Source organism: Pan paniscus, chromosome X (genome assembly GCF_029289425.2).
Source record: "Pan paniscus chromosome X, NHGRI_mPanPan1-v2.0_pri, whole genome shotgun sequence".
NCBI lineage: Eukaryota > Metazoa > Chordata > Mammalia > Primates > Hominidae > Pan > Pan paniscus.
In genome coordinates this window covers 55911374-56055552 of record NC_073272.2, presented here as the reverse complement: position 1 = coordinate 56055552, position 144179 = coordinate 55911374, and the positions used below count along the sequence as shown (strand labels likewise).

At 41.7% G+C, this 144179-nt stretch overlaps 1 protein-coding gene across 4 annotated transcripts; it reads right to left on the bottom strand.

Annotated features, from left to right (window-relative positions):
- Nucleotides 1–45052: 45052 nt before the first annotated feature.
- GNL3L (G protein nucleolar 3 like) lies at nt 45053–140892 on the bottom strand. Of its 4 annotated transcripts, none has more exons than XM_055106924.2 (17): nt 136657–140892; nt 134375–134440; nt 125771–125832; nt 124630–124737; nt 123470–123586; nt 121825–121908; nt 121521–121656; nt 120537–120640; nt 116494–116638; nt 113812–113899; nt 113119–113293; nt 112887–113029; nt 112433–112569; nt 110169–110296; nt 106208–106427; nt 104216–104343; nt 45053–45770 (listed from the first exon to the last, which is right to left on the bottom strand). In XM_055106924.2, exons 2-16 carry the CDS (start codon nt 134391–134393, stop codon nt 104261–104263), a joined length of 1749 nt encoding a protein of 582 aa, XP_054962899.1. In that variant the 5' UTR covers nt 134394–134440; nt 136657–140892; the 3' UTR covers nt 45053–45770; nt 104216–104260. The 4 variants fall into 4 exon arrangements, with proteins under 4 accessions (XP_054962899.1, XP_034806494.1, XP_063458042.1 ...); XM_034950603.3 differs by having other exon boundaries at nt 136540–136750; XM_063601972.1 differs by lacking the exon at nt 45053–45770 and having other exon boundaries at nt 99528–104343; nt 136540–136750.
- Nucleotides 140893–144179: the final 3287 nt, after the last annotated feature.

The window sequence follows — 144179 nt, the reverse complement described above, 5'->3', positions numbered from 1 at the left end:
GGCGTAGTGGTGCGTGCCTGTAATCCCAGCTACTTGGGAGGCTCAGGCAGGAGAACTGCTTGAACCTGGGAGGCAGAGGTTGCGGTGAGCCAAGCTCGTGCCATTGCACTCCAGCCTGAGCAACAAGAGCGAAACTCCGTCTCAAAAAAAAAAAAAAAACTCACCAGAAAAGATACACAGATGGTAAATAAGCATATGCAAAGAAGCTCAACATCATATGTCATTAGGGAACTATAAACTAAAACAACAATGAGATACCACTATACACCTATTAGAGTGACCAAAATCCAGAACGCTGACAACATGCTGGTGAGAATGTGGAGCAACAAAATTCTCATTTATTGGTGGTGGAAATGCAAAATGGTACAGTCACTATAGAAGAGAGTTTGGCAGTTTCTTCCAAAACTAAATATACCATATGATCCAGCAGTTTTGTTCCTTGGTATTTACACAAATGAGTTAAAATCTTATGTCTACATACACACACAAGAAAAAAAACAGCTTTAAGGCCAGGTGCAGTGGCTCATGCCTGTAATCCTAGCACTTTGGGAGGCCAAGGCAGGTGGATCACTTGAGCCCAGGAGTTCAAGACCAGCCTGGGCAATATGGCAAAATCTCGTCTCTACAAAAAATACAAAAATTAGTCAGGCATGGTGGTACGTGCCTGTGGTCCCAGCTACTCGGAAGCTGAGGCAGGAGGATCGCTTGAGCCCAGGAGGCAGAGGTTGCTGTGAGCCAAGATAGTGCCACTGCACTCCAGCCTACTGGGTGACAGAGTGAGACCTTGCCTTAAAAAACAAAAACAAAAACAAAAACAAAAAACAGCTTTATTCATAATTGCCAAATCTTGGAAACAACCAAGATGTCCTTCAGTAAGTGAATGGATAATTAAACTACAGTAAATCCAGACATTGGAATGTTATTAAGCACTAAAAGGAAATAAGTTTTCAAGCCATAAAAAGATATAGAAACTTAAAAGAAGACAATCTGAAAAGGCTATATACGATTCCAACTATATGACGTTCTGAAAAAGGCAAAGCTATGAATACAGTAAAAAGATAAGTAGTTACCATGATTTGGGGGAAAGGGAAGGATAAATATACAGGACACAGAGAATTTTTAGGGCAGTGAAACTATTTTGTATGACACTATAGTGCTGGATATGTGTCATTATATGTGTGTGTCAAAACCCATAGAATGTACAATGCCAAGAGTGAATCTTAATATAAGCTATGGACTTTGGATGATAACAATGTACCAATGTAGGTTCATCAGTTATAAAAAATGTACCACTCTGGAAGAGGATATTGATAATGGGAGAGGATAGGCAAGCGTGGGGACAGAGAGTAGGTGGGAAATCTCTTCCACTTAGTTTTACTGTGAACCTAAAACTCCTCTAACAAATAAAGTCTATTAAAAAATAAAAATAAAGTATATTAAAAACAAAAGAAAATGGTCTAAATACACAAATTAGATGGCAGACATTGAAAAAATGGAGCAAAATAATACAAATATCTGCTGGTTACAAGAAACTGACTTGAAATATAACATTAGAGGCAAGTTAAAAGTTAAAATAGGGAAAATATAAAAATACAAATATAATGAAAGAAAGCAGTAGGATGAAATAAACAACAGAATGACAGAATAAGGACTTCCAAAAATCTGCTCACCATAAAAGCAACAAAAACACTTCCAAAAATTATCAAAAACAACTTTTTCTTAACTCGGGAAATTTTGTTTTTTTAAAAAGGCATGCCAACAATTCGAGGAGCATTTATTCAATAAAATAACAGAATCTTGGTAAGAATATTGAGCTGTGTGACTTTCTAACTTGCCCTATTCTCATCACCTTTCTCCAGCTCCGTGGTAGCCTTGAAAACCAACAGCCTCACAATCATTGTAGCCATGAAATCCAGCAGCTTAGTAGCCATCTGATGAGAAATACAGGTTTTGCTGCTCCCCAAAGCCCTATCTCAAGTGTATTGTCACTATTCGACCTGTCAGGACATTATCTGGAAACCCCAATTACAGGACTCTGTCTTATTTGACCTGACTCTGACCTTTCTTCATGTGTACAGCCTTTTCCTCAGGGAGTTTGTAGAAAACAATCAGCTGCAATTATTAAACATCACAGTTGTCTGAGGTGGAGAATCACAGTTGGGACAAACAAGCTTACTGAAAAACTTAAAAGGAACACTTGGGAAACAAGATGTCCATGGAAGGCTTTGAAAAGCTCCAACATATTCCTGGGAATCTAAAAGGCTATGTGCATGTGCAGGGCTGCAAAAATGTCCAGGAAAGACCTGAGAAATCTAATCTTTCACATCTGCTGTAAGTGGAGATTCTGTGCAATCAAAAAGTGAAGGCTAATGCAGTGTTGTAAAGTGCCTGTTGGAGTGTTAAAGATATTCCCAACACTCAAACAGAGCCCCTTGGCAAAGTCTAGGAGACTTAGTGGTGCAATGAATTTAAGAAAATCTCTGGCCAGTCATTACCTGACCATTAAGCTATCTGAACAGAGATTTCAGTGGCCACACATGACAAAGAACACAAACTTTACAGAATTAGTTCAGGAAAGTCATTAAACAGACAAACAGCAACATAACCATCAACAACAACAAATAACAACAAAAAACCCTGGGAATAGGAGGGAGGAAAATCTGATTTACAGAATTGTCACTTTATTATTTGAAATGTCCAAGTTTGTTCAAACAACTGTAAGACATGCAAAGAAACAAGAAAGTATGGCTCACACATAGGAAAAGGTAAAGTCAAAAGAAGTTGACTTTGAGGATACTTGCACTTAAAATTACTAAAGATTTTTAAACAGCTTTTATAAGTATGTTCAAAGAACTAAAGAAAATTATATCTAAAGAACAAAAGGAAAGAGAACAAGTAGAAAGTAGAATATATCAATAAAGAGAATTTTTAAAAGAGCAAATAGAAATTCTAGAGTTGAAAAATATAATAACCAAATTTTAAAATTCACTAGACAAGCTCAACAGCATATTTCAACTGGAAAAAAAGTAAAAAAAAAAAAAAAACAGCAAAAAAAAAAAACTAAACTTGAAGATGGGTCAACTGAAATGAACAGGAAAAAAAAGAATGAACGAAAACAAACAGAGCTTCAGAGAAATGTGGGACACCATCAAGATACAAACATTTGCATTCTTACCAGCAATATATGAGATTTCCAGAAAGAGAAAGGGGTAGAAGGAGTATTTGAAGAAATCATAGCTGAAAATTTCCCAAATTTGATGAAAAACATCAATAATGCATTCAAGAAGCTTGACAAAATTCACAAAATAGTCAAACTTTACAAAGCCAAAGAGAAAGAGAGAATCTTAAAAGTAGCAAGAGAGAAGCAGCTCGTCATGAACAAGGGATCCCAAATAAGATTAACAGCTGATTTCTTATCAGAAACTATGGAAGCTTGAGGAACTGAAATGACATATTCAAACAGCTGAAAGCAAAAGACTGTCCAACAAGATTTCCATATCCACCCAAACTATCTTTCAAAACTGAAGGAGACCAACAAACTAGGCATTGAAGGAACATACCTTAAAATAACAAGAACCATCTATGACAAACTCACAGCCAACATCATGCTGAATGGAAAAAGGTTGGAAGCATTCCTGTTGAGAACTGAAACAAGACAAAGATGTCCACTCTCACTGCTTCTATTCCGTATAGTACTGGAAGTCCTTGCCAGAGCAATCAGGCAAGAGAAAGAAATAAAAGGCATCCAAATAAGGAAAAAAGAAGTCAAATTATCTCTCTTCGTTGATGATATGATTATATAGCTAGAAAACCCTAAAGACTCCACCAAAAGGCTTCTAGAACTAATAAATAACTTGAGTAAAGTTTCAGGATACAAAATCAATGTACAAAAATCAGTAGCATTTTTACACACCAATAACATTCAAGCTGAGAGCCAAATCAGGAACACAATCCCATTTACAATAGTCACAAAAAAGTAAAATACCAGGAATATATGTAACCAGGACAAAAAAGACCTCTACAAGGTCTACAAAACACAGCTAAAAGAAATCATAGATGACACAAACAAATGGAGAACAATTCCATGCTCATTGATTGGGAGAATCAATATCATTTAAATGGCCATACTGCCCAAAGCAATCTACAGATTCAATGCTATTCCTATCAAATTACCAACATCATTTTTCACAGAATTAGAAAAAAACTATTCTAAAATTCATATCCAACCCAAAAAAGGGCCCAAATAGACAAAGCCATTCCAAGCAAAAAGAACAAAGCCAGAGGAGAGGCATCACATTACCCAACTTCAAACTATAAGGCCACAGTAACCAAAACAGCATGGTAATGGTATGAAAACAGACATATAGACCAATGGAACAGAATAGAGATCTCAGAAATAAAGCCACAAACCTACAGCCATCTGATCTTCAACAAAGTCAACAAAAATAACCAATGGGGAAATGACACCCTATTCAATACTTGGTGCCAGGATAACAGGCTAGCTATATGCAGAAGAATGAAACTGGACCCCAACTTTCAACATATACAAAAATTAACCCAAGATAGATTAAAGATTTAAATGTAAGACCTCAAAGTAGAAAAGTCCTAGAAGAAAACCTGGGAAATACCTTTCTGGACATCAGCGTTGGGAAAGAATTTATGACTAAGTCTTCAAAAGCAATTGCAACAAAATTGTAAATTGACAAGTGGAATCTAGTTAAACAAGAGAGCTTCCACACAGCAAAAGAAACTATCAACAGAGTAAACAGACAACCTACAGAATGGGAGAAAATATTCACAAACTATGCATGCAACAAAGGTCTAATATCCAGAATCTAAAAGGAATTTAAACAATTCAACAAGCAAAACAAATAACTCCATTAAAAAGTGAGCAAGGCCAGGCACAATGGCTCATGCCTGTAATCCCAACACTTTGGGAGGCCAAGGTGGGTGGATCACTTGAGGTTAGGTGTTCAAGACCAGCCTGGCCAGCATGGCGAAACCCCACCTCTACTAAAAATACAAAAAATTAGCCAGGCATGATGGCACACACCTGTAATCCCAGCTACTTGGGAAGCTGAGACAGGAGAATCACTTGATCCTGGGAGGCAGAGGTTGCAGTGAGCCGAGATCACACCACTGCACTCCAGCCTGGGCGACAGAGCAAGACTCCATCTCAAATAAATACATAAATAAATAGTGGGCAAAAGACATGAACAGATATTTCTCAAAAGAAGACATACAAGCTGCCAACAAAAATGAAAAATGCTCAACATAACTAATTATCAGAGAAACGCAAATCAAAACCATGAGATACTATCTTGCACAAGTTAGAATGGCTAAAAAGTAAAAAGCCAGCAGATATTGGTGAGGCTGCAGAGAAAAGGGAATGCTTATATACTGTTGGTGGGAATGTAAATTAGTTTGGCCACCGTGGAAAGCAGTTTGAAGACTTCTCAAAGAACTTAAAAAAGAACTACCATTCAACCCAGCAATCCCATTACTGGGTATATATCCAAAAGAAAATAAATCATTCTAGCAAAAACACATGCATTTGTATGTTCATCACAGCACTATTCACAATAGCAAAGACCTGGAATCAATCTAGATGCCCATCAACATTGGATTGGAAAAAGAAAATGTGGCACATATACACCATGGAATACTACACAGTCATACAAAAGAATGAAATCACATCCTCTGCAGCAACATGAATGCAGCTGGAGGCAATTATCCTAAGCAAATTAACACAGGAACAGAAAACAAAATACTGCATGTTCTCACATAAGACGGAACTAAATATTGGGTGCTAATGGACATTAAAATGGCAACAATAGACACAGGGGAGGGGGCAAGGGTTGAAAAACTAACTGTTGTGTACTATACTCACGATTTGGGTCACAGGATCATTCGAATCCCAAACCTCAGCATCACGCAATATACCCATGTGACAAAGCTGCACATATACCCCCGGAATCTAAAATAAAAGTCAAAATTATTTTTAAAAAGTGAAGCAGAAATTAAGATATTACAGGATAAACCAAAACTGAGAGAATTTGTTTGTAGCACACCTACACTGCAAACAATACTGAAGGAAGTTAATCAAGGCTGAAATAAAAGGACACTAAACAGCAATTCAAATCTATATAAAGAAATAAAGACCAGCCGGGTATGGTGGCTCACACCTGTAATCCTAGCACTTTGGGAGGCCGAGGCGGGAGAATAGCTTGAGCCCAGGAGTTCAAGGCCAGCCTGGTCAACATAGTGAGACCCGTTCTAAAAAAAAAAAAAAGAAAAAGAAAAAGAAATAAAGACCACTAGTAAAGGTAACTACACAGGTAACTATACAAACTACACACACACACATATATTAGACTCAGGGTCTTGCTTTGTCACCCAGGCTGGAGTGCAGAGATCACAGCTTACTGCAGCCTCGAATTCCTGGGCTCAAGCAATCCTCCCACCTCAGCCTCCTGAGTAGCTAAGACTACAAGCACACGTTGCCATGCTCAACTAATTTTATTTATTTATTTATTGTAGAGACAGGTCTCCCTGTGTTGTCCAGGCTGATCTTGAACTCCTGGCCTCAAGTGATCCTCCCACTTCAGCTGACCAAAGAACTAGGTTATAGGCATGAGCCACCGTGCCTGGTTTATTTTATACTTTATATAAATATACTTTACATATATATACTTATATATACAAAAATATAAAATGCCTGGTTTGTTTTGTACTTTATATATATATGTATATAAAATATATTTAGTATATATACCAGGCATTTTATATATATATATAGTTTATACTATCTCATAATGATATATATATAATATAGTATATATGCTATATATATAAAGAGGCTATATATGTTATACATATTAAAAGGCAGTATAGGCCAGGCATGGTGGCTCACGCCTGTAATCCCAGCACTTTGGGAGGCCGAAGCGGGTGGATCGCCTGAGGTCAGGAGTTTGAAACCAGTCTGGCCAACATGGTGAAACCCCGTCTCTACTAAAAATACACAAAAATTAGCTGGGCATGGTGGCAGGCGCCTGTAGTCCGAGCTATTCAGGAGGCTGAGACAAGAGAGTCGCTTGAATCCGGGAGGCGGAGGTTGCAGTGAGCCGAGATCACACCACTGCACTCCAGCCTGAGAGAGAGCAAGACTCCATCTCAAAAAAAAGAAAGAAAACACAATGAGGAAAAATGAACAGAGCCTCAAAGAAACATGGACATCATCAAACACACCAATGTATGCACAACAAAAGTACAAGAAGGAGAGAAAAGCTAAAAAAGAGCAGAAAAAAATATTACAATAAATAGAGGCTAAAAACTTTCCAAATTTGATGAAAAGCATTAATCTATGAACACAAGAAGCTCAACAAAATCCAAGTAGGATTAACTAGACATCCATACCCAGATACATATCAAAAATGTTGAAAAGATGGAGAAAAAGAGAATATTTTGAAAGCAGTAAGAAAAACAATGGAATGGTATTCCATTGTATGTATATACCACATTTTCTTTATTCATTTATCAAATGCTTTTTAGCATCAATTGAAATGAACACGTGGTTTCGTCCCTCACTCTGTCGATATGATGTATCACATTAATTAATTTGAATATGTTGAATTATCCTTACATCCCTCGGGTAAATCTCACTTGGTCTTAATGAATGTTCTTTTTAATGTGTTATTGAATTTGGTTTGCTCATATTTTGTTGAGGATTTTTCTATCAATATTCATCAGTGATATTGGCCTATAGTTTTTGTTTTATTTGCTTTTGTCTGGTTTGAGGATCAGGGTAACGCTGGCCTCGTAGACTGAGTTTGGAAGTAGTCCCTCCTCCTCTGTTTTTTTGGAATAGTTTGAATAGGATTGGTATTAGTTCTTCTTTAAATGTTTGGTAGAATTCAGCAGTCAATCCATCAGGTTCTGGGCTTTTCCTTGATTGGAGATGTTTTATTAAGGCTTTCATCTTGTTATTTGTTATTGGCCTGTTCAGCTTTTGGATTTCTTCTTGTTTCAATTTTGGTAGGTTGTATGTGTCTAGGAATTAATCAATTTCTTCTAGATTTTCCAGTTTTTTTCACATATAGTTGCTCATAGCAACCATGAATGATTATTTGAATTTCTGCAGTATCAGTTGTAATATCTCTTTTTTCATCTATGATTTTATTTATTTGGGTCTTCTCTCTTTGTTTCTTAGTTAGTCTGGCTATAATTTTTTTTTAATTTATTTTTATTGATCATTCTTGGGTGTTTCTCACAGATGGGGATTTGGCAGGGTCATAGGACAATAGTGGAGGGAGGGTCAGCAGATAAACAAGTGAACAAAGGTCTCTGGTTTTCCTATGCAGAGGACCCTGCGGCCTTCCTTAGTGTTTGTGTCCCTGGGTACTTGAGATTAGGGAGTGGTGATGACTCTTAACGAGCATGCTGCCTTCAAGCATCTGTTTAACAAAGCACATCTTGCACCACCCTTAATCCATTTAACCCTGAGTGGACACAGCACATGTTTCAGAGAGCACAGAGTTGGGGGTAAGGTCACCGATCAACAGGATCACAAGGCAGAAGAATTTTTCCTAGTACAGAACAAAATGAAAAGTCTCCCGTGTCTACCTCCCTCTACACAGACATGGCAACCATCCGATCTCTCAATCCCTTCCCCGCCTTTCCCCCGCTTCTATTCCACAAAACCGCCATTGTCATCATGGCCCATTCCCAATGAGCTGCCGGGTACACCTCCCAGACGGGGCGGTGGCCGGGCAGAGGGGCTCCTCACTTCCCAGTAGGGGCGGCCGGGCAGAGGCGCCCCTCATCTCCCGGACCGGGTGGCTGGCCGGGCGGGGGGCTGACCCCCCCACCTCCCTCCCAGACGGGGCGGCTGGCCAGGCAGAGGGGCTCCTCACTTCCCAGTAGGGGCGGCCGGGCAGAGGCGCCCCTCACCTCCCGGATGGGGCGGCTGGCCGGGCGGGGGGCTGACCCCCCCCACCTCCCTCCCGGACAGGGCGGCTGGCCAGGCGGGGGGCTGACCCCCCCACCTCCCTCCCGGATGGGGCAGCTGGCCGGGTGGGGGGCTGACCCCCCCACCTACTTCCCGGACCGGGCGGCTGGCCTGGCAGAGGGGCTCCTCACTTCCCAGAAGGGACGGCCGGGCAGAGGCGCCCCTCACCTCCCAGATGGGGCGGCTGGCCGGGCAGGGGGGCTGACCCCCCCACCTCCCTCCCGGATGGGGCGGCTGGCCGGGCAGAGGGGCTCCTCACTTCCCAGTAGGGGCGGCCGGGCAGAGGCGCCCCTCACCTCCCGGATGGGGCGGCTGGCCGGGTGGGGGGCTGACCCCCCCACCTCCCTCCCGGTCGGGGCGGTTGGCCTGGCGGGGGGCTGACGCCCCCACCTCCCTCCCGGATGGGGCGGCTGGCCAGGCAGAGGGGCTCCTCACTTCCCAGTAGGGGCGGCCGGGCAGAGGCGCCCCTCACCTCCCGGATGGGGCGGCCGGCCGGGCGGGGGGCTGACCCCCCCACCTCTCTCCCGGACAGGGCAGCGGGCCAGGCGGGGGGCTGACCCCCCCACCTCCCTCCCGGATGGGGCGGCTGGCCGGGCGGGGGGCTGACCCCCCCCACCTCCTTCCCGGACGGGGCGGCTGGCCAGGCAGAGGGGCTCCTCACTTCCCAGTAGGGGCGGCCGGGCAGAGGCACCCCTCACCTCCCGGACGGGGCGGCTGGCCGGGGGGGCGCTGACCCCCCCACCTCCCTCCCGGTCGGGGTGGCTGGCCTGGCAGGGGGCTGACCCCCCCACCTCCCTCCCGGACGGGGTGACTGGCCGGGTGGGGGGCTGACTCCCCCACCTCCCTCCCAGATGGGGCGGCTGTCCAGGCGGGGGGCTGACCCCCCCACCTCCCTCCCGGACGGGGTGGCTGGCCGGGCGGGGGGCTGACCCCCTCACCTCCTTCCCGGACGGGGCGGCTGGCTGGGCAGAGGGGCTCCTCACTTCCCAGTAGGGGCGGCCAGGCAGAGGCGCCCCGCACCTCCCAGACGGGGTGGCTGGCCGGGCAGGGGGCTGACCCCCCCCACCTCCCTCCCGGACGGGGCGGCTGGCCGGGCGGGGGGCTGACCCCCCCCACCTCCCTCCCGGACGGGGCGGCTGGCCGGGCGGGGGGCTGACCCCCCCACCTCCCTCCCGGACGGGGCGGCTGGCCGGGCGGGGGGCTGACCCCCCCCACCTCCCTCCCGGACGGGGCGGCTGGCCGGGCGGGGGGCTGACCCCCCCCACCTCCCTCCCGGACGGGGCGGCTGGCCGGGCGGGGGGCTGACCCCCCCACCTCCCTCCCGGACGGGGCGGCTGGCCTGGTGGGGGCTGACCCCCACCTCCCTCCCGGACGGGGCGGCTGGCCTGGTGGGGGCTGACCCCCACCTCCCTCCTGGATGGGGTGGCTGCCGGGCAGAGATGCTCCTCACTTCCCAGACGGGGTGGCTGCCGGGCGGAGGAGCTCCTCACTTCTCATATGGGGTGGTTGCCAGGCGGAGGGTCTCCTCACTTCTCAGACGGGGCAGCTGGGCAGAGACGCTCCTCACCTCCCAGACGGGGTCGCGGCCGGGTAGAGGTGCTCCTCACTTCCCAGACAGGGCGGCGGGGCAGAGGCGCTCCCCACATCTCAGACGATGGGCGGCTGGGCAGAGACGCTCCTCACTTCCTAGATGGGATGGTGGCCAGGAAGAGGCGCTCCTCACTTCCTAGATGGGATGGCGGCTGGGCAGAGACGCTCCTCACTTTCCAGGCTGGGTAGCCAGGCAGAGGGGCTCCTCACGTCCCAGATGATGGGCGGCCAGGCAGAGACGCTCCTCACTTCCCAGACGGGGTGGCGGCCGGGCAGAGGCTGCAATCTCGGCACTTTGGGAGGCCAAGGCAGGCGGCATGCTTCGCCGGGTGGTCAGAGCTATTCGCCCATAGTCCGTAGCCCAGAGCCGGGGCTGCTCGGCTCTCCGTCCCGGGGGGCCGGGGCCGGGCTGGAGGCGTGCGAGCCTCTCATCGCCGCCTCCCAGCGCAGCCACCCAAGCCGCCGCCGCCGCCGCCACCAGTCTGGCTATAATTTGTCAGTTTTGGTTTCAAAATGTCAACTTTTTGTTTCATTTAATTTTGTATTGTTTTCTTAATTTCATATTCACTCATTTCTGCTCTGATTTTTATTTCTTTTCTTCTAATTTTGGATTTGGTTTGCCCTTGCTTTTCTAGTTCTTTAAGATGCATTACTAGGTTGTTTTTAAAACTTTTCTTCTTTTTTGATGTAGGCAATTATAGCTATAAACTTCCCTCTTAGTACTGCTTTTGCTGTATTCCAAAGATTTGAGTATGTTGTGTTTCCATTATCTCGTTTCGAGAAATTTATCAGTTTTCTCCATAATTGTTTCATTGACTCACTGATCATGCAGGAGCATATTGTCTAATTTCAATGTGTTTTTATAGTTTCCAAAAATCCTCTTGTTGTTGATTTCTAGTTTTATTCCATTGTGGTAACAGAAGATGCTTGATATTATTTCACTTTTTTGAATGTTTTAAGACTTGTTTTTTGACTTAACATATGGTCCATCCTTGAGAATGATCAATGTGCTGAGGAAAAGAATGGGTACTCTGCAGCCACTAAATGAAATGTTCTGTGTCTATTAGGTCCATTTGTTGTATACTATAGACAAAAGCCGACATTTCTATGTTGATTTTCTGTCTGGAAGATCTGTCCAATGCTGAAAGTGGGGTATTGAAGTCTCCAGGCATTATTGTATGGAGTCTATCTCTCTTTTTAGCTCTAGTAACATTTGCTATATAAATCTGGGTGCACTAGTATTGGGTGCATATATACTTACAATTATTATACCCTCTTACTGAATCGACCCCTTTATATAGTGACCTTTTTGTCTCTTCTTGTGGTTTTTATCTTGAAATCTGTTTTCTCTGATATAAGTACAGCTATCCCTGCTCTTTTTTGGTTTCCAATGGCATGGAATATCTTTTCCCATCCCTTTATTTTCAGTCTATGTGTATTTTTTTTTTTTTTGAGACAGAGTCTCGCTCTGTCACCCAGGCTGGAGTGCAGTGGTGCGATCTCGGCTCACTGCAACCTCTGCTTCCTGGGTTTAAGCAATTCTTCTGCCCCAGCCTTCCAAGTAGCTGGATCTACAGGCAAGTGCCACCACACCCAGCTGATTTTTTGTATTTTTAGTAGAGACAGGGTTTCACCATGTTGGCCAGGCTGGTCTCTATCTCCTAATCTCATGATCTGCCCGCCTTGGCCTCCCAAAGTGCTGGGATTAAAGGTGTGAGCCACCGTGCCATGCCACGCCCTATGTGTATCTTTATTGGTGAAGTGTGTTTCTTGCAGGCAATCAGATCGTTGAGACTTTTTTTTAATCCATTCAGCCATTCTATGTCTTTTGATTGGGGGGGTTAGTCCATTTCCATTCTATGTTATTATTGATAAGTAAGGACTTACTCCTGTCATTTTGTTATTTGTTTCCTGGTTGTTTTGTGGTGTTCTCCGTCTTTTCTTCCTTCCTGTCTTTCTTTTAGTGAAGGTGATTTTCTCCAGCAATATAATTTAGTTTCTTGCTTTTTATTTTTTATGTATCCATTGTATGTTTTTTTATTTGAGATTACCATGAGGCTTGTAAATACTATCTTATAACCCATTACTTTAAGCTGATAACAACTTAACATTGTTTGCATAAACAAACAAGCAAAAAGAAAACTAAAAAAACTCTACACCTTAACTTCATCCCCCCACTTTAGAACCTTTCGTTGTTTCTGTTTATATTATATTGTACTATCTATGTCTTGAAAAGTTGTTCTAGTTATTTTTTATTGCTTTATCATTTAGTCTTTCTACTTAAGGTAAGAATAGTTTATACACCACAGTTACCGTGTTATAATAGCTTGTGTTTTTCTGTGTACTTACTATTACCAAGAAGTTTTGTACCTTCAGATGATATGGTTCATTAATGTTCTTTTCTTTCTGACTGAAGTATTCCATTTAGCATGTCTTGTGGAACAGGTCTGGTGGTGATACAATTCCTCAGCTTTTCTTTGTCTAGGAAAGTCTATATTTCTCCTTCACTTATGAAGGATATTTTCACTGGATACACTATGCTAGGGTAAAAATTTTTTCCTTCAGCATTTTAAATATGTTATGCCACTCTCTCTTGGCCTTTAAGGTTTCCACTGAAAAGTCTGCTGCCAGACATATTGAAGACTCATTGTCTGCTATTTGTTTCTCTTCTCCTGCTGCTTTTAGGTTCCATTCTTTATCCTTGACCTTTGGGAGTTTGGTTATTAAATACCTTGAGGTAGTCTTCTTTGGGTTAAATCTGCTTGGTAGTCTATAACCTTCTTGAACTTGGATATTAATATATTTCTCTAGATTTGGGGAGTTCTCTGTTATTATCACTTGTTGGGTTTTGTTTTTGTTTGTTGTTGTTGTTGTTGTTTGTTTGTTTTTTCTGAGATGGAGCCTCGCTGTGTTGCCCAGACTGGAGTGCAGTGGCATGATCTCGGTTCACTGCAATCTCTGCCTCCTGGGTTCAACTGATTCTCCTGCCTCAGCCTCCCAAGTAGCTGGGATTACAGGCGCCCACCACCATGCCCAGCTAATTTTCTATTTTTAGTAGAGACAGGGTTTCACCATGTTGGCCAGGCTGGTCTTGAACTCCTGACCTCATGTGATCTGCCCACCTCAGCTTCCCAAAGTGCTGGGATTACAGGCATGAGCCACCACACCCAGCCTTTGGGATTTTATTATCCCTTTGAATAAACTTTCTACCTCTATCTCTTTCTCTACTTCCTCTTTGCAGCCAATAACTTCTAGATTTGCCCTTTTGAGGCTATTTTCTAGATCTTGTAGGTGTGCTTCATTGTTTTTTATTCTCTTAGCTTTTGTCTCCTCTGTGTGTTTTCAAATAGCCTGTCTTCAAGCTCACTAATTCTTCTGCTTCAACAATTCTGTTATTAAAGGACTCTGATGCATTCTTCAGTATATCACTTGCATTTTTCAACTCCAGAATTTCTGCTTGATTCTTCTTATTTCAGTCTCTTTGTTAAATTTATCTAATAGAATTCTGAATTCCTTCTCTGTGCTATCTTGAATTTCTTTTCGTTTCATCAAAATAGCTATTTTGAATTCTCCATCTGAAAGGTCACATATCTCCGTCTCTTCAGGATTAGTGCCTGGTGACTAATAAACCCTGGTGATTTATTTAGTTCATTTGACAAGGTCATGTTTTCCTGGATGGTCTTGATGACATTTACAGATGTTCATCTGTGTCTAGGCATTTTAAGAGTTAGGTATTTATTGTAGTTTTCACAATCTAGGCTTGTTTCTACCGTTCCTTCTTGGGAAAGCTTTCCAGGTATCCAAAGGATCTTGGGTTTTGTGATGTAAGCTCTATCTGTATTAGGGAACACCCCAAGCTCAATATCACTGTGGTTCTTGCTGACTCAAAGAGATACTATCTTGGTGATCTTGTTTAAGATCTGGAAGAATTTGGCCAGGCGCGGTGGCTCACGCCTGTAATCCCAGCACTTTGGGAGGCCAAGGCGGGCGGATCACGAGGTCAGGAGATTGAGACCATCCTGGCTAACACGGTGAAACCAAACCCCGTCTCTATTAAAAATACAAAAAATTAGCCGGGCGTGGTGGTGGGCACCTGTAGTCCCAGCTACTTGGGAGGCTGAGGCAGGAAAATGGCATGAACCCAGGAGGTGGAGCTTGCAGTGAGCTGGGATTGCACCACTCCAGCCTGGGCAACGAGTGAGACTCCGTCTCAAAAAAAAAAAAAAAAAAAAAAGATCTGGAAGAATTCTCTGGATTACCAGGGAGAGACTCTTTTTCTCTTCTCCCAAACAGAACCTCTCTCTCTCTCTCTCTGTCTGTTCTAGGCCACCTGGAGCTGAGGGTGGAGTGACACAAGCACCCACCACTGGGACTGTACTGGCCATACATGAAGCCAGCACAGCACTGAGTCTTGCCCAAGGCCCACTGTAACCACTACCTGGCTACCACCTATGTTCGCTCTAGGCCTTGAGGCTCTACAATCTGCAGGTAGAAAATACAGCCAGGCCCGTGTCCTTCCCTTAAGGGTGATGAGCTCCCTCAGGCCCAGGGCAGGTCCAGAGGTGCCATCCAGGAGTCAGGGACTAGAGTCCCTTCAAGGTAGTCGGTTCCTTTCTGGCCCAGGGTGTGTCTAGAAATTTACTCTGGGAGCTACAGCCTGGAAAGGGGTCTCTTTTGGAGCCAGGAGCTGTGGAGTCTAGGGTTGGGGTAGAGGTGATTCAAGTACTTTCTTAGCTGCCCGGCTGGTGTCTCCAATAAGTCACATGCCTCCCTCCGCCTCGTCCACTGGCTCTGAACTCAGTTCAGCCCTAGGACTCACCTAGGAGTTGCAATGCTTGTGGCCTAGAATTGTCTTTCAAGTTTATTTGGAGCCCCAGAGCACTTTAGCATGTGGTGGTGAGGCTTGCCAGAACTCAAGTTCTGACTGCTGGGAATGGGCAATTCCCCTCTGGCTAGGACTGGTTTAAATAATCCCTCTGTGGGTGGGCATCAGCTGAGTGCAGCCTGGTTTTGCTTTCTGCTATGAAAAGGCAGCACTGAGTTCCCTGCAATGTCTCACAATTGCTGCACTCACCCTCTCCCAAGTGCCCAGATTCTCTCTTCGTGCCATGCACCAGCTGCCAAGGGTTGGGGGATAAGTGGCAGCAGCAATTCAAGACTCTTTCCTACCCTCTTCCATGCCTCTTTCAGTGGCGTGATGTTAAAATCGAGTACTGTGAGTACTCACCTGAAAAGTACTGAAAGTACTGAAAGTACTTTGTTTGCATAGATAATTGTTAAATCATGTCCTTGTATGGGGGACTATTGGTGGAGCCTTCTATTCTGCCATCTTGTACTGTCCCTCTTCTTTTCTTCTTTTTTAATGTAGGCATTTATAAACTTACCTCTTAGTATAGGTTTTGCTGCATCCTATAAGCTTTGGTATGTTGTATTTTTGTTTGTTTCAAGATATTTTCTAATTTGGATCTCTTCTTTGACCCATTGATTTTTCAAAAATGTGCTGTTTAGTTTCCACATATTTGTGAATTTTCCAGATTTCCCACTGCTACTGAGTTGTAATTTCCTTCCACTATTGTCAGAAAAGATATTTGGTATGATATCAATCTTCTTAAAGTTGTTAAGACCCATCTTGTGACAAACATGTACTCCATCTTGGAGAATGTTGTATTTATATGTAAGAATTATAATTTCTTTAAAAATGAAACATACACCTACCATATAAACAAGCCATTCTACTCCTTGGAATTTATTCAAGAGAAATAACCAAATGTCCACAAAATGTCCACCAAATGTCCACTTGTTCATAACAGCTGTATTTGTAATAATCAAAAGCTAGAAACAACCTAAATATCAATCCACAAGTGAATGGGTAAACAAATTTGGTATGGTCATACAATGGAATACTATTCAGTAATATGTAGAAATGAATTATTTATACACACAACAAACTCAATTAATCTCAAAATATTTATACTGAATGAAAAAATCCAGATTATAAAACTCTAGAAAATGCAAACTAGTCTATTGTAACAGAAAACAAATTAATAAACCTTGGGAAAGTGCAGTAGAGCAAGAGGAAAGATTTACAAAGGGAAATAAGAAATTTTGAGAAATAATAATTATGTTCTTTATCTTTTTTTTTTTTAGATGAAATCTGGCTCTGTCACACAGGCTGGAGTGCAGTGGCACGATCTCAGCTCACTGCAACCTCCACCTCCTGGGTTCAAGCGATTTTCGTGCCTCAGTCTCCCAAGTAGCTGGGACTACAGGCACCTGCCACCATGCCTGGCTAATTTTTGTATTTTTAGTAGAGACGGGTTTTCACCATGTTGGCCAGGCTTGTCTCAAACTCCTGACCTCAGGTGATCCACACCCCTCGGCCTCCAAAGTGCTGGGATTAGAGGTGTGAGCCACTGCGCCCAGCATAATTATGTTCTTTATCTTAAACATAGTGATTGTCTTATGATATATATATTAAAACTGATGAAATTGCACATTTTAAATGGGTGCAGTTAGATGTATGTAAATAATACTTCAATAAAGCTGTTTTTAAAATAAACGATGTTAACAAATAACAAATAAGTAAGAACTCTTAGTCCAACACGGAAGGAGCTTGGAAGTTGTTGCCTCTGTCCTCACAATAAGAAAAAATCTGAACAAGCTGAAACTAAACAACTCTTCTTAGGTCTATCAAGGCATTGAGGTCACAGGGCAAACTGCTACTCCAAAAGTTGGAGCTATAAGCAAATACAGAAAATCACAGCTTACTGGAGCAGAAGCCTACCACTGGAACCAGTACCAAGTTACTTTTATCCATTGCATCATGTCTAGCTTTAAACAAAAAAATTGCAAGGCATACTAAAAAATAAAACACAGTTTGAAGGGACAGAGTGAGCATCAGAACCTGACTTAGATATGGCAGATATTTTGAAATTATCAGATCAGGACTTTAGATTAACTACTGTTAATATGCTAAGGGCTCTAATGGAAAAAGTGGACAATATGCAAAAATGGATAGGTGAAGCAAGCAGGCAGATGGACACTCTAAGAAAAAAAATCAAAAGGAAATGCTAGAAATCAGAAACACCATAAGAGAAATAAAGAATTCCTTTGATGGGCACATCAATAGACTGGACCTAGCCAAGGAAAGAATCAGTGAGCTTGAAGATATGCCAATATAAATTTCCAAGATGGAAATACAAAGAGAAAAAGGAATTAGAAAAATGAAACAAGATATCCAAGAACTGTGGGACAATTACAAAAAGGGTAACATATGCATATTGGGAATACCAAAAGGCAAGTAGAGAAAGAGACAAACTAAAGCTTTGAAGTAATAATGATTGAGAATTTTTCAAAATTAATAACATATATTCAACCATAGACACAGGAAGACACTGTAAAGAAAATGAAACAAAAGCCACAGACTAGGAAAAAATACTTGCAAAATACTTCTAATAAAGAACTTACATCCAAAATATACAAAGAACTCTTAAAACTCAACTATAAAAAAAAGGAAGCAATTAAAATTGGGACAAAAGATCTGAAGAGATGACTCACCAAGAAAGATACACAGATGGCAAACAAGCATATGAAAAAATGCTCAACATCATATGTCATCAGAGAAATGCAAATTAAAACAATGAGGCCGAGCGCGGTGGCTCACGCCTGTAATCCCAACACTTTGGGAGGCAGATGCAGGAGGATCACTTGAGGCCAGGAGTTCAAGACCAGCCTTGCCAACATGGCAAAACCCTGTTTCTACTAAAAATACAAAAATTAGCCAGGCATGGTGGTGGGTGCCTGTAGTCCCAGCTACTAGGGAGGCTGAGGCAGGAGAATCACTTGAATCCAGGAGGCGGAGGTTGCAGTGAGCTGAGATGGCACCACTGCACTCTGGCCTGGGCAACACAGCCAGACTCCATCTCAAAAGAAAAAAAAAAGAGAAAGAGAGATACCACTACACACCTACACACCTATTAGAAGAGCCAAAATTCAAAATACTGAAAACACCAAATGCTGGCGAGGATGTGGAGCAACAGGAGCTCTCATTCATTGCTGGTAGGAAAGCAAAATGGTGTAGCCACTGTGGAAGATGGTTTGGCATTTTCTTACAAAACTAAACATACTCTTACCATATGATCCAGTAATTGCACTCCTTGCTATTTACCCAAATGAATTGAGATTTATGTTTATGCAAAAACTGCACAGAAACGTTTACAGCAGCTTTATTCAGAATTACCAAAACTTGGAAGCAATCACAGTGTCCTTCAATAGATGAGTGGACAAGTTCTGGTACCTTCATAGAATGGCATGTTATTCATCAATAAAAAGAAATAAGCTCCCAAACCACAAGACGACATTGATAAGCCTTAAATATATATTGCTAAGTGAAAATAACCAACGTGAAAAGGCTGTGTGATTCCAACTATATGACATTTTGGGAAAAGCAAAAACTCCCCTCTTTCCAGGCAGTAAAAAGATCAGTGGTTGCCAGCATTTCTGGAGGAGGAAGAGAAGGATGAATAGGCGAATCGCAAGGGATTGTAGGACAGTGAAACTATTTTCTCTGACACTATAACAGTGGATACGTCATTATACATTTGTCAAAACCCATAGAATATACAACACAAAGAATGAACCCTAATGTAAGCTATGGAATTTAGCTAATAATAGTGTATCAGTAGTGGCTCATAATTATAAAAAATATACCATTTTGATCTAAATATCTAAATATTTTTAAATATATTTTAAAATAATATCTAAAATATTTTAATCTAAATATCTAAAGCAACATATTAATCAAAGGGGAAATTGGTGGGCAGGGAGGAGTGGGGAGAGGGGTCATATAGGAACTCTCTGTACTTTCCATTCTTTTTTTTTGAGATGGAGTCTCGCTCTGTCGCCCAGGCTGGAGTGCAGTGATCTCGGCGCACTGCAACCTCCCCCTCCCGGATTCAAGCGATTCTCCTGTCTCAGCCTCCCGAGTAGCTGGGACTACAGGCGCGTGCCACCATGCCTGGCTAATTTTTGTATTTTTAGTAGAGACGGGGTTTCTCCATGTTGGCCAGGCTGGTCTCGAACTCCTGACCTCAAGTGATCCGCCTGCCTCGGCCTCCCAAAGTGCCGAGATTACAGGCGTGAGCCACCATGCCCAGCCACCATTCATTTTTTCTATAAACCTTAAACTGCTCTAAAATATGAAGTCTATTATTTTAAAATAAATAAATAGCAATATATGCACATTATATAGAAATATGGACATAATATGAGGGGAAACAGCTAGAACTGCATTTGTTGACATGGAAAGAAGAATAGGGTACGTGGAATGATAGGATGGAGGCTGACTATTTTTATTAAGAGCCTTTAATACTGTATTAATCACTTAATACAAAGTAATAATTACCTTTATAAACAATATTGATTTTTAAAAGAACAAACATAAAATAATAGAATAGCCATCATTTATCATTTCTCAGTAAATTCCACTGCAGTTTGTTTAAATAGTCTACTTGGATTAAACAATCTGTGCTAGCATCTCCACATTTACAATTAATGATGTTTATTCCCATAGATATCCAAGGAGCATATAAAATGTCTCAGAAACGATAATATGCAGCAAAGAAACATGGAAGGGATGGATGGCTGGCATTCAGTGGAGTCCTCCCTTAATATAGGCACATCTTCAGTCCTTGAATGGTCAGGGACTACAAAAAACAGTTTGGGAAATGCATGGACTCTGAACAAAGTTCACATGTAAGAAAGCCACAGACAAATCTCACTTATACATATTGATGTAAAATAAATAAAATATTAACAAATGGAATTCAGCAGTAAATTGAAGAAGTAAAAACTGTGGGGTCCATTCTAAGAGTGCAAGAGTTATTCAATATTAGGAAATACACATAATTCATTGTACTAATAGGTCAAATGAAAAAACCCACACGGTCATCTCAATGGATGCCCAAAAGATGAATTTAACAAAATTCAAGATGTATTTCTGATTTAGTTATCTAGGAATGGATACTTTCTTGACATAATTTTTATACTCTATATTTCTAACCGAAAACCAGTATCATGCTGAATAATGAAATGTGAGACTCTCCATTAAAGTCAGAGAAAAGGTGCAAGCCCCATTATCACCACTATTACTATTCTGAAGGCAATACGTAACACAATTAGACAAGATAATTAAATGAGGCACAAACTTGGGATAGCTATTATAGGAGCAAAATAATCTCTATTTGTTGATGACATAGCTGTGTAACTTGAAAGCCTGAGGAAATTTATGGAAAACCTATTAAAAACAATAATAGGATTTAGTGACGTACTGGTAATTGCTTTCCCACAACCAGTTCAAAAAGATAAGGGAAAAATATCCCCTTCACAATAGCAACTAAAATAGGAATAAACCTAACAAGGAACACATAAAACATATAAAAATAAAACTTTAAAATTCTACTAACATAAAAAATTGAATAACTAGAAATCCATACCTTACTCTCCAATAGGAAGATTCGATATTATAAAAGACAATGATTTTCTCTAAATTAACCTATAAATTCAATATAATCCCGGTCAAAATGTCAATAGGCAATTTTATATTATTTTTACTTTCACAATGTGTGCTAAGATTCACCTGGAAGAATAAGTATGTGAAAACAGGCAGAAATTTTCTGAAAAAGAAGCAAAAGAGGCTTTGCCCAACCAGATATGAAGATATATATTTTGAAGTTACATTAATTACAATGGGGTGGCACTGGTGCAGGCACAGACATTCAGATCAATAGAATAAAATAGTGCAGAAATAAACAAAAGCACATATGAAAACTCCATATTTGATAAAGGTGACATTCCAATTCAATGAGTCAATAATTATTAGTCAATAGATGGTACAGAGACAGTAGACTTAGCATTTGAAAGGAAAAGAAGCTAGATCCCTGTCCTAAATCCTACCCCAAAATAAATTCCAGATAGATCAAAGATTTAACTGTAAAACTGAAACCATAAGAGTACTAGCAGACAACATGGATGAATCATTTTTAATACATAATTTTGGAGTGGGTAAAGTATTTGTAATCACTGCAGTTAAAATGGCTTTTCTCAAAAGGACAAAAAATAACGGATGCTGGCAAGGATGCTGAGAAAGGAGAATGTTTGTACACTGTTAGTGGGAATGGAAAGTAGTACAGCCACTATGGAAAACAGTTTGGAGATTCCTCAAAAAACTAAAACTAGAACTGCCATATTATCCAGCAATCCCAGTGCTAGGTATACATCCAAAAGAAAGGAAATCAGTATATTGGAGAGATATCTGCACTCCCATGTTTATTGTAGCACTATTCAATATAGTCAAGACACAGAATCAACCTAAGTGTCCATCAACGGATGAATTGATAAAGAAAATGTGGTATATATACATAATTGAATATTATTCAGCCATACAAAAAGAGTGAAATCCTGTCATTTATAACAACATGCATGACATTATGTTAAGTGAAATAAGCCAGGCACAGAAAAACAAATATCACATGTTCTCACTCATATGTGGGAGTTGAGAAAACACTGATCTTGTGGAGGTAGAGAGTAGTAGGATGATTACCAGAGGCTAGCAAGGGTAGTGAAGAGGTGGGGATAAGGAGGGGTTGGTTAATGGGTACAAAAATACAGTTAGATAGTAGGAATAAGATCTAGTGTTTGGTAGCACCATAGGGTGACTATAGTTAACAATAATTTATTGTATATTTCAAAATAACTAAAAGAGTAGATTTGGAATATTCCCAACACAAAGAAATGATAAATGTTTGAGGTGATGGTTATCCCAATTACCCTGACTGGATCATTACACATCATAAACAGGTATAAAAATATCACATGTAACCCATAGGCATGTACAACCCATAAAAATTAAATTGTGTACCCATAAAAATTAAAATTAAATTAAATTATTTAAAAAGAAAACAAAACCCAAAAACCATAAAGGGAATGATTGGTAAACCTAACCATATAAGGTTAAACAAAGTTTATCTTTGCATATACCACAAGCAAAGCCAAAAGACAACAAATGGGTGTGGGAGACATTTGTGCAAATACATATATAATAAGAATATTTATTTCAATATTACATCACATAAAAACAAAAAATTAGAAAAAAATAACCACTAAAAGACATCCAATTAAATAAATTCTGGTAACTCCATACATTGTAATAATATGAATTTGTTTTGTCTTGTTTTTAATAAGGTAGATGTATATGTATTGGTACAGGAAGATGTTAAGTGTTATATGAAAAAGGCAATTATAGAACTTTCATTGGTGTAAACAAAAGCATATATTCATATTTATCTTTATGCAGAAAGATACATGCTTGTTTGTATATGCATGGAAAATGGGAAGATGTAGACAAAACTGTTAACAGTTACTGTCTCTGGAGATTGGTATTAGGAGAGAAAAGCATTGGATGAGAACTTTGTTTTTAGTTTATACATTCATTTATTCTACAAATATTGATTGAACTTATATACCAGCACAGTTTTAGATCCTCAGGATACAGATAAGGCTTCTGTTCTCATTTCTGAAGAGGAGGCAGACAATAAACAATTACATAAATGAGCAACGCAATTTCAAACAGTGACAAGGGCTATGCAGGGAATAAAAAGGAGTTTATATGACAGAAAGCACTGGGGCCAAGAGTTGTGTGGGCTATTTCATACTGCGTGGTTTGGCAAAGTCCTCTCTGAAGAAGTGACAATTGAGTGAAGACAATGACAAGAAGGAGCCAGCCACTGGAAAAGCAAGGGGAAAAGCATTACAAAGAGAAGGGACTCTCTGTTTAAAGCTGGTGAAGGAAAAAAAATTTTTTTTTAAATAAAGAGAAGGAACACTCAGTATAAAGGACCAAAGGTGAGAACAACCTTGGCGTGTTCTGGAAACAGGCCAATGTAGCTGGAGCTACATTCCTTTACATTGAAAGGAAGTAAATGAAAGGAAGAGTTGAAGGAGCTGATTGATGTTCATATCAGATTATGTCTGTATTGATTGCTTTTGTTTTTATATGACAAGCTTGTGGTCATTTTTAAAAATAAAAATAACATATTAATGCTTTTTAAAAAAAGATTAAGAGAATCTGACAGACCAGCTCCATCACTGGCTGTGTCACCTTAGTCAAGTTAATCTCACTAAGCCTCAGTTTCTTCACTTGTAAAATGAGGAAAAGTACACTCACCTCAGAGGGCCGAAGTGCAAATTAAATTAAACCTATTTAAAAGGCTGTTTTTGTTAAGACTCTTTTGGATGCAAGGAACAGAAACCCAGTGAAGCTAGATCACGAATCAGAAATCCAAGGGCAGGAAGTGAAGTACAGATAAAGCTTATTAAGCCTGGAGCTGCAGGAAATTTCTGGATGAGGCATGGACCCTCTGCTCTGGAGCTTTACCATTAATGTAATTCATCTGCACTACATGTCTGCTTCTCTCTGTACATCTGCCCCAGCTTCCTCATTCAGCCAACCACCTTGAACTGCTCCCCCAGGATTTTAACAGGCACTTGACCTGATTCATAATGCTGCACCCACCTACCCAGCATCCTGGTCTACTGGACCTGTCAGCTCAGCTCCCCACAACTAACTGGCAACTCTCTTCTGGATCTCTTATTTCACATTCCCAAGAGAGCAATCTGATTGGCCCATCTCATCTTCTAAAGCTGGGCCATACAACTCACAGGTTGTGGGCTGGCCTTGGATCAGGTGCTGTATCCTAAAGGAAGGGTGGATGTAATACATAGTTAGTCCTTGCTTGATCATTTGGTAGGAGCTGTAAGTAGAGCCAATGCTCCCAGAAGGGGATGTAAAGATGGCCAGTGGCCATCAAAGATAGTGGTGGCATCTCTGATGCATGTGTGCAGCAGAGTGACTGGAACATGGCAGGTGTTCAACAAATAGTCATAATTATTCACGGTAACATTATGCCACCTCTTACAGGAAGCCTTCCCAGAACTCTTAAGGTTCCCAAACTTTTTCACCCAGATCAGGACCCCTACTGCAGGAATCATCCAATTAAGAAATCAATGAAATTTCATTATACAGGACAGACTTTTATGGCCTTCTAGGTATAAAGCACTGTACTGGGCACTGGGAGGAAGGATACACAAATGAATGAGGCCCTTATCCTGGCCTCAAGGAGCTCTGAGGATAGTAAAAGGTAAAAGGCAAACTGAGCCATGAGAAATCCACAGATAGGGAGCTCTGGGAGTTCAGAGAAAGGCAAAAACTGTTGTTTATCCGTATGTATGCCTGTCTCCTGGATACCTCCCTTTAGATGTCCCAAAGGCACCTCGAACTAAATGTATTTAAAACTGATCTCATCTGCTCCCTCCCAAACCTGTTCCTCTTCTCAGATTCCCTGTCTCAGTGAGGCAAGTTCATCCAACCCAGTTGCTCAGGCTTGAAACCTGAGCTGCACCCGCTCACAATGTCAGCTGTTGCAGTTGCTAAAGTTGTCCCCGAACCTTTGGTGTGTGTTTGCCTTGCCCCAAAGGTCAGAACTAATAATAAACTTCTGCATTGCTGCAGGATACAGAAATTAAAACCAGCCTGGAGACAGACAAGACCCGGAGTCCACCAGGTTTGATTTCGGACTTGGCCTCTGATGTCAACTGGTATGATCCCTTTCAGGAAAGCGGGTCGACAAGAGCCTAAAACATGTTTATGACATTTTCCCGGTAATTCTGCTCCTAAATCGATATCCACCCACCCCTACTCCCACAGGAAAAGCTCTAAGCACAAAATTATTCCTTGCAGAGATATTTTTTGATGGTCAAACACTAGAAAGTAGTTTTAATATCCAACAAGAGAAGGGTTAAGTGAATTGTGGCACAGCTGTCTAATGGAACATTCTACAACCATTGCTGAGAGATGACGGCTGTGGAGATTCTATAGCAACAGAGAAAAATTATTATGCTATAACTAAGGATGCAGGGTTATGTGTACACTCTGACTGCAACAACCTAAAAACTGCATGGCCTCAAGCTCTGCTGATGGACATTTAAAATTTCTCCTCTATTATTAATTTTTAAAAAGGCCTTAACTTTATGTCATGTATGGGTATCTCTGGGTTTGGGGTTTTTGGCTTGTTGTTTTCGTTTTTTCAGTCTTTTCCTTCCGTCAATCAACCGCCTTAAAAATGTGTCTTCTTTGTACCAGGCCCTCCCCGAGGTGCTGGTGATTCAAAGGTGAATCACCCACAACTCTTTCTCTGGGATGTCAGGGCAGAAGAGGAAACAGATACAAAAATAAACAGTTTCAAAAATATATGGGCCAGTCTTTATGGGCCCACTTGTGGACGTACGCAGGCACGGTCACCCCCTGGCGGCCACTCGACTACCAGCTCTTGGGTGGCTCTAACCTCTGGACAGCGGCTTCCACTCTCGGTGGCCAGCCCCAGCCTCGTTCTCCGAGAGAGTCCAAGACTCCTCCCTCTCCCTCCTTCTGGGGCCCTCCATCCCCTAGTAGGCGTCTCAGCCCGGGCCTGGCCCAGACAAATCCGACCCTGTTACTCTCACCGGAGCTCCTCCCTCCCCGAAAGCCTCACTCCGGCTGTGAGCTGCAAGATTACGTCATTGTCAATGGTTCGCATGCGCCCTCACCACTGGACAATTGGCGCACCCCTGCCGCAGGCGGGCGTAGCTTCGGGCTCCGGGGTTCTCCCTTTTCCTTTCCTGATGTTTTTTTTAAAGTGGCGACACACTACTTGTAAGAGACGCTGGTAAACTCGTGGCTTTAGGAGGAAATGGGAGCCAAGAAAAGCTGCAAAGCTCAAGGCTCACGACCGCTTGCTCGCCATTGTCCCACTCACTTCCGAAAGAGATAACGCCCCTTTCCGACTCCTTTGGCCTCCCCGCTCCAAGAGTGAGAATCGAAGCCCCGCCCCGTGAGCGTCTAGTCCCAAGATAACCCAGCTGCGCTTGCGAGTGCAAGTACACTGGGGCGGGGCTGACAGGAGGCTGATGCAATCGAGTCGGGCGGGCGGGGCACGTCGGATGAAAGTGGGTACCGGAAGAGAAGGGGTTATTTCAGCAGGCTTAGTAACCCTATTCAAAGTGAGACCTTAATATATAAGTAAAAGTTCGTGCCTGATTTGGAGAGCTCTTTGACTATTAAATTTTTTTTAATGTAACGCCTGTAATCCCAGCACTTTGGGAGGCCAAGGTGGGTGGATCACTTGAGTACATGAGTTTGAGACCAGCATGGGCAACACAGTGAGACCCTCCCTCTCTATTTTATTTTAAAAAACATTATTTTAAAGGTATATATCCTATTGGCTCAGCAATCCCATTTCCATATATATACATCCAAGGCTCCTAGAGAAGTGTATGCGGATCACCTACAGGGCTTTGTTAAAACACAGATTGTTGTGGCCTACTATCAGAGATTAGGAACTTGTGTTTCTAACAACTTCCAGGGTAATGCTGGGGCAAACTGGTTCAAGACCACACTTTAAGAACCTTAGATCTAGAGGACAAAAAACTGCAAGGAGCCTTATGAACAAGTGTAAGCCGTGCTGATTTGTTGGCAATAACGAAAAATTGAAAGTATCAGTGGGGGCAGGAGATGGTTGATAAACTTATCAGTTTAAAATGGGCTATATATAGGCCGGGCATGGTGGCTGACGGCTGTAATGCCAATACTTTGAGAGGCCGAGGTGGGTGGATCACCTGAGGTCAGAAGTTCGAGACCAGCATGGTGAAACCCCGTCTCTACTAAAAATACGAAAATTAGCCAGGCGCCTGTAATCCCAGCTACTCAGGAGGCTGAAGCAGGAGAAACACTTGAACCCGGGAGGCGGAGGTTGCAGTGGGCCGAGATCGCGCCACTGCACTCCAGCCTGGGCAACAGAGCCAGACTATCTCAATTAATTAATTAATTAATTTAATGAGCTATATATAAACTGACATGGAAAGATATCGAAGGTGATGATGATAGTAGTGAGGGTGGTGATGATGATACTTAATGTTTATTGAGCACTTACACTGTATCAGGCACTGTGTGAAGGATTTTACATTTCTTACCTCATTTTCTACAGCAATTCTCAGGAATGTGGACTGTGTCTAATTCGCTGTATATTTTTAGTCCAGAACAGGGTCTGGCACCCAGGATCTTGTCAGTAAATGTTTGTGGCCTCATGTGATCAGATCCAGTCCCACAAGTTCACAGTCCCAAGAATTTAGGACTTCACAGCCCAAACAATATTTCAAAAAATTGCGAAGGATGGATAAAATATTGTGGAAGAAGGACACTAAAAACAAACTACTGCCTTCTATCACCATCATTTTAAGAAAAGACAATTACACATAATCCCCCATTAAAGGAATGAACTTTTTAATTTATCTTTAATATGAAAATTTTTAACATATGCAAAAGTAGAAAGAAGAGTAAATGAACCCCCAAGTACCTCTCACCCAGCTTCTCAATTATCACCTCCTGGCCAAGCATCTTACATCTCAAACCCCAACACACATCGTATCCCAGATTACTTTGAAGCAAATGCTAGACGCCATTTTCTCCATAAATATTTGAGTTCATGTGTTTAAAATATAAGAACTCTTTTATAATAATAACCATAATACCACAGAATATCTAAAAATTTAAGAATAATTTCCTAATATTATAAAATATCCAAGTATTTACATTTCCCTGATTTATACATATCTTTTGCAGTTTTGCACAAATTAGCAAGTAAATAAGATAAAGCAGAGGCCTTTAAATCAAATATACACTACAGTGTCCTTTTTATCTTCATTTTACTGCAGATTGGCAAAAACTATATCAGGCCCTTGCACAAGATGACAGACCAGTATTGGGAACTACTGGCATAACATTCATTCAAAAGTAGATAGTGAGATATATATGTGTGTGTGTGTGCATGCACATGTGTGCACACGTGTGTGTATATGTGTGTATACATACAAACTGCAAAATATATATGTGTGTATACACACACACAGCATGACACTTCTAGCGGTACACAAGGGTAAATAAGACAGATGCAGTCCCTGTACTCCTGGAGCCAACATTCTACTGAGAGAAACAGACAATTACCAAGTCAAGAAATAAATTTAGAATTTAATTTCGGGGTCATAATATGTACAATGAAAAAAATAAAGAAGGAAGATAAGGCAGTAGAAAATGATGGAGGCAGTAGTACATTGGCAAAATGGTGAAGTAGGCAGCTCCAAGCTCTTGTTCCCCTACAGAAACTGATAATCAAGCAGAAACTGACAGAACCAACTTTCTCAAAACTCCGGAAAACAATGAAAAGTTTATAGCAACCAAGCAAATGCTGAATAAAGAAAAAGGCAATAACAGATGCCAGTGAGGTTGCAGAGAAAAGGGAACACTTATACACTTATGGTGGAAATGTAAATTAGTTCAGCCACTGTGGAAAGCAGTGTGATTTCCCAAAGAACTTAAAACAGAGCTACCATTTGACTGAGCAATCCCATTACTGGAAGTCTCATATACCCAAAGGAAAATAAACCATTCTACTAAAAAGACACATGCATGTGTATGTTCTACACATATTGTGAATACAGTGCTATTCACAATAGCAAAGATACAGAATCAACCTAGATGCCCATCAACAGTGGATTGGATAAAGAAAATGTGATACATATATACTGTGGAATACTGTGCAGCCATAAAAAAGAATGAAATCATGTCTTTTGCAGCAATATGAATGCAGCTTGAGGTCATCATCCTAAGCAAATTAACACAGGAACAGGGAACCAAATACCACATCTCACTTATAAGTGGGAGCTAAACATTGAGTACACATGGACATAAAAATGGGAACAATAGACACTGGGGACTACTAGAGGTGGGAGGGGGAGGGGGCCAGGGTTGAAAAACTACCTATTGTTATACTATGCTCACTACCTGGGTGATGGGATCATTTGTACACCAAACTTCAGTGACATGCAACTTACCCATGTAACAAATTTGCATATGTACTCTCTGAACCTAAAATAAAAGTTGAAAAAAAGAAAGATAAAGGCAACTTCAAAATGGTAAGAAAGTTTTATGGCATATTTACTTGCTCTTGCCCCACCTCCTCTCCAGTGCAGTCATGGTCTTGAATAGGAAAGTCCACATTCTCCTGCGGGAAACTTGTCCCTGATTCTGGAGGAAACAGAGCAGACCTTATTTGCATATTGTTGTGTATGTATGTTCTAACCTGCCTTGGGGCTAAAAGACTGACATAAAGTATTCATCTGTGTTTCACTTCACTCAGAACTGAAGCTATAAAATGGCAAGCTCAAAATCAATGCAAGAAAAAATGAGCAATATGCAGATCTCAGGGGAAAAGATTATGATCAAAACAAAACAGACCACCTAAGGACTGAGAGCAAGAGCTGGGGAGAGTTTATTTGAGAAATTCGGACATTCAAAAGAAGCCACATATATGGGGAGATTTAGAAAGCCATGTGCATGCTCCACACAAGACACATCCTCAGAAAAACAACATGTGAAAACTCTAATGTTTCACCACGGGCTGAGTCCTATGCTTAGTGCAAGCCTAGTTAGGTGTTGAAAAAAAATGCCCTAGAACAAAATGATTCTGCAAGGATGAGGTGGGGGAGGTAATTTTTGTTTGTTTGATTGATTTTTTTTTTATTTTTATTTTTTTAGTTCCTGACATTCAAGGAAATCCTATCAAAACACTAGCTGAGCACAAACTGAAAAACAGAAATATCAATGACTACACACACAAAAAAACGGTCTTCCTAAAAGTACTTTGGGAAAGTCACTAAACAAATGGACTACTATAGCCTTCACATAAATTAAATAAACAGCGAACTCAGAGGAAAAAGGAGAATTTAATGTACCCCCTTAACATTTTATGATATTCAAACATATAGCTTTCAACAAAAAATATCACAAAACATACAAAGAAATAGGAAATTATGGCCCATTTACAGAAACAAACTAAATTGACAGAAACTATTCCTGAGGAAGTCCAGACATCAAATTTAATAGACAAACACTTTAAAACAATTGACTTAAATATGCTCACAGAACTAAAGGAAAACATGAACAAATAACTAAAGGAAATTAGGAATATGACGTATAAGCAAAATTAGAATATCAATTTAAAAGACAGAGAGCATAAAAAGGAACCAAATAGAAATTTTGGAGCTGAAAAGTACAATGATTGAAATGAAAAACTGACTAGAGGTATTGAACAGCAGACCTAAGATGGCACAATAAAGAATCAGTGAACTTAAGGATAGGATAATCGAAATTATCAAGTCTGAGGAGAAAAGAAAGAATTGGCCAGGCACAGTGGCTCATGCTTGTAATCCCAGCACTTTGGGAGGCCGAGATGGGTGGATCACTTGATGTCGGGAGTTCAAGACCAGCCTGGCCAACATGGCAAAACCCTGTCTCTACTAAAAATACAAAAATTAGCTTGGCATGGTGGCGGGCACCTGTAATCCCAGCTACTCAGGAGGCTGAGGCAGGAGAATCGCTTGAACCCCCAGGAGGCAGAGGTTGTAGTGAGCCGAGATCATGCCACTGCACTCCAGCCTGCGTGACAGAGCGAGACTCCATCTCAAAAAAAAAAAAAAAAAAGAGCTGGGCGCAGTGGTTCACACCTGTAATCCCAGCACTTTGGGAGGCTAAGGCAGGCAGATCACAAGGTCAGGAGATCGAGGCCACCCTGGGTAACATGGTGAAACCCCGTGTCTACTAAAAATACAAAAAAAAAAAAAAATTAGCCAGGCTTGGTGGCATGCACCTGTACTCCCAGCTACTTGGGAGGCTGAGGCAGGAGACTCACTTGAACCAGGAGGTGGAGGTTGCAATGAGCCGAGATCGCGCCACTGCGCTCCAGCCTGGCGACAGAGCAAGACACCGTCTCAAAAAAACAAAAACAAAAAAAATACAAAATTAGCCGGGCGTGATGGCACATGCCTGTAATCCCAGCTACTTGGGAGGCTGAGGCAAGACAATCATTTGAACCCGGGAGATGGAGGTGGCAGTGAGCCGAGATAGCGCCATTGCACTCCAGCCCAGGTAACAAGAGTGAAACTCCATCTCAAAAAAAAAGAAAGGAAAAAGAATAAAAGTGAACAGAGCTTAAGGGACCCATAGGACACCATAAGCTAACCCACATACATATTATTTGAGTCTAAGAAAGAGAAGAGAGAACAAAATAATATTTGAAGAAATAATGGCCAAGGATTTCCCAAATGTGAATGAAAATAAGAATCTACAAATCCAAGAAGCTATATGAACTCCAAGCAGCATACTCTCAAAGAGGCACACACTAAGACACATTAGAGTCAAACTGTTAAAACACAAAGACAAAGAGAATCTTGAAAGCAGTGAAAGAAGTGACTCATTACATACGATCCTTGATACAACTGACAGTTGATTTCGCACCAGAAATCATGAAGGCCAAAACACACTAAGATGACATACTTTAAATGCTGAAACTGTTAGCCAAGAATTATCTATCCAGCTGCAGAAGGCAGGAAGGAGTGAGGCCTGAAAGCCCTACTTGCTTTCTCAGCTGGAAGCTTTGCAGCCAGAGGCAAGATCTCAGCCCTGCACACCAGAGGCCTGGATATAAATTCAGCTCTGTTGGCTGTTGGAGGAGCATGGCGGGACTGAGACTGGCCTTGCTGGCTGTGTGGGAACTGAGTGAGGCCTGTCACTGCTGGCTTTTCCCCCACTTCCCTGGCAACCTGTATGAAGGAGCAGAGGTAGCCATAATCCCCCCTTGGAACATAACTCCATTGGCCTGAGAACCACCCCTGCCATCCCTCTCTTTGGCCGCAGCAAGTCCCCCTGAAAGACAATCTGAGCTCAGACTTGCCTAACCCTGCCCCCACCTGATGGTCTTTCTCTACAAGCCCTGGTGGCTGAAGACAAAAGACAGAAAACTCATGGGTGCTCTATGGCCCTGCCCATCACCTGAGAAACCTGAATACTTATCCAGGTGACCTTAAGGCAAGCTTGTATCTCCCTATACTACCACAGCTGATGCTCTCTTGAAAGCTATCTCCTGGTGGAAGGCCAATCAACTCAAGCCATTAAAGCAACTCATAACAGAACAACCCTGCTCCAAGGAAGGAGAAAATAATACTTAATTCCACTGCCTGTAACATTCTGACTAACCAGAGGGCCAGAATCTGCCCATGTGACAACTTCATAGCTAGCATAAACAGGATTTGAGAAAAACAGCACACTAAACAAAACTACAACCACTTCACTACCCTGCTTCCTCCACTGTAGCAGGTGCTGGTATTCGTGGCTAAGAGACCCGAACATGGATCACATCACAGGACTCTTTGCAGACACTCCCAAGTACCAGCCCAGAGCCCAGTAGAAGAAGAACAATAACAATCACTGCACTCTCGCTCTCAGGAAGCCCCGTCCTTAGGAGAAGTGGGAAAGCACCCCATCAAGGGACCACCCCATGGGACTAAAGAATAGGAACAGCAGCCCTTGAGTCACCGATCTTCCCTCTGACATAGTCTACCAAAATGAGAAGAAACCAGAAAAACATTTCTGGTAATATGACAAAACAAGGTTCTATAACACACCCAAAAGATCGCACTAGCTTACCAGCAATGGATCAAAACCAAGAAGAAATCTCTGAATTGCCAGAAAAATAATTCAGAAGGTTGATTATTAAGCTACTCAAGGAGGCACCAGAGAAAAGTGAAAACGGATTTAAAGAAATTAAAAACATAATACAGGATATGGAAGGAAAATCTCCAGAGAAATAGACAGCATAAATAAAAAACAAATCACAACTTCTGGAAATGAAAGACACATTCGATGAAATGAAGAATACACTGAAAAGTTTCAACAATAGAATAGAACAAGTAGAAGAAAGAACTTTACAGCTCGAAGACTTTTGAATTAACCCAATCCAACAAAAACAAAGAAAAAAAATCCAAAAAAGAACAAAGCCTCCAAAAAGTTTGAAATTATGTTAAAAAAAAAAAAACTAAGAATAATTGGTGTTCCTGAGGAAGAAGAGAAATCTAAAATTTGGAAAACTTATTTCAGGGAATAATTAAGGAAAACTTCCCTGGCCTTGCTAGAAATCTAGACATCCAAATACAAGAGACTCAAAGAACACTTGGGAAATTCATCACAGAAAGATCATCACCTAGATACACAGTCATCAGGTTATCTAAAGTCAAGATGAAGGAAAGAATCTTAAGAGCTGTGAGGCAAAAGCATCAGGTAACCAAAAAAGGAAAACCTATCAGATTAACAGCAGATTTTTCAGCAGAAACCCTACAAGCTAGAAGGGATTGAGGTCCTATTTTTAGCCTCCTTAAACAAAACAATTATCAGCCAAAAATTTTGTATCCAGTGAAACTAAGCTTCATAAATGAAGGAAAGCTAACGTCTTTTTCAGACAAACAAATGCTGAGAGAATTTGCCACTACTAAGCAAGCACTGCAAGAACTGCTATAAGGAGTTCTAAATCTTGAAACCAAACCTCAAAATACACCAAAAATAGAACCTCCTTAAAGCATAAATCTCACAGGGCCTATAAAACAATAACACAATGGAAAAACAAACAAGATATTCGGGCAACAACAGCATGATGAATAGAATAGTACCTCACATCTCAATACTAACATTGAATGTAAATGGCCTAGATGCTCCACTTAAAAGATACAGAATGGCAGAATGGATAAGAATTCACCTATCAAGTACCTGCTGTCTTCAAGAGACTCACCTAACACATAAGGTTTCACATAAACTTAAGGTGAAGGGTTGGAAAAAGATATTCCATGCAAAAGAACACCAAAAGCGAGCAGGAGTAGCTATTCTTATATCAGACAAAACAGACTTTAAAGCAAAAACAGTTAAAAAAGACAAAGAGGGACATTACATAATGATAAAAGGACTAGTCCAACAGGAAAATATCACAATCCCAAATATATATGCACTTTTATATATAAGTGCTCCCAAATTTATAAAACAATTACTACTAGACCTAGTAGTATTTGTTAGATACTACTAGATAAGAAATGAGATAGATGGCAACACAGTAATAGTGAGGGACTTTGATACTCCACTGACAGCACTAGACAGGTCATCAAGACAGAAAGTCAACAAAGAAAAAATGTACTTTAACTATACCCTTGAACAAATGGATTTAACAGATATTTACAGAACATTCTACCCAACAACTTTAGAATACACATTCTATTCATCAGCACATGAAACATTCTCCAAGATAGACCATATGATAGGCCACAAAACAAGTCTCAATACATTTAAGAAAATTGAAATTAGGCTAGGAGAGGTGGCTCATGCCTGTAATCCCAGCACTTTAGAAGGCTGAGGCGGGTGGATCGCCTGAGGTCAGGAGTTAGAGACCAGCCTGGCTAACATGGTGAAACCCCATCTCTATTAAAAATATAAAAATTAGCCGGGAGTGGTGATGGACGCCTGTAATCCCAGCTACTCAGGAGGCTGAGGCAGGATAATCACTTGAACCCAGGAGGCAGAGGTTACAGTGAGCCAATATTGTGCCCTGCACTCCAGCCTGGGTGACAAAGTGACACTCTGTCTCAAAAAAGAAAGAGAGAGAGAGAGAGAGAGAGAAAAGAAAGAAAGAGAAAGAAAGGGAAAGAAAGAAAGAAAGAAAGAAAGAAACAAAGAAAGAAGGAAGGAAGGAAGGAAGGAAGGAAGGAAGGAAGGAAGGAAGGAAGGAAGGAGAAAAGAAAACAAAAGAAAATCGAAATTATACCAAGGACTCTCTCAGACTACAGTGGAACAAAATTGGAAATCAACTCCAAAAAGAACCCTCAAAACCATGCAAATACATGGAAATTAAATAATCTGCTCCTAAATGATCTTTGAGTCAACAATGAAATCAAGATGGAAATTAAAATGTTCTTTGAACTGAACAATAATAGTGACACAACCTATCAAAACCTCTGGGATATGGCAAAAGTGGTGCTAAGAGGAAAGTTCATAGCATTAAACGCCTACATCAAAAAGTCAGAAAAAGCACAAATAGATAAGCTAAGGTCACACCTCAAGGAACTACAGAAACAAGAACAAACCAAACCCAAACCCAGCAGAAGAAAAGAAGTAAGAAAGATCAGAGCAGAACTAAATAAAATTTTAACAAAAAAATACAAAAGATAAATGAAACAAAAAGCTGGTTCTTTGAAAAGATAAACAAAATTGATAGACCATTAATGAGATTCACCGAGAAAAGAAGACAGAAGATCCAAATAAGCTCAATTGGAAATGAAAAGGGAGATATTACAACTGATACCACAAAAATACAAAAGCTCATTCAAGGCTATTATGAACACCTTTACATGCACAAACTAGAAAACTTAGAGGAAATGGATAAATACCTGGAAACATACAACCCTTCTAGATTAAACCAGGAAGAAATAGAAACTCTGAATAGACTGATAACAAGCAGTGAGATTGAAATGAAAATAAAAAATTGCCAACAAAAAAAAGTAGAGGACCAAATGCATTCACAGCTGAATTCGATCAGACAGTCAAAGAATTGGTACCAATCCTACTGAAACTATTGCAAAAGATAGAGTAAAGGAAATCCTCCCTAAATCATTCTATGAAGCCAGTATCACCCTAATACCAAAACCAGGAGAGGACATAACCAAAAAAGAAAACTACAGACCAATATCCCCGATGAACATAGATGCAAAAATTCTTGACAAAATACTAGCTAACCAAATCCAACAGCATATCAAAAAGATAATCCACCATGATCAAGTGGGTTTTATGCCAGGAATGCAGGGATAGTTTAATATATACAAGTCAATAAATGTAATACACATAAAGAGAATTAAAAACAAAAATCACATGATCATCTCAATAAACACAGAAAAAGCATTTGACAAAATCCAGCATCCCTTTATTATTAAAACCTCAGCACAATCGGCATACAAGGGACATACCTTAGTGTAATAAAAGTCATCTATGACAAACCCACAGCCCACATTATACTGAATGGGGAAAAGTTGAAAGCATTCTCTCCGAGAACTGGAACAAGGCAAGGATGCTCACTTTCACCACTTCTATTCAACATAGTACTTGAAGTCCTAGCCAGAGCAATCAGACAAGAGAAAGAAATAAAGGACATCCAAATTGATAAAAAGGAAGTCAAACTGTCACTGTTCACTGGTGATATGATCCTGTACTTAGAAAACCCTAAAGATTCCTCCAGAAAGCTTCTAGATCTGATAAATGAATTCAGTAAAGTTTCAGGATACAAAAGCAACATACACAAATCAGTAGCCCTACTATACACCAACAGTAACCAAGCTGAGAATCAAATCAAGAACTCAACCCCTTTTACAATAACTGCAAAAAATTATATATATATATATATATATATATACACACACACACACACACACACATACATACTCAGGAATATACCTAACAAAAGAGGTGAATGAACTCTACAGGGAAAACTACAAAACACTGCTGAAAGAAATCGTAGATGACACAAACAAATGAAATCCCACGCCCATGAGTGAGTAGAATCAATATTGTGAAAATGACCATACTGCCAAAAGCAATCTACAAATTCAACGCAATTCCCATCAAAATACCATCATCATTCTTCACAGAACTAGAAAAAACAATCCTAAAATTCATATGGAACCCAAAAAGAGCCCACATAGCCAAAGAAAGACTAAGCAAAAAGAACAAATCTGGAGGCATCACATTACCTGACTTCAAACTATACTACAAGGCTATAGTCATCAAAACAGCATGGTACTGGTATAAAAATAGGCACATAGACCAATGGAACAGAATAGAGAACCCAGAAATAAAGCCAAACACTTACAGCCAACTGACCTTTGACAAAGCAAACAAAAACATAAAGTAGGGAAAGGACAGCCTATTCAACAAATGGTGTTGCGATAATTGGCAAGCCACATGTAGGAGGAGAATGAAATGGGATCGTCACCTGTCACCTTATACAAAAATCACCTCAAGATGGATCAAAGACTTAAATCTAAGACTTGAATCCATAAAAATTGTACAAGATAACATCAGAAAAACTCTTCTAGACAAAGAGCAAAGAGTTAATGACCAAGAACCCAAAAGCAAATGCAACAAAAATGAATAGGAAACTTAATTAAACTAAAAAAACTTCTGCACAGCAAAAGAAATAAGCAAAAGAGTAAACAGATGACCCACATAGTGGGAGAAAATACCTGCAAACTATGCATCTGACAAAGAACTAATATCCAAAATCTACAAGGAATTCAAACAAATCAGCAGAAAAAAAAACAACAATAATCCCACCAAAAAGTGGGCTAAGGACAGGAATAGACAATTCTCAAAAGAAGATATACCAATGGCAAACAAACATATGAAAAAAAATGCTCAACATCACTAATTATCAGGAAAATTCAAATCAAAACCACAATGCAATACCACTTTACTCCTGGAAGAATGACCACAATTTAAAAATCAAAAAATAATAGATGTTGGCATGGATGTGTTGAAAAGGCAACACTTTTACACTGTTGGTAGGAATGTAAACTAGTACAACAATCATGGAAAACAGTGTCAAGATTCCCTAAAGAACTAAAAGTAGATCTACCATTTGATCCAGCAATCTGACCCAGAGGAAAAGAAGTCACTCTATGAAAAGGCACTTGCACATGCATGTTTATATCAGCACAATTCACAATTGAAAAAATATGAAACCAGCCCAAATGCCCATCAATCAACAAGTAAATAAAGAATATATATATATATACACACACACACACACACACCACGGAATACTACTCAGCCATAAAAAGGAACAAAATAATGGCATTTTCAGCAACCTGGATGGAGTTGGAGACCATTATTCTAAGTGAAGTAACTCAGGAATGGAAAACCAAACATCATATGTTCTCACTTAAAATTGGGAGCTAAGCTATGATGACACAAAGGCATAAGAATGATACAATGGACTTTGGGGACTTGGGGGGAAGGGAGGGGTGTGAAGCATAAAAGACTACACATTGGGTACAGTGTACACTGCTCGGGTGATGGGTGCACCAGAATCTTAGAAATCACCACTAAAGAACTTATCTATGTAACCAAACCCCACCTGTAACACCACCTGTTCCCCAAAAACTATTGAAATAAAAATAATAATAAAGAAAAATAATAAGAGGAATTTTGGAAACAGTAAAACACATGAAACAAACAACATGCTAATAAACAATCATTGAGTCAATGAATAAATTAAGAAGAAAAGTTTTTAAATATCTTGAAACAAATGAAAATAGAAATGCAATATATCAAACTTATGGGATAGAGCAAAACACTGCTAAGAGGAAACTTGATAGCAATCAATGCCTACATCCAAAAAATAAATTTCAAGTAAACAATCTAATGATGCATTTCAAGGAACTAGAAAAGTAAAAACAGACCAAATCCATAATTAGTGGAAGGAAAGAAATAATAAAGATCAGAACAGGACTTCACAAAATACAGGCTTAAAGAAAAACCACAAAGCATCAACAAAATAAAAAGTTGGTTTTTTGAAAAGATAAACAAAACTGATAAATCACTAGCTAGACAAACTGAAAAAAAAAAGACAGAAGACCCAAATAAATAAAGTCAGAAAAGAAAAAGGAAACATTACAACTGATACTTCAGAAATACATGAGGCGTTTAACTTCTGCTGGCCACAGTGGCTCACACCTGTAATCCCAGCATTTTGGGTGGCCAAAGTGGACGGATCACTTGAGGTCAGGAGTTCGAGACCAGCCTGGCCAACATGGTGAAACCCCATCTCTACTAAAAATACAAAAATTAGCCAGGCATGATGGCGCACATCTGTAGTCCCAGCTACTTGGGAGGCTGAGGCAGGAGAATCGCTTGAACCCAGGAGGTGGAGGTTGCAGTGAGCCAAGATCATGCCACTGCACTCCAGCCTGGGTGACAGAGTGAGATGCTGTCTCAAAAAAAAAAAAATTGAAAAGTTTCTGCACATCAAAGGAAAACAACCAACAGAGTGAAGAGACAGCCTGCAGAATAGGAGAAAATATTTGTAAAGTATTCATCCAACAAGAGATGAAAATTCAGAATATACAAGGAAATCAAACAACTCAAAAGCAAAAAAAATCAAATAATCCAACTGAAAAGTGGGCAAAAGAACTAAATAGATATTTCTCAAAAGAAGACATACAAATGGCAACAAACATGGAAAAAATGCTCAACATCACTAATGATCAGGTAAATGCAAATCAAAACCACAATGAGATATCATATCACCTCAGAATGGCTATTTTCAAAAAGACAAAAATAACAAATGTTGGCGAGGACATGGAGAGAGGGGAACACTTATACACTGTTGGTGGAAGTATAATTAGTGCAGACATAAAAAACCATGTGGAGGTTTCTCAAAAAACTAAAAATAGAACTACCATATGATTCAGCAACTCCAGATTATTTATCCAAAGGAAACAAAATCAGTATATCAAAAAGATACCTGCACCCCTATGTTTATTGCAGCACTATTCACAATACTCAAGATGGAATCAACTTAAGTTTCCATCAGTGGATGAATGGATAAAGAAAACATGGTATATATACACAATAGAATACTACTCAACCTTAAAAAGAATGAAATCCTGTCATTAGTGGCAACATGGGCAAGCCTACAGCATATTATATCAAGTGACATAAGTCAGGCATAGAACGATAAATACTGCATATTTTCACTCATATGTGAGAGCTAAAAAAAATTTGAGTTCATGGAAGTAGAGAGTAGAATTGTGAGTATTAGAGACTGGGAGGGGGAGGGGAGACTGGGGAGGGTTTGGTTAACAGATACGAAATTACAGCTAGATATGAGGAATGAGTTCTATCATTCTGCAGCACTGTAGAATTAATATGGTTAAACTACAATTTATTGTATATTTTCAAAAAGTCAGAAGAGACTATTTTGAATGTTTACAACACAAATTTATTTTAAGGTGATGAATATGTTAATCACCCTGATTTGATCATTATACATTGTATACATGTATCATAATATCCGTCTGTATCCCATAAATATGTATAATTATTACCTGTCAACTAAAAATAAAAGGAAAAATATGTGTTGAAACATATATGTATATACACATATATTTTGTCATGTTATAAAAACTTTTTCTGCTTTGTCATTGTCCGAAAATTTTGATACAGTGGTTTAAAATTTTGTAATATAATCAAATCTATCCATATTCTTAACTATGACTTTTGGCTTTGATGTCATGCCATAATTTAAATAGTTCTATACCATTAGATATTTTGGTTATTTCCAATTTTCCCCTATTATAAATAAGGCTATAATAAATACTACTGTGCCCAAAAAAAGAATATTACAGACCAATATCCCTTACAAATATATATGCAAAAGTACTCAGTAAAATATTAGCAAACTGAATCCAACATCATATTAAAAGGACTATACACCATATCCAAGTGGAATTTATCCCAGGAATGCAAGGGAGGTTGAACATAAGAAAATCAAACAATATAATACACTACATTAATAGAACAAAGTCAAAGAAACACATATGATCATCCCAAGTGATACAGAAAAGCTCTTTGACAAAATCCAACACCCTATCATGATAAAAACTCTCAGAAAAGTAGGGATAGAAGAGCGCTTCCTCTACATGATAAATGGCATTAAAAAAAAAAAAAAAAAAAAACCAGAGCTAACATCAGACTGACTCAATGATGAGAGACTGAAAGCTTTCTTCCTAAAATAAGGAACAAGACAAGAATGCCCTCTCTCACCACTGCTGTTCAATGTTGTACTGAAGTTCTAGTCAGAGCAATCTGACAAGAACAAGAAATAAAAGGCATCCAAATTGGAAAGTGTTATGGGCTCAATTTTGTCCCCCCAAAATGCATATATTGAGGTCCCAAACCCCAGTACCTTAGAATATAGCTGAATTCGTAGATAGGGTCATTAAAGAGGTAATTAAGTTAAAATGAGCTCACTAAGATGGGCTCTAATTCAATATGACTGGTTTAAGTATTTACTATAGCCTTACCTATAATAAGGGAAAATTGGAAATAACCAAAATATCTAATGGTAGAGAACTACTTTCATTATGGCATGATATCAAAGCCAAAGCTCTTATGAAAAGAGATTAGAACACAGATATACACAGAAAAGAGACCATGTAAAGACACACGGAGACACATCTACAAGCCAAAGAGAGAAGCCTCAGAAGAAATCATTCCTGCCAGGCGCGGTGGCTCATGCCTGCAATCCCAGCACTTTGGGAGGCCGAGACAGGCGGATCACCTGAGGTCAGGAGTTTGAGACCAGCCTGACTAACATGGTGAAACCCCGTCTCTACTAAAAATACAAAAAAAAAATAGCCAGGTGTAGTGGTGGGTGCCTGTAATCCCAGCTACTTGGGAGGCTGAGGCAGGAGAATCGCTTGAACCCGGGAGACGGAGGTTGCAGTGAGCCGCGATCACGTCATTGCACTCCAACCTGGACAAAACAGTGAGACTCTGTCTTAAAAAAAAAAAAAAAAAAAAAGAAAAGAAAAAAAGAAATCATTCCTGCTAACTCCTTGATCTCAGACTTCAAGCCTCAAGAATTGTGAGAAAATAAATGTCTGTTGTTTAAGCCACCCAGCCTATGGTACTTTGTTATAGCAGCCCTAGCAAACTAATACAGAAAGGAAGATGTAAAACTATCTCTATTCACAGATGACATGATCCTCTATATAGAATATCCTGTCTGGATGCAGTGGCTTATGCCTGCACCCAGCCAGGATAATAATCCCAGCACTTAGGGAGGCCGAGGCGGGTGAATTGCTTGAGCCAAGGAGTTTGAGAACAGCCTGGGCAACACTGCAAAATCCCGTCTCTCCAAAAACTACAAAAATTAGTCAGGCATGGTGGCACATGCCTGTGATCCCGGCTACTCAGAGGGCTAAGGGAGGAAGATCACTTGAGCCCGAGAAGTCGAGGCTGCAGTGAGCTGAGCTCACGCCACTGCAGTCCAGCCAGGGTGACAGAGTGAGACCCTGTCTCAAGGGAAAAAAAAAAAAAAAATCCCAAAGAATCCACAAGAAAGCTACCAGAGTATATAAACAAATTCAGCAAAGTTACAGAGTATAAGATCAACATACAAAAAATTAGTTGTGTTTCTATATACCTGCAATGAACAATCCAAAATGGAAATTAAAAAAATAATTCAATTTACAACACCATCTAAAAGAATAAAATAACCAAGAATAAATTTGGCCAAAAATGTGAAAGGCTTGTACACTGAAAACTACAAAACATTCCTGAAAAAAATGAAAAGACAAGTCCCATGTTAATGGGTAGGAAGATTTAATATTGTTAATACATCAATACTATCCAAAAGGATGTACAGATATAAAACAATCCCTATCAAAATTTCAACACCTGGCCAGGCACAGTGGCGCGCGCCTGTAGTCCTAGCACTTTGGGAGGCCGAGGCAGGCGGATCACAAGGTCAGGAATTCAAGACCAGCCTGACCAACATGGTGAAACCCCATCTCTACTAAAAATACAAAAATTAGCCGGGTGTAGTGGCACATGCCTATAATCCCCAGCTACTCAGGAGACTGAGGCAGGAGAATCACTTAAACCTGGAAACAAGAGGTTGCAGTGAGCTGAGATCATGCCACTGCACTCTAGCCTGGGCGACAGAGTGAGACTCCGTCTCAAAGGAAAAAAAACATTTCAACATCCTTTTTTTGCAGAAATGGAAAAGCCAATCTTCAAATTCATATGGAATTGCAAGGAGCCCTTAATAGTCAAAATGATCTTAAAAAAGAACAACAACACTGGAGGACTCATACTTCCTGATTTCAAAACTTACTACTAAAGTGATCCAAACAGTGTGGTACTAGTATAAAGATAGACATATAGACCATTGGAATAGAATTGAGAGTTCAAAAACAAACCCATACACCTATGACCAATTGATTGTTGACAAAGGTGACAAGTCCATTAAATAGGGTAAGAACAGTCTCTTCAACAAATGGTGCTGGGACAACTGAATTTCCACATGCAAAAGAATGAAGTCAGACCCCCTACCTCACATCATATACAAAAATTAACTCAAAATTGATCAGTGACCTAAATGTAAGAGTTAAAACCATAAAACCCTTAGGAAAATATATATGGGTAAATCTTCCTAACACTGGACTTGGCAATGGTTTCTAGAATATACCAAAACATATAAAACAGCAACAAAAGAAAAAAATAGATTAGATTTCATCAGTTTACAAATTTCATGCATGAAAGGGCATTATCAAGAAAGTGAAAAGACAACCTCACAGAATGGAAGAAAATATTTATAAATTATATATCTGATAAGTGTTTAATATTCATAATATTTAAAAACTCATGCAACTCGGCCGGGTGCAGTGGCTTATGCCTGTACTCCCAGCACCCTGGGAGGCCGAGGTGGGCGGATCACCTGAGGTCAGGAGTTCAAGAACAGCCTGGCCAACATAGTGAAACCCCATCTCTACTAAAAATACAAAAATTAGCCGGGCGTGGTGGTACGTGCCTGTAGTCCCAGCTACTTAGGAGGCTGAGGCAGGAGAATCGCTTGAACCCAGGAAGCAGAGGTTGCAGCATGCCAAGATCATGCCAGTGCCCTCCAGCCTGGGCGACGGAGCAAGACTCCGTCTCCAAAAAAAAAAAAATCCCTGCAACTCAACAAAAAGACAACCCAATTTTAAAAGGAGAAAAGGACTTAGATATTTCTCAACAAAAAGACATACAAATAAACAATAAGCAAGTGAAAAAATGCTCAACATTATTAGTCATTAGAGAAATGCAAATCCAAACCAAATCACTACGTATCTATTAAAATTGGTATAATTTTTTTAAGAGACAGGGTGCCACTCTGTCAAATATAAGCACTCTAAAAGTAAAGTGGAATAAAAATCTCCTTGTGTGCTTTGTATGTTGAAATTAGGCAATTAAAGTATAAATGTATGTGTGCCACAAGAGAAACTGCTGAAAAAGGAACCAGATAAGAATACAATAATTTTTTACATGGTTCCTGTCATTTTACACCAAGGAAGATAACTGGTGTGCATGTGATGAAAACTGAGATGTGGATGGAAATCCAAAGATGACTTTCCTACAATTATTTATTTATTTTTATTGAGAGAGGGCCTCTCTCTGTTGCCCAGGCTGGAGTGCAGTGGGGTGAGCACAACTCACTGCAGCCTCAACCTCCTGGGTTCAAGCGATTCTCCCTCCTCAGCCTTCCAAGTAGCTGGGACTATGGGTGCAGGCCATCATGCCCGGCTCATTTTTGTAATTTTTGTACAGATGGGATTTTGCCATGTTGCTCAGGCTGTGTGTTCCAATTACTAGTGATGTGTAACAAAATACCCCAAAACTTAGTGGCTTAAAACAATCATTTTATTTTTCTCACAATTTTTGAGTCAGGAATTTGGGAAGGGCTCAGCTGGAAAATGTTCTCTTTGGGTCTTTCTTGCAGTTGTAGTTAGATGTCAGCTTGGGCTGCAGTCATCTGAAAACTTTACTGGATGTCCAAGAAGGCTCACTCAGATGGCTTATAGTCGATACTGCTTGTCAGCTAAGAGCTCAACTGAGCTGTTGACCAGAGTTTCTACATTTGGTCTCTACAGCATGACTGTCTCAGTTGGACTTCTTACATGGCAGCTCAGGGCTACAAGTATAAGTGTTCCAATTAATCAGGCAAAAGCTGCATCATTTTATATGACTTAGCCTAAAAGGTCACACAGCCATCATTTCTGCTATATGCTAATGACTGATAAATTCACAAGCCCACTCATATTCAAAGAGAGGAGAACTTGACTTCACCTCTTAATGGGGAAATGGTAAGGTCTCATTGTATTAAAGTATGTGGGATGAGTGAGATTGCTGCAGCCATTTATGAAAAAGATAACCTGTCATTGTGTAGCGATCTGTTTCCTGCCAGGACTCTGACTAATAAAGTTTTTCTCCCAGAAAAGTTTTTCTTGATCTTTAAAAGAAACATAGAAAAAGGAAGGTCCACTTTATGCTTTGGACACAGTTTTCTTCATGTGTTGTCTGGAGCTGTGACAGCCATTGTGAAACCATGAGGAAGCTCACCTACAAAAAAGGCAGACAGGCTTTTAACCAAAAGACAGGCAATAACAAATGCTGGAGAAGATATGGAGAAAAGGGAACCTCACACGCTATTGGTGGGAATGTAAATTAGTACAACCACTATGGAGAACAGTTTGGAAGTTCCTTTAAAAACTAAAAATAGAGCTACCATATGATCCAGCAATCCCGCTGCTGGGCATGTGCTTAAAAGAAAGGAAATCATTATAAGGAAGAGATATCTGCACTCCCATGTCTGTTGCAGCACTGTTCATAATAGCTAAGATTTGGAAGCAGCTTAAGTGTCCATCAACAGATGAATGGATAAAGAAAAATGTGGTACATATACACAATGGAGTACTATTTGGCCATAAAAAAGAATGAGAACCAGTCCATTTGCAACAACATGGAACTGGAGGCCATTATGTTAAGTGAAATAAGTCAGGCACAGAAAGACAAACATTGCATGTTCTCACTTATTTGTGGGAGCTAAAAATTAAAACAACTGAACCCACGGGGATAGAGAGTATAAGGATGGTTACCAGAAGCTGGGAAGGGTAATGGGGGTGGGGGGGTGGTGAGAGAGAAGTTGGGGTGGTTAACGGGTACAAAATAAAAATAGAAAGAATGAATAAGATCTAGAATTTGATAGCACACCAGGGTGACTATGGTCTATAATAATTTAATTGCACATTTTAAAATAACTGAAAGAGTATAATTGTATTGTTTGTAACACAAAGGATAAATGCTTGAATGGATGGATACCCCATTTTCCATGATGTGATTATTACACATTGCATGCCTGTATCAGCAAATTTCATGTACCCCATTATTATATACACCTACTATGTACCCACAAAAAATAAAAACAAATAAATAAATAAAACAGGCAGACATATTTCAAATAGCCAAGTGGAAAGGTGGAAAAAACCTGGGGCCTTAATGTTTCTGCTAGCGAACAGCACCCCAAAAAATCTAACTTCTTTGTACCAGTGCCTGGTTCACTATAATCTGCATCATCCTCTAGCAATGCTAACGGTTGCCTCAGTCTTTCTGTGGACTTCCCAGATTGTAATTGGCACCAGGTAACATCCATATCTCTAGATCTGTTTCCCACCTAACTCCATCCCCATATCATATCTCTACCTCAGGAAACAAAACATCCTCAGTCGAGGGTATAGAAGTATGTAGAACAGGCTGGGCACAGTGGCTCACACCCGTAATCCCAGCATTTTGGAAGGCCGAGGCAAGAGGATTGCTTGAGCCCAGGAGTTCAAGACCAGCCTGAGTAATACAGTGAGACCTTGTCTTTAAAAATTAAAAAAAAAAAATTGCGCAAAACAGAATGTATAAGCCCCCATCCTCCCTACTCCTGTAACTCCTACTCCCGCAGTTAATGTTTGTACCTATATTTCCAAACGTTTTTATATATATACAAAAAATAATTATTTACAGAAATGAGATTAATACACTATTGTGAAACTTTCTTTTTGCTTAATAAATTGTCATCATCTTTCCATGTCGTGTTAAACAGATACTTTATTATTTTTAAAAGCAGCTTAGTAATCTTTTATGTATACATTGTATATACCATTACTTATTTAATAATTTCATTGTTGATATTTAGATTATTTCCAATTCCTTATTGTGAACAATAATGTAATAAATGTCTTTGTATATATATATACTTGTGTATTTCTGTAGAATAAAATCTAAAAGTGCATCAAAGGGTATACATGCTTAATATTCTGATACATGCTGCCAAATTGCCTCCAAAAGGTTCTGCCAGTTTACACTCCCACCATCTGTGTATGAGTGTCCATTTCCCCTCACTAACCCTAGGTTTTAGCAAATCTGGCAAGTGAAAACTGGTATCATGGTGCTTTAATTTTTATTATAAGTGAGATTGAGCCCCTTCTTAGATATTTATTGCCCATTTGTGGGTTTTTTTTAAAAACAGGGTCTCACTCTGCCACCCAGGCTGGAGTGCAATGGCACAATCATAGCTCACTATGGACTTGAACTCCTGGACTCAAGAGATCCTCCTGACTCAGCCTCCCAAGTAGCTGGGATGATAGGTGTATGTCACCATGTTTGGCAATTTTTTTAAATTTTTTTGTAGAGATGGTGTCTCACTATGTTGCCCAGCCTGGTCTCCAACTCCTGGGCTCCAACTCCTCCTGCCTCAGCCTCTCAAAGCACTGGGATTACAGGTATGAGCCACCATGCCCAGCCCAGTCCATTTGTGTTTCTTCTGGGAATTGTCTATTTGTGTTCTTTATCCATTTTTCTATTGTGATCTAGTGCTTATTTTTGAGCATGGAAGTCATGTGATCAGAACTAGACTCCAAGAAGATCAATCTTACTGTAGGGAAAATGACTAGAGGCAAGATTACCACATCACCTAGAACATGGATCTGTTGAAAAGAGAGAATTCGTAAGACTTCGAAGGAAAGGGCTGACTCTAGGCTGATGCTCAAGTTTCTGTTTGGATAACTGAGCAGACAGAGGGGCTATTTGCTGACTTGGGAAAGCCAGGAGGAGGAGCAAGTTTAGAAGGACTAGGGGGATGAAGATGATAAGCAGAGTTTAATATATGTTGAGTTTCAGATACTTGCAAGACTGCCGGGGCAGATAATCAGGAGGCCTTCAAATATAAATGTCTAGAGCTCAAGAGGGAGGAATGAGCAAAAGAGAAAGATCTAGGAGCCATCAGCATACAGATGATAACTGAAGCCAGCTCCTATATGTGGCCTCTCCAGCATGGGAAAGCCAGGGGAATAAATGAGATTTTTTTTAACTGAGAGCTAAATTTTTTTAAAGTACTCAAATTTAGAGAATAGGAAGGAAAAGAATATATAAAAGAGACTGAGAAAGGCCCATGAAGAAGACTGAAAGAGACCCATTGGAATAGTGGGAGAATCAGTGTCTTAGTCTGTTTGGGCTGCTACAACAAAATACCATAAACTGGATAGCTTATAAATAACAGAAACGTATTTCTTACAGGTCCGAAGGTGTAGAAGTCCAAGATCCAACTGCTGGCAATTTCAGTGTCTGGTGAGGGCTCATTCCCCATAGATGGTGATTTCTAGCTGTGTTCTCACACAGTGGAAGCGGCAAACAAGATCCTTCAGGCCTCTTTCATAAAGGTACTAATCCCATTTATGAGGTCTCCTCATTATTTAATCACCTCCCAAAGGCTATACCTCTTAATTCCATCACCTTGGAGGTTAGGTTTCAACATACGAATTTGCGGGAAGGGAGTACACATTCAGACCCCAGCAACCAGAGAAGTTTCTGAAAGCCAGAGTAAGTTTCTAGCGGGGGGAAAATTGTCAACAGAGATAAATGTGGTGACAAATTAAGGAGAGAGAAAACACAGCTAAAAGCCACCGAATTTAACAAGTAAGAGATAGTTGGTTGATGGTGGTAGATGCAATTATAGTAGAGGGCAGAGGGAAAAGCCAAATCACAGTGGGTTGATGAGTGGGTAAAAGGTGAGGAAACGTAAGTGTGAACAACTCATTCAAGAAATTGTTTTGTGTGAAGGAGAAGGGTTACGGGGAAGTAGCCAAAGGGATGTGGGTTTCCTTTTTCCAATGGAAAAATATTGAACATCCTCCAATGCTAATAGAAGGTAAGTTGAAACTTCTGAAAAGAAAGGGATAATTGGTGAAGTAGCTAAAGAAACAGAAGAGGATGGGATCCAGGCACAAGCGCAGAAGTTTTCTCTTTCCCCAGATTCTTGGCACATGGACTTGAAATCTAAAGAACAGCCTCCTTCTTGGTTAAGAATGACCTTTTCCTTTTCCCACACAAATAACAAGCCAGTTTAAGTAGTGGACCAGTTAGCCAGTTGCTTCCCACTACACAAAAGGAAACAATATCATGGGATTAAATCTATGCTAATTAACTCAGATTTCTATAAGAAACTTCTCAACTAACTGGTGAAGCAAAAATTGGTCCCATCCTCTCTACCAAAGTTAACTGACATGGAAATAAACACAATAGTAACAAACCCCTTACAAGCTCATACTATTTATGGAATATTTTTGCAATTGTGCACATTCATACCCCCCAGGCCCTGAGGCTAACACTATCCAGTTGACTTGGGGAGGAGCCAGGGTCAGCAGTAGCCTTACTCTCAAAGCCTAAAACTGAATAATGCACAGTGTAAGGCTGTCTACAACAAGTCATCTAGTTTATTATCAAAATAAAAATATTTTAATGTGCCTGTTAAGGAGTTGCTAGGTTCAGGGGGGGGAAAAACTAAAACGGGAACAAAAACTACTTAAAAGTAGAAATAATTTTGCCAAAAGACTTTTCAAATATATTTAAACAAGACTTCCTGTCTCTATCCATGGGCAGTTAGTTACTTTTCCCCTTAGTGAGTGTGAGTGACTAACGCACTCCAATTACAAGAAATGGAAAAACCATGAAATGAAAGGCAATTCCAAATAAGTTAAAATATTATGCTAAGTTTGGTGCATATAATATGTTCCTTATTTTGAACATCCAGAAAGGTATGCAATTTTTATTTTAAAAAAAATTGGTTTTTCCTTTCTCCTGCCAAATAAATGCTGAACAAATATTTAAAGAATATCAGTTTGAAGAAGAACCCTTTCTGTAGCCTGCTTGTGGCGCCCATATGGCGGGCACTGCCCTTGCCAGGCCTTCTCACTGTGCCCAGAGAACACTGAACCTCTTATTCACCACCTCTTGCCTATCCAGCCATATCATTCAATGAGTTCCTCCAGCTCTGTGCTAGATACCACAAGAGAGACAAACTGAAACCATGATAATATTAAAATCACAGGAGAGTTGATTAGTTTCAAAGTGATGACATCCGTGAAACAGCTAACAGACTGCCTGGCACATAACAAATGCTTATTGGAAATATTTTACTTTTTCAGTTATATTTCCCAGGTTTCAGAAAAGCTGTTGACACAGGCTTCTCCTGGGATTCAGAAGTACTGGCTTCTGGGAGTGGTGGTGGGCGCCTGTAATCCCAGCTACTCGGGAGGCTGAGGCAGGAGAATCGCTTGAACCCGGGAGGCAGAGATTGCAGTGAGCTGAGATCACGCCACAGCACTCCAGCCTGGGCAACAGAGTGAGACTCTGTCTTAGGGAAAAAAAAAAAAAAGCAAGTACTGGCTTCTGGGAAAATTCCCTTCATCTGTTTTCGAAGGTACAGAAAATGCACAGACTAGATGAAAAGCAGAGGTGGAAATACTTAGTAGAGATAAAGGGGAAGACTTCGTCTCCAGTTAACTCCATTAACATCTCCAGCCTTTTATTGGGTTTTTAAAAATTTTTTTATTGTAAAGTATACATATAAGGTGCTGTGAAAAACAGTTTGACAGTTACTCTAAAAGTTAAACATGGAGTTGCCATATGACCCAGCAATTCCACTCCTAGGTATTTACCCAAAAGAAATGAAAACTAGTATGCAAATACATGTACCTGTATGTTCATAGCAACACTATTCACAATAGCTAAAAGGTGGAAAGAGCCCAAATGTCCATCAACATATGAATGGAGAAACAAATTGTGGTATTTACTTACGATGAAATATTATTCAGCCATGAAAAGGAATGAAAAACTGATACATGCTACAACATGGATGAGCCACAAAATCATTATGCTAAGTGAAAGAAGCTAAACACAAATGGTCACATATTTAATGATTCTATTTAATATGAGGTATTCAGAACAGATAAATGCATAGAAAAAGAATGTAGATTGGTAGTTTCCAGATGCTGTGGAAGTGAGAAATGGGAATTGATTTCTTGATGGTAATAGGGTTTTCTTTTGGGGTGATGAGAATGTTGTGAAACTAGATAGATGGAGTAGTTGCACAGTAATGCCACTGAAGAGGACACTTTAAACTAGTTTCAGGTGTTTGGCAATCATGGCGGACGGAGGGCAAGATTAGATTGCAGCTCTGGACAGAGCAGTTGGTGGAAGCTCACGTTGTAAATTTCAGCTCCAGATCAACTGCAAGAATCCCAAGCAATCCCAAGAGGACCCAAAGACCCTCTGAAGGAAGCAGACTGCACCTGCAGGACCCAGGAGATGCCCCAAATACTGTGAGCGCCCGAACAGCGGAAATGAGAAAGGGAGACCCTCCTCTCCTGAACACACACTCCCATTGGAGAAGCTGAAGTTCTGTTTGCAGGACAAGTTTCTGACTTTACCTGGAGTTGAGTCGATTTAGAGAGCCGAGCGAAATATAGGGGTAGAGGAAGCAGCAGAAAGGCCCGGGGAGCTGGCTGCGTCCCCTCACAGGCTATTCCTGCCTGGCACCACAGGGATCCAGCGGGATGGTGACCAGAGGAGCAGGGGGTAAAGCTCCACAGGGAGAAGGAAATCTCTAGATGAACTTTGTAACAATTTGAACAGGCAAGAAGCCTCCTGATCAGAACTCAGGGGAGGGCGCAAATCCAGTGTGCAGACTCCACAAGCAGAGGAAGAACCAAGCCCTTTTCTATCACAGCTGGAAGGTGAGTAGCCGGGGGCAAGTTTTCAAGCCTGTCATGTCCTCCGCCTGGAAACAGACTTGGGGCTGTTGTGGGGGCACAGTGGGTATGAGACAGTCCCTTCGTTTGCTGGGAGCTGGGTGAGATCTGCGACTGCTGGCCTTCCCTCACTTCCCTGACAACCTGCATGACTCAGTTGAGGCAGCCATAATTCTCCTAGGTAATCAACTCCAGTGACCTGGGAATCTCACCCCCACCCTCCACAGACCCACAGCAAGACCCACCCAAGGAGAGTCTGAGCTCAGACACACCTAGCCCCACTCCCACCTGATGGTCTTTCCCTATCCACCCTGGTAGTGGAAGACAAAGGTTATATAATCTTGGGAGTTTTAGGGCCCCGCCCACTGCCGGTCCCTTTCTATATTACTATAGCAGATGCTTTCTGGAAACCACCACCTCCTGACAGGAGGTCAACCAGCACAAAAAAAGAGCATTAAACCAACAAAGCTAAGAATCCTCACAGAATCTATTGCACACCCCCCACCCTGCCCCTGCCACCTCCACAGGAACAGGCGCTGGTATACACAGCTGAGAGACCCACAGATGGTTCATGTTCACATGATATGACTCTGCGGACAACCCCCAGTACCAGCCAGGAGCCAGGTAGACTCGCTGGGTAGCCAGACCCAGAAGACAGACAACAATCACTGCATTTCGACTCATAGGAAGCCACATCCATAGGAAAAGGGGGAGACTACTACATCAAGGGAACATCCCTTCAGCCTTAGACCTTCCCTCTAACAGAGCCTACCCAAATGAGAAGGAACCAGAAAACCAACCCTGGTAATATGACACAACAAGGTGCTTCAACACCCCCCAAAAAATCACACTAGTTCACCAGCAATGGATCCAAACCAAGAAGAAGTCCCTGATTTATCTGAAAAAGAGTTCAGGAGGTTAGTTATTAAGCTAATCAAGGAGGGACCAGAGAAAGACGAAACCCAATGCAAGGAAATCCAAAAACATGATACAAGAATTGAAGAGAGAAATATTCAAAGAAATAGATAGCTTAAACACAAAACAGTCAAAAATTCAGGAAACTGTGGACACAATTTTAGAAATGCAAAATGCTCTGCGAAAGTCTCAGCAATAGAACCGGACAAGTAGAGGAGAGAAATTCAGAGCTCAAAGACAAGGTCTTCGAATTAACCTAATCCAACAAAGACAAAGAAAAAAGAGTAAGGAAATATGAACAAAGTCTCCAAGGAGTCTGGGATTACGTTAAACAACCAAACATAAGAATAATCAGTGTTCCTAAGAAAGAAGAGAACCGTAAAAGCTTGGAAAACATATTCAGTAGAATAATCAAGAAAAACTTCCCCGGCCTTGCTAGAGACCCAGACATCCAAATACAAGAAGCACAAAGAATACCTGGAAAATTCATTGCAAAAAGATCTTCGCCTAGCCACATTATCATAAGGTTATCTGAAGTTAAGACGAAAGAAAGAATTTTAAGAGCTGCGAGACAAAAGCACCAGGTAACCTATAATGGAAAACTTAGCAGATTAACAGCAGATTTCTCAGCAGAAACCCTACAAGCTGGAAGGGATTGGGGCCCTATCTTCAGCCTCCTCAAACAAAACAATTATCAGCCAAGAATTTTGTATCCAGCAAAACTAAGCATCATATATGAAGGAAAGATACAGTCATTTTCAGATAAACAAATGCTGAGAGAATTCACCATTACCAAGCCACCACTACAGGAATTGCTAAAAGGAACTCTAAATCTTGAAACAAATCCTGGAAACACATCAAAACAGAACCTCTTTAAAGCATAAATCACACAGGACCTATAAAAGAAAAATACATGTTAAAAAGCAAAAACAAAAAACAAAAAAACTCAAAGTACACGGGCAACAAAAAGCATGATGAAAGTAACAGTACCTCACATTTCAATACTAACATTGAATGTAAATGGCCTAAATGCTCCACTTAAAAGATGCAGAATGGATAAGAACTCACCAACCATCTGCTGCCTTCAGGAGACTCATCTAACACATAAGGACTAACATAAAGTAAAGGGGTGGGAAAAGGCATTTCATGCAAATGGACACCAAAAGCAAGCAGGGGTAGCTATTCTTATAACAGACAAAACAAATTTTAAAGCAACAGCAGCTAGAAGAGACAAAGAGGGACATTATATAATGGTAAAAGGCCTTGTCCAACAGGAAAATGTCACAATCCTAAACATATGTGCACCTAACACTGGAGACCCCAAATTTATAAAACAATTACTAATAGACCTAAGAAATGAGATAGACAGCAACAAATAATAGTGGGGGACTTCAGTATTCCACTGACAGCACTAGACAGGTCATCAAGACAGAAAGTGAACAAAGAAACAATGGATTTAAACTACACCTTGGAACAAATTGACTTAACAGATATATACAGAACATTTCGTCCAACAACCACAGAATACACATTCTATTCAACAGCACATGGAACTTTCTCCAAGGTAGACCATATGATAGGCCATAAAATTAGCCTCAGTAAATTTAAGAAAATTGAAATTCTGTCAAGCACTCCCTCAGACCACACACAGTGGAATAAGACTGGAAATCAACTCCAAAAGGAAACTTCAGAATTATATCAAGCACTCTCTCAGACCACAGTGGAATGAAACTGGAAATCAACTCCAAAAGGAACTTTTAGAACCATGCAAATAAATGAAAATTAAATAATCTGCTCCTGAATGAGCATTGGGTCAAAAATGAAATCAAGAAGGAAATTTAAAAATTCTTTGAACTGAGAGAATAATGACACAACCTATCAAAACCTTGGGGATACAGCAAAGGCAATGCTAAGAGGAAAGTTTACAGTCCTAAGTGCCTACATCAAAAAGACTGAAAGAGCACAAACTGACATTCTAAGTTCACACCTCAAGGAACTAGAGAAACAAGAATAAGCCAAACCCAAACCCAACAGAAGAAAGGAAATTACCAAGATCAGAGCAGAACTAAATGAAATTGAAACAAACAAAAAATACAAAAGATAAATCAAACAAAAATCTGGTTCCTTGAAAAGGTAAATAAAATGGATAGACCATTAGCAAGATTAACCAAGAAAAGAAGAGAGAAAACCCAAATAACCTCACTAAGAAATGAAACAGGAGATATTACAACTGACACCACTGAAATACAAAAGATCATTCAAGGGTACTATGAACACACCTTTATGCAAATAAAGTAGAAAACCTAGAAGAGGTGGATAAATTCCTGGAAAAATACAACCCTCCTAGCTTAAATCAGGAAGAATTAGATACCCTGAACAGACCAATAACAAGCAGCGAGGCTGAAATGGTAATTTAAAAATTATCAACAAAAAAAAGTCCAAGACCAGACAGATTCACAGCAGAATTCTACCAAACATTCAAAGAAGTGGTACCAATCCTTTTGACACTATTCCACAAGACAGAGAAAAAAGGAACTCTCCCTAATTCATTTTATGAAGCCAGCATCACCCCAATACCAAAACCAGGAAAGGATATAACCAAAAAAGAAAACTACAGACCAATATCCTTGATGAACATAGATGCTAAAATCCTTAACAAACTACTAGCTAACAGAATCCAACAACATATCAAAAAGATAATCCAGCATGATCAAGTGGGTTTCATACCAGGGATGGAGGTGTGATTTAACATACACAAGTCAATAAATGTGATACACCACACGAACAGAATTAAAAGAAAAATCACATGATCACCTCAATAGATGCAGAAAAAGCATTCAACAAAATCCAGCATCACTTTGATTAAAACTCTCAGCAAAATCGGCATACAAGGGACATACCTTAGTGTAATAAAAGCCATCTATGACAAACCCACAGCCAACATAATACTGAATGGGGAAAAGTTGAAAGCATTCCCTCTGAGAACTGGAAAAAGACAAGGATACCCACTCTCACCACTCCTCTTCAATATAGTGCTAGAAGTCCTAGCCAGAGCAATCAGACAAGAAAAAGAAATAAAAGGCATCCAAATTGCTAAAGAGGAAGTCAAACTGTCACTGTTTGCTGACGATATGATCGTTTACCTTGAAAACCCTAAGGACTCCTCCAGAAAGCTCCTAGAACTGATAAAAAAAAAACTCAGCCAAGTTTCTGGATACAAATTAATGTACACAAATCAATAGCTCTGCTATATACCAACAGCGACCAAGCAGAGAATCAAATCAAGAACTTAACCCCTTTTACGATAGCTGCAAAAATAAAATAAAATACTTAGGAATATACCTAACCAAGGATGTGAAAGACCTCTACGAGGAAAACTACAAAACACTGCTGAAAGAAATCACAGATGACACAAACAAATGGAAACACATCCCATGCTCATGGATGGGTAGAATAAATATTGTGAAAATGACCATACTGCCAAAAGCAATCTACAAATTCAACACAATCCCATCAAAATACCACCATCATTCCACACAGAATTAGAAAAAACAATGCTAAAATTGATATGGAAACAAAAAAGAGCCCACATAGCCAAAGCAAGACTAAGCAAAAAGAACAATTGTGGAGGCATCACACGACCTGATTTTAAACTATACTATAAGGCCATAGTCACCAAAACAATGTGGTACTGGTATAAAAATAGGCACATAGATCAATGGAACAGAATAGAGAACCCAGAAATAAACCCAAATACTTACAGCCAACTGATCTTCAACAAAGCAAACAAAAACATAAAGCAGGGAAAGGACAGCCTATTCAACAAATCGTGCTGGAATAATTGGCTAGCCACATGTAGGAGAATGAAACTGGATCCTCATCTCTCACCTTATACAAAAATCAACTCGAGATAAATTAAGGACTTAAACCTAAGACCTGAAACTATAAAAATTCTAGAAGATAACATCGGAAAAACCCTTCTAGACATTGGCTTAGGCAAGGGTTTCATGGACAAGAATCCAAAAGCAAATGCAATACAAACAGAGATGAATAGCTGGGACCTAATTAAACTAAAGAGCTTTGCAAGGCAAAAGGAACAGTCAGCAGAGTAAACAGACAACCCACAGAGTGGGAGAAAATTTATACAATGTATACATCTGACAAAGGACTAATATCCAGAATCTACAAAACTCAAATCAGTAAGAAAAAAACAAATAATCCATCAAAACATGGGATAAGGACATGAATAGACAATTCTCAAAAGAAGATATACAAACGGCCAACAAACACATGAAAAAAATGCTCAACATCACTAATGATCAGGGAAATGCAAATCAAAACCACAATGAGATACTGCCTTACTCCTGCAAGAATGGCCATAATCAAAATATCAAAAAACAGTAGATATTGGTGTGGATGCAGCGAACAGGGAACACTTCTACACTGCTGATGGGAATGTAAACTAGTACAGCCACTATGGAAAACAGTGTGGAGATTCCTTAAAGAACTAAAAGTAGAACTACCATTTGATCCAGCAATCCCACTACTGGGTATCTACCCAAAGGAAAAGAAGTCATTATTCAAAAAAGATACTTGCACACGCGTTTACAGCAGCAAAATCCACAACTGCAAAATCGTGGAACCAACCCCAAATGCCCATCAATAAACGAGTGGATAAAGAAACTGTGGTATATGTATATATGATGGAATACTATGCAGCCATAAAAAGGAATGAATTAACAGTATTTGCAGTGACCTGGATGAGACTGGAGACTATTATTCTAAGTGAGGTAACTCAAGAATGGAAAACCAAGTATCGTATGTTCTCACTGATATGTGGGAGCTAAGCTGTGAGGATGCAAAGGCATAAGAATGATACAATGGACTTTGGGGACTCAGGGGAAAGAGTAGGAGGGGGGCAAGGGATAAAAGACTACAAATATGTTGCAGAGTATACTACTTGGATGAAGGGTGCACCAGAATCTCACAAATCACCACTAAAGAACTTACTCATGTAACCAAATACCACCTGTACCCCAATAACTTATGGAAAAATAAAAAATAATAAATAAAATTGTTAGTTTTATGGTTATGTGAATTTCACCTCAATAAAAAATTTTAATTTAAAAACTTAAAGTGTCATATGTAAAAGCAATTTAAAAATAATGACATGTATCTCCATGTGGAAAGTGTCAGGCAAAAAAAAGAAAAAGTAAAGACATGACTACCCAGGTACATATTACCTTAAAAGCCCTTCCCAATACACACAGCACTCCCTCTATACAAAAACAACCACTACCCTAAATTTTGTAGCTTCTTGTTTCTATTTAATTTGTTAGCTATGTTTGTATCCTTATATATCTTGTTTTGCCTGCTTTTGAATTTTATATCAAAGATTATTTTGTGTTTTCTTTTATGACTTGCTTTTTCAGTTAACATGTTTCTGAGCTTCATCCACGTTGGCCCATGTAACAGTAAATTATTCATTTCACTGCTGTATGTGCTTCATTGTCTAAATAAACCACAATTTTATTTATTCATTCTACTTCTGATGTACTTTTATATTGCTTCTAATTTTCTGCTATTACAAACAATGTTACAATAGGCATTTTTATACATGACTCCTCATGTAAATATGTGAGATTCTCTAGAGCTGTGCTATCCAATAAGGTAGCCACCAGCTACATGTGACTTGCATTTATTTATTTATTTATTGGAGCAGACTCATAGATCCCTATTTTATTCAATGGTTATAATCTGTTAACATTTTTATTTATTATGATGATCAAATTGCCTCAGATCTGGCCAGTGCAAACTCCTTCAAGGTGACTCCTATGTCCTTGTGACATGCACCTACCATCTGGAGGACATTTCCTTACTTTCTGCCACCACAAGATGTTCCAGCCTTATAACTTCCCTGATCCAGCCCTGGAATCAGCTATTATTCCAAGGCATTCTGAGTCCTTTTTAGTCAGAAATAATACTTAAAATCCAAGATCTGGGTCCTAGGTGTGCCCCATTGCTACAATAGGGAAATTTTTTCTTTCAATTCAGCAACAAAGTCAAAATGAGCAATTTTTCTTTCTGCCCTTCTGCTTGACAGAGTTTATTTCTCCTTTACCTTTACACTAAGGTGCAGTCTTTAGAAATTTCATTTTTTTTCTGCTCAGGGGTTCTCCTACTACATTTCCAACTTTGGGTAGGTTCCAAGCACAAATAACAGCTGTATGAATTTGCAAATATACAAAAAGAAAGAAAGAGAGAGAGAGAGAGAGACAAAGAAAGAAAGAAAGAAAGAAAGAAAGAAAGAAAGAAAGAAGAAAGAAAGAAAGGAAAGAAAAGAAAGAAAAATCTTCATCACTCAGAACAAGATATATAGAACAGTCAGGCATGGTGACTTACACCTATAATCCCAGCACTTTGGGAGGCAGAGGTCAGAGGATCACTTAAGGCCAGGAGTTCAAGACCAGCCTAGGCAACATAGCAAAACCCCATCTCTACAAAAAATATAAAAATTAGCCAGGCGTGGTGGCATGCACCTGTAGTCCCAGCTACTTGGGAGGCTAAAGTGGAAGGATCACTTGAGCCCAGGAGGCAGAGACTACAGTGAGCCAAGAGTGCACCACTACATTCCATACTGGGAGACAGACTGAGACCCCGCCTCAAAAAAAAAAAAATGGCCTGGCATAGTGGCACACACCTATAGTCCCAGCTACTTGGGAGGCTAAGGTGGGAGGGTTGTTACAGCCCAGGGGTTTGAGGTTACAGTGAGCTATGATCGCACCACTGCATTCCAGTCTGCAGGGTGAGACCCGGTCTCTTAAAAAAAAGAGAGAGAGAGAACATTTCTCTCAGAAGTTTCCCTCATGCCCCTTCCCAGTACTACTCCCTAAGTGTAGACACTATCTTGGTTTCTAATACCATAGGTTAGTTTTACCTGTTCTTGAAGTTCATTTAAGTGGAATCAAATAGTATATACTCATCTGTACCTGCCTTCTTTCACCTAGCATGAGGTTTCTGAGGTTCATCCATGTTGTAGCATGTTTCCATCATTTGTCCTCTTTAATTCTCAGTAGAATCTCATTATATGCATATACTCTACCTTGTTTTGAGGATTTATCTGCTTCTTAATCTAATGGTAGTTCAATAGGGCATTTTAAACTATCTAATTTTCTTTATATTCTATTAAAAATTTTAGTTGTTTAAATCAGAAAGGTCATTCAGGTTATCCTGCTGCCCAAAATGGAAGCCCTCCTGAAATTATTTGATTTAGAAAATTTGTTTTCTCAATTTCTGGTAAAGTGCTGTGCAAATGTACTTTCAAGAACCAATTCACCCAGAATGCCAATGATCAGCCCCTCCTATATAGAAATTTTCCACCAAAAATCAGGATGTAAAACAAAGTGTGAGTGCAAGTCCAAACAAAAGACATTGGTATAGAATCCACTGGCCCAGAAACATGTCCTAAGGGAAGTATAGTATCACTACATATAGTATCAAGAGTTGATCATTAAAGGATTTGGGGAGGTGATCAGGAGCAGAGGAGGCATTGCAGTTAAAGAGAAGAACACGAGCAAAGACAAAAAGGAATAGCACATTGAGGGGATAATAATAAATAAGTGAAAGATCAGGCCCTAATAAATTATGGAAGTAGCATCTCTCATCACCCAAGATAATTTCATTCATCCCAACACAATGGTTCCCCTAAAAAATGTTAGGAATGAAAGGCAGGAATCTGAGTGCCTCATAAGAAATGTTTCTAAGATCAGCACAGTTATCCAGTACAGCACCAAGATTGAGACCGGAGCTGTAATGGGGCCTGAGTCAAGGCCAGTAACAGATTAAGTGAAGATAGGGGGCCGAAGATGGGGCCAAGTTTGGACCTCTTGGAGTGAAATTCGGATCTAGGCTAGATTTGGAGCCAGCAGCAGACCTCGGATTGGAGAAGTGGTCAGGATTTGGTTGGACAAAGGGTCAGGACTTCATTTGTATACAGGACAGAGATTAGGAATGGCTTTTATTTAGAAGAGTTCAAACATGAGTTGAATTTGGGTCTAGGTTAAGTACAAAAAATTAGAATTAGGCTTCAATAAGGGATTTTGACTGTGTCTTTATGTATGCAAATGGAAATTCATGGTTTCCTGTTTTATTCAATGGGTCACACCTGATAGAATCCCTTTCACAGGACCTGGTTTTGGTAGGGGCTAGGAATGAGCAGGAAGCAGCCCTCATCCCTTACTGTGCAACGTCACATTTCTTAGGACTGGGCTCCTCTGTCCCCTCTCAGAAACATACAACCAGACAAGCTATACTTCCTGGGATCCTGCCACATACACACCAACCAGGCAGTTAATGAGCCCAGGCCAAATCAGTTACGATAATTTCTAATATATATTGGGTTAGCACACTGGACACTGTCCTAAGCATTTTACACGTACTCATCCGTTTAATTCTCCAAGTAACCTATTTAGGTTGGAGCTATTATTAATTCTCATGTACAAATGAGGGAACTGAGGCACAGAAAGATTAAGGCGTTTTTGCAGAGTCACATAGCTGGTAGCAGAAACTGGATTTGAACCCAAAAGTCAAATTTCAGAGTTCGGCTGTTCATACTATATAGCTGTAAATTCTCACCTGTTTTGTTTTGTTTTTGTTTGTTTTTGGTTTTGTTTTTAATGTTGGAGTCAATGTTAAACTACCTTCATAATCCCAGGGGGTACTCCTAAAAATCCCAAGCTCATTCCCACCTCAGGTCCTTTGAACTTTGAACTTGCTGGTTCCTATGCCTGGAGTGCTCTTTCCCTAGACCTTTGCATAACTGAATCTTTATCTTTTAGGTCTCCACTCAAACATTACCTCTCAAAGAGACCTTTGCTGACTAGCCTAATTTAAATAGAGCACCTATCAGCCCACATAGGTAGGTCCTGGAGTCACTCTCTTATGCTCTTCCTCTGGTTTATTATTAATCATTGCATTTATTCCCAAATGACTTGATATAATGATTTTTTAAATATTTTTTCTTATTCGCACTACAGTATAATGATTTATTTAGTGTTCATTTCCTCCCACTAAAAGGTAAAATCCATGAGAGCAGAAATTTTTATCTGTTTTTGTTGCCAGAAGTATTCTACTACCTGGGACAGTGCCTGGCACATATTTCCTTTTTAAATTTCTTTGTGTTTTTGAGAGGTGGTCTTACTCTGTCACCCAGGCTGGGGTGCAGTGATACAATCACAGCTCACTTGTAGCCTCGACCTCCCCAGGCTCAGGTGATCTTCCCACCTCAGCCTCCCAAGTAGCTGGGACTACAGGAATGTGCCACCACACTTGGCTAATTTTTATATATTTAGTAGAGACAGAGTTTCACCATGTTGCCCAGGCCTCGAACTCCTGGGCTCAACATATCTACCTCCCTTGGCCTCCCAAAGTGCTAGGATTACAGATATGAGCCACCACTCCTGGCCCCTTTTCAAATTTTTTATTTGGAAACAATTTTAAACTTACAGAGGGAAAACTACAAGATAAATACAACAACTCCCATGTATTCTTCACCCAGAGAGTACATTCAAGTTTCACCAACTATTGCAATAATGGCAAATTATTACATTTGCCATTATTGCAATAATGGGCAAAACGTTAAGATTTGTCTGATGCTTCCTCATGATTAGATGCAAGTTAAGCATGTTTGGCAGGAATACTATGAAAGTGATGTTGTACCCTTCACAGTACATCATATCAGAAGTACAAATGTCAATATGTCCAATTGCTGCTAACGTTAAGTTTGATTTCTTGGTGATACCTTCCAGATTTTCCTAAATTTATTCTTTTACCTTTGTAATTAATTAGTTTGTGGAAAGATACTTTGAAGCTATGTAAATATTCATTTATCATCCCACTTTCACCCCTAGTTTTAGCAATTATTGATGTTTCTGCCTGAATTAACTATTACTATGATGGTTGCAAAATAAATATTTTCTAATTATATTATTTCTTCTATACTAATTAGTTGTCCTTATAGTAGCAAGGAAGAGCTCTCTCTTCTTTCCATTGATTGATTGGTTATTTATTTATATAAATGTGAACTAATTATTTCCCATTTTATTCAATGAGTTATATTAATACTATTATTTATTTTGAATCTCATATTGTCCCAGATATGGCTAGTGAGAGCACCTTCAAATTTACTTCAGGGTCCTTTTGTCATAGCTTACAGTTATTTGAGTCCCTTCTTACTTTCTGACAGAGCAAGATGTTCTAGGCTTATATTTTATTATTGCTGCATAGCAAATTAATTACCACAAAATTAGCAGCTTAAAATACTACACACTTATTATCTTACAATTTCTATAGGTCAGGATTCCAGGAACAGTTTATCTGAGTCCTCTGCTTAGGATTTAACAACATTGAAATCAAGATGTCAGCCAACCTGCCTTATCATCTGGAGGCATGACTGGGGAAGAATCCACCTCAAAGTTTGCTAAGATTGTAGGCAGACTTTGTTTTCTTGTGTCAATAGGACTGAGGGCCCTGGCTTCTTGCTAGCTCTCGGCTGTTAGCAACAAGAGGTCTCCCACAGTTCCTACAAGCCACCTGCAGAGACTACCTGAAGTATCTTGTCACACAGCCTATTCCAACATGGCCACCTATTTCATCAAGCCAAGAAAAGTCTCTAGAGTCTCCATCCAGCAAGACAAGAGTTTTATGTAATATAACCTAACGGTGGGAGTGACATCCCATCACTGTTGTCATATTCTACTAGTTAGACACAAGTTATGGGTCCTGTTTGCACTAAAAAGTGGGGATAGATTATTCAAAGGTATAATTGTGGTGGACAGACTCACAAACTCTAAAGCACCTCCTCCATGATACCAGCAGGCAGATATCATGGAGGTTTAAATCATGCCCAGTTTAAAGATGGGCAAAAGACCCAAGCAGACACTTGACCACAAAGGCTATAGTGTGGCAAATAAGCACATGAAAAGATATTCACCATAATTAGCCATTATGGAAATAAAAGCTAAAAGTACAATAACTACTGACATATACTATGACAATACCTAAAATTTAAAAATATAACAATATCGAGTGCTGGTGAGGATGCAGGAGAACTAGAATTCTCAAACCTTGCTGACAGATATGCAAAATGCTAGAACTGCTCTGGAACACAGTTTGGCAGTTCCTTATAAACTTAAACATATACTTAACATACGACCCAGAAATCCCATACCAAGTATTTACCCTAGAGAAATTAAAACTATGTACATAAAAAGCCTGTACACAAATGTTTTAAGAAGTCCATTCATAATCATCAAAAATGGAAACAACCCAATATCCTTTAATGACCGAATGTATAGACAACCTGTGGTATGTATATCCATATAATGGAATACTAATCCAGAAGAAAAAAACAAATTATTGATACACAAACCAACTTCAATGAATCTCAAAGGCACTGCACTGAATAAACGAAGCTATTCTCAAAAATCACTTATTCTTTTTATAATTCCATTTATATAGTAACAGAAAACAGACCAGTGGTTGTCAGAATTTAGAAATGAGGAAAGGGCATGACTACAAAGAAAGAGCACATGGCAGTTTTGGGGTTAATAGTACTGTTCTGTATCCTGGTTGTGATAACCAGGATTAACATATATCTGTTAACCAATCTACATATGTGTTAAAGTTTATAGGACAATAAACAAAAAATTTATAATAAGCTAATTTTAAAAGTTAAAAGGTAATTCTGAAAACAAATGACTTCTGCTAACAGGACAAGATGAATTAAATGCAATTTTCTCTGTTCATCCCACTAAAAATCCTAGATATTATACATAAAACAAAGATAAGAAGGCTCTGAAAGGTGGAGAGAAAAAGCATACTGGCTAGAGATGTTGGAACCTGAGGAAATACAGCGTGTTAAGTTCTCTGGGTTTTCTTATTTGTAAACGTTATTGAAATATAAATCACATAGCATATAATACACCCATTTAAAGTATACACATTAATGGCTTTTAGTATATTTCCAGGATTGTGCAACCACCATCACAATCAATTTTAAAACATTTCCATTAGCCCCAAAAGAAACTCCTTACCCATTAGCAGTCATTTCTCATATGCCCCCAACTCACCCCCCAGTTCTAGACAGCTATGAATCTATTTTATGTTCCTATATATTTACCTATTCTGGGCATTTCATATGAATAGAATCATATAATATTTAGTCCTCTGTGACTGCCTTCTTTCACTTAGCTTAATGTATCAAGGTTTATCCATGTTGTAGCATGATCAATACATCATTTCCTATTATTGCTGAATAATATTCCATTGTATGGATATACCACATTTGGTTTGTCCATTCATCAGTTGACAGACTAAATTGTTTCACTTTTTAGCTACAATGAATAATGCTGCTACAAACATTGGTGTACAAATTATTGTCTGGACATATGTTTTTATTTTTCTTGGGCTTATACCTAGTAGTGGTGTTGCTGGGACTTATGGTACCTCTTTTTGAAGAACTGCCAGACTGTTTTCTAAAATGGCTGTACCATTTTACATGTGAGTAGCAATAACAAGGAACTCCAACGTCTCCCACTAGAGAGGTATAAGTGAAAGCCTAAGTAGGGAGACAGAAGTCCCCTCCTTGCCCAGCAATAATAAAGAGCCTACCCTTGGGTGTCAACGAAGGCCAAGTGGAGAACCTAGACTTCTTCTTACATCTGGCAGTAATGAAGCAGTCCATCCCCACCCACTTCAACCAGCAGAGTAGTCACAGGAACCCAGATAAAGCAAATTGGGGCCAGGCGCAGTGGCTCACACCTGTAATCCCAGCACTCTGGGAGGCTGAGGCAGGCAGATCACCTGAGGTCAGGAGTTCAAGACCAGCCTGACCAACATGGAGAAACCCTCTCTCTACTAAAAATACAAAATTAGCTGGGCATGGTGGCACATGCCTGTAATCCCAGCTACTCAGGAGGCTGAGGCAGGAGAATCACTTGAACCCGGGATGCAGAGGTTGCACTGAGCCAAGATCACGCCACTGCACTCCAGCCTGGGCAACAAGGGCAAAACTCCATCTTAAAAAAAAAAAAAAAAAAAAAAAAAGCAGCAGATTGGAATAAAATCTAGAGTCTCATAACATAATTCCCAAAATGTCCAGATTTTAATTAAAAATTACTCATCATAACAAGAACCAGAAATAATTCAAACTGAATGCAAAAGACAACCATTAGATGCTAACACCAAGATAACAGAGATTTTTTAACTATCTAAGATTTTAAATTAGCCATCATAAATTTGGTTCAACAAGCAATTATGAAAGTGCTTGAAACAAATGAAAAAATAGAAAGTCTCATCAAAGAAATATAAAGCCTCTACAAATAAATAGAAGATATGAAGAGAAGAAAATGGAAATTTTAGAATAGAAAACTACATTAACCAAAATTTTAAAATTCAATGAATGGTCCCAACAGAAAAAATGGAGGGGACAGAGGAAGAATCAGGGAATTCAAACATTGAACAGTAGAAATTATCCAATCAGAGAAACAGAGAGAAAATAGACTCAGAAAAATGAAGAGAGCCTCAGCAACCTGTGGAACTATAGCAAGAGACAATAATATATAACATTAATGTTATCAGACTCCTGAAAGGAAAAGAGAATAAAGAGAGAGCTTAAAAAAAAACTACTCAGAAATAATGGATATATATTTCTCAAATTTGGAAACAAAGAAATTTACAAATTCAAGAATTCACAAGAACCCCACACTTATCATGGTCAAACTGCTGAAACCAAAGGCAAAGTCTTGAAAAGCAGCAAAAGAGAAACCAAACTTAGCTACAGGGGAAAAATGATTATAGCACACAGATTTCTCATAGATGGATAGATAGATAATTTCCTGTATATGTAGACTCAAGATTCAGATTTATATCATTTTCCTTCTCCCTAAAGAAAATATTTTAACATTTCTTGAAGGGTATGTCTGCTGCTGATAAATTTCTGTATTCCTCTGTCTCTGAGAAACTATCTTCTTCACTTTGGGAGGATAATTTCACTGGATATAAAATTTTAGGTTGGTGAGTTTTGAATCTCAGTACTTTAAATATTTCACTCCATACTCTTCTTGCCGGCATTATTTCTGACAAGAAGTCTACTGTAACTTTTATTCTTGTTCCCTATAGAAACGATTTTTATTATCCTCTGGTTTGAGATTTTCTCCTTGTATTTAGTTTCCTTCAGTTTGAATATGACATATCCTTGGTTAACTTTTGGTATTTATTCTGTTTGCTATTCTCTGAGAATTACAGATCTCTTGTTTGGTGCCTGTCATTAACTTTGGAAATTTCTCAGCCATTGTTACTTCAAATATTTATTCTGCCCCATTCTCTTTCTTCTCCTCATATTCCAATTATGTTCATGCTACATCTTTTTGAAGTAGTCTATAGTTATTCAATGTTCTGAGTTTTTAAAAATCCTTTTATATCTTGCAATTTATATTAGAATTACCTATTGACATCTCTTCAAACTCACTGAGTTCAATAACCCAGTCATAATGAATTTACTGATGAGCCTATCTATTTTAAAATATTCTTCATTTCTGTTAGATTCTTAGTATTTCATTTTCATCCCTTTGAAGAATTTATATGTCTCTACTTATATTACCAATCTACTTATATTATTAATTTCATGTTTTCTAATTTTTCCATTATAGCCCTCAATATATTAATCATAAATATTTTAAGGTCCTGTCTGAAATTCCAATATCTGTATCATATCTGAGTTTGGTTCTGATACTTGCTTGGTCCTTTGAGACTGCTTTTGCTTGCTTTTTGATGTGCCTTCTAATTTTTTTGTTAAAAGACAAATATATGGTATCAAGTTATACAAGCTAAAGTAAAATACCTTTAGTATAAGAATTTGTTAGTCTGGTTAGGAGTTGGGTTCTTTTATGTGTTCTGTAGCTATTGGTGCCAGTGGCTTCAAATACCTCAAGTGACCCTTGTTTTTGTCACTCCTCTTGACTTTGCGCTTTCCTAAATACTCCTCCTCAGAGAAAATCTGTTTCAGATAAAGGAAAACTAAGAGAATTTGTTGACAGAGGAAGGCAGAGAAAAAGAAAACAGAGGAAATAAACAGAAAATTAAAAATTAGGTGATGAACTTATTACCTAATATAGCAATAATTATAGTAAGGGGGTGGAGCAAGATAGTAGAATAAAAGGCTCCACCAATTGTCCCCCCTGCAAGAACACCAATTTAACAACTAACTACACACAACAGAATACCTTCACAAGAACAAAACATCAGGTAAGCACTTACAGTACCTGGTTTTAATTTCATATTGCTGAAACAGGAACTGAAAAGGTAGCAAAAACAGTCCTGAAGCACCAACACCACCCCTCCACCATTCCCCCAGCAGTGGCAGCGGGGTGTAGAAAGCATTCCTGTGTGCTGGCGGCAGGGAGAGTGCAGCAATTGTGAAGCATTGAACTCAATGCTACCCTATTATAGCAGAAAGCAAAACCAGACCAAACTCAGCTGATGCCCACCCATAGAGGTTGCATTTAAACCAGCCCTAGTCAGAGGGAATCAATGATCCCAGGAGTCAGAATTTGAGTTCCTGCAAGCCTAGCCACCATGGCTAAAGTGTTCTGGGGCCACAAATAAACTTGAAAGGCAGTCTAGGCCACAAGGACTGCAACACCTAGGCAAGTCCAAGTGCTAAACTGGGCCCAAGGCCACGGGATTGGGGCGGGGGGGCACAGGACCTACTATGATGCCAGCCTGGGTGGCTAAGGGAGTGCTGGCATCACCCCTCCCCTCACCCCAGGCTGCACAGCTTGCAGCCCCAAAAAAGATGCCTTCCTTCCATTTGAGGAGAGGAGACAGAAGAATGGGGAGGACTTTACTTTGCATCTTGGAAACCAGATCAGCCACACAAGATAGGGCATACGTCAGAGTTGTGAGGCTCCCTTTCCAGGCCCCAGCTCCCAGACAACAATTCTAGACACACCCCGGGCCAGAAAGGAAGCCACTGCCTTGAAGAGAAGGACCCAGTCCCGGCACCATTAATCACCTGCTAATGGAAGAGCCCTCAGGCCCTGAATAACCAGCAGTGATGCCCAGATACTATGTCAGTGGCCTTGGGTGAGACTCTGAGACTTGCTGGCTTCAGTTGAGACTCAGCACATTACCAGCTGTAGTGGCTATGGGGCAAGGATCCTCTTGAGAAAAATGGAGGGAAAAGTAAAGGGGACTTTGTCTTGCACCTTAGATACCAGCTCCACCGCAGGGAGGCAGAGTACCAAGCAGGCTCTTGGGGTTTTCAATTCCAGGACGTGACTCTTGGACGGCATTTCTGGACCTGCCCTTTGCCAGAGGGGAGGGCAGGGTGAGTCCCAGGCCAGGAAGCATTTACCACAAACTGACTTAAGAGACCTTGGGCCATAAGGGAACATAGGCAGTAGTCTGGCAGTACTTTCAATGGGCCTATGGTGACAGTGGCTATGGGATAAGCCTACTCTGCATTTGGAAAGGAGAGGGAAGAGTGAGAAGGACTGTGTCTCGTGGTTTGAGTGCCAGCTCAAATCTTAGAAGTCAACCAGGTAGACTTCTAAGATTTTTGACTCCAGTCCCTGGCTCCCCAGTGGCAACAATGGACCTGCCCAGGGACTGGGGTAACTCACTACCCTAAAGAGAAGGACACAAGCCTGGGTGGCTTTGCCGCCTGCTGATTGTAGAGCCCCCAGGGCTTTGATCGAACATTGGCAGTAGCCAGAGAGTGTTTACAGTAAACCTCGGGCGAGACCCAGGACTCTCAAGTCTGACACAGCACAGTCCTACTGGTGGTGGCTATAGGGGTGCTTCTGTCACTTTACCCCCAGCTCTAGGTGGTTCAGAACAGAGAGAGATTTTGTTTGTTTAGGAGAAAGTAAGGGAAGAGAACAAGACTCTCTGCCTACTAATCCAGAGAATTCCTCAGAATATTGTTCAAGGCCATCAAGGTGCTACCTTTATGAGTTTGCAGGAACCACAGCGTTACTGTGCTTGGGTGCCTTTTAAAGCAGATACAACTTAGATCACACCTAACTTCTTTTAAATATCTGGAAAGCCTTCCCAAGAAAGATGGGTACAAACAAGTCCAGACTGTGAAGACTACAATAAATGCCTAACTCTTCAATGTCCAGACACAGATGAACATATACAAGTATGAAGGCCATCCAGGAAAACATGACCTCACCAAATGAACTAAATAAATCACCAGGGTTCATTAGATCATTTAGCTTACCAGATGAACTAAATAAGACACCAGGCACCAATGCTGGATATCAGACCCTTCGGACAGAGAATCCAAAACAGCTGTTTTGAGCAAACTCAAACTCCAGATAACACAGAGAAGGAATTCAGAATTCTATTAGGTAAATTTAACAAAGAGATTGACATAGTTTTGAAAAATCAAGTGGAAATTCTAGAGTTGAAAAATCCAAGTGGCATATTGAAGAATGCATCACAGTCATAGCAGAATTGATCGAGCAGAAAAAATAATTAGTAAGTTTGAGAACAGGGTATTTGAAAATACACAGAGGAGACAAAAGAAAAAGGAATAAAAAACAATGAAGCACACCTACGGGATCTAGAAAATAACCTCAAAAGGGCAAATCTAAGAGTTATTGGCCTTAAAGAAGAGGTAGAGAAAGAAATAGGAGTAGAAAGTTAATTCAAAGGGATAACAGAGAACTTCCCAAACCTAGAGAAATATATCAATACCAAGTACTAGAAGGGAATAGAACGCCATGCAGATTTAACCTAAAAAAGACAACCTCACAACATTTAATAACCAAACTCCCAAAGGATAAAGAAAGGATTCTAAAAGCAGCAAGAGAAAAGAAACAAAGAACATACAATGGAGCTCCCATATGTCTAGCAGTAGACTTTTCAGTGGAAACCTTCCAGGCCAGGAGAGAGTGGCACAATTATTTAAAATGCTGAAGGAAAAACAAACAAACAAAAAACACTTTTACCCTACAATAGCATATCCAGCGGAAAAAAAAAATCCTTCAAACATGAAGAACAAATAAACACTTTCCCAGACAAACAAAAGCTGAGGGATTTCATCAACACCAAACCTGTCCTACAAGACATGCTAAAGGGAGTACTTCAGTCAGAAAGAAAAACACACTAATGAGCAATAAGAAATTATCTGAAGCTACAAAACTCACTGCTAATAGTAAGTACACAGAAAAACACAGAATATTATAACATTGTAACTGTGGTGTGTGAACTACTCTTATCGTAAGTAAAATGACTAAATAATGAACCAATCAAAAATAATAACTAGAACAACTTTTCAAGACATAGTACAAGCTATAAATAGAAACAAAAGGTTATAAAGCAGGGAGACAAAGTTAAAGTGTAGAGTTTTTATTAGTTTTCATTTCGATTGCTTGTTTGTTTAATTAGGCAAACAGTGTTAAGTTGTTATCAGCTTAAAATAATGGGTTAATAAGGTTGTATATTTACAAGCCTTGTGGTAACCTCAAATCAAAAAACATACAATGTATACACAAAAAATAAAAAGCAAGAAATTAAATCATCCCACCAGAGAAAATCACTTTTACTAAAAAGAAGACAGGAAGGAAGGAAAGAACACCACAAAACAACCAAAAAACCAGTAACAAAATGGCAGGAGTAAATCCTTACTTATCAATAACACTGAGTGTAAATTCACTAAATGCTTCAATCCAAAGACAGAGTGGCTGAATAGATTTTTTTTTTTTAAAAAAAGGCCCAATGATCTGTTGCTGACAAGAAACATGCTTCACCTATAAAGACACACATAGGCTGAAAACAAATGGATGGGAAAAGATATTCCATCTCAACAGAAACCAAAAAGGAGTAGGAGTAGCTATAATTATATCAGACAAAATAGATTTCAAGACAAAAAACTATAAGAAGAGACAAAGAAGGTCACTATGTAATGATAAAGGTGTCAATTCAGCAAGAGGATATAACACTTTTAAATATATACGCACTCAACACTGGAGCATTCAGATATATAAAGCAAATACTATTAGAGCTAAAAAAGACAGATAGACTCCAATACAATAATAGCTGTAGATTTCAACATCCCACTTTTAGCACTGGACAAATCTTGCAGAGAGAAAATCAACCAAAAAAAATCAGACTTAATCTACAGTATAGAATAAATGGACCTAAAAATATTTATGGAACATTTCATCCAGTGACTGCAGAGTACACATTCTTTTCCTCAACACATGGATCTTTCTCAAGGATAGACCATATGTTATGTTAGGTCAAAAAACAAGTCTTAAAACATTCAAAAAGTTGAAATAATATCAAGCATCTTCTCTGACCACAATGGAATAAAACTAGAAATCAATAAAAAGGGGAATTTTGGAAACTATATAAAGACATGAAAATTAAACAGTATCCTCCTGAATGACCACTGGGTAAATGAGGAAATTAAGAAGAAAATTGATGAATTTCTTGAAACAAAAGATAATGGAAACACAACATACAAAAACCTTTGGGATAGAGCAAAAGCAGTGCTAAGAGGGGAAGTTTATAGCTATAAGTGCTTACATGAAAAAAGAAGAAAAACTTAAACAACTTACTGATGCATCTTAAATAACTAGAAAAGCAAGAGAAAACCAAACACAAAATTAGTAGAAGAAAAGAAATGATAAGGGCCAGAGCAGAAATAAATAAATATGAAATGAAAACAATATAAAAGTTCAATGAAACAAAAAATTGGGAGAAGATAAAAATTGACAAACCTTTAGCTAGTCTAAAAAAAAAAAAGACCCAAATAAATACAATCAGAGATGAAAAAGGAGATATTACAACTGATACCACAGAAATTCAAAGGATCATTAGTGACCACTGTGTACAACTATATGTGAATAAACTGGAAAATCTAGAAGAAATTATTACTTCATAGACACATAGAACCTACCAAAATTGAAACAAGAAGAAATCCAAAACCTAACAGACCAATAACAAGTAACAAGGTAGAAGCTGTGATAAAAAGTCTCCCAGCAAAGAAAAGCCCAGAACCTGAAGGTTTCACTGCTGAATTCTACCAAACATTTAAAGAAAAGCTAACACCAATACTACTCAAACTATTCCAAAAAATAGAGGAGGAGAAAATACTTCCAAACTCATTCTATTAAGCTAGTATTATCCTGATCTTAAAACCAGACAAAAACACATCAAAAATAGAAAAAACCCCTATAGGACAATATCACTGATTAATATTGATGCAAAAATCCTCAACGTACTAACAAACCAAATTCAACAACGCATTAAAAAGATCATTCATCATGACCAAGTGACACTCATCCAAGGGACACAAGGATGGTTCAACATATGCAAATCAACTACTCTGATACATCATATCAACAGCATGAAGAACAAAACCACATAATCATTTCAATCGATGTTTAGAAACCATTTGATAAAATTCAACATCTTTTTGTGTTTCTTTTGAGACAGGGTTTCACTGTGTCACCCAGCCTGGAGTGGTGTGGCATGATCACAAATCATCACAGCCTCAACCTCCTGGGCTCAGGTGATCCTCCCACCTGAACCTCCCAAGTAGTTGGGACTACAGGCACCTGCCACATGCCTGGCTAATTTTTGTACTTTTTGTAGAGACGGGGTTTTGCCATGTGGCCCAGGCTGGTTTCCAACTTCTGGGCTCAAGCGATCCACCTGCCTTAGCCTCCCAAAGTGCTAGGATTACAGGCATGAGCCACCGCGCCCAGGCAAAATTCAACATCTTTTCATGATAAAAACTCTACAAAATTGGGTATAGAAGGAACATACCTCAACATAATAAAAGCCATATACAAAAGACCCACAGCTAGTATCATACTGAATGGGGGAAAACTGAAAGCCTTTCCTGCGAGATCTGGAACACAGCAAGCATACCCACTTGCATCACTGTTATTCAACATAATACTGGAAGTCTTAGCTAGAGCAATCAAACAAGAGAAGAAATAAAGGGCATTGTAATTGGAAAGGAAGACATCAAATTATTCTTCATTGTAGGAGATATGGTCTTATAGTTGGAAAAACCTAAAGACTCCACAAGAAAACTCTATTAGAACTGGTAAATTCAGAAAAGTAGCAGGTTTCGAAATCAACATACAAAAATCAGTAGCATTTCTATATGACAACAGTGAACAATGTGAAAAAGAAATGAAAAAAAGTAATCCCATCTACAATAGCCACAAATAAAATTAAATACCTAGGAATTAACCAAAGAAGTGAAAGATATCTATAATGGAAACTATAAAACACTGTTAAAAGAAATTGAAGAGGACACCAAAAATTGAAAAATATTCCATGTTCATGGATTGGAAGATTCAATTTTATTAAAATGTCCATATAACCCTAAGCAATCTACAGATTCAATGCAATCTCTATCAGAATACCAATGACATTCTTCACAGAAATAGAAAAAAAAATCCTTAAATTTATATGGAACCACAGAAGACACAGAATAGCCAATGTTATCCTTAGCAAAATAAACACAAAATTGAAGGAATCCCATTACCTGACTTCAAATTATACTACAGAGCTTTAGTAACCAAAACAGCATGGTACTAGCATAAAAACACACACATAGACCAAAGGAACAGAGTAGAGAACTCAGAAACAAATCTACACACCTACAGTGAACTCAATTTTTTTTTTTTTTTTTTTGAGACAAAGTCTCGCTCTGTGATCTGGGCTCACTGCAACCTCCACCTCCTGGGTCCAAGCGATTCTCCTGCCTTAGCCTCCTGAGTAGCTAGGACTACAGGTGCCTGCCACCACACCCAGCTAATTTTTGTATTTTTAGTAGAGATGGGGTTTTGTCATGTTGGCCAAGCTGGTCTCGAACCCCTGACCTCAAGTGATCTCCCAGCCTTGGGCTCCCAAAGCACTGGGATTACAGGAGCGAGCCACTGCGCCCCGCCTAAGTGAACTCATTTTTTACAAAGGTGCCAAAAACATACACTGGGGGGAAGACAGTCTCTTCAATAAATGGTGCTGGGAAAACTGGATATCCATATGAAGAAGAATGAAACTGGGCCCCAATCTCTCACCATATACAAAAATCAAATCAAAATGCATTAAATTCTAAATCTAAGACCTCAGGCTGGGGACGGTGGCTCACGCCTGTAATTCCAGCACTTTGTGGGGCAGAGGCAGGTGGATTACCTGCGGTCAGGAGTTCAAGACCAGCCTGGCTAACGTGGCAAAACCCCATCTCTACTAAAAATACAAAAATCTGCCAGCTGTGGTGGTGTGCATCTGTAGTCCCAGTTACTCAGGAGGCTGAGGCAGGAGAATTGCTTGAACCCAGAAGGCAGAGGTTGCAGCGAGCCAAAATCGTGCCACTGCACTCCAGCCTGGGCGACAGAGCAAGGCTCTGACTGAATGAATGAATGAATGAATGAATGAATAAATAAATAAATAAATAAATCTAAGACCTCAAACTATGAAACCACTACAATAAAACACTGGGGAAAATCTCAAGCACATTGGTCTGGTAAAAATTTTCTTGAATAATACCCAATAAGTATTATTTGCAACCAAAGCAAAAATAGGATCACATCAAGTTAAAAAGCTTCTGTACAGCAAGGGAAATGATCAACAAAGTAAAGAGACAATTCACAGAATGGGAGAAAATTATTTGTAAATTACCCATCTGACAAGAGATTAAATAATCACAATATATAAAGAGTTCAAACAACTCTTTCATCAATGGAACCCACCACGTCAACAGACTAAACAAGAAAAATCATATAATCATATCAATTGATGCAGGAAAAAAACTAAAAATTTGATCAAAATTGGGCAAAATATTTGAATAGACATTTCTCAAAAGAAGACATATACATGGCAAACAAGTATATGAAAAGATGCTCAACATCATTCATCATCAGAGAAATGCAAATCAAAACTACAATGAGATATCATCTCACCCTATTTAAAATGGCTTGTGGGCTAGGCGTGGTGGCTCACGCCTATAATCCCAGCACTTTGGGAGGCCGAGGCGGGCGGATCACAAAGTCAGGAGTTCAAGACCAGCCTGACCAACCTGGTGAAACTCCGTCTCTACTAAAAATACAAAAATTAGCTGGGCATGGTGGCACATGCCTGTAATCCCAGCTACTTGGGAGGCTGAGGCAGGAGAATCGCTTGAACCTGGGAGGCAGAGGTTGCAGTGAGCCGAGGTCACACCACTACACTCCAGCCTGGGTGACAGAGCAAGACTCTGTCTCAAAAAAAAATAATTAATAAAAAAAATAAAATGGCTTGTAACCAAAAGACAGGCAATAACAAATGCTGGCAAAGATGTGGAGAAAAGGGAACCCTTGCACACTGTTGATGGGAATGTAAATTAGTACAACCACTATGGAGAACAGTTTGGAAGTTCCTCAAAAAACTAAAAATAGAGCCAACATATGATCCAGCAATCCTACTGCTGGGTATGTACACAGAAGAAAGGAAATCAATATAAGGAAGAGATATCTGCACTCCTATGTTTGTTGGAGCACTGTGTACAATAGCTAAGACTTGGAAGCAACCTAAGTGTCTATACAGATGAATGGATAAAGAAAATGTGGTACACATACAAAATGGAGTACTATTCAGTCATAAAAAGAATGAGATCCAGTCATTTGCAACAACATGGCTGGAACTAGAGATCATTATGTTAAGTGTAATAAGCCAGGCACAAAAACATAAACATCACATGTTCTCACTTATATGCAGGATCTAAATATCAAAACAATTGAACTCATCGACATAGAGAGTAGGATGGTTACCAGAGGCTGGGAAGGGTAATGGGGGATTGGGAGGGGAAGTAGGGATGGTTAATGGGACAAAAAAAAAAAGACTATTTTTCCATCTGTTTATAGGGTGACTATAGTCAATGATAGTTAGACTATTTTTTCCATCTAACTATTTATAGGGTGAATATAGTCAATAATAGACTATTTTTCCGTCTATTTATAGGGTGACTATAGTCAATAATAACTTAATTGTACATTTTAAAGAGTGTAATTGGATTGCTTGTAACTCAAAGGATAAATGTTTGAGGGGATGAATACCTCATTCTCCATGATGTGTTCATTTCACATTGCATGCCTGTATCAAAACATCTCATGTATTCCATAAACATATATACCTATGTACGCACAAAAATTTTTTAAACTAAAAAAAGAAAAAATCAATATCAAAAAATAACAAGAATATCTTCAAACACTTGGAAACTAAACAACCCATTTTGAAAATGATACATGGGTCAAAGAGGAAGTATTTTAAAAGGATATCAAAAAAATTGAATTGAATAAAAAATAAAATAAAGCATAATAAAATTTGAGGAATAAAGTTAAAGCATTGCCGATATGGCTGGTTCCACTTTTTTTTATTTTTATTTTTTTTTGAGCCGTAGCGCGATCTTGGCTCGCTGCAACCTCCACCTTCCGGGTTCAAATGATTCTCCTGCCTCAGCCTCCTAAGTAGCTAGGATTATAGGCGTGTGCCACCACGCCTGGCTAGTTTTTGTATTTTTAGTAGAGACAGGGTTTCACCACATTGGCCAGGCTGGTCTCGAACTCCTGACCTCAAGTGATCCACCCGCCTCAGCCTCCCAAAGTGCTGAGATTACAGGCGTGAGCCACCACACCCGGCCTGGTTCCATATTTGTAATCCATCAGTGGAATCTACCATGTCAACAGACTAAAGTGAAAGAAAAACCATATAATCATATCAAGTGATGCAGAAAAGCACTTGATAAAATTGAATACCTATGAATGAGAATTTTTAAGCTCTCAGAAAAAATAGTAAGAGATGGATATTTTCTTAATTTCACAAAGAGCATCTAAAAACGAACATACAACTAACATTACAAAAAATGGTAAAAGACTGAATGCTTTTCCCTAAGATATGGAACAAAGCAAAGATGTCTTCTCATACCACTTCTATTCAACATTGTACTGGAAGTTCTAGCTGTGCAATAGGCAAGAAAAAGAAATAAGAGACATACAGATTGAAAAGGAAGACATAAAGCTGTCCAAATTTGCAGAGGACATGATAATCTACATAGAAAATCCCAAAATAGCTACCAAAATATCTCCTAGTACACATTAGTGAGTTTAGCAAAATCACAGATTACAAGCTAAACATACAGAACTCAATTATATTTCTATATAAAAGCAACGACCATGTGGAAACGGAAATTAAAAGTACAACCCTGGCCAGGCACAGTGGCTCACGCCTGTAATCTAGCACTCTGGGAGGCTGAGGCAGAAGGATCACCTGAGGTCAGGAGTTCGAGACCAGCCTGGCCAACATGGTGAAACCCCACCTCTGCTAAAAATACAAAAATTAACTGGACATGATGGTAGGTGCCTGTAATCCCAGCTACTCGGGAGGGTGAGGCAGGAGAATCGCTTGAACCCGAGAGGCAGAGGTTGCAGTGAGCTGAGATCATGCCACTGCACTCCAGCCTGGGTGACAGGGTGAGACTCCGTCTAAAAAAAAAAAAGAAAAAAAAAAACCACCCTATTACAATTGTTCCAAAAATTGACACTCAGATGTAAATCTAACAAAACATGTATAGGAATTACATTCTGAAAACTATAAAACACTGAAGAATGAAATCAAAGAAGACCTAAATTAGTGGAGCTATACTATATTCAAGTTTTGGAGGGCCTATTATAGTTTTTTTAAAAAGGTAATTATCTCAAATTAATACACAGGTTTAATGAAATTTCTATCCAAACCCAAAACACAACACTGGAGCTCCCACATATATAAAGCAAATATTATTAGGCATAAAGTGAGGAATAGACTCCAACACAATAAATAGGAGGAAAATTCAATGCCATATTCTTAGCATTGGACAGATCATCCAGAGAGAAAAACCAACAAAGAAATACTGGATTTAAACCGCACTTTGTAACAAATATACCTAACAAACATTTACAGAACATTTCATGGTGGCAGTGGTGGGCTAAGCATGCCTGTCCTTGGGCTCCATGGGAGCATATGCTGCCACTAGTGTTAGTGTGTCCAGGCAGGCTGACTCTTGACCTCCAGATGGCTTGCTCAGGTACCAGGAATGGCAGCAGTGGACCAGGTAGGTGGGCAGGTTCTCAAACCCTTGGGCAGTGTTCATGGCATGGGTGATAGCAATCGAAGTGGTGGGAAAACCCTCTGAAACCCAAGTAGTCAGTCAGCACTGGTGTTGGAACTGGCTGTGATGGGTTGGTTGGCCTTGTCTCCAAACCTACAGGTGGGTCGTGTAGGTGGGTGCCAGCAGTAGTGGTAGCAGCAAGTTGAGTGGGCCCGATCTCAGACACCAGGAGGAATGATTAGGTGCCACTGGTGGTGGATTGGGCTGGGCCACTCTCAGCCTCCTGGATGGTGTGCTCAGGTACAAGGGGGCTGGATCCGGGCTGAGCTGAGCCCTCAGGCACCTCAATGGTGCTATAGATGCTGTCTGTGGTATGTAGAGGTGAAATGAGGCCCAGGCCGTTGGCAGAATGCTCAGGTAGAGGCAGCAGCAGCTGCACTGTGGCCCTGCTACTGGGGAGGGCAAGATTGCTTTCCCTAGTTGCCATTGGTAAGAAGCTAGGGGGTATTGGCTTTACTTGTGTCTTGGCCCACAGCAGTTTGCAGCCACGGAGGTTGCCGAAGGGGAATTTGTCCTTGGGGCATGTGAGAATACACAGGCACCCCTCTGCAGTGGGTGCAGGATTGCTGCCTCAGCCCTGGTTACAGAGTAGGATGCAGTCCGCTGTGGGCTGGGCTCTTAAAATGCTACTGTGCTGCTGCTGCTGCTGCTTAGGACTCAGGGGCTTTTGGGACCCCGCATGAGTGCTTCCTCTGGAGCAATAACCTTCATGAAGTTTCCAGGGAGCTCCCTATGTTAGTCTCAGGGCCCATAAGGGTCAAGGGGCTCTCCCATAGCTAGGATTGTAGGAGTCCATGATGGGAATGTGGACTGCTAGGGTCTCTCACTTATCCTTTTCCTGCATTGGAGAGTCTCCCCCAGATCCAAGGTGATCTTGGCCCAGCAGGATGCTTCATTTCCTTCTCCTTCCTAGCTTTAAGTGTTTTCTGTCACTTTTCTGTCGAATTCCAATAGTCTCTCTTGGATGATCTATTTGAAGTGTGATTATCTACTCACTGTTTTGGTTCCACTTAGTGGAGAAGAGTAGTAGGAGATGCCTCTAATCAGCCATCTTGAAGCCCCTTACCCAGAAAAAATCTTGAAAGAAACAAAAATGGAAATACAACATGCCAAAATGGATGCCATGCATCAAAAACAGTTCTAAAAAGAAAGTTTATAGCAATAAATACCTACATTGACAAAAAAGAAAGATCTCAAATAAACAATCTAACTTTACACCTCAAGGAACTAGAAAAAGAAAAAAAAACTGAGGCCAAAAAGTAGAAGGAAGAAAATAACACAGATTAGAGATAAAAATGGAACAAATGTTAGAAAAACAATAGAAACAATCAACAAAATTAAGAGTTTTTTGAAAACATAAGCAAAATTGATAAACCTTTAGCTAGACTAAGAAAAAACATGAAGACTTAAATAAGATCAGAAATGAAAGAGGAGATATTACAACTGACACTGCATAAATATAAAAGATTGTAAGATATTATTATGAACAATTACATGCCAACAAATTGGAAAACCTAGAAGAAATGGATACATTTCTAGAAACATAAACCTAATGACTGGATTATAAAGAAGTTGAATATCTGACCAGACCTAGAATTAGTTAGAAGACTGAATCAGTAATCAAAAAATATCCCAACAAAGAAAAGACCAGGGTCATATGGTTTCACTAGTGATTTATACCAACCATTTAAAAAGAACACCAATCTTTCTCAAAATCTTCTAAAAAAAAAATAAGGGAAAATACTTCAAAATTCATTTTATGAGGCCACAATTACCCCAATAAAAAGCCAGATAAGGACACTACAAGAGAAGAAAATTGCAAGGCAATATCCTCAATGAACATAGACGAAAAATTTCTCAACAAAATTCTATCAATTATCAAAAAGACAAAAGATAAGTTTTGGTGAAGATTGGTGAAAAAAGAACCCTTGTGCATTGTTGCTGAAAATGGAGGCCAGGCACGGTGGCTCATGCCTGTAATCCCAACACTTTGGGAGGCCGAGGCAGGTGGATCACCTGAGGTCAGGAGCTCGAGACCAGCCTGACCAACATGGTGAACCCGTCTCTACTAAAAATACATAAACTAGCTGGGAGTAGTGGCACACGCCTGTAGTCCCAGCAACTTGGAAGGCTAAGACAGGAGAATCGCTTGAACCCAGGAGGCAGAGGTTGCAGTGAGCCAAGATCTCCCCACTGCACTCCAGCCTGAGACTCCGTCTCAAATTTTAAAACAAAAGAAAATGGAAATTGGTAAAGCCATTATGAAAAACAATATAGAGTTTCCTCAAAAAAATTAAAAACAGAATTACCATTTGATCCAGGAATCCCACCACCGGGTATACATTCAAAGGAAATTCAATCAGTATATTGAAGAGCTATCTGTACTACCATGTTCATTGTATATTATTCACAATAGCCAATATACATTAACAACCTGGGCAATCAACAGATGAAGAAATAAAATATATGTACAATCGTGCTGCATAACATTTCAGTCAACATGGACCACATATATGATGGCAATCTCATAAGATCATAATTGGAATGTTCCTAACACAAATAAATGATAAATGCTTGAGGTAATATATATCCTAATTACCCTGATTTGATCATTATACATTATATGCTTGTATCAAAAATTACATGTACCACATAAATATGTGCAACTATTATGTATCCATAAAAATTTTAAAAAATATAAACATGGCCGGGAGCAGTGCTCATGCCTGTAATCTCAGCACTTTCAGAGGCCGAGGCGGGTGGATCACTTCAGCCCAGGAGTTTGTGACCAGCCTGGACTACATGGTGAAACCTTGTCTAATAAAACTACAAAAATTACCCAGATGTGCTCACTTGAACCCAGGAAGCAGAGGTTGCAGTGAGCCAAGATTGCCACTGCACTCCAGCTTAGGCAACAGAGCGAGACTCTCACTCTCAAAAAAGAAAAAAAAAAATCTTTAGAAGAAAATACTGGAGAATACTGTAGTATGATACTAGCTGTGGGTCTGTCATACGTGGCTTTTATTATGTTGAGGTATGTTCTTTCCAAACTCAATTTTGTAGAGTTTTTATCATGAAAAGATGTTGAATTTGGGCTGGGTGCAGTGGCTCACGCCTATAATCCTAGCACTTTGGGAGACTGAGGCAGGCAGATCACTTGAGCCCAGAAGTTGGAGACCAGCCTGGGCAACATGACAAAACCCCATCTCTACAAAAATTACAAAAATTAGCCGGGCATGGTGGCAGGCGCCTGTAGTCCCGGCTACTTGGGAGGCTGAGGTAGGAAGATCACTTGAGCTTGGGGAGGTCGAGGCTGCAGTGAGCTGTGATCACACCACTACACTCCAACCTGGGTGACAGTGAGACCTTGTCTCAAAAAAAAAAATTATTATATAAACATCAATCCAAAATGGATGCAAACTTAAAGGTAAAACCTAAAATCATAAAACATATAGAAAAAATAGGGCAAAATGTTCAGAATCTAGGACCAAGCAAAGAATTCTTAGACTTGACATCAATGATCTATAAAGAAAAAAAATCAATGGCCAGGTGCAGTGGCTCTCGCCTGTAATCCCAGCACTTTAGGAGGCCGAGGCAGGTGGATCACCTGAGGTCAGCAGTTCGAGACCAGCCTGGCTAACATGGTGAAACCCCATCTCTACTAAAAATACAAAAAATTAGCTGGGCGTGGTGGTGCACACCTGTAATCCCAGCTACTCAGGAGGCTGAGGCAGAAGAATCGCTTGAACCCAGGAGGCGGAGGTTGCAGTGAGCCGAGATCATGCCATTGCACTCCAGCTTAGGCAACAAGAGTAAAACTGTCTCAAAAAAAATAAATAAATAAAATAAATAAATAAATAGGACCTCATCAAATTTTAAAACATTCGCTCTGTGAAAGACTCTGTTAGGAAGATGAAAAGACAAGCTATAGACTGAGAGAAATTATTTGCAAACCACGCATTCAACAAATGACTAATATCTAGAATACATAAAGAACTCTCTCAAGACTCCAGAGTAAATAATAATAATAAATCCAATTAGAAAATATACAAAAGACATGAACAGACATTTCATTGAAGAGATAATACAGGTGACAGATAAATACATAAAAGATGTTCAACAACATTAGCCATTAGAGAAATGCAAACTAGAGGCCAGGTGCAGTGGCTCACGCCTGTAACCCCACCACTTTGAGAGGCCAAGGCAGGTGGATCACTTGAGGCCAGGAGTTGGAGACCAGCCTGGCCAACATGGTGAAGCCCCATCTCTACTAAAAATACGAAAATTAGCTGGGCGTGGTGGCACGCACCTCTAATCCCAGCTACTCGGGAAGCTGAGGCAGGAGAATCGCTTCAACCCAGGAGGCAGAGGTTGCAGTGAGCCAAGATCGCGCCACTGCACTCCAGCCTGGGCAACAGAGTAAGACTCCATCTCAAAAAAATAAAAAAGAAATGCAAACTAGAACCACAATGAAGTATCACTACACATCTAACAGAATGGCTAAAATAAAAACTAATGACAACACCAAATGCTGGTGAGGATGCAAAGAAACCGTATCACTCATACATTGTCGGTGAAAATGTAAAATGGTATACCTACTGTCCATTTGTATTATTATAAAGGAATACCTGAGGCTAGGTAATTTATGAAGAAAAGAGATTTATTTGGTTCATGCTTCTGCAGGCTGTACAAGAAGCATGACACCAACATCTAATTCTGATGAGGGCATCAAGCAGCTTCTACCCATGGTGGGAGGCAAAAGGGAGCCAGCATGTACAGAAATCACATGGCAAGTGAGTAAGCAACAGAGAGGGGAGGTGCCAGACAATCAGCTCTTGACAATCAGCTCTCCTGGGGACTAACAGAATAAGAACTCATTCAGCAGCCCCCAAAAGGGGGAGATTTAATCTATTTATGAGGGAACTGCTCCCATGACCCAAACACCTCTCATTAGGCACCACCTCCAACACTGGGGATCAAATTTCAACATGATGTTTTGGAGAACAAACATCCAAATGACAGCACCTACTCTGGAAAACAGTTTGGCAGTTTCTTCAATCAATAAATATAAAGCTACTCCTACATAACTCAGAAATTCCACTCTTGGGCACTTATCCCAGAGAAACTAAAACATGTTCATACCAAAATCTGCACCAAAAAAAATGTTCATCCTAGCTTTATTGATAACAGTAAAAAATTGGAATCAGCCTTAATGTCCTTCAACAGATGAATGGTTAAGCTAACTTGTACATCTATACCATGGAATAATATTCAGTAAGAAAAAGGAACAAACTATTGTTTGTTGCAACAACCTGGAAGAATCTCCAAAGAATTACTCTAACTATAAAAATCCTATCACAAAAGATTACTATATGACTCTAGTAATATAACATTCTTGAAATGACAAAATAATTAAAATGCATAGTAGATTAGTAGTTGCTAGGGTTTAAAGAGGGCGTAATGACAGCAAAGAAGTGGGTGGCTATAAAAGGGCAACATTGATGGGGCACAGTGGCTCATGCCTGTGATCCCAACACTGTGAGAGTCCGAGGCAAGAGGATCACTTGAGGCCAGGAGTTTGAGACCAGTCTAAGCAACAGCAAGACCCCATCTCTACAAAAAATAATTTAAAAATTTTAGCCAGGTGTGGTGGCATGCACCTGTAGTCCCAGCTACTCCAGAGTCTGAGGTGGGAGGATCACTTGAGCCCAGGAGTTCAAGGCTGCAGTGAGCCAAGATAGCGCCTCAGCACTTCAGCCTCGGTTACAGAGTGAAATCCTGTCTCTAAAATAAAATTAAAATGTTTTGTATTTTGACTTTATCAATATCAATATTCTGTTAGTTATATGGTATTATAGTTTTACAAGATGTTACCATTGGGGGAAACTGGGTAAAGCTTACATGGAATTTCTCAGTATTGTTTTGTACAACTGCATCTAAAAATTAAAAGTTTAGGCCAGGCGCGGTGGCTTATACCTGTAATCCCAGCACTGTGGGAGGCTGAGGCAGGCAGATCACCTGAGGTCAGGAGTTCGAGACCAGCCTGGCCAACATGGGGAAACCCCGTCTCTACTAAAACTACAAAAATTAGCCAGGTGTGGTGGCGCGCGCCTGTAGTCCTGGCTACTCGGGAGGCTGAGGCAGGAGAATCACTTGAACCCAGGAGGCAGAGGTTGCAGTGAGCCAAGATTGTGCCACTGCACTCCAGCCTGGGTGACAGAGTGAGACTCTATTTCAAAAGAAAATTAAAATAAAAAATAAATAAATTCTTAAAAAGGTTAGGCCAGACCATCAGAGAAATGCAAATCAAAACCACAATGAGATACCATCTCACACCAGTTAGAATGGCAATCATTAAAAAGTCAGGAAACAACAGGTGCTGGAGAGGATGTGGAGAAATAGGAACACTTTTACACTGTTGGTGGGACTGGAAACTAGTTCAACCACACTGGAAGTCACTGTGGCGATTCCTCAGGGATCTAGAACTAGAAATACCATTTGACCCAGCCATCCCATTACTGGGTATATACCCAAAGGATTATAAATCATGCTGCTATAAAGACACATGCACACGTATGTTTATTGCGGCACTATTCACAATAGCAAAGACTTGGAACCAACCCAAATGTCCATCAATGATAGACTGGATTAAGAAAATGTGGCACATACACACTATGGAATACTATGCAGCCATAAAAAAGGATGAGTTCATGTCCTTTGTAGGGACATGGGTGAAGCTGGAAACCATCATTCTCAGCAAACTATCACAAGGACAAAAAACCAAACACCGCATGTTCTCACTCATAGGTGGGAATTGAACAATGAGAACACATGGACACAGGAAGGGGAACATCACACACCAGGGCCTGTTGTAGGGTGGGGGGAGTGGGGAGGGATAGCACTAGGAGATATACCTAATGTTAAATGATGAGTTAATGGGTGCAGCACACCAACATGGCACATGTATATATATGTAACTAACCTGCACGTTGTGCACATGTACCCTAAAACTTAAAGGATTAAAAAAAAATAAAAACACTTTAGGCCAGGCACAGTGGCTCATGCCTGTAATCCCAGCACTTTGGGAGGCCGAGGCTGGTGGATCACCTGAGGTCAGGAGTTCAAGACCAGCCTGGCCAACATGGCAAAACCCTGTCTCTACTAAAAATACAAAAATTAGCCAGGCGTTGTGGCGCATGCCTGTAGTCTCAGCTACTAGGGAGGCTGAGGCAGGAGAATCGATTGAACCCAGGAGGTGGAGGCTGCAGTGAGCAAACAAATACATTTTAAGAGAAAAATCTTTAACCTAAACCTCACCATTTAGCTGGGTGTAGAGGCTGATGCCTATAATCCCAGCACTTTGGGAGGCTGAGGCAGGAGGATCTCTTGAGCCCAAGAGTTCAAGATCAAGAACAGCCTGTGCCACATAGCAAGACCTCATCTCCACAAAAATTAAAATTAAAATTAAAATTAGCCAGGTACGGTTGTGCATGCCTGTGGTCCCAGCTACTTGGGAGGCTGAGGGAGGAGGATGGCTTGAGCCCTGGAGGCCAATTGTGCCACTGTACTCCAGCCTGGGCGGCAAAGCAAGACACTGTCTCAAAAACTTAAACTAAATTAATTTTAAAACCTCACAATTTATATAAGAAATTGAAATGGTAATAGACTTAACTTTTAAATATAACATTATAGAACTTTAGAAAAAACATAGGAGAATATAATTGTGACTTCAGGTAAAGCGAAGATTTCTAAGATAGAACACCAAAAACATAATTCATATTAAAAAAAGATAAAGTTCAACAAAATTTAAAACCTTTGCTCTGTGAAAGACATGGTTAAGAGAATAAAAAAGCAAGCCACGGACTTATAGAATATATATGCAAATCACATATAGGACAAAAGACATATATGTAGAATATATAAATAATTCACAAAACTAAATAATGACAAAACAACCCACTTTTTAAGAACAAGCCAAATATTTAAACAAATCCTTGTTTACAGATTATGCATGAATGTCAAATAAGAACATGAAAAGCCAAACATCATTAGTCACGAGAGAAATGCATATTCAAACCACAATAAGATACTATTACAGAACTATTAAAATGGGTAAAGTTAAAAGAAAACATTAACACTAGTTAGTGCTGGTGAAGATGCAGACAAACTGGAACTCCCATACATTTTTGCAGTTGCCAATAACATAGAATATACACTACCCAGAAATCCAAATTCTAGGTATTTACCAAATGGAATAAAAACTTAGGTTAACACAAAAATGTGCTTGCAAATATTGATAGCAGCTTTATTCATCACTGCTAAGAACTGGAAAGCACTTGAATTGACTAATGAACTCTAGTATAGCCATACAATGGAAGACTATGATACATGCAACAAAACGGATGAATCTCAAATGCATTATGCTAAGTGAAAGAAGCTAAACAAAAGCCTATATACTTTATGATTCCATGTATATGGCATTCTGAAAATGGCAAAACTATTAGAGTTAGTTAAAAGATCACATTATACATGGCCAAAGATTTGACTTAAAAAGGATAGCACAAGGAATTATTGGGAATGATGAAGTTTTTAATTTATCCTAACTGTAGTGTTGGTTAAATATCTATGTATTTGTCAAAAATCATAGAACTGTACACAGAAAGAGTAAATGTTACTATATGATAATTAAAAGTATAAATAAATGAGGAGAAATAAATCAGACAAAAACTAAAAATCCCAGCAGAATTTCATTACAAGAGATGTAAAAGGAAGTTTTTCCAGCAGAAGCAATATTTCAGACAGAAATTTGAATACACACACACAAAAATGATAAATGCCAAAAATGGAATAAATGAAAGTAAATATAAATTTTATTTCTCTATTTGTTCTAATAGATAATTGACTAAAGAAAAACTAGTACCAATCTGGTGTGTCTTTACAGCATATGTAGAAGTAATACACGATAATACTACCACAAAGGGCTGGGTGCGGTGGCTCACACCTGTAACCAGGCACTTTGGGAGGCCGAGGCAGGCAGATTGCTTGAGCCCAGGAGTTTGAGACCAGCCTGGGCAACATGGCAAAACCCTGTATCTACTAAAAATACAAAAAATTAGCCAGGCATTGTGGCCCACGCCTGTAGTCCAAGCTACTTGGGAGGCTGAGATGGGAAGACCACCTGAGCCTGGGGAATTCGAGGCTGCAGGAAGCCAAGATCATGCCACTGCACTCCAGCCTGGGCAACGGGAGTGAGACCCTGCCAAAAAAAAAAGGGAAATTCTGCCATCTGTGACAACATAGGTAAACCTGGAGGAATTATGCTAAGTAAAATAGTTTAGACACAGAAAGACAAATACTGCATGATCTCACTTCTAAGTGAAATCTTAAAAAGTTAAACTCTTGGAAACAGTAGAAAGGTGGTTACCAGAGGCTGGAGGTGGTGAGGGAAATGGGAAGATGTTGGTCAAAAGGTATAAATTTGCAGTTATAATATGAATAATTTCTGGAGACCTATGGTACAGCATGATGACTATAGTTAATAATAATGTATATTTGAAATTTGTTATAAGAAATCTTGAGTATTCTCACCAAACAAAAAAAAAGTTACCATGTGAGATAATGATGTTATTAGCAGAATTGTGATAATCATTTCACAATGGATATGCATATCAAAGCACCTCACTGTACACCTTGAATATATGCAAGTTTTACTTGTCAATTACACTTCAAAAGCTGGGGTAGAAAACGGTGATACATATACAATGGAGTATGATTCAGTCTTAAATGGAAGGAAATTGTGAACTGTTACAACATGGATGAACCTTGAAAACGTTATGCTAAGTGAAATAAGCCAGTCGCAAAAACAGAAATATTATATGATTCCACTTATTTGTGATTCCTAGAATAGTCAAATTCTTAAAGATAGAAAGCAAAACGGTGTTTACCAGGGACTAGAGGGAAAGGAGAATGGGGAGCTAGTGTTTAGAGAGTACAGAGTTTCATTTGGTGAAGATGAAAAAGTTCTGGAGATAGATGCACTGATGGTTCACAACAATGTGAATGAACTTAATGTCACAGAACTGTTCTCCTAAAAATGGTTAAAATGGTAAATTTTTCTTTACGTATTTTTTACCACAACAAAAAAGAAGGCGGGATTTAAAAAGGGGTAGAGAAACACAAAACACATGAGATAAATAGAAACAAATAATTTAATGGCATACATAAATTTAACTATATCAACAATATATAAAATATAAATAAGGCCGGGCACAGTGGCTCACACCTGTAATCCCAGTACCTTGGGAGGCCGAGGCAGGTGGATCACTTAAGGTCAGGAGTTCAAGACCAGCCTGGCCAACACGGTGAAACTCCATCTCTACTAAAACACAAAAATCACCCAGGCATGGTGGTGGGTGCCTGAAATCCCATCTACTCAGGAGAATTGCTAGAACCCAGGAGGCAGAGGTTGCCGTGAGCCAAGATCCTGTCACTGAACTCCAGCCTGGTCAACAGAGCAAGACTCCATCTCAAAAAATAAAATAAAATATAAATAAGTTAAATATTCCAATAAAAGGGCACAGACTGTGACAAGCAAGTTCAAGCTATATGCAGTCTACAAGGGACACACTTTGTATTCAAAGATAAAAAAATGGGTTGACAGTAAAAGATATACCATTCTAAGAAGAGGCTTTAAATGGTTTTACTAACGTGAAACAAAATAGACTTCAAAAGCAAAAAAAGTTACTAAGGACTAAGACAATGATTTTATAATAATAAAAAGGTCAATTTGTCATGAACATATAAAAACTGTAAACCCATCTAACAGATTTTCCAAAATAAATGAAGAAAACTGACAGAATTGAAAGGAGAAATAGACAACTGAATAATAATATGGAAGCTTCAAACAGATGTTCAATAATAGCTAGAACAAAAGGTAGAAATACCAGCAAAGATACAGAAAATCTGAACACTATCAACCCACTTGATCTTAATATCATCCTTAGAACACTCCATCCCACAATGGCAGAATATACATTTTCCTCAAATGCATATGGAACATTCTCCAAGATAGATAATATTCAATGCCATAGAATAAGTATTAATACATTTTTTTTTTGAGATGGAGCTTCACTCTTGTTGCCCAGGCTGGAGTGCAATGGCGTGACCTCGGCTCACCGCAACCTCTGACTCCCGGGTTCAAGCAATTCTGCTGCCTCAGCCTCCCGAGTTGCTGGGATTACAGGCATGCGCCACCACGCCCGGCGAATTTTTTTGTTGTTTGTTTTTGTTTTTTGAGATGGAGTCTTGCTCTGTCACCCAGGCTGGAGTGCAGTGGCGAGATCTCAGCTCACTGCAACCTCCGCCTACTGGGTTCACGCCATTCTCCTGCCTCAGCCTCCTGAGTAGCTGGGACTACAGGCACCCGCCACCACACCCGGCTAATTTTTTGTATTTTTAGTAGAGACGGGGTTTCACCGTGTTAGCCAGGATGGTCTCGAACTCCCGACCTCAGGTGATCTGCCCGCCTCCGCCTCCCAAAGTGCTGGGATTACAGGCGTGAGCCACTGCACTCGGCCTTATTAATACATTTTAAAGGATTTGAAATCATAGAAGGTGCATTCATCCAAAAAATTAAAATGATAAATTATAAATCAACAACAGAAGGAAATTTGGAAATTCTACAAATATTTGGAATTAAACAACATACTTCTATGTAATCCATGGACAAAAGAAATCACAAGGAAAATTTAAAATATATTGAGCTGAATAAAACAGAACAAACTCATCTATTTCACAAGAGAAGAAAGATCTCCCATCAATAACCTAAACTTGTACTTTAGTAAATGAGAAACAGAACACACTGAACCCAAAGCAAACCAAATGAAGGAAATAATGAAAATTAGAGCAGGAATCTACAAAATAGAAAACAAAATAACAATAGAGAAAGTCAATGAAACCAAAAGCTGATTCTTCAAAAAGATCAACAAATTTGACAAAACTTTAGGTAAACTAACCAAGAAACAAAGACAGACAACACAAATTATCAAATCTGAATGAAAGAAGAGACATCACTACTGACCTTACTGAAAAAACGTTAAAAAGATTATAAGCAAATTCTATGAACAATTTTATGACATCAAATTAAATAACTTGAAAAATACGAATACATTCAACACAAATTACCAAAACTAACTCAGGAAGAAATGCAATAAATAGAAAATCTAACAGAAATTTAACAAGATACCGAATCACGAATCTTGCCTCAAAGAAAAGCCCAAGCCCAGCTTGCTTTGCTGCTGAATTGTAACAAACATTTAAAGAATAAACAATAACAATCTTTCACAAATTCTTCCAAAAAATAAAAGTAACACTTCCCAACTTATTCTATAAGGCTAGCATTATTCTGATACGAAAAACAGACAGAGACATCACAAGAAAACTATATACAAATATACCTTTTGAATAGACATAAAAATTCTCAAGAAAGTAGTAGCAAAATGAATCCAGTGGCATATGAAACGTATTATACACTATGTCCAAGTGCTATTTACTCCACGAACATGTAAGGTTGGTTTAACATTCAAAGATCAATTAATGCAATACGCTATATTGGTAGAATTAAAAGAAAACCTATATAATCATCTCGATAAATGCAGAAAAAGCATGTAACAAATGCAACACTCAATCATGATAAAAAAATTTCTCAACAAACTAAAAATAAAATGGAACTTCCTCAGCCTGATAAAGGGCATCTACAAAACCTACAATAGACATTATATTTAATAGTAAGAGACTCGGTATTTTCCTCCTAAGGTTGGAAATAAGTCAAGGGTGTCTGCTTTCACCACTTCTACACAACATTGTCCTAGTCAGTATAGTGAGTTGAGAAAAAGAAATGAAAAGCACATCCATTGTAAAGGAAGATGTAAAACCATTTTATTCACAGATGATATGATCCAGCCAAACTGAAAAAACTTATGCCCTGAACCTGCTTAACAAATCATAAAAGCATGACCCAAAACGATCAAACTGTTTCGGAATAACTTAACTGCATCAAAGAACAAAGCTCAAAAGTTCATAAGAATACAAAAATATGCAAGCAATGAAAACGGCAAAATTCACAGGGCCTGGCATCAAATCAAAGATTACTGACTATGCAAAAAAAAAAAAAAAGCAGAAAAATATGACCCATAATGAGAATAATCAAACAAAGCTGACTGAGAACTTCCAAAGATGTTAGAATTATCAGAGAAGTACATTAAACATTTGTTATCTATATTCCGTATGTTCAAACAGGTAAATAGAAGAATAAAAAATATTTTCAAACACCCAAATTTAATTTCTAGAGATGAAAACTACAATGTCTGAGTTGAAGAAATACACTGGAGGGACAAACAGCACACTAGACAATGCAGAAGAAAATATTTGTGAACTTGAAGGCATAAAATAGAAACTACCCAAAATAAAACACAGAGAGAAAAAAAAAAAATCCAAAAAATCCAAAGAACATCAATGATCTGTGGGACAACTTCAGGCAGCTTAAAATAGGTAACTGGAGTTCGTGAAGGAGGAAAGCAGGTGAAGAGGAAAAAATATTTGATAAATTAATGGCCAAAAACTTTCCAAATTTGATGAAATCTATAAACCTAAATATCCAAGAAGTTCAATAAACTCCAAGCAGAAAAACATAAAAGAAAAAAATCCACCAAGGCATATTATAATTACATTGCTCAAAAGTGATAAAGATTAAAAAACACATTATCTATAGAAGAAACAAATTAAGATGACATCAGATGTCTCAAGCCAGGTGCAGCAGTGCACGCCTATAATCTCAGCTGCTCGCAAGGCTGAGGTGGGAGGATTGCTTGAGCTCAGGAATTTGAGATCAGCCTGAGTAACATAGCAAGACCCTGTCTCAAAAAAAAAAAAAAAAAAAAAAGGCCGGGCACAGTGGCTCACACCTGTAATCCCAGCACTTTGGGAGGCTGAGGCGGGTGGATGGATCACGAGGTCAGGAGATCGAGACCATCCTGGCTAACATGGTAAAACCCCATCTCTACTAAAAAATATAAAAACATTAGTCGGGCGTGGTGGCCGGTGCCTGTAGTCCCAACTACTCGGGAGGCTGAGGCAGGAGAATAGCATGAACCCGGGAGGTGGAGCTTGCAGTGAGCCGAGATCGCGCCACTGCAGTCCAGCCTGGGCAACAGAGCAAGACTCTGTCTCAAAAAAAAAAAAAAAAATTAGGATGACATCTTAGAAACAACATAATTGAGAAGAGCATGAAACAATGCTTTTGAGGTACTGAAAGACAAAACCTATCAACTTAAATTCTATATGTAGCAAAAATACCTTTCAAAGATGACGGCAAAAAAAATACATTCAGACATACAAAAGCTGAATTAATTCATTGCCCAATAGACTCACAATGCAAAAAATGTTAAAGAAAGTTCTTCAGGCAGAAAGAAAATGCTACCTTATAGAAGTCTGGAGCCACACAGAGCAATGAAGAATACCAGAAATGGTAACTATGTGAGTATATAATTATTTTCTATTATTTAAATCTCTTTAAAAGAGGACTTAAAGTATAAACAAAAATAACAACAATGTATTTTAAGGTTTATAAAATCTACAAGTAAAATTTATGACACTAGCATGAAAGCCAGGAGGAGGAAGTTAAACATTTATACTATAAACTCTAAATATTTATTATCTTAGATAATAAAACAATGAGGTATAGCTAATAAATCAAGGAAGAAAAAACAATGGAATCATTAAAAAAAAACAGTAATCCAAAAGAAGGCAGAAAAAGGGAGAAAAGGGAACAAAGCATACATGGAACAAATACAAAACAAATAGCAAGATGATAGACTCAAACCTAGCCATACTGATAATAACATTAAATGTAAATGGATCCAAACATCAATTAAAAGGCAGAGACTGTCAAATTGGATAAAAAAGCAAGAACCAACTATATGCTGCCTATGATAAATGCAGTTTAAACATAAACACACAAATACATAAAAAGTAAAAGGATGAAAAAGATATACCATAAACTAGCCCAAAAAAGCTGCAGCAGCTATATTTATACTAGACAAAATGCATTTCAGAACAAAGAATACAAGGAAGTTCATTTCAGAATGACAGTGGGGTCAGTTAACTAAGAGGACATGACAATCCTAAAGGTCTATGCACCTAGCATGAAAGGTTCGAAATCAATTAAATAAAAACTGATACAACTACAAAAAATAACAGACAAATCCACAATTATCGTTGGGGACTTCGATAGTCCTCTCTTAATAACTGATAGAACAAGTAGGCATAAAGTCAGCCTGGATATAGTAGACATGAAAAACACTATCAACCAACTTAACTTGGTTGACATTTATAGAAGACTACTCAACAACAGCAAAATTTATTCTTCTCAAATGCACATGAAACATATTACCAATACAGACCATATTCTGGGCCATGAGACAAGTTTTGATATGTTTTAACATATTCAAGTCATATAAAGTACATTCCTTTACCATAATGTAATTAAATTAGAAGTCAATAGCAGAAAGATCTCTGGAAAATGTCCAAATATGTGGAAGTTAAATAACACAGTTCTAAGTAACACAAAAATCATAAACTTTTTGGATAATAAGCAAAACGAAACAATAAAGATAAAGCAGAAACCAATGAATTAGAAAACAGAAAACAGAGAAAATCAATTAAACCAAAATGTGATTCTTTGAGATGATCAATACAATTGATAAATCTTTAGCCAGATGATCAAGGGGAAAAAGGCACAAACTATTAATATCAGGAATGACAAAAGTGGTATCACATTGTGTTAGTCTTCCAACTTCGTTCCTTTTTCAGAGTTGCTTTGACTACATTCTAACTACTTTGCATTTCCTTATCAATTTTAGAATCGTTTTAACAATTTATACAAAATGATAAGAGGATATTAACAACTTTACAAAAATTAATTTGATAAACTACATGAAATGAAGAACTTTCTTTAAAATACTAATTACCAATCCTCACACAAGAAGAAATATAACCTGAATAGCCCTATATATATTTTAAAATTTGAAATTGTAGTCTTAAACCTTCCCACAAATAAAACTTACTGGTAAACTCTAACATTTAAGAAATGATACCAATTGTACACAGACTCTTCCAAAAACAGGAAACACTTCCCAACCCATTCTATGAGGTCAGCATTACCCCGATACCAAAGATAAAGACATTAAACAAAAGAAAACTTCAGACCAATATCCTTATGTAGATGCAAAAATTCTAAGCAAAAATTTATCAAATTACATCTGCGGTAGGCTGAATAATGCCTCCCATCCTCAAAGATCTACAGATCCTAATCTCCAAAACTTTTGAATATGTTACTTTACATGGTTAAAGGAACTTTCCAGATGTGATTAACTTAAACATATTGAGATGTGGAGATTATCCTAGATGATCCCAATGCATGCAAAGTAATCACAAGAGTCCTTTTAAGTGAGAGGCAGGAAGATCAGAGTCAGAGAAGATATAAGGATTGGAAGAGAGGTTCAGAAAAGAGAAAAAATACTACATTGTTGGCCAGGCGTCGTGGCTCACGCCTATAATCCCAGCACTTTGGGAGGCCCAGGCAGATGGATCATGAGGTCAGGAGTTCAAGACCAGCCTGGCCAACACGGTGAAACCCCATCTCTACTAAAAATACAAAAAATTAGCCGGGCATGGTGGCGCATGCCTCTAATCCCAGCTACTTGGGAGGCTGAGGCAGGAGAATCACTTGAACCCAGGAGGCAGAGGTTGCAGTGAGCGGAGATCGTGCCACTGCACTCCAGCCTGGGCGACAGTGTGTGAGACTCTGTCTCAAAAAAAAAAAAAAAAAGATACTACATAGTTATTTTGAAGATGAGGAAAGAAGCCATTATTCTAGGAATCTAAGCAGCCTCTAGAAGCTGAAAAAGGCAAGGAAATGGATTCTCCCCTAGAGTCTCTGGAGAGAGTGTAACCCTGACAACACCAATTTTGGCCCAGTGAAACTCATTTGGGACCTCTCACCTCTAGAAGTGTAAGATGATAGATTTGTGTTGTTTTAAGCCACAAAGTCTGTGCTAATTTTTTACAGCAGCAATAGAAACTAATATAACTTCCCAACAATTTATTAAAAGAATAGGCCGGGTGCAATGGCTCATGCCTGTAATCCCAGAACTTTGGGAGCCTGAGGCGGGTGGATCACAAGGTCAGGAGTTCGAGACCAGCCTGGCCAATATGGTGAAACCCCATCTCTACTAAAAATACAAAAATTAGCCGGGGGTGGTGGCACGCACCTGTAGTCCCAGCTACTCAGGAGGCTGAGGCAGGAGAATCACTTGAACCCGGGAGGCAGAGGTTGCAGTGAGCCAAGATCACGCCACTGCACTCCAGCCTGGGTGACAGAGTGAGACTCCGTCTCACAAAAAAAAAAAAAAAAAAAAAAAAGAATAATACATCATGACAAAGTGGGGTTTATCACAGGAATGCAGGATTGGTTTATCATAAGAAAATCAATCAATATAATTTATTACAACTACATTAAAAACAAACCACAAAAGAAAAACCATGTAATCATTTCAATAGATGCATAAAAACATTTAAGAAAATCTAACATCCATTCCTAAAACAAACCCTTAGCACCTCATACTAGTAAAGGGCAATACAAAAATCTAACATATTTAATGGTTAAAGGCAGAAAGAATACTTTCCCCCAAAGTCAGAAACAAGACAGGGATGCCTGTGCTCACCATTCTTTTTTTTTTTTTTTGAGATGGAGTTTCGCTCTTGTTGCCCAGGCTAGAGTGCAATGGTGTGATTTCGGCTCACTGCAACCTCTGCCTCCTGGGTTCAAGAGATTCTCCTGCCTCAGCCTCCCAAGTAGCTGGGACTACAGGCATGCGCCGCCACACCCAGCTAATTTTGTATTTTTAGTAGAGACGGGGTTTCTCCATGTTGGTCAGACTGGTCTCAAACTCCCGACCTCAGGTGATCAGCCCACCTCAGCCTCCCAAAGTGCTGGGATTACAGGCGTGAGCCACCGCACCTGGCCACCACTCTTACTCAGTGTAGTACTGGAAGTCCCAGCGACTACAATAAGACAAAAAAAAAAATGCAGACATATATATTAGACATGAAGAAATAAAACCATGTTTATTCACAGAAGATATGATTGTCTATGTAGAAAGTCTGGTTAAATCTGCAAAAAAAGCTACTAGAACTAAGTGACTTTAGCAAAGTTTTAGCACATACTGCTAGAAAAATTGGGTAACCGTATTTTTTTAAAAAGCATAGATTCATACCTTGTACCATATACAAAAATTGACTCAAAATGGATCATAGACCTAAATGTAAAACCTAAAACTATAAAACTTTTAGGAGGAAACATGGGAGAAAACCTTTGTCATCTCATGTTAAGCAAAGACTCCTCTGATGTAACACAAAAAGCATGATCCATAGAAGAACAAATTAATAAATTTAACAGCCATGGTGGCACATGCCTGTGGTCCCAGCTACTCAAGAGGCGGAGGTGGGAGGTTCGCTTGAGCCCAGGAGGTCGAAGCTACAGTGACCTATGAGCACACCACTGCACCCCAGCCTGGGTGACAGAGTGAGATCCTGTCTCAAAAAAAGGGGAGAGATCTCCATACCCATCTTCATAACAGCATTTTTCACAATAGCCAAAAGGTGGGAACAATGCACATGTCCATCAGTGCATGAATGGATAAATAAAATGTGGTATATACACACAATAGAATAATACTCAGCATTAAAAAGAAAAGAAATTCTGATGCAGGCTACAACACAGATTAAGCTTGAATACATTATGCAAAGTGAAATAAGCCAGTCACAAAAAGATAAATATTATATGACTATCAGGGTATTCAAATTCAGAGACAGAAAGTAGCATGGCAGTCACCAGAGGTTGTGGGCAGAAGGGGTTGGGAGGTTATTGTTTAATAAGTACAGTTTTGGTTATGCATAATATAAATCATTCTGCCATAAAGACACATGCACACATATGTTCACTGCAGCACTATTCACAATACCAAAGACATGGAATCGACCTAAATGTCTATCAACGACAGACTGGATAAAGAAAATGTGGTACATATGTGTGGGGATTATGGGAACTACAATTCGAGATTTAGGTGTGGACACAGCCAAACCATATCAGATGGTAACGTTTATGTTCTGTGTATTTTACCATAATTTTTAAAAATAAAAACAAATGTGTCAATAAAGCTTTCCCATAATGAAAAAAAGACACCGTTTACAGAATGAGAAGACAAGATACTGGCCAGGCACAATGGCTCATGCCTGTAATCCCAGAACTTTGGGAGGCTAAGACGGGTGTATCACTTGAGGTCCAGAGTTCAAGACCAGCCTTGCCAACATGGTGAAACCTTGTCTCTAGTAAAAATATAAAAGTTAGCCAAGCATGGTGGCCTGCGCCTGTAATTCCAGCTACTCAGGAGGCTGAGGCATGAGAATTACTTGAACCCAGGAGGCAGAGGTTGCAGTGAGCCGAGATTGCACCACTGCACTCCAACCTGGGTGAGGACTCTGTTTCAAAAAAAAAAAAAAAAACACCCCTGTATCCAGCATATAATCCTCAAAATTCAAAAATTATAAAACAATCCAAAATATGCAAGAGATGTGAACACCTTGCCAAAGAAGATATGTAGATAGCAAATAAGCATATAAAATATGCTCAAATCATTAGAGAATGCAAATAAAAACGATGAGATACCACCACATACTTAATGTCAAAAAACCTGGCTGGGCATGGTGGCTCACACCTGTAATCCTAGCACTTTGGGAGACCGAGATGGGAGGATTACTTGAGGCCAGCAGTTCAAGACCATCCTGGTCAACACAGTGAGACCCCATCTCTATTTAAATGTATAAAAAAAATAAAAAAATTTAAAAATTTAAAAACTAAACTGACACCCCCAAGTACTAGAGAGGATATGGAAATGAAACTTTCATACTGATGGGAATGTGAAATGGTAGAGCCACTTTGAAAAACAGTTTAGAAGTTTCTTAAAATGTCAAACATATGCTTACCATATATCCCAGCAATCCAACTCTAGGTATTTACTATAGATAAATGAAAACACAAAATGTTGCATACAAATGTTTATAGCAGCTTTACTTGTAATCGTCCAAAACTGCAAAGATCCTAAACATCCTTCAACTGGGGAACAAACAGTAGTAAATCCACACAATGGAGTGACTCAGAAATAAGAACTATTAATATACTGAGAAATATGGATGAATCTCAAATGTATTACTCATAGCAAAAGAAGTCGCTCTCAAAATGCTACATACCATATAATTTCACGTATATAACATTCTTCAAAAGACGAAAATATATGGCCGGAAACGGTGGTTCATGCCTATAATCCCAGCACTTTGGGAGGCTGAGGTGGGTGGATCTTTTGAGGTCAGAAGTTCAAGACCAGCCTGGCCAGTGTGGTGAAACCCCCGCCTCTACTAAAAATACAAAAATTAGCCCAGCATGGTGGTGGGCACCTGTAGTCCCTGAAACTCGGGAGGCTAAGGCAGGAGAATCGCTTGAACCCAGGAGGTGGAGGTTGCAGTGAGCCAAGATCACGCCACTGCACTCCAGCCTCAGTGAAAGAGTGAGACTCTGTCTCAAAAAAAAAAAAAAAAAAGACAAAAATATAAGAACAAAGAAAAAGGCCAGGCGCAGTGGCTCACTCTTGTAATCCCAGCACTTTGGGAGGCTGAGGCACGAGGATCATGAGGTCAGGAGTTCGAGACCAGCCTGGCCAAAACAGTGAAACCCCATCTCTACTAAAAATACAAAAATTAGCTGGGCGTGGTGGCGGGCGCCCATAATCCCAGCTACTCGGGAGGCTGAGGCAGGAGAACCGCTTGAACCCTGGAGGCGGAGGTTGCAGTGAACCGAGATCACGCCACTGCACCACTCCAGCCTGGACAACAGAGCTAGACTCTGTCTCAAAAAAAAAAAAAAAAAAAAAGAACGAAGAAAAAAACCAGTGACTGCCAGGGTTTGGGTGTAGGGGACTGGTTTTGACTACAAAGTAGCAGGAATAAATTTGGTAGGGAGAGGCTAAGAGGACTGTTCTGTACCTTGGTTGCATTGGTGGTTACACAACTCTACACATTTATCAGAGTTTTATAGAACTGTATACCAGAGTGAATTTTACTGTAATGTAAATGTTTATAATTTTTAAAACCTGAAGGCATAAAATAAGCCTACTCATTGTATGATTCTATCGATATGACAGTCATACTAAAGCAAAACTATAGGGGCAGAAAACAAATCAGTGGTTAGCAGAATCTGAGGGTTGGGGGTAGGAGTTGACTACAAAAGGGCCTGGAGAGTTTTAGGGGGGTGATGCAACTATATTTCGATTGTGGTAGTGGTTCACTCCTGTATATGTTTGTACAAACTCACATAACTAAAACTATAAAGAGTGAACTTTACTATATGTAAATTGTACCCTAATTGTTTTGAAAAATGAAGGTAAAAAGTTAAGAAAATACTTTTTAAAAAAAAACCTTTGAGATATGCTGTAGGTAGAGAAACTGCACTCCCAACGTCTTTTTTGTTTTCCTCTTTTTTTTCCCCCCTGAGACAGTCTCACTCTGTTGCCCATGCTGGAGTGCAGTGGCACAATCTCGGCTCAATGCAGCATCGACCTCCTGGGCTCAAGAGATCCTCCTGCCTCAGCCCCATAGGTAGCTGGGACTACAGGCATGAGACACCATGCCCAGCTAATCTTTGTATTTTTTTGGTAGAGATGAGGTTTCGCCATATTGTTTAGGCTGGTCTTGAACTCCTGACCTCAAGTGATCCGCCTGCCTTGGCCTCCCAAAATGCTGGGATTACAGGTAAGAGCTATCGTAACTGGCCTGCAGTCCCAAATTCTTACCAACATGACTACTTTAGTTCTGTTTGATTTTGGCCAAATTATGCTCCCATGCTGTTTCTTACTCATTTAGATACTTCCATTTCTAATATTTACCTCCCAGCACTTCTCCATTACCGATGGGGTCACCTCCTGATAAACCCGTAATTTGCACGTTACAATGGGTTTACCAGGAAGTAGCCCCATCATAAGTAGAGGTGCATTCTGAATGTATACTGCTTTTCCACCAAAAATCCCACATCAAACCACCAAAAGTCGGGGACTGTCTGTATTTTAAATGCTAAATTATGAAACGCTGTATGGTTGCAAAATAGACTTAGCTGTCCTGGTATGCAATTTTTTATTATAACACTATCACATACCAGGAGAGTTCAATGAGATAGTGTGAAATAAGTTGTAGCCTATTCAAGAGCACAGAGTGTAGTTTTAGCAAGACACTAAAAACTAGTAGTTTAAGAAACTAGAGTTTTTTAAACCAAAAAAGAAAAAATTTAACGTTAAATGCATTTAACGGACTTGATAACAGAGACTGGCACAAAGTAGGGGCTTAATCAATCTTCCTTTGTTAAGGAGGCAGTACAATATAGAGGAAAGGGCCTGCATAGGGTTTTAATCACGCTTGGGTTCCAATCCTAGCACCACCACTTAATACGCCCACTTGGGTCTGGCCATCCTGTCAACTTTTTTTTTTTTTTTTCCGAGACGAAGTCTCACTCTGTCCCCCAGGCTGGAGTGCAGTGGTGTGATGTCGACTCACTGCAACCTTCGCCTCCTGAGATCAAGTGATTCTCCTGCCTCAGCCTCCTGCATAACTGGGATTACAGGTGTGAGCCACCATGCTCGGCCAACATTCTGAGATTACTTTTTTTTTTCATTTGGGGAGACGAATCCCTTACTAGCAGAGCTGTATTGAGGGTTAAAGGTGGTAATGGGTCTCCAGGGCTTGGTGCAGTTTGTACTCAACAAGTACGTAATTCTCTCCTTTGGTTGCCCCTGAATACAAGAGTGGTCTTGTACTTCCCTGCCTGAACAGTCCACAGCCAATGGCACTCCAGTCCTTGTCACATGGTTCCACTCTTAGGATGTAAATTAGGAGGTACCAGCTTGAGAGGCAGAGGCAAAGGCAAGGTTAAGATGCAGCTGTGGGGCTGGGCACAGTGGCTCACGCCTATAATCCCAGCACTTTGGGAGGCCGAAGCGAGTGGATCACTTGAGGTCAAGAGTTCGAGACCAGCCTGGTCAACATGGTGAAACATCGTCTCTACTAAAAATACAAAAACTAGCCAGGCGTGGTGGCAGGTGCCTGTAATCCCAGCTACTTGGGAGGCTAAGGCAGGAGGATCACTTGAACCCGGGAGGCAGAGGTTGCAGTGAGCCGAGATCATGCCATCACACTCCAGCCTGGGCAACAGAGCAAAATAAATAAATAAAGGTGCAGCTGTGGGTCGAAGGATGGTGTGGAAGTTTGGGGTAGACATCCAAGACTGCAGTAATGCTATGCCCAGGGTATATTTTGGGGCAAAACCCCCAAAATACCCTGGCAAAGAAAGAAGACTGTGTTTCAGTTGCAATCATCTACCCTAATCCCTTTCTGAGGGCCTCTGGCACTGCTTGGGCTCACTGCCCTTGTCTGATGGGGTAGGATCTCCCAGAGGAGACAGCTAATTATACTTTAATGAGGTGACTTACAGACACTGGAAAAGGAGTTGGCTGGTACACTCCCATACATAGCAGCTCTCTCGAGGATACAGTCTGTGAATAAATGGTACCAGAACCCTCTTGAGCCATGGAATTCAAATGCTGGTGCAATAGGAGACATGGTCACACAAGGGCAGGGTCCAGCCAGAGTACTTCAGTTAAAGAGATTCCTCCAATTCACAATCTGCCCAGAAATGCCCCCAAGACGGGGCTTCCCCCTAAAGCCGCCCTACTAACAGGTGCTTTGTTTTCTCTTCACGCAAACAGGGTAGTGCCTACCATACTTCAGCACAAGCCAGGCTTGTTTGTTCTCTTCTTCCCTCTACCCTATCCCTAGAACCTTCCAGAGACACAGGAGGCTCATTACTTTCTACTTTTTCTCACTGCCACCCAGGTGAAGACCTATGGACTTGGAAGATGCATGGCCCAAAGCCCACTGCAGGCATGCCTTGCCACTGAAATCTCCTGTGGGGTGGTAAAGAAACCATCACCCTCCCGGAGGGACCCCCAGGTCTACCAGCAACCTAACTTCTAGTGGCATATTCACCTGTCTAAGAGAGTTTTGTAGGCAGAGTTTTGTAGGTCAGTCCTCAACAGGTGTTAGCACCTGAGCTCTGCTGATACTTCTTTTATTTCTCTTGTAAAACAGAGTACGGGTTAAATAGAGGGTATTGGGTTTGGCAGCTGCAGCCCCTTGGGATTTTTTTTTTTTTTTTTTTTTGGGACGGAGTTTCGTGTTGTTGCCCAGGCTAGAGTGCAATGGTGCCGTCTGGGCTCACTGCAACCTCTGCCTCCCAGGTTCAGGCGATTCTCCTGCCTTAGTCTCCTAGGTTCAGGCGATTCTCCTGCCTCAGCCTCCCAAGTAGCTGGGATTATAGGCACCTGCCACTAAGCACGGCTAAATTTTTTTGTATTTTTAGTAGAGACGGGGTTTCACCATGTTGGCCAGGCTGGTCTCGAACTCCTGACCTCAGGTGATCTGCCCACCTCGGCCTCCCAAAGTGCTGGGATTACAGACGTGAGCCACAGCACCTAGCCGGGACTGTTTTTACTGGAAGAGGGGGAGAAGACACACAGTGGGGAAAGCGTTCTTTCAATATGCAGATGCTTCAGGGAGAACCAAACTATTTCACTGGTATTCCCCCGTACCACCGGAACTGGTGCTTGGAGCGGAAGGGAAGTGAGATCAGTCGATTAGTCACCAACACCATCATCAGCATTGCCAGAGAGGTCGAGAGCAGACATCATGGAATCAGACAGCTTGCTGGCGATTTTATCTGCAAATGGAGAAATACAGGCAATCTTTTGGTGGCTGGCTTGCCACCAGGAGGCCTGCTGACGCTGGCCTACATCTACCTTGGTCTACACCAAGCTCCTGAACTGGCTCACTTACCCCCAAACACTACCACAAAACTGGTGAGTGCTGGAAGCCACTGCTCAGCTTCACAGGTAGACAATCCATTTTTCTATCTGTGAAATGATCATCCCAACACAGCTTCTATCTCAGGGTTTCAGACTCACTGGGCTCCAAGTATTTTTGTCCAAATACCAAAGCAATAATTTTCTTTTACTATGTCAAACTTAGTGCTATACCATTACCCTCAAAACAAAGCTCTCACAGCAAAGGGCAACATGGCTGTATGTTCGCCATAAGCCTGAACGTTCACCACGCACACCTCCCATCCCCCAGACACACCCTGTTGTTCCTCAGGATGCCCCCCAGACTTCACCTCCTCCAGGAGGCCTTCTCTGATCACCCCTATCCAACCACCATCCCCAGGCTGGGTTAGGTTCCCTCACTGTGCTTGCTGGGTCTTCAACGTGATTACTATGTGCTCGTGCTGCCAAGGTCTGTTTTCTTGTCTCCTCCTCACTCCCTAATAAGACTAGGAGTTCAAAGGCAATTCATCTGAATTCCCAGGACTCAGTGTGGAGCCAGGCCAAGAGTGAATGTCTGATTGTGTATGTTTGGTTACAGAACACAATCTAGTTCAAAGAATAGGGCTGTTGGGGTCAATCAACCCAAAGTCTGTATTTTGGCTCCATCAACTACAAGTTGTCTTACCTTTAGCGTGTCACTTAATGTCTCTGGACCTCAGTTTTCTCACTTATCAAATAAGGGGAAGACTTTTGCAATGAGTTAGTGAAAAGTACAGCATGGAAACCCAAATGGGCCAGCTACACAATGTACCACCATTAAAACGAGGGGAAGAAGTTCTTTTGTGTATTAACATAGACATATCCCTAAGATATAGTGAGTGGAAAAATGATAGGGCAAAACCATGTGTCCAGTAGATTGGCATTTGTGTGGAAAAAGAGAACAAAGAATATATAGATATTTGCTTGTGTCTCAGAAAAGACACAATAAACTAACTGGCTGACGAGGGGGCGGTCTGGATGACTAGCGGGTGGGAGAGATTTTACTGTATATCCTCTTGTACCTGTAGGATTTTGAGTATATTGCCTATTGATATATAGCCTGCAAGCTACCTAACACATAGAGAGTACCTGATAAATAAATGGTCGTTATTTGATACATAGACTAGGCAGGCCAGTGGTTCTCCCAGTGTGATCCCCAGAGAAATAGCATCAGCTGGGAACCTGTTAGAAATACAAATTCTAACAGGCCCCACAGAAGACCTACTCAATTAGAAACTATGAGAGAGGGGCACAGAAATCTGTGTTTTAACAAACCCTCCAGGGAATCCTGATGCGAGCTGAAGTTTGAGAGCCACTGTGCTAGTAGTTGAGCCTCCTAGCTCATCCCTGCCCCCAACCCTAGACTGGAGCTGGACACAGAGAAATACTCATTCAGGAGCCCCAATCAAGATCCCAGGTGGGGCCACGTGCAGTGGCTCACAACTGTAATCCTAGCACTTTGGAAGGCCGAGGCAAGTGGATCACCTGAGGTCAGGAGTTTGAGACCAGCCTGGCCAACATGGCGAAACATCGTCTCTACTAAAAATACAAAAATGAGCCGGACATGGTGGCAGGTGCCTGTAATCCCAGCTACTCAGGAAGCTGAGGCAGGAGAATCGCTTGAACCCAGGGGGCGGAGACTGCAGTGAGCCAGAAAAAAAAAACAAAAAAAGATCCCATGTGGGCCCCTTTCAGAGCACAGGGTTGGTCAGGGGCTCCCACCTGCACGTTTCTGCATCTTCTTCTTATTTTTCAGGGCAGATGCCAGAGCCTGGCCCTGTTGCAGGGGGTCCGTCTCCATGATCCTCTGTAGCACTGAGCGGCGGTCCACTGAGCAGACATCCACCATACTGTTGCTCTTAGGGCGGTGGTCCACATTGCGTTTAGCCCACCCCATCTGATGACGGTTCGGATTGGTGCAATACCCAGTGAGATCTCCAATCTAGGAAGAGACAGAAAACATAACGATGAGGTCTTAACCCCCAGAGAACCTCCAAAGACTTCTGCAGAAAAGGCAGGGACACAGGCTTGGGTAAGAACAGGAGCCTGGAGCCATGTGGAACTAGGCTCCAATTCTGGCCCCACCACACTCCAGCAGGTGCTTAGTTAACTCTCAGCCTCAGTTCCCTATCTGTCAAACGGGGGGTGGATAAGGGGTAGTTTGCATGGCTTCTACAAGAATAAAATGAAAAGGTAGGCCGGGCACGGTGGCTCATGCCTATAATCCCAGCACTTTGGGAGGCTGAGACAGGTGGATCACAAAGTCAAGAGATCAAGACCATCCTGGCCAACACGATGAAACCCCGTCTCTACTAAAAATACAAAAATTAGCTGGGCATGGTGGCACATGCCTGTAGTCCTAGCTACTCGGGAGGCTGAGGCAAGAGAATCGCTTGAACCTGGGAGGCGGCAGTTGCAGAGAGCCGAGATCACACCACTGCACTCCAGCCTGGTAACAGAGACTCTGTCTCAAAAAAAAAAAATTTCTGGCAGGTGCAGTGGTTCACTAGGATTAGGTCTGTAATCCTAGCACTTTGGGAGGCCAAGGCAGGAGGATCACTTGAGCCCAGGAGTTTGAAACCAGCCTAAGCATCAAAATGAGACCTTCGTCTCTACAAACAATTCTGTTAAAAATTAGCTGGGAGGCTGGGCGTGGTGGCTCACTCCTGTAATCCTAGCACTTTGGGAGGCTGAGGCGGGCAGATCACTTGAGGTCAGGAGTTCGAGACCAACCTGGCCAACATGGTGAAACCTTTCTCTACTGAAAATACAAAAATTAGCCAGGCATGGTGAGGGGTGCCTATAATCCCAGCTACTTGGGAGGCTGAGGCAGGAGAATCACTTGAACCCAGGAGGTGCAGGTTGCAGTGAGCCAAGACTGCACCACTGCACTCCGGCCTGGGCAACAGAGCAAGACCCTGTCTCAAAAAATAAAAATAAAAATAAAATTAGCTGTGCATGGTGGCTTGCATCTGTAATCCCAGGCACTTGGGAGGCTGAGGTGGGGGGATTGCTTGAGCCCAGAGTTCAAGGCTGCAGTGAGCCAAGATCACACCACTGCACTCCAGCCTGGGTGCCAGAGCAAGACCCTGTCTTAAAAAAAAAATTTTTTTTGACATCTACTTTGTGTCCAGCTCTGTGTGGGGCAATGCTGGGACAGAGAAATGAGTGACTCCATTCCATCTTTTTTTTTTTGAGACGGAGTTTTGCTCTGTTGCCCAGGCTGGAGTGCAGTGGTATGATCTTGGCTCACTGTAGCCTGTGCCTCCTAGGTTCAAGCAATCCTCCTGCCTCAACCTCCCGAGTAGCTGAGATTATAGGCGTGCATCACCACACCTGGCTAATTTTTTTTATTTTTAGTAGAGACGGGGTTTCACCATGTTGGCCAGGCTGGCCTCGAACTCCTGACCTCAGGTGATCCACCCACCTTGGCTTCCCAAAGTGCTGGGATTACAGGCATGAGCCACCGCGCCCGGCCTCGGTTCCATCTTCAGGAAACAACCAGGCTAAAGAAGGTACAATGATCTATACCACTAATCAGAGTATGGTAACTGCCCATCAGAAACATGAAGGATGAGTGACTGAGGTTAGGGATGATAGTGGTGGTCAACATACTACTGATGGGGAGGGGTCATTCCTGACTGAACACTGAAAAAACATAGAGCACACCTAACTACCAAAAACAGTGTCTGTCTCTGGCTGGGCGCAGTGGGTCACATCTGTAATCCAAACACTTTGGGAGGCCAAGGAGGACGGATCACTTAGGGTCAGGAGTTCGAGACCAGCCTGGCTGACATGGCTGGGTCCTGGACCACATGCTGCTGACCCCCTTGCCCAGAGAACTCCTCAGGTTTCGAGACGTGGCTTGATAGGGTTTGGCTGTGTCCCCACCCAAAATCTCATCTTGAATTGTAAACCCCATAATTCCCATAATCCCTACATGTCAAGGGAGAGACTAGGTGGAAGTAATTGAATCATGGGGGTGGTCTCCCCCATGCTCTTATCATGATAGTGGGTTCTCATGAGATCTGATGGTTTTATGTGTTTGGTAGTTCCTCCTGTGTTCATTCGTCTTCCTGCCACCTTGTGAAGAAGGTGCCTGCTTCCCCTTCACCTTCTGCCATGATTGTAAGTTTCCTGAGTCCTCCCCAGCCGTGCCGAACTGTGAGTCAATTAAATCTCTTTCCTTTATAAATTACCCAGTCTCAGGCAGCTCTTTATAGCAGTATGAAAACGGACTAATACATGACTCAAGCAAGACTTCCTTGACCCACAGGTAGTACAGGTTAGGGTCCTTGGATCCATGCTGTCCCAACCTCGACCCCTATCCGCACCCTATGTGTCTCCCATCACAGTGCGGATGTCTGTGTCTGAAACCCACTAAAATATGAACTCCTCAAGGGCAGAGATGGGGGATGGACTGGCAGAAGAAGAGGCTGAAAAAACCTCTAGGAGTCATCATATCATGCCCTGCAGATCTTCAATAGCAGGCCACAGGCATATGGACTTGATCGTGTAGGTGTTGGGGAGCCATGAAATCAGTTTAAGCAGGGGAGGTGACATGGTCAGACTGGGCCATTAGAAACCAGGGGACACGGCCGGGTGCAGTGGCTCGCGCCTGTAATCCCAGCACTTTGGGAGGCCGAGGCAGGTGGATCACCTGAGGTCAGGAGCTCAAGACCAGCCTGGCCAACATAGTGAAACCCCATCTCTACAAAAAAAAAAAAAAAAAAAAAAATTAGCCAGGCATGGTGGCGGGCGCCTGTAGTCCCAGCTGCTCCGGAGGCTGAGGCAGGAGAATTGCTTGAACCCAGGAGGCGGAGGTTGCAGTGAGCTGAGCTCACGCCACTGCACTCCAGCCTGGGTGGCAGAGTGAGTTTCCGTCTCAAAAAAGAAAGAAAAAGAAAGAAAGAAACCTTGGGACATATGTCCAAGTAAGTGAGGGCTGGAAGCTTAGTTTAGGGTAACAGGAATGGTAGGGATGAAAAGGATGAAAAGCTTGTCAAAAGATTTAGGAGGGAGAAGACATAGGTCTTGCTGACTGACAGAGTATAAGATCCCAGGCCAGGCATGGTGGCTCATGCCTGTAATCCTAGCACTTTGGAAGGCCGAGGCAGGCAGATCACCCGAGGTCAGGGGTTCGAGACCAGCCTGGCCAACATAGCAAAACCCTGTCTCTACTAAAAACACAAAAATTAAGCCGGGTGTCGTGGCGCATGCCTGTAATTCCAGCTAATTGGGAGGCTGAGGCAGGAGAATCACGTGAACCTGGGAGGCGAAGGCTGCAGTGAGCCAACATCACGCCACTGCACTGCAGCCTGGGTGACAGAGTGAGACTCTATCTCAAAAAAAAATAAAAGAATAAAAAATAAAATAAAATAAAATCCTGGTACTAGTTAGGGAGAAGAAAGAGTCGTTTGCAAGTTGGACAACTGGGTGACTAGATAGTGATACCTGTTCTATGGGCTAGAACCAGAGCTGGGAAAGCTGCCTTAGAGAGCATGCCTGCTTCCTGGACCTGTCATTGCTTGGTAAAGGATGTACTAGGCCAGGCATCCAGAAGCCCACAGGGAGCGAGTGAACCACCCACATCTCACCACATGAAAGGCAGGTAAAAGGGATTGACCACTTCCCAGAGCCCTGGGGAGAGAAGAGGGTTGCCATGAACAAAGATGACAGGTACCTTATACACGGTGGTTTTATTTTCAATGGCATCTGCTATTTTCGTCATCGGAGAATGGAGCAACTTGATCTCCATTTCAAGTGGGTCCGTGTCACCCAACAGCTCATCAGATTCTCCGGTGGCCAAGCCTTTAACACAACCAACACCACTGTCAGGGCCCTGGCTCCCTTCTGTTGCCAGCCCCCCTGGTCAGGCCTCAGTGAAAAGGATACATGGATGCTTCCCAGGGGAGTCAGGTGCAGGAACTTTTTCACTCCTGCTGAGAGGCCACATCACCAAGAATTAAAAGCATGGGTTTTGCAGTAGGACATTCACTTGCTGGGAGCTGGACTCAGAGCTTCAGCTTCCTCATGTGGAAAATGGGAATTCCACAAGCCCTCTTCACACTGGGCTGCTGTGAGACATGGCAGATGTCTGTAATGCTCTGGCCCAAGATGCTGCTCTGTAAATGGCAGGCACTGGGATTCCCTCCCCAGGACCAGACTTTCTCCTCCTCTCTCTGGCCCCTTGCCTGGAGCTGGCCTCTACTGCAACCCTCAGATGTGCCCACTGCCCTGTGCCCCACTACCCTCATGCCTGCTTCTATAATTTTGCCCCTATTCCCTACCCTCGGCCTTCTAATCCCTACTCACCCTTCAAGATCCAGCACTAGGGCCAACTCCTCCAGGAAACCTTCACCACTAAACCTGTTCCTCACTGTCTTCTCAATTTCTCAGACCTCAGTCTTTGGCCAAAATGTATTCTCAGTGATGGAGCACCTCTTGCCCTCACATCCAGCCAGGGTCAAGCATCATCATAAGAACATAAACTCAAACCCCTCTCAACTGCCCTACGTAACAGAAGAGGAAACTAAGGCCAGATACAGTGGCTCATGTCTGTAATCCCAGCACTTTGGGAGGCCAAGGCAGGCAGATTGCTTGAAGCCAGGAGTTCGAGACCAGCCTGGCCAACATGGCAAAACCCCATCTCTACTAAAAATAAAAAAAATTAGCCAGGCGTGGTGGTGCACACCTATAGTCCCAGCTACTCAGGCAGCTGAGGCACAAGAATCACTTGACCCCAGGAGGCAGAGATTGCAGTAAGCCCAGATCATACCACTGTACTCCAGCCTGGGCAACAAAGCAAGATTCTGCCTCAAAAAAAAACAAAAAGAGGAAACAAATTCAGAAAGGGGGCTGACTTGCTCAAAGCCACATGAAATACAAACTAGAAAGCAGGCAAGTCCTCTTAACCTCGTGTGTAACACAAGGACACTAAAAGACCCAGAGAAGGAAAACTACTGGACCTCAAGAGAAAAAACAGAGAATCTAGAAGCCAGGCTAGCCAACGCTTCCTCAACTACCCCATAATGTCTACAGACAAGCCCAGAAGGCACTGGATACCTTCCTTAGGCAGTGTAGAGAATGAAGCAGGGAGCCACAAGCCAGGGCTGCAGAGAGTAATATCTGAGGACGGCAAACATTCTCATGAGTTTCTGAGAGTCACATCTCTGTTCCCCAGCAAATAATCATCTTAATAAAAACTAACATTTACTGAGCATCTATTTACTATATGCCAGGCACTGTTGTTCTAAATGTCTTTTACATTATTAAAAAAATCCTCATAACTACCTTATCGGGTGGACTTACTGTCCCCATTTTACAGATGACATCATTGAGACAAAGAGGTGAAGTAATTTGTTTAGCATCACACAGTAAAAAGGAAACAAAGCTCGGATTTGAATCCAGGCAGTCTATACTTTTGGACACCCAGCTCCTCTGAGCTGGAAGAGTCTTCAACTGGGCAGGAGAACTGGGTCAAAGGCCACCTCTGCTGACATCCCTTTGGCAAATATCAGCTTTCTGTGACTCGGGTACCTTACTCACCAATAGGGGTAAGAAGGAAAATCTAGAAGTGGACCTGAAGTGGTTGTGAAAAAGCCTAAGGCAACATTAGAGAGTTTTTGAGAGAATGTCTCAGTCCATTCCAGGTCCCAAGAGACAGGAATGGAGCTTCACATTTCCAGAGCACCTCAATGGGTACCAGGCACTTTTTCTTTCATATTTACCAAAAGCTCACAACCACCCTCCCCCAACCCGCCCTGCCAGGGCCAGATTAGAATTCCCCACCTTGCAAGAAAAGAAATTAGGCCTCAAGCTGCTTAAGCAACTTGCCCAAAGCCCAAGTAGGGCCAAGGAAGCGGGAGGTCAAAAGTGGGATTTGCTGTCAGGTCTGTGTGGCCCCACTAGTGCAAGACCAAGTGCACCCACCCTGCCCACACTTACATTCCATGGTGTCTTCATTGGCCTGCTCAGTATCCTCGATGTCAAAGACCTCGGTCATTTCCTTAACGATCTCAGCACTGAGATGGGTGGGCAGAGTGTGAGTGGCTGGTGGTGGTATATAGAAGCTGATCTTCCCGCTGCATTGGGAGATAGGGGAGATTAGTGGTGCTGTCACTGAGAGAACCAATGACAATCCAAGAGACGATGAGTTTGCAGGCCAGAAACAGCAACGGAACAAGAAAACCCAGACAGTGGCTTCTGAACAAGAAGGAGTTGAGTTGCTGGATAATCACTGGGCATAAAGTTTCGAGCAGGACATGACCTGGCACCTTGGCCATCCTCTGCCCCAAGACCCAGGAAGTCAAGCTGCCCCAGCGGCAATGAGCACAGATGAGCCCCTTTGGGGAGCCAGGCTCCCAGCGGGCCTCACCCTTACCCCTAACCCCCTCCTCACCTCACCCAGTCAGCTAGGACAGCTTTGGCCGCCTGTTCCTGACTATATAAGCCTCCCTTCTTCTTCTTCCCCAAACGGTGGGCCACTGCCGTCAGAAAGTGCTCAGTGGTCTGGAACCCAGAAACGCCATAATAGTTGGAAATCTGGTGAAGGGAGGAAGGAGAGAAGTCATGAGGAGGAATGAAGGGCCCTCAGAGTAGGGCAGGGCATCAGCCAGGGCTCTGCTGCGGACCTCCTCCAGGTTGCAGCGCTGCAGGATGGTCTCCACTGGGGTCACAGGGTCTGCCAGCTTCTGCACGTGGACGCAGTTACGCAGGATGGTGCCCACCTCTGAGTTGGGCCCTGGGACAATGCCTGGAGCATCCAAGAGCCGGATGAACTTGTCCAGGTAGACCTCCTGCATGAATCTGGGGCGGGGAAGAAGAAAGCCCAGATGTACCTGGCATCGTAGAGGCCCCAATCACGAAGATGGGCCTGGGATGTGGGAGTGTAAAGGAGTGAGGGAAGGGTGCATTAGAGACGAAGGTGGAGAGATGTAGAGCTGGAGGAGGGGTGACTGGGGGTCTACAGACTTGAGGCTGATTCTAATCTATCCCTCTGCCACTGGGGACTGAGCTGCAGGATCTTGGGCAAGCTTGACTCTCCAAGCCTCAGCTGCTTCATCCAGTCAACAGAGCTCCCATTTGTAGCCCAATCTTGCATCGTTATTCAAAAGCTTCAAGGCGCTAATGGGAACCACCCACGTGGGGACCTGGCCCACACCTAGGGTGTATCAGGAAAATGAGGGCTATGAGACTCCCATGCCTGGGGAAAGCATCAGGGGATGGTCCATGATAAGGAAAGGGACAGGGGCTGAAGGTATGGGAGTTGGGGGGAAATGGTAGGGTCAAGGAATTGTGGAGTGGAGGAGCAGGCAGGTGCTTACTTGGTAATTCCAGGAACAGCTCCCACGCTGCATGCGCGGCTGCGCTTCAGGCTATTGATCAGGCTGCTCTTCCCAACATTGGGAAGACCTACAAAATAGCAGCAGATGGCTCAGGGCAGAAGAGGCCCTCAGGAACACTCAGGCCAGCCTGTGTGAGGGAGGCCTAGCCAGGGGTAGTAACCAGGCCATGGGGAAGCCAAAAAATTGAGCCTGACCTCCTCCCTTCCCACCCCAGGCCCTGACAAAGCCCCTACAGGGCCTTTCTACCTCTCCCCTCCATTTGTGAGCATGCTAGATAGGTATGTCCCTCTTTCTAGATGTGACACCAACCTCCCACCCACAATCAGCCAGGCAGAGGTCCTCAATGCAAGGCCTCAGTGGCACAATCCAACAGAAGGTGGACATCGAGAAATGTCTAAGAAACAGAGAACAACCTGTCTGGGTGTATCACTCCATGGATGGGGATGGAGGTCATCTCCAGATGCCAGTCTCTCTGTGCAGCTGTCTACCTGAGGTGTGTATTTTGCTGTTTGGGCATCTGTCAGCCATTCTCACTCAGCCTGTGGATGTCTTTGTGTTTCCCCTTACTGGGCCTCATTCTCACCGTTCTCTTTCTGTATGTGCTCAATTTACATGTGTGTACTATTGTCTCAAGCATATGCTTGTTTCAACCCGAGAAAGCTGATTGCCTAAAGAAAAAAAAAGTATATGTCTAAGTATACCTCTCGTGCATGAAGCCTCTGCACACCTCTCTCCCCCCTCCCTCTCTCTAGGTCATTCTCATTCTAAATTATCACCATGCATGGAAGTCTCTACACATTCTCTCTCTCTCTCTCTCTCTCTCTCTCTCTCGGTCATTCCCATTCTCAGTATCACCACTTTTTCCTTTTCTTGTATCTCTCCCACTCAGTCTCTTTCTCTATCTTATCTTTGTTTCTCTCTGTGTCTTTGTATCTAAGCACCTCTTTCTCTGCCAATTTGTCTGTCTCTCATTCTGGCCATTGTTCTTTTCTCTCTGATTCTCTCCACCCCACCAATCCTGCCTCTATTTGTAATTCCCTCCATGCCAACTCCTGTCAGCCTCTGTCCATGCTCCTCATCTCTGTGGGCTGGTCACTTCATGGATGCCTCTCTGTATGTGTCTCACGGTGTCTCTTCTACTCTCTCCCTGTCTGCGCCTCCTTAACCTCCTCTCTGTATGTCTCTATTTCTCTCTGTACAGGTACACATACCTGCCTCATCGTGACATGTCTGGTATTTGTGTCCCTCTGTAACTCTGGGTATGTGATAATGTTCGAGGGTCAAAGTGTATGTGGGCACATGCGTGTCTTCTTTTTTTTGAGACGGAGTCTCGCTCTGTTGCCCAGGCTGGATCTCAACGGTGGCACGATCTCAACTCACTGTAACCTCAACTCACTGTAACCTCCACCTCCCAGATTCAAGCGATTCTCCTGCCTCGGCCTCCCGAGTACCTGGGATTACAAATGCCCGCCACCACACACATCTAATTTTTGTATTTTTAGTAGACATGGGGTTTCGCCATGTTGGCCATGCTGGTCTCAAACTCCTGACCTCAAGTGATCTGTGCGCCTCAGCCTCCCAAAGTGCTGGGGCTACAGGCATGAATGAGCTGCTACATCCAGCCCTCCTTGTGGTTCTATGCGCGTTGGGGGAGCAGCGTTGGGGTGGGTGTGTGTGGGAAGGGCTTAGTCTACATGCATTTTGACTCTGGTTCTGTCTCGCTAGATGTGCCTCCTCTGGATCTCTGGGTCTGTAGCGTGGGTCTGTGTATGTGTTTGTGGATCTGTATGTGTACTTAAGAGCTATGTGTATGTGTTCCTCTGTATCTACAGCCTTGTCCAGTCTGCTTCCATGTATGTCTCTCTCTGAATCTGTCTCTATCCCTGTAGTATGTTTGTCTCTCTCATTCTTTGAGAAAACATGTCTGCCTCTCTACATACATGGGTTATCTCTACCCTTCCTATGTCTCCCTCGGCAGATCTCTGTATGCATGTCTGTTTCTATGTCCCTTTTGGTGTTTCTGATTGTATCTCCCTCTTTACATGCCTCCATCATGTAAATTTGTCTCCTCTTTCCATTCCCCACCAATCCTGCCATCTGGCTTCCCAGTGCGTTCTCTGTGTCTTCTTCTGTATCTATCCTGGTATGCGTACCTATACCTTCTCAGTGTCTAGCTCTCTCTCCAATGTCTTTCTCACGTGGCTTCACATTCTTTCTCTGGTGATCTATCTCTGCCTCTCTCAATTTCCCTACTCCATTCCCATCATCCCTCCCTCAGAAACCTGTGCTCCAGAAAGGCCCAGGTTTTGATCCTCAGCTCTGCCTTGTCTTGCACAGGGCTGGGCTCCAAAAGTCCCTTTGCCCTTCTCTGAGCCTCACTCAGAATTCTCATCCGTAAAAGGCAGACGGTCACCCCACCCTCCCATAGCTCTGATAGGATGAGATGGTACCAACTCCAAGCCTGGCACCCTGCATTTGCTCCATGAATCTAATACTCAATACGCAGTGATGCCCACCCATCCAAGTTACAAATCACGAAACCCTTCCTGAACCACTCCTCTCTCCCCGCAAAAGACAATGAAGCTCCCAGGATCCTTTCCCCCAGCGAAGTGTCCGCTCAAGAAAGAAGCCTGAGCCCCATGACCACACAGCAGGTCTTACCCACAACACCCACACGAATGTGGGTGCGCACTTCACCAAGGCGGCAATAGTTCCCCAGAACCCTCATGAGGTTTTCAGCTCCAAAGCAGGCTTTGCTTTTCAGCAGTGACTCAGAGGCCTGACCTACTGGCACACTGCAACGATTCTGGAAAAAAAAAATGAATATCACAGAAGAGACATCAGGTGGCAGATGAGGTCTGAGCCCAGATTTCCAACTTTCAGGGCCTCCCTATGATCACTGAGCTCCTCAGCCTGAAACGGAAGGCTTCTCACACAGATCTTGAACACGTGTCATTTCCCCATTCCCCTCCACTGTCTTTGTGTCTCCAGTCTCCTCTGCCCCTGCCTCTGCTTCGACACATGTCACTTGCCTCCCTCGGCAGTGGCAGGATGGCATCCTGGCTCTAAATAGGCCAGGTTTGAGCTCCAGGTCTACTTCTCACAGGCCTATGTCCAGCAAAGCCTGCTTCCCTTCTCCAGGCCTCAGTGCCCTGTGTGCACAACAGGGATGCCCACCCTCCCTGCCTGCGCAGGGATGAGAGGGAGCCTGGCCCACAGCCTACCCTCCCTCAATTCCTCACACAGGACAAAGCCATCCCAACCTTTACTCCTGATGCCACCTCCTCTGCCCAGAATTCCCTCCCTCCTCTTCCCTTACTTTTTTTCTTTGAGACAGAGTCTTACTCTGTCACCCAGGCAGGAGTGTGGTGGCGCAACCTTGGCTCACTGCAACTTCCACCTCCTGGGTTCAAACGATTCTCATGCCTCAACATCTCAAGTAGCTGGGACTACAGGCATGCACCACCACACCCGGCTAACTTTTGTATTTTTAGTAAAGACAGAGTTTCGCCATGTTGGTCAGGCTGGTCTCAAACTCCTGGCATCAAGCAATCTGCCCACCTTGGCCTCCCAAAGTGCTGGGATTACCGGCGTGAGCCACCACGCCCAGCCACAGCATTGTTTCCAATATCACAAAATTGGAATTAGCCTATATAGCCATCAATAAGAAACAGGTTAAAAAGCTGTAGCCTTAAAGTGGAATACAAATGAAATACAGCTGTTAGAAAAGGTGGCTTCTGGCCAGGTGCTGTGGCTCATGCCTGTAATCCAGCACTTTGGGAGGCCAAGGCAGGCGGATCACTTGAGGTCACGAGTTTAAGACCAGCCTGGCCAACGTGGCAAAACCACGTCTCTACTAAAAATACAAAAATTAGCTGGGTGTGGTGGCACGCACCTGTAATCCCAGCTACTCGGGAGGCTGAGGCAGAAGAATCGCTTGAACCCGGGAGGCAGAGGTTGCAGTGACCCAAGATTGCACCAGTGCACCCCAGCCTGGGAGATAGAGTGAGACGTCATCTCAAAAAAAAAAAAAAAGAAAAAAAAAAAAGAAAGAAAAGGCGGCTTCTATTTTTGCCATCAAAAAGGCCAAGAAGCTGGGCACGGTGGCTCAAACCTGTAATCCCAGTACTTTGGGAAGCTAAAGCAGGTGGATCACTTGAGGTCAGGAGTTCAAGACCAGCCTGACCAACATGGTGAAACCCTGTCTCTACTAAAAATACAAAATTAGCCAGACGTGGTAGCAAATGCCTGTCATCCCAGCTACTCGGGAGGCTGAGGGAGGAGAATCACTTGAACCCGGGAGGCAGAAGTTGCAGTGAGCCGAGATCGTGCCATCCCACTCCGGCCTGGGCAACAAGAGTGAAACTCCATCTCAAAAAAAATTTAAATTTAAATTTAAAAAAGGCCAAGAAAATGTAAATAAGGTATCATGTTTCTGAAAGGTTTAAAAGTTTAATGCTATCAAATGTTGCCAAGGGTGTAGGAAAAGAGGCCTCTCACACATTCATCTACCCCACTGGTGGGAGTATAAATTGGTACAGCCATCACGGAGGGTGATTCATCAGTGTCTAGGTAAAGGTAAAATGCAGAAAGGCTATGACCCAGCCACTCCCTTTCTCTACCTCACCTACAAACACATACTTGCCCATGTGCCAAGGAGACATGTGCAAGGGTATTTGTGGAAGCCCAGGTTATAACAATAAAAAACTGGAAACTAATTGTATTCAGCCTCGAAAAGGCACATCTCTATAGAAAGATGTCCAAGAGAAAAAAAAACTAAGCCACAGAATGATATACATAATACTTCCAAACAGTATTCCCTCTTTATATATACACTTCTATGTATATCCAAAGCACAGAATAACATTTGGAAGAAGGCCGAGTGCAGTGGCTTACGCCGGTAATCTCCGCACTTTGGAAGGCTGAGATGGGAGGGTCACTTGAGGCCAGGAGTTCAAGACCAGCCTGGGCACCAAAGCAAGACCCTCCCCCCATCTCTACAAAAATAAAAAAGATAAAAATTAGCCTGGCATGGTGGCATGCACTTATAGTCCAAGGTACTCAGGAGGCTGAGGCAGGAGGATGGCTTGAGCCCAGCAGTTTGAGGCTGCAATGAGCTATCATCACGCCACTGCACTGAGGCCTGGATGACCAGTTGAGACCCTAAATATCTGTATCTAAAATAAATAAAGTCTGGAAGAATGCACACCAAACTGTCAATGGCAGTTACCTCTGGGCATGAATAAAGGAGACTAGCATTAAGGAGACTGGTGAAAGGGTATTTAAGCTTTATCTGTAGTTAATTTTATTTTTTCTACTTTATTTTTAAATAAGTTTAACATCCAATGCAAAATTGAAAAAAAAGTCCCTTAGTATCCAATTTTTCTCCCAGAAACAATGTTTCTGTATTAATATTTTACAAACCATACGTATTTCTCTATTAATGATATAATTGGGAAGAACTGTGATTTGTTTCAAAGAGAAAAATGATTGGAGGTATACGTATTTTTTAGAGTTAACAAGTAGTTGGTTGTGCACAGTGGCTCACAGCTATAATCCTAGCATTCTGGGAAGCCAAGGCTGGTAGATCACCTGAGGTCAGGAGTTCGAGACCAGCCTGGCCAACATGGTGAAACCCCATCTCTACTAAAAAAAAAAACACAAAACTTAGCCACAATCCTGGCTACTCTAGAGGCTGAGGCACAAGAATCACTTGAACCCAGGAAGCAGAGATTGCAGTGAGCCGAGATGGTGCCACTGCACTCTAGCCTAGGTGACAAAGTGAGACTCTGTCTCAAAAAATAAAAAATAAAGTTAGACCGGGAGTGGTGGCTCACGCCTGTAATCCCAGCACTTTGGGAGGCCAAGGCGGGTGGATCACCCGAAGTCAGGAGCTTGAGACCAGCCCGGCCAACACGGCGAAACCCCGTGTCTACTAAAAATACAAAAATTAGCCAGGCATGGTGGCACATGCCTGTAGTCCCAGCTACTTGGGAGGCTGAGGCAGGAGAATTGCTTGAACTTGGTGGGCAGCGGTTGCAGTAAGCCAAGATCATGCCATTGCACTCCAGCCTGGGCAACAGAGTGAGACTCTGTCTCAAATAAATAAATAAACAAACAAACAAGTAGTTAACTGTATTTTACAAATTCCCTATAGACATTATCTTTTATCCTTACAAGTGAAAAAAAAGAAATGCTTCCTGAAGAGTGATAATACAGGAAGAAGTCAAGTGAAACTAATAAGAAGTCACTGGCCAGGCATGTTGGCTTATGCCTATAATCCCAGCACATTGGGAGGCCGAGGTGGGTGGATCACCTGAAGTCAGGAGTTCGAGACCAGTCTGGTCAACATGGCAAAACCCATCTCTACTAAAAATACAAAAATTACAAAAATTAGCAGGGCATGGTGACGCGTGCATGTAATCCCAGCTACTTCGGAGGCTGAGGCAGGAGAATCATTTGAACCCAGGAGGTGGAGGTTGCAGTAAGCCGAGATCGCACCATTGCATTCCAACCTGGGCAATAAGAGTGAAACTCCATCTCAAAAAAAAAAAAAAAAAGTCACTCGGTGGAGCAAAAAGCTCAAAGTTGAAGGCCCAGTTCAATTACTAAAGGGCTGGAGGTCCCAGTCCAAGTCACGACCCTCCCAGCTCTGGCCCCAAACTACCCTGAAAGCGGCTAGATGACCCTAGCCCCAGGCTTACCAGGTTTTTGACCTGATGCTGGGTACTGGCCTTGAAAGCCACAGTTGGCAACTCATTCCGAAGGTAATCCAGCCATTTCTCCACAACCTCCTTGGGGACCAGGTCTGGGGTAAATATAGGAACAGATGGGGCTGGTAAGCACAACAACACCTCCATGGTTCCCTCCAAAGACACCTCCACCCGTACCCAAAGCTAGGCCCACCTACCATCAACAGGTCTCTCAACTGGCCCTGTCATTCCCATCCAGTCCGCAGGTTGGAGTTAGAAAGGACAGTCTGGTCTACGGGATGCGTTAGCCCTCCCTGAGGGGGCCTCTGTTCCCTCAGGGAAAATGGACAAACTAGCTATCTGGTCCCAAATGTTCTCTTTCCAAAACAGCGCCAGGAGCATCAGAGACCCCCCAAATATTGTGTTTCCTATCCCCTCTCTGGATCATTCTAGGTTGGGCCAAATGACAAAGATAACCCTAAAAAGAATGGCTATCATGTGTGAAGTACTGACCACCATGTACCAAGCATTTTATCATTAATTCTTACAACAAATCTGTGAGGTTGGGATACCCATGGCCCATTTTACAGCTAGAGAAACAGGAGCTCTTGGAGGTGGCATGACTTATCCAGTGTCTCAGAGAAAAGAATCAGGACAGGTGGGGGGCTGAACCCTAGACATGAGTGACTCCTGAGCCCATGTGCTCCTCTGCCCCAGTCTTTGAGTTGAGGGAGGAGGAACTCTCCAGGGTTGTCCAAAAACAGAGAAGGCTCAAAATGGCAAGAACAGGGGCCTGAAAGGCAGACAGGCTTGGATTCCACACCTAACTTGTACCATACTCTGTGATACAGGCTTTGAAAATCGGAACAAAAATTTCTACTTTGCATGACTAATATGAGTATCACTGAGTTGCTGGGTTCAGTGTCTGGTCCAAGCTAGACGTTAAAGATGGCCTGCCCACCTTCCCTGTCACACCCAATCCTGCCTAACACCTACCAATCTTGTTCAAGACCAGGACCAGCTTCTTGTTGCCTTGTGCTCGCAGGACAGCCTCCTCCATTTGGAAGCAGCGGCAGCCTAATGGGTCTCTGGCATCCAGGACTTCCAGAATCACATCAGAGTATTCCACCACCTGCAGGGCAGAGGACCAGGAGATGAGGGCAGGGAAAGGATAGGGTAGCAGTGATGCAGGCCTGTGAAACAAAAATCTCCATCTCAGTCAGGAAAAAACAGAAATGGAGAGGAAAAGGGGCTGGACTGGAACCCTCCCGCAAAAGCCTGAAGAAATGGAACCCTGTACCTTACGGAACTCCTTGTAATAAGCCTTCCTCGTGGCCTCGTCATCCAGCTGAGGAAACATATTTAATTCCTGCAAAACTTCCTCCTAAAGGAGAAAAAAAAAGAGAATGGTCCAGGGGAGGAGGAGGAGAGAGCGAGAAAGAGAAGCAGGGCTTTGTAAACTATAGGAGGCTTAAAAAATCATGTGAGTCCTGGCCATCAGAGAAATGCAAATCAAAACCACAATGAAATACCATCTCAAACCAGTTAGAATGGCGATCATTAAAAAGTCAGGAAACAACAGGTGCTGGAGAGGATGTGGAGAAATAGGAACACTTTTACACTGTTGGTGGGACTGGAAACTAGTTCAACCATTGTGGAAGACAGTGTGGCGATTCCTCAAGGATCTAGAACTAGAAATACCATTTGACCCAGCCACCCCATTACTGGGTATATACCCAAAGGATTATAAATCATGTTACTATAAAGACATATGCACACGTATGTTTATTGCGGCACTATTCACAATAGCAAAGACTTGGAACCAACCCAAATGTCCATCAATGATAGACTGGATTAAGAAAATGTGGCACATATACACAATGGAATACTATGCAGCCATAAAAAAGGATGAGTTCATGTCCTTTGTAGGGACATGGATGAAGCTGGAAACCATCATTCTCAGCAAACTATTTCAAGGATAAAAAAACCAAACACCACATGTTCTCACTCATAGGTGGGAATTGAACAATGAGAACACTTGGACACAGGAAGGGGAACATCACACACCGGGGACTGTTGTAGGGTGGGGGGAGGGCGGAGGGATAGCATTAGGAGATATACCTAATGTAAATGACAAGTTAATGGGTGCAGCACACCAACATGGCACATGGATACATATGTAACAAACCTGCACGTTGTGCACGTGTACCCTAGAACTTAAAGTAAAATAATAATTTAAAAAATAAATCATGTGAGTCTCAGGCCACCAAAAAGTAGCTTTGACCAACCAATAAAGCTGGGAACTGGAAGAAAAATGGGCAGAACCCCATGGTTCATGTGTGCGCCTATGTGTATACGTGTGCTCGAGCACCAGGTGGAGACCTGAGTGTGCACATGGGTGTGAAAGGGAGGGAGGAGGGAGGTGTGAAAAAAACAATCTATGAGGGACACAGGATGGGGGAGGCATACACACTGCATGTCAGAAAAGGGAGTATGAGCTGGCAAGCGTGTATTCTGTGTGTGAAACAAGAACATCTGCCAAAAAGGCAGCAAGAAGCCCTAGAAGGAAGACAACATCCCCTCACATATGCTCCTCTCTGTCTCTCAATCCTCTCCTCATACTTTCGCTCCCTCTCCCCCAACCCCATCCCCTGGTAACATGTAACTCTCCCAGCCCCCGACTCCACCACCAGCCCCAGTCTTCAGGCTCAACCTTGGGAGAGAGGAGCTCTCCAGAGGTGTCCAGTCACGGGTAAGGCTCAAAATGGCCCTTTATCTCCCTTTATCCCTCCCTCCCTCCCTTCGTCCGTCCCCACGGTTTTCTATCCTCTCTACACTGATTCCCTTGTTCCCCTCCAACAACTTCACACCTTCTTCCCTTTCACAGAAAAACGGCAAAAGATGCTTTGAGCAAACCTACCCAGGGGCAAGGGCTGCACTCTTACCTTATGCTCAAACTCCTCCTGGCGTCTTAGGACATCCTGACAGTAGCTCTCGATGGTCCTGCGTTTTTGTCTTTCTTGCTCCCGGGCGGCTTGCTGCTTCTCCCTCATCTCCTCAACCTAACAAGTGAACACACACTGGTACTGGAGCTGACTGGGTCTGCAGCCTAAGGGAGGGATGGGTGACAGACAGAGGAAATGGTGCGACATGGCAGAGGTGGGAGGAGCAGGGTCCAGGGAGAGGGAAGATATGACATCAGGAGATGAGGGTTTGAGAAGAAGAAAAAGAGAGATGAAGGGAAGAAAAGAGTTGCAGAGAAAAGAGGGTATAAAAAGCAGAGAGAGAATGTATCCTAGGCAGGCGGAACCACTTAAGACCAGAGATGGAAAGAAGCCAAGGTCCTGGGATGCTTCATCATTTAAAGATAAGGAAGAAGGCTGGGCAGGGTGGCTCACGCCTGTAATCTCAACACTTTGGGAGGCCGAGGCAGGTGGATCACCTGAGGTCAGGAGTGCAAGACCAGCCTGACCAACATGGTGAAACTCCATCTCTACTAAAAATACAAAATTAGCTGGGCGTGGTGGTGCATGCCTGTAATCCCAGCTACTCAGGAGGCTGAGGCAGGAGAATCGCTTGAACCCGGGAGGTAGAGGTTGCAGTGAATCGAGATCACACCACTGCACTCCAGCCGGGACAACAAGGTGAAACTCCATCTCAAAAAAAAAAAAAAAAAAAAAAGATAAGAAAGGGGAAAAAGTGGCAAAAGAGACTGTCAGTGGCTAGTCAAAGAAGAAAGACATCCAGGAGAGTGAGATGACAAGAAAGTCCACATGCTTCAAAGAAAGCATAGCCTCAAATGCTGAGCATTCCAGTAAGATGAGGGAAGAATACTATTCATGAATGTGATGTCAGGGAAGGCGCTGATGAGGCCAGCAGGGGTAGTGTCAGCAGAGCAGTGGAAGCATAAGCCAGACAGCAATGGACTGGGTGGTGAACAAATGCAGACGTAAATCCAGTATCATGGTAACCTCCCTCTCTCCCGGCTTCCACAAATAGCCTCAACAACCCTAACAACTCTTGCCTTTGCCCTTCCATTCAACACTTCTGCGGACCTGGCATTCAAGGCAGGCCCTCTCTCTCCCCACCAAGGCAAAAAGCTTACCCACTTCTTCTTTAATTCAGCCTCTCGATTGGCATGATCATTGGGGTGAACAAAATGAGGTGCAGAGGGCACTTTGGAGGTTGCTTTCTTCCCATTTTGCTTTGCAGGCTGGCCACCACATAAGAGAAAAAAAACAGAGGTAATGAACCCATGGAAATCACCTCAAAAAGGCAGCAAGAAGCCCTAGAAGGAAGACAACATCCCCTCATAAATGCCCCTTCTATCTCTCAATCCTCTCATCCTCTCATCCCCTCACTCCCAAGGTGAGCAGCAGGAGTTAAAGCTTCTCAGATAAGTGTAGTTGTGGGGACAAAGAAAGGAGAGAGGCAAAAAGGGCTCCATCCCCAAAGATCTGCCCATCTGGCTGGGTAGAGGTCCTCTCTCCCATAGCTAGGCAGGGACTGACAGGAGACCTCTCAGAGGGGAAGGGCAGCTGGGAAGGTTTCCCAAGGCCCAGGGAAAACCTTTCTAGATAAGTGACTCTCAAAAGAGTGGTCCTCAGACCAGCAGTAGCAGCAGCACCTGGGAACTTGCTAGAAATACAAATCATGGGATGCCATGCCAGACCTACTGAATCAGAAACTCTGAGGTGGGGCCCAGCAATCAATGTTTTCCCCCATCCTCCAGGTGATTCTAGAGGACTGGTTAAAGTTTGAGAGCTTCACCCATGCTAAATTGTGAGAACCCAAGCCTTCTCTGGCCTATACCTTCTTCTCATTGCTCTTTCCCAAGCCTTACTTACCCACACCTTTCCCAGCAGGACCAGGAGATCCAGGAACCAAAGATGATGTTTTGGCCTCCCTCTTCTCCATAAGAAACAGGGACTTGAGAATCAGACAGTCTCAAATCCCAGTTGCGTTACCTTGAACCTAGGAACTTTCTCACTGACAGTTTCCTCAACTAAAACATGGGGATAATGATAATCCCTACCAAGGTAAATCAAGCACGAAGCTGCATATGACTTGGGAAAAATGCTGCTGATTCTCTGCTGCGGCCACCAAGAGAAGGAGGGAAAGCCAGATCCACTGACTCCAATGTGGCACTCTGTCCAGAGTCACCCAATATTTACTGGGTTTAGTGGGCCTCTCCCAGGACAAGCAACCTGTTCTTGACCTTACCCTCAACAACAGGCATACCTTACCTGAGGGTAGGGCCAACTTATCTTCTTGTGGCCCTTGGAAACTTCACCTGGCTTTTTATTTTCTACAAAAGAAAAAAAAGAAAGAAAAGAGCCGTCATCCATCTACGCGATATTTGTTGACACCTGAATCAAGGCCAGGCCACACTGGGAACCTAGCTAGGAAGCCTCAGATACCATGTCTGTCTAGATCCAGCACAAGACAAGAGATGCGGATGGCAGCAATAGTATCAGAGGAAGTACTGGATATAATATTTGCACATTATTTCATTGCAAATTCAAATAATTCTGAGAGGAATTCTGTACAGAGAGAAACCTGAATATGTGCTTGTGACTCCTCTTTCCCCCAGAACTTCCTACTGGGGGAAACTCAACAATTTAAGTGCCAGGCTGAGATGAGGGAGCTGGCAGCATGAGAAGGTAATCTAAGGAGTCCCAGCCCACTAAACCTGGGCAGATGCCCTCAGTATGTGGGGAAAGAACCATCCTTCCTGCTGACCCTGCTCAGGCCATTGCCTCCAAAGGGACTTGACCTACTCAGCCAAAATGCTGCCGCCTCCCTCAGATACAAAAAGAAGAGATCTACCACTTCTCCAATCATGACTTAGCAAAGCCCAAGAACTTATGAGGCCTCTCTCCTTCTTCAATAAGAAGTCCCATCTCTCAACCCGTTCACAGTTGGCCTATTGGGAAGAATGGCTCCCTTTAATTCTTACCACCTTCATAGGGGCTCAAGGAATTCCTAGAGAGACAGGAGTTTCTGGAAGCTCAGGATATATACAAACAAATATATTATATGAGCAGCTCAAGAATACCACACAGAGAACAGGCTCCACAATCACATCAGTTGGCTCCCACTACAGAGTTAAGGTACGAAACAGAACTTAAGTTCTACTGCAAATTCTTTTTATTTTGAGACCGACTCTTGCTCTATTGCCCGGGATGGAGTGCAGTGGTGTGATCTGGGCTCACTGCAACTTCTGCCTCCCGGGTTCAAGCGATTCTCCTGCCTCAGCCTCCCGTATTTGTATACAAAAATACAAATTTTTGTATTTTTAGTAGAGATGGGGTTTTGCCATTTAGCCAGGCTAGTCTCGAGCTACTGCAAATTCTTAAGGAGAATCAAGAAGATACTTCAAAGGAACTGTGTGAGAAAAAAAGATTTTCCAAAACTTGACACTGAATAAAAATTCAAAAGCCGGGTGCCGTGGCGCATGCTTGTAGCCCCAGCTACATGAGAGGTTAAGGCAGGAGGATCCCTTGAGCCCAGGAGTTCTAATCCAGCCTGGGCAACAAAGCAAGACCCCATCTCTTAAAAAAATACACAAACACAGACTGCTTTAACAGTCAAAACTTAAGCTGGGCACAGTAGCACCTGCCTGTTGCTAGCTGGGAGGCTGAGGCAAGAGGATCACTTGACCCTAGGAGTTCGAGAACAGCCTAGGCAACATAGTGAGACTCTGTCTCTTAAAAAAATTCAATAGAAATAGTGAAAAACAAAAAAGACATCACTAACAACCAAATTAATAAGCTAGAAGACCAAAGGAGGGGCTTACTTAGAGCAAAAATTCAAAGAAATTGAAATGATGAGCAAAAATATAAAAGAAAAAATGGACAATAGAGCCAAGACAGCTAAAATCTAAACAGGAGTTCCTGAAAGAGAAAAGGGTACAAATGGAGAAGCAATAATTTTCTGAATAACAGACGAAAGTTCCTTAAGTTGAACATAGGCTTGAGGTTTCAGACTGGAAAGACACAGGCAGCAGCAAGATTAACAACCAAGGCTGGGTGCCATGGCTCACCCTGTCATCCCAGCATTTTGGGAGGCTGAGGTGGGAGGATCGCTTGACACTAGGAGTTTGCGACTAATCCAGGCAACATAGTGAGACCTTGTCTATATAAAAAAAAAAGTTGTAGTCCCAGCTACTCGGGAGGCTGAGGCAGGAGAATGGCGTGAACCCGGGAGGCGGAGCTTGCAGTGAGCCGAGATCGCGCCACTGCACTCCAGCCTGGGCGACAGAGCGAGACTCCGTCTCAAAAAAAAAAAAAAAGTTTAATTAACCAGGTGTGGCGGCATGCACCTGTAGTCCTAGCTCTCAGGAAGCTGAGGCGGGAGGACTGGTTGATCCCAGGAATTCAAAGTTATAATGAGCTATGATGGCACCATTGCACTCCAGCCTGGACAACAGAGACCCTGTCTCAAAAAAAAAAAAAAAAAGATTAACAACCAAAAAGACATACCCTGGACATATCCTGATGAAATTTCTGAACTCCAAAGATAAAGAGATAAAATTCTAACCAACAGATCACTCTTACTTTGTGAAAGTAAGAAAAAGACATTTTCAGGTGAGCAAAGATTACCACCTGTCTTTCTTTCTTTCCTTTCTTTCCTTTCCTTCCTTTCCTTCCTTCCTTCCTTTCTTTCGTCTCTCCCTCCCTCCCTCTCTCTCTCTCTTTCTGTTTTTTTTTTTTTTTTTTTTTGAGACAGAGTCTCGCTCTGTTGCCCAGGCTGGAGTGCAGTGGTGCCACCTGAGCTCACTACAACCTCCACCTCCCAGGTTCAAGGAAATCTCCTGCCTCAGCCTCTGGAGTAGCTGGGATTACAGGCGTGCACCACTGTGCCTGGCTAATTTTTTTATTTTTAGTAGAGATGGGGTTTCGCCATGTTGGCCAGGCTGGTCTCAAACTCCTGGCCTCAAGTCATTGGCTCGCCTTGGCCTCCCAAAGTGCTGGGATTACAGGCATGAGCCACCACGCCTGGCCCTGTGTTTCCTTTTGGATAAAACTACTGGCAAAATAAAAATTAAATCAGAATAAAGATCCCAAGCTAAAGGAAACAAACAGTGGTGGGCAGGAAATCTATGGAAATCTACTAAAACTTATCACTGAGGCCAGGAGCGATGGCTCACAGCTATAATCCCTGCACTTTGGGAGGCCAAGGCGGGTGGATCACTTGAGGTCAGAAGTTCAAGACCAGCCTGGCTAACATGGTGAAACCCCATCTCTACTAAAAATACAAAAATTAGGAGTTTGAGACCAGCCTGCCCAACATGGTGAAATCCCGTCTCTACTAAAAATACAAAAATTAGCCGGGTTCCTGACTTGAGGTCAGGAGTTTGAGACCAGCCTGCCCAACATGGTGAAACCCCGTCTCTACTAAAAATACAAAAATTAGCCGGGCGTGTTGGCACGCGCCTGTAATCCCAGCTACTCGAGAGGCTGAGGCAGGAAAATTGCTTGAACCCAGGAGGTGGAGGTTGCAGTGAGCCAAGATCGCACCACTGCACTCCAGCCTGGGCAACACAGCAAGACTCTTGTCTTAAAAAAAAAAAAAATTAGCCAGGTGTGATGGCACATGTTTGTTGTCCCAGCTACTCAGGAGGCTGAGGCAGGAAGATCACTTGAGCCCAGGAGGCGGAGGTTGTGGTGAGCCATGATCACACCTGCACTCTAGCCTGGCCGACAGAGTGAGACCCTGTCTCAAAAAAACAACAAAAAAAGGATTCTTAAAATCGAAGAAGCATATCATAAGGAAATAGCTCAGAACTGAAATACCAAATTATTTCAATAAAATCCAGGAATCAAGTAATGGGGGTTGGAAAAGCAAAAGCATGAAAGCATGCTAAAGGTTTCATTTTGAAAGGGTAGGTTACAAAATAGTCATTATTTAACTTTGGTAAAGTGATAAATACAGAATTAATTATGTTTGACATAAATATGAATACAATTACCAACATAACTTAATTACCGATGGAGGATTGTTTAAAAACTTCATCAAGTTAGCAAAACATAAATAAGGGAATAAGAGGAAACAAAATAAATAATAAATATAAAATAAGATGGTAGAGAGCCGTGCACGGTGGCTCACACCTGTAATCCCAGCACTTTGGGAGGCTGAGGTGGGTGGATCACTAGGTCAGGAGTTCGAGACCAGCCTGGCCAACATGGTGAAACCCTGTCTCCACTAAAAATACAAAAATTAACTGGGCATGGTGGCAGGCACCTGCAATCCCAGCTACTCGGGAGGCTGAGGCAAGAGAATCGCTTGAACCCAGGAGGCGGAGGTTGCAGTGAGCTGAGATCGCGCCATTGCACTCCAGCCCGGGTGACAGGGCGAGACTGCGTCTCAAAAAATAAATAAATAAAAAATAAGACGGTAGAAATCTGACCAGACATAAACGTCTCATAACAAATGTGAATGGGTCGAATTTAAATAAACACAGTTTAAATAAACACGAAACAGACCACCAGTCTCCTTTCTTCTAAAGTACTCATGTTGCAACAACAACAACAAAAAAAAATGTGAGGTTTGGAATGAACCAGGTCTGGACATTTTACTCAACAATTTCCATCTGCCTAACTTCCCTGGAAACTGAGTGCCTGCAATGGATACAAGCACACAGTGAAAGAAAACACATCACTTGGAGAGAAAAAGAATGTGCTTCAGAGGGGAGAAGAGAAGAGGGGAGGGAAAAAGGAGAAGGGGGTGCAGTCAGTCATCCCTCCCAGCACTCAGGAGCCTCTGCTCATAGGTTTTTCAACAACTCCAGAGAGAAAACAGCTACCATTTTATAACCAGCAGACATTCTTACTCTGGCTCAACAACTACCTAGCTATATGACCTTGAAGAATTTTTTAAAACCTCTCTGAGCCTCAATGCATCCACCAACATCATCTAGGCCTAAAATCACCAATTCATCAGTACTCAAAAGCAGATCTCTGTATTCGCTAATCCCTCATCTCCCATACTGTCACCCACAGATGTCCCTGTACACCCACTGACTTCATTCCCCTCATCCTTCCTCTGCCGTAGCATCAAATTTCCCACAACATTCTCTGAAACTCCCACCTGGGTGATCAGCACTCCCCTAACAACCTCTCCCTAGGATCAATTGTCCAAGCTCCTGCCTTGATACTTGGCTCTCCCAAGGACAATGCTTCACTTGCAGGCCTCTCAAAAGGTGGTTGTTGTTTTCACTGCCACGTTTATCCTGGGGTCAGTAGGTAGAGAACGTAGCCCTCCAGACTCACCAGTGCCAAGCTGAGACTATTTTTCCCTCTTGTTAAAAAGAAAAAAAAAAAAAAACCAGGTGTGGTAGCTCACGCCTGTAATCCCAGCACTTTGGGAAGCCAAGATGGGAGGATTGTTTGAGCTCAGCAGTTCAAGCCCAGCCTGGACAACATAGAAAGACCCTCATCTCTATTGAAAAAAAAAAATTAGTGGGGCATAGTGGCAAATGCCTGTAGTCCCAGCTACTCAGAAGGTTGAGGCAGGAGGATCACTTGAGCCCAGGAGGTTGAGGCTGCAATGAGCTATGACAGCGCCACTACACTGCAGCCTGGGTGACAGAGTGAGACTCCATCTCAAAAATGTGTGGAGGGGGATAGGATAAAAAACCTGTTCTTTTTGAGGCCCCAACTAGGCTGCTATGCCTGTCATCTATGACTTACTTTTCCTCATCTATTGAAGCACCTGGTTCACTGCTTTTCTTTTGACCCAACTCCTGCCACCAACAACCTGGGTGACTTTGGAGATCACTGGGCAACCCTTCCAACAATCCAGGTTTCCCACTTCCTTGACATCTTCATCTCCAAAGATCTCCACTCAATCATAGCCACTCACCCACCCATTCCTCTGGTTACACCTATGGGGGAACCACCTGCAACTGCTTGGACTTCTGAAAGCAGTCTCAGACACCCCTCTCTCCTATCTTCAAGCTCATTTGTCCAACCTCCTAGAGACTTGAACGTTCTACTCAGTTCCTTATTTGTCAGCCATCCTTCTTCCCTTCCTGTCCAGCTAACATCCCACAGTCTGTTATTACAATTGCACTCCTGCAAAAAGCCGCAATTCCTTTGCCCCTCCATTGCCCTACTATGACATCTTTATCAGTGTTTGGTAACTGACCAGCAGGCAGACAAGGCAAGCAGGCAGGCAAGTTCCATGGAGTATACACCTGTGCCACCAACACCAATAGTTGTAAACTTTTTTGATTTTTTTTTTTTTTTGAGACAAAGTCTTGCACTGTCACCCAGGCTGGAGTGCAATGGCGCGATCTCAGCTCACTACAACCTCCGCCTCCCGGGTTCATGCGATTCTCCTGCCTCAGCCTCCCAAGTAGCTGGGATTACAGGCACACACCACCACACTCGGCTACATTTTTGTATTTTTAGTAGAGACGGGGTTTCACTACGTTGGCCAGACTGCTCTCGAACTCCTGACCTAGTGATCCGCCTGCCTTGGCCTCCCAAAGTGCTGGGATTACAGGCGTGAGCCACCTCGCCTAGCCAGTTGTAAACTTTTTAAGTGATAGAACACTCCCCCCTTCAAAAATAACCACTCAAACATGAACAGCGGCCAGGCACAGTGGCTCGTGCCTGTAATCCCAGCACTTTGGGAGGCCGAGGTGGGTGGATCCCTTGAGGTCAAGAGTTGGAGACCAGCCTGGCCAACATGGCGAAACCCCGTCTCTACTAAAAATACAAAAAAAATTAGCCAAGCGTGGTGGTACGCACCTGTAATCCCAGCTACTCAGGAGGCTGAGGCTGGAAAATCACTTGAGCCTAGGAGGCGGAGGTTGCAGTGAGCTCAGATCACACCACTGTACTCCAGCCTGGGCGACAGAACGTGACTCTGTCTTGAAAAAAAATTAAAACTTTAAAAGAATGCACAACAGTTAAAACTGCATTTGAACACTCTTTAGCACTCCTCAAAAACCTTCCCAGACTTAATCATTATCATTTGGGTCCAAGATATCCCTAGCCCAGAGTGCAGACAGCTGCACCACATGGTACCTCCCCCCATCTTTCCCAGCAATCATCCCAGTTAGTCTGATCATTAATTGCAATTTACCAGTGAAGGTCTTGGTTTTGTAGGCACATAGGGAGTTTTTCTATTTAATTTTCACCATTTTCCTCACTAATGTAGATGTGTAGAATTATTCTTTATTTTTAACAGGTAATAGTCATATGATTCCAAAACAAAAAGGTGTTATTTTGAGAGGTCTCCCTCCCATGCTTGTCCCTATCCATTGCAGTCCCCTCACTGCCACAAGAAACCACTTTATTAGTTTATTGTGCATCATTTTCTTTATGTAAATACCAATATATATTCTTATTTTCTCCCATTTTCTTCCATAAAAGGTAACATACTGTAGTCCTGTTGGCCAACTTCTTTCAGTTAGCAAATCTGAAGATCTTTCCATCTAATAGTCTTTCCACACAATACAGTTTTTCCATATAATCTTTCTATACGATACTACTTTATCTTTTAAACAGCCAGAATTCTTAAGTATGCATATATCCTACTTTATTTAACGAGGTAATTTTTGTCTTTTCCATCACTATCAATATTTCTATCATCTAGTATTAGATGTTCCTAAATAAAGTATAATTACCACCTTTCTTGTGTTACTTATAAATATGATTATTTGGTCGGGCATGGTGGTTCACGCCTGCAATTCCAGCACTTTGGGAGGCCAAGGCAGGCGGATCACTTGAGGTCAGGAGTTCGAGACCAGACTGGCCAACATGGCAAAACCCCGTCTCTACTGGTAACAAAGCAAGAGTCCATCTCAAAAAAACATAAAAAATAAAATAAAAGTATGATTATTTGCTTTTGGTATTAACAGTATGATTCTTGATGACATTTTTATGATTATATAAAAAATGTATTTTTTTCCCACCAAGCTGTCCACTGGCAGGGCCAGCATTCACACAGAAAACAGAGCACAATCCTCATCCAGCCTGCCCAGTGCCAGTGTGCTATCCAAATGTTATCATTTTCTTTTCTTTTTTTGTTTTGTTTTTTTCCTTTTTTTTTTTTGAGACAGCGTCTCACTCTGTCGCCCAGACTGGAGTGCAGTGGCATGATCTTGGCTCACCACAACCTCTGCTTCCCAGGCTCAAGCGATTCTCCTGCCTCAGCCTCCCAAGCAGCTGGCATTACAGGCACGCTCTTAACCACTAGTACAACTTATGGTACCAACCGATAGAGAAAAATGTTAGGACATGTCGGGGTTACAGGCAGTGTGATATGTTTTTATCGCAATTCACCTCAGATCAAGTCACTTAACCTTGCTAAGCTTCAGTTTCCTCATCTGTAAATTGAGAATGGGGCATAATGGAAACATTCTCTTACAAGGAAGTCAGGAGGACAGCAATGATACCATATGAAAAAGATCCAGACTGAGTGATGTGAAACATATTCAACAGTTTTTAAAAGTTGCTGTGAAGGCTGGGCGCAGTGGCTCATGCCTGTAATCCCAGCACTTTGGGAGGCCGACGTAGGCAGATCACTTGCGGTCAGGAGTTCGAGACCAGCCTGGCCAACATGGTGAAACTCCGTCTCTACTAAAAATACAAAAAGTAGCCTGGCATGGTGGCACACACCTATAATCCCAGCTACTCGGTAGGCTGAGGCAGGAAATGCTTGAACCCGGGAGGCGGAGGTTGCAGTGAACTGAGATTGCACCACTGCACTCCAGCCTAGGTGACAGAGCGAGACTCCATCTCAAAACAAAAACCAGAAAAACAAAAAGTTGCTGTGAAATTCTATGAATATTCATTAAAAGCACAGGATTGGGAGGGGTGGTAAAGGAAACTCACTGTGTCTAAGTTTCATCATGATGACCAGCTTGAAAGCAGATAGGTTCAAATCTGCTTGCTCTCTTCCTGTCAGAATGGGAGAAGAAGCAATTTGAAGACAGCTGGGAATCACAATGCCACAAGCCCCCTCCTAAGTCCCCTAAAGGTAAAATGTTAAAGAACATTATGAGGAAGTCGTAATAATTAGGAAAACTGGGAGAAGCTGGAGCTAAAGCCTCATATGGCTGAGTCCACACAGAGAAGGCAGTGTCATACTACCCAAAGGGAGGAATAGGTCTCAACCTCATCCCGGGTGGAGTCAGTGGCTCAAAGCCACTGGGCTTTGAGCCCAGTGGGGTCAAATGGGGTCAGATGGGGTCTTTGGTCCTTATTCCTCCACACTGTAGTGTTATATTCTAGGTAGGGGACTAGTGCTCAACACCTCCACACTGAGGGGAAAGGGACATGCAAGGATGGTCTATTTCTATATGGGGTGATAATAGTGCCTCTTTTCCCAAGTAGGGGATTCTATATCTCATCTACCCTGGGAGAGGTGGTGGGGAAGGGCGTAAATAGATCTCAGGAGTCTACCCTGGGGAAAAGGGGCCTGAGAACAGGGATTCTTACCTGAGTGTCTATACGGACTGAGATAAGTACAAAATCTTGGAGGAGGGGGTAAAAATCTGTGCCTGCATATGCCTGGGGTCTATACCTTGGTGATTTGGGTTGGGGGGATTGTCATCTGTCCCTCTACTCTGGGGTGCAGAGAAACTGGGGAAACCCACAAAGTGGCTGTGTGCATCTCTGCTGCATGGAGAAAGAATCACAGATCTGTTTATCTCTAGATTATGGGGATGGGTCCTGCGTCTCTTCACCCTGGAGAGGGCTGTGGTACAGGATCGATATGCCTGATTCCACAACTATGCAGCTTTGAATAAGCGGGTCTGCACCTTACCTGCAGTGAGCTATTCTGGACCCTTCTATGGAAGGTGGACTGTGACAACTTTCATCTTTTATGCTGGTTGAAGTCAGCGGCACACTAACACTGAAAGAAATAGGGGCTCTGGTTCTCTGCATGGGTGGTGTGTGGAGGGGGCTGGCAATGCAGCTATAAATTAATAGATCAGCCCTAATACTTGGGGGTGGGGGCGTCTGTGATTCTACCCTGGGTGGAGAGAAACAGATCTGAGCTCCACTACCTTGGGTAAAGGGGAGAGACCATACGCACTGAACTGCCAGGTAATCAGCGATGTCACTCCCTCTCAACATTACAGGGAGGGAGACCTGCATATCTGCTCCTGTGGGGTATCTCCCTTGCTACATTTAGTGATTCTAAATCTTTGGGGGAGGTAGGGGAGGTAGGGGGATGATCTGTGTCTACCTCAAAGGGAGAGGAACACATCTGAGCCCCTCTACCCCCACGGCCCCTCAAGGGGCAGACCTGACTGTCTCTTCATGGATTAAGGTCTGTTCCTGTTTGCTTCGAAGCATGTTGGGTGCTTCGAAAAATTACACATTCGGTAAAACGGGGGCTACGGAAGTAGGGATCAGGTCTGATTCTCCACAATGGGGACTCACTCTAACCTAAGAGGAGGGGGCAATCGGCTTAGTTGTCCATAGGCTGAGGCCTGTAACTGCAAACACTTTGGGGACGGGTGAGTTGGGGAGCGATACTGAGGGCTCTGAGTCTACGCGTATGGGGAGGAGGTGCCCTCCCTCTGTATATTAAATGTTTCTAAGCTCCTCTATGCTGGTATGGGGGCAGATACATCAAAGCCTCTGTCTGTCCTGAGGAGGTGCCTCGAGGCGGCTGTCTAGAGCCAAGCCAAGGAAGTGCCTTAAGTCGGGAGAAGTCTGCGCTGCTCAGCTGGGTGGAGGGAGATGTCTCTACACGGTTGGGGTGGATGTCCCCCATGCCTTTGGTGGGTCGACTCCTGTCTATACAGGGTGAATGCAGAATGGAGCCTCACTATCTTGAGGACGACCAACGCTTCACCACACAAGTGAAGTTTGTGCCTCTCTACACAGTGTGTCCCGGGTCTACACCTTTCTAGGTGGGATGGGGCAATGCCCCTCTCCCGGCAAACTCCACTCAGCGAAAAGGCAATTCGGCGCGTCTCCACGTGTGCCGCGATCCCTGCCCCTCTTCCGGTCCCTTCTACCCTGGAAGGGATCCTGCTGTTTACCTCTCTATTCCAGGTTGGCGGGCATCTCTGGTTTCACATCCAATAGACGATCCTAACTGCCCGGCCGTCTAGGTGAGCACACATTGTGAGAAAAGAGGAGAGAAGTTTCTTACTTACACTTCCGGCGGGGATCTGAGAAGCGAGGGCAACACGACAACTCGGTTGAGCGAGCAGAAACTCTCGCGCAGCTAGGCTCCGACTTCCGGATCCCAGGCCGGCGGCGCCCGACTCCGCCCACCGTGCGGTCTCCGCGGGTGGGGGGGAGGGGGCGGAGCTTCTGACTGACAGCTGACGCCCGCCCGTCCCTTCTTCGCGACCACGCTGGCCCCGCCTCCTGCCTGCCCCGTAGTTAAAGAAATAGCGGAGGAGGGAGAAGGAGGACGGCGAGAAGACCAGGAAGAAGCGGCGGGTCGACTGGTGTGGCCATATACCTTACTTGCAAGCCAAAATTTTGTCTGCGGGCATCTGTCTGGGGTTAAATATGCGTGCTCCCAAATCTCAATAACCAGGCAGTCACCACGCCCGAATCAGACAAGGGTGGGGGATGGTGTCTTTGTCTGCCTGGAAGATGGCGACAGCAGGGTGTGAGAAAATGGCCGCCTGGGTCACATGTCTGGCCGGGTACTCCCCACCTGAAGTGAATTGGTTAGCTATTCCCAACCACCTTCCCGGGTCCTTGAGCCCCAGACCATCCCTGAGCACTCCTAGCTTTTTCTGCATACGTTCAGATCTATGGCCATACCCAACCCGAGCTGGAGCAGGAGCCAGAACGACTAGAAGCCTCTCCCACCCTTTTGCCTTCTTCCCCTCCTACTCCATCCTTCCCTCAATCCCGGAGCAGCGTCTGCAGAAGGGAATGAATTTATATCTCTGGAGTGGGGCAAGTAGGGGTTTCTGAAGCCATCTCAAGAAGCTGGCTGGGAAGTGAGGTCTCCCCCACAAAATAGTAAATATTAGTCTGCAAATGTTTTCTTCTTGATGGTTTAATTCCAGCCCCTCCTCTTCCTCAAGCCTAAACCCTGGGGTGGGGCACAGAGTAGGTGGAACTCTGTGCCTCCGAGGGTGGGTTTGTTTCTCCACTTCAAGCACAGACGGGCTGAAAATGACTCCATCTGTCCCTTTATCCCTTACATAAACAGGACTCACTACCTCTCTACATCGTTGAAGGGCTTCTAACCTCTCATCCTAGAGACACATGAAATTCCTCTGGACCCGAAACCAGCCCTGACCACTTTCACCTTTCCCCCTGCATTTGCAATTTTGTTCTGTTTCTCTAAGACCTAACTCTTGTCACTTCGATGAAACCTTCTCTGACTTTCGCAGATGAGTTAGAAACCCAGAGCACCTTACCTATACAGCTAAGCTAGCACTTATCACAATACTGTAGTTGTTTATGTGACTGTGTCTCCACAGGAGGGTGAACTCCCTGAGAGCAGGGGCCATGTATCTTCAAGCTTTCAACACCCAGCACAAGACTGGTATGAGGCAGGCTTCAACAACTGTTTGTTAAATGGGTGAGTTTACAGGCCTGCACCACAAAAAATGGGAAATGGGCTGTTTAGTAGATGGCATTGGGAAATTTGGCTCTCCATGAAAAGAAATATAAAACTGGATCTCTATTTATTCCACCTAAGAGAGTAGACTGTGAATGTGAAAGGTAAAACTATGAAGTTAATATATGCAGGAGAATATCTTTGTGACTTGTGACTGGGGAAGGACTTTTTAAACAAAATCCCAAATGCACAAGATATAAGGGAAAAAATACAATGAAATCTTGTGGAAACTAGTTATTACGACTTTGGAAAACAATTAGGAAGTATCCAGAATAGCTGAAGATGACCCTGGGACCCAGCAGTTCTAGTATTGGAGATGATTGATTAATAGGTAGATAGACAGATAGAGATCCCCTCTAAACTTTAACTCCTAGAGAAATTCTTATACATTTGCTCAATGAGCATGTGGAAGAATGTTCATTGCAGAACTGTTTGTAATAGAGAAAAAAATGTGAACAGCCCAAAATTCCACCAACAGGAGAATGAATAAGTAAATTATGGTATAGCCATATGACAGAATACTATGCAGAATACTATAATGAAAAAGAATGAATCATGTTGCATGCATTGACCCAGCTAAATTTCAAAAACACAATACTGAGATAAAATACAAATTGCAGAGGACACATAAAGTGTGAAACCATTTATATAAAGTTTTAAAATCTAGAAAACAGCAAACAATGTTGCTTATAGATTATATAGATATATAAACAATAATTTTTTTTTGAGACAAGATGTTGCTCTGTCGTCCAGGCTGCAGTGCAGTGGCTTGATTTCCTCTCCCTGCAGCCTCCACCTCCCTGACTCAAGCCATCCTCCCACCTCAGCTTCCCAAGTACCTGGACTATGGGCATGTACCACCACACCTGGCTAATTTTTGTATTTTTTGTAGAGACAGGGTTTCACCATGTTGCCCAGGCTAATCTTGAGTTCCTGAGCTCAAGTGATCCAACCACATCTTGGCCTCCCAAGGTGCTGGGATTACAGGTGTGAGCCACCGCCCCCAGCCAACAATAATTTTTAAGGAGAAATACCAAATCCAGAATACTGATTACCTCTGGGGAAGAAAACAAAAGAACAGAATGAGAGAGAGATACACAGGGAACTTCAACTGTTTGTCTAATATTTTACTTTCTAAGCTAGGTGGTAGGTACGTGGGTTTTTGTTATCTTCTCTATACTTATTTGTATGTCTGAAATATTTCATATTTTTTAAAAGACTACAAGGATCTGAAACAAAATGTTAATAATAGTTAAATCTAGATTAGTGGTTCTCTAACTTTCCCCAGCATCAGAATCACTGGGAGGGCTTGTTAGAACACCAATTACTGGGCCTCATGCCCAGAGTTTTGATTCAGTAAGTCTGGTTTAGGGCCCAGGATTTGCATTTCTAACAAATCAAAGTGACATTATCAGTGAATTTAATTTTCTTCCTTGTACTTTTCTGTGTTTTCCATGTATTTGATGAATATTTATTACTTTAGTGAGAGATTGTGTTATTTTTTAAAATCTCTTTCATCTCTACTTCCCACTTTCATTTCCCTCCTATAGGCAGCCATTCAAAGGTGTTTTATGCATATTTTTGCATATATGCATTCTTGGAAAATACGTATTATTGCTTTATGTGTATTTCCTCCTTTTTTTTTTTTTTTTTTTTTTGAGCCAGGGTCTTGCTCTATTGCCCAGACTGGAGTGCAGTGGCATGACCTCCACTAACTGCAACCTCCGCCTACTGGGCTCAAGGGATCCTCCCACCTCACCCTCCCGAGTAGCTGGGGAACTACAGGCGCACATCACCATGCCCAGCTAATTTTTAAAGATGTTTTTACTGGTCTCGGCTGGGCACTGTGGCTCACACCTGTAATCCCAGCACTTTGGGAGGCCAAGGCAGGCGGATCACCTGAGGTCAGGAGTTCGAGACCAGCCTGGCCAACATGGTGAAACCCTGTCTCTACCAAAAAGAAAAATACAAAAAATTAGCTGGGTGTGGTGGCAGGCACCTTAATCCCAGCTACTTGGGAGGCAGAGGCAGGAGAATCGTTTGAACCCGGGAGGCGGAGGTTGCAGTGAGCCAAGATCAAGCCATTGCACTCAAACCTGGGGGACAAGCACAAGACTTCTCTCAAAAAAAAAAAAAAAAAAGATTTTTTTACTGGTCTCAAACTCGGGGCTCAAGCAATCTGCTTGCCTCGGCCTCCTAAAGTGATGGGATTGTGGGTGACTGCACCCGGCCAAATTTTTATTTTATATTGTTTCCAAATTCAGAACAGTCGAAAGAATGGTATAATGAAAGCCCATATACCCTTATACTTCACCAAATATCATCCTACATAACCACAATACCATTATCAAACCTAAGAAGATTTAACTATAATTCAATAATGCCATCACGTATAGCCCATATTCACATTTCCACCCAATTATCCCCAAAAATGCAGCTTTCGTTTTTTGATCCCAGGATCTAATCAAGGTTTATGTATTACGTTTCTTTTTTTTTTTTTTTTTTTTTTTTGAGACGAAGTCTTGCTCTGTTGCCCAGGCTCGAGTGCAGTGGCGCAATCTTGGCTCACTGCAACCTCTACCTCCTGGGTTCAAGTAATTCTCCTGCCTCCACCTCCCAAGTAGCTGGGACTACAGGCGCCCGCCACCATGCCTGGCTAATTTTTGTATTTTAAGTAGAGACAGGGTTTCTGCACACTGGAGTGATCCATCCACCTTGGCCTCCCAAAGTGCAGGGATTACAGTCATGAGCCACCACACCTGATGTTTGTGTATTACATTTGGTTGTTATATCCCTTTAACCTCTTTTAATCTAGAATAATACCCCTATATTTTTTGTTTCAAATGACATTTATGTTTTTGAAGAGTCCAGGCCAATTGTCTTGTAATATGTCCCATATTCTGGATTCTTTTGTTCTTTTCACATGAATAGATTCAGAATAAATATTTTTAGCAAGAACAGTACATAGGGGATATCCTTTATTTTGTATTGTGTCACCTCAAGAGGCACATGATATCAGATTGTCTCACTATTGAGTATACTTTGTACTTGTTTTTCTTTTACATAAATATCTCATCCTGGCCAGGTGCGGTGGCTCATGCCTGTAATCCCAGCACTTTGGGAGGCCGAAGTAGGCGGATTGCTTGAGGCCAGGAGTTCAAGACCAGCCTGGCCAACATGGCGAAACCCTGTCTCTACTAAAAATGCAAAAATTAGCCGGGTGTGGTGGCACACACCTCTAATCCCAGCTACTGGGGAGGCTGAGGCACGAGAATCGCTTGAACCTGGGAGGCAGAGGTTGCAGTGAGCTGAGATCACACCACTGCACTCCAGCCTGGGTGATGGAGTAAGACTCTGTCTTAAAAAAAAAAAAAAAAAAAAAAGTCATTCTGTTTTCCATTCAGCCTAGTGTTTTTAAGGTCTATCCATATTGCTGTGTGTACATCTAATCTATTGCTTCTTTTTTTTTTTTTTTTTTTTTTTTTGAGATGGTGTCTCACTCTGTTGCCCAGGCTGGAGTGCAGTAGCGCTATCTGGGCTTACTGCAAACTCTGCCCCCCGGGTTCCTGCCTCAGCCTCCCGAGTAGCTGGAATTACAGGCGCCCACCACCATGCCCGTGTATTTTTAGTAGAGACGGGGTTTTGCCATATTGGCCAGGCTGGTCTCGAATTCCTGGCCTCAGGTGATCCACCCACCTCGGCATCCCAAAGTGCTGGGATTACAGGCGTGAGCCACTGCACCCAACCTGACCTCATCCATTGCTTCTATCTGCTCATGGTAACCATACTGTGCCTTCACTGCATAGATTGCCTCCAGCTCTCCAATAATACTTCAGTGAACATCCTTGTACATATTCCCTTATTGACCTGTGTGAGGATTTCTTTTGGAACATACACTCAAGAGCCACATGATTACATTCTAAAGTATGCATATACTTAGTTTGACTTAAGAACACCAATACTTCTAGATGGTTCTCTGGGATGGCAGTACCAGTTCACACTTTCACCATGTGTGAGGATTTCTGTATCCCCACATCTTCACTAACACTTGACATTCTCTAGCTTGCTATTTTTTGTTTTTAAGACAGAGTCTCTGTTGTGCTCTCCTCGGCAGCACATATATTAAGACAGAGTCTTAATGCAGTAGTGCGATCTTGGCTCACTGCTACTTCCACCTCCCGGGTTCAAGCAATTCTGCTGCCTCAGCCTCCCTAGTAGCTGGGATTACAGGCGCCCGCCACCATGCCCTGCTAATTTTTGTATTTTATTAGAGATGGGGTTTCACCTGACCTCAAGCAATCCACCCACCTCAGACTCCCAAAGTGCTGGGATTACTGGCGTGAGTCAGCATGCCCGACCAAGATGGCTAATTTTTGCCAGTCTAATAGGTGGAATAGGTTTCAATCCATCTAGATTCCACCCTCATATGTGGTAATACGTGGGAATGTAGCTTTATTATTCTCCACATGGTAAGCCGGGTTTCCCACCATCAAATACTGAACAATTCCTCCTTTTCCCATTGATTTGCCATGCCACCATTATCATATGTTATTAGGCATACACACATAAACACACATACGTCTTTTTCTGTCCTTGGGCTAATACCACCTTGGTTTTAGTATTTTGTAATGTGTCTAAATATCACATGGAGCATTTCCTCCTCTTTAGTCTTCTTTTTAGGTGTCTTAGATCTATTGCCACATAAATTTTAAAATGAGTCTATCAAGGTCTTCAAAAATCCAACTGGGATTTTGATTGGGATCACACTAAATTTATAGATTAATTTGGAGGAACTGCCATCATTGTAATAATTACTCATTCCATCCAACAACGTGGAATATACCCTCATTTCTTCAGTTCATCTTCTTCTGTGTTCTTTATTAAAGTTTTCTCTTAAGAATTGTGTATTTTAAAAAATAAAAATGAGGTCAGGCACAGTGGCTCACACCTGTAATCCCAGGATTTTGGGAGGCCGAGGTGGGCAGATCACGAGGTCAGAAGTTCAAGACCAGCCTGGCCAACATAGTGAAACCCCGTCTCTACTAAAATACAAAAATTAGCTGGGCATGGTGGTGGGCGCCTGTAGTCCCAGCTACTTGGGAGGCTGAGGCAGGAGAATCGCTTGAACCCGGGATGCAGAAGTTGCAGTGAGCCGATTGCACCACTGCACTCTAGCCTGGGTGACAGTGAGACTCTGTCTCAAAAAAAATAAAAAATAAAAATAAAAATGAATTGGTTACCTTGGATGTTGCTAAGGCATCAGCTCATTCTGCTGATAATTAATCAACAAATGGAAAAAATCTGGCATTATTCCTGCCTTCCCACATGAATCATATTGCAGGTTAATCAAATAGATAATTAAGGAAAGAGCTTCTTTATGGAAGACTCAACTTATAAATGCAAGAGAAATGGCAGTGTTACAATTCAATCCCTAATGAGATAATGGATTTAAGAAAAAATATGGCTGCTAAAACCATAGGTGAAAAACATTTGGGGAATTATAACAGAGAAATTAGGCTGATACCATCTGACCCTACTCATCAAACTTATCATCAAAGACAGAAAACAAGATATATGTGCCTTCTTATGTTGTGCAATAAGAAGTATACAGCACTATTCATGAAGTATACTTTTAAACAAGAAGGAAAAAAGAAACAATTTAATCAAGCATCTCTATTTAACTTCATTTACAAAAAATTCAGGGAATATAGGAAGAGAAACATGTTAAATGGTACCGGGAGAAACAATACACCAAAGCAAGAACTTGGGAAATTTTACAGGACAAAAGAGCCAGTATATTCAACAAATAAATGGAAGGAAGAAAAGAGAGGGAAAATTACAGATTAAAAAGAAAATAAGGCTGGGCATGGTGGCTCATGCCTGTAATCCCTGCACTTCGGGAGGCCGAGGCGGGTGGATCACTTGAGGTCAGGAGTTCAAGACCAGGCTGGCCAACATGGTGAAACCCCATCTCTACTAAAAACACAAAAATTAGCCGGGCATCATGGCACATGCCTGTAATCCCAGCTACTGGGGAGGCTGAGGCAGGAGAATCACTTGAACCCGGAAGGCAGAGTTTGCAGTGAG

What these genes read in the sequence shown, in the direction of transcription:
- GNL3L (XM_055106924.2), bottom strand. An exon ending in AGCATCAGGTCAAAAACCTG is followed by an intron (nt 116,639 to 120,536) that starts GTAAGCCTGGGG and finishes TTTTTTTTCCAG; the next exon opens with AATCGTTGCAGTGTGCCAGT. An exon ending in AGCGCTGCAACCTGGAGGAG is followed by an intron (nt 113,030 to 113,118) that starts GTCCGCAGCAGA and finishes TCCCTTCACCAG; the next exon opens with ATTTCCAACTATTATGGCGT.